The sequence below is a fragment of the Dendrobates tinctorius genome, unplaced genomic scaffold (assembly GCF_039654945.1).
Source record: "Dendrobates tinctorius isolate UK_male_01 unplaced genomic scaffold, ASM3965494v1 ptg000155l, whole genome shotgun sequence".
NCBI lineage: Eukaryota > Metazoa > Chordata > Amphibia > Anura > Dendrobatidae > Dendrobates > Dendrobates tinctorius.
This window is the reverse complement of record NW_027361822.1, coordinates 16750961-16890378: the sequence shown is the minus strand read 5'-3', so window position 1 is coordinate 16890378 and position 139418 is coordinate 16750961. Positions and strand designations below refer to the sequence as shown.

At 45.5% G+C, this 139418-nt stretch overlaps 2 protein-coding genes and 1 long non-coding RNA gene across 3 annotated transcripts; all 3 read right to left on the bottom strand.

Annotated features, from left to right (window-relative positions):
- Positions 1 to 18060: 18060 nt before the first annotated feature.
- LOC141051146 (uncharacterized) lies at positions 18061 to 31602 on the bottom strand. Its single transcript, XR_012220582.1, has 2 exons — positions 31554 to 31602; positions 18061 to 18419 (listed from the first exon to the last, which is right to left on the bottom strand). It is a non-coding gene; the product is annotated as an uncharacterized lncRNA (long non-coding RNA).
- Positions 31603 to 39655: 8053 nt separating this feature from the next.
- On the bottom strand, positions 39656 to 44300 carry LOC141051109 (uncharacterized). The gene is made up of 2 exons (XM_073547992.1): positions 41446 to 44300; positions 39656 to 41164 (listed from the first exon to the last, which is right to left on the bottom strand). The coding sequence occupies exons 1-2, from the start codon at positions 41890 to 41892 to the stop codon at positions 40637 to 40639; spliced, it is 975 nt and encodes a 324-aa protein (XP_073404093.1). The 5' UTR covers positions 41893 to 44300; the 3' UTR covers positions 39656 to 40636.
- A 614-nt stretch (positions 44301 to 44914) lies between these two features.
- Positions 44915 to 78277, bottom strand: LOC141051039 (uncharacterized). Its single transcript, XM_073547844.1, is given in 8 exon segments — positions 44915 to 46040; positions 46042 to 47552; positions 56331 to 56421; positions 66374 to 66471; positions 66555 to 66678; positions 66762 to 66941; positions 67071 to 67220; positions 78162 to 78277. Coding segments are annotated over 7 exon segments (2265 nt in total). The 5' UTR covers positions 67143 to 67220; positions 78162 to 78277; the 3' UTR covers positions 44915 to 45851.
- Positions 78278 to 139418: the final 61141 nt, after the last annotated feature.

Here is a 139418-nt window from a genome sequence, read left to right as displayed (position 1 = left end):
TTCCAACATTAGGTGGCCCCTCACACTAACCCAAACCATGACTTTACTAACCCTAACCCTGACCCTAACCCTAACCCTGACCCTAACCCTAACCCTGACCCTAACCCTTAACCAAATCATACTTAACCCTAACCCAAACCCTAAACCCTAACTAACCCTAACCCTAACCCTAACCCTGACCCTAACCCTAACCCTAACCCTTAACAAAACCATACTTAACCCTAACCCTAACCCTGACCCTAACCCTGACCCTAACCCTAACCCTTAACCAAACCATACTTAACCCTAATCCTGACCCTAACCCTGACCCTAACCCTTAACCAAACCATACTTAACCCTAACCCTGACCCAAACCCCAACCCTAACCCTGACCCTAACCCTAAACCCCCTTAACTAACCCTAACTCTAACCCAAACCCCTAAATTCCATGGTTAAAAAAAAAAAACGCATATGCAAAAAAACGCATACATGAGCATGCCAGTGCGCACATATGCGCATCCATAGGCTATAATGGCCATTTTTAGCGCAAAACGTGCGCATATGTGCGCATGCGCTTTTTTGCAGGGCCAAAAAATGCAACATGCTGCGTCTGGAAAATACAAACGCACACCCCAAAAAAACGCAGCGCATGAAAATCGCATACATGCGCTTACAAGCGCGCAGGTATGCGCACCCATGTTAAATATAGGGGAAAAAACGCATGCGCACATATGCGTTTTTTTCCAGCGCTAAAAAACGCAAATGTGAAACCAGCCTTAGACACCCGAAAAGCAGTTTAATGGAGGACTCAAATGCCACAATTTGCAGCCCACAGATAGATGAGGAGTGTGATGGAGATACCACACTGTAAAATAGGTGGCCTGTATTATTTTTTACAGCAAAATAGTGTGACTAACTGGGGTAGCACACAACAAAAACAGTTGAATAGAGGTCTGAAATGCCACAATTTTTATCCCACAGATAGATGAGGCGTGTGACGGAGATACCACACTGTAAAATATGTGACCTGTATTTTTTATTTTTTTTTACAGGAAAATAGTTTCAAGAACTAGGTTAACACACAGCAAAAAAACAGTTGAACGGAGGTCTCAAATGCCACAGATAGATGAGGCATGTGACGGAGATACTATACTGTAAAATATGTGACGTGTATTGTTATTTTTTTACAGCAAAATAGTGTCACTAACTAGGGTAGCACACAACAAAAACGGTTGAATAGAGGCCTGAAATGCCACAATTATTAGCTCACAGATAGATGGGGCATGTGATGGAGATACCACACTGTAAAATATGTGACCTGTATTTTTATTTTTTTACAGCAAAATAGTGTGACTATCTAAGGTAGCACACAGCAAAAACAGTTGAATAGAGGCCTAAAATGCCACAATTTTTATCCCACAGACAGTGGTGTAGAAACTGTTTGTGGCGCCCGGGGCGGACGAAAAATTTGCCGCCCCTTCGGTCGTTGATAATTCGGAAGCATCCGAAGAGCCCACACTACACTCAAAGATCTAATTTTTAGTCTGCTACTAACTCTGCTATTATTTCTAAATTTCTAGACTTTCATCTTCTTGCAGTTCTCTATATATATATGTATGTATTAGCTTGATGACGCTGGATGAAGACCTAATGGCTTTTTTAATAATAATTTTTAATAATGTGACAGAAAAAAACCCAGAAAGTACAAATTATTTTGGCGGACAGGAGGCGGACACTGACAGCTTGGGGCCCCTGTGCAAGAAATGTGTCTGGGCCCCCCTCCTTTTATGGCGTCAAAGCTACGTGTGTGTGTGTGTGTGTGTGTATATATATATATATATATTGTGGTGTGACAGGTGAACGCGTGGTTAATGGGAGATATGTCACATGGAGGGATGTTCCCTGCGATGCAACCCGGAGTATTTTGCCTATAGTGTACATGAGCACTAAAGATGTCATTTAGTGCACTGGGTGCGGAATGTACTCCGTTTTGCCTGAAGATGTGTATGTTCAGGACCTGTGGTGAAGTCCTGACCATGTGACCAGCTCATGTGGTCCATACCTCACCTATGGGTGTGGTTACAGGGCTATGTAATTAAGGTGTTTGGCACATGTGAGGGAGACTGGAGGAAGTCTGGCAGAGTGTGGACAGACTTCCATGTGTCCAGGTGCGACACTACAGAGAGTGGTCTGTGTTCCACGGAAGGAGAAGCCTTCCTGTGTCTGCGGCTGCAGATAGAGCGCTGCTCTGGACATTGCCCTGACCTGTGTGCACAGGACCTGAGGGAACACAGCCCAGCTAAGGACTGTTTATGTGCTGTCTCTGGTTTATGGAGTAATAAACCCTGTGAAATTTTAAAGGAACGTGCCTCATGTTTGACTCCCGCCGCACCTAAGCGAGTCCGAATCCTTACAATTGGTGACAGACTGCGGGCAGAGATTCCCAGGAGCACAGACGGTATGGAAAATCGTGAGTAATACTGACCGAGGTCAGAGGAAATGACTGTATGGAGATTTGTGGGATGCCTATGAGGAGAAAAGGTACCTGAGAACCTGTGTGGCTGACACCAGCAGGCAACGGACAGGAATCCGTGTTGCACTGACCAGAGTCAGTGAGAGACTGTGCATGTGTTTTTTTTCCCTTTTCCTCGCTTCTCTGCAAAAAAAAAAATCCTGAAAGTGCTTGCTGTGGCTCAGTACGCTCACGAAGGTCTCGCAGCGCGGGGACCTGATGTTTTTTCTTTTTGGGATCTCCTATTTGAGCATTGGTAGCAGACGCTGTCTGTCTACACCATCCTGCTGCAGCTTTATTGCATATGACTAAGCGGATACAGTAGTTGTGGCTTTACACAACTATTAAGGGTGAGTACCCTGTATTATGTCCTTATACCCATTATACCTGCACTGGTAAGGCCCTATGGGCGCGCTTTTGTGGTTTTTTTTTTCTTTTGAGGGCGACAAGTGGCTTCCGGTGGATCGGCGGGTCCACGAAGACGACGCAGCAGGAGCTGCAGAGACACCAGCAGCTGCTTGTGAGCGACGGCAGGAGCTGAGGCAGTGCCAGAAAGAAGTGGTGTCGTGCTTAAAGGGCCAGTACCAGCCTGAAGGAAAAAAAAACTGTACTGTGTGAACTGTGGCCTAAGAGGTTCTGCAGGACAGACATGGGGAGATCCCGAAAAGGGGTGGAGTCCCCAAAGGGGGCGGTGGCCCAAATTGGGGTGGTAACCCAAAATGGGGTGGAGTCCCGGGAGGGGGCGGCAACCCAAAGCGGGGTGGTGGTCCAGAAAGGGGCCAAGTTTGAAGAAGTGACAGCACTGGGTGACTCAGTAGGTACGTCTGGAGTACCGCAGTGTATGTGCAGGTCTTTTTCAGAATGTGGAATATCCTTTCCAGGTAGTAATGACGGGCCACAGATGTTTACAGTGATGCTGCACCGGGAAGGAGCCTTTGGTCGGCTGGAATCAGAGAATCGGGTGACTCTGACAGGAACTCCTCTCACTTTCTCTCTGTCCGAGAAAAACGTCAGGGTTCGCTGTAAACACGGGGTCACGGTGAACTATGCAGTAGACAGAGTAGTGTTTGAGGGGACCAAAGGTGGTGAGTGCCAAGGGGGAGGGATACCACGGGACTTAGTCTATGCCTGGGAGAGGGGCCGGGACTTTGTTTTGTTTGATGACGTTTGGTCGGACGATGGAGATGCTTCGACTGTGGGGCCAGCGGACACTAAGATAGTGACGGCTCCTGACGTAGACAGGTCAGAGGTAGAACTGACCGGAAGGAGAAGGACATCTGCCCAACTTACGGACCTGACGTCTCGTGACATGATGGATGGTGGGCTGGGAGATGAGACGACTGTGAGTAGCTCGGTCAGTGAACCAACACTACAGTGCCCCTTCTGGCTGGATGGAGAACGGGTGATGGGATTGTTAGACCCTGGGAGTCCGGTATCTGTGCTAAAAACCACTCCTGGACGTTCTGTGTCGCCTGGGACGGTGACGAGAGTGAATGGCTTTGGTGGGGACGATAAAGAACTTTTGACAGCATACCTCTACATTGACATGACTGAGAGTTCCACGTACCATGTAGTGACAGTAGACCCAGACTTACAGTATACTATGGTAATAGGGCGGGACTTAGAAGCCCTGTGGGACTGGTGGACAAAAGGAGAAGTGTCTGTTGATATAATGTGTATGGGAGGTAATGGTGTGAAAAGTCCGCCTCCTAAAGTTGACAGGCCTAAGTTAAACATGACCAGAGAGAACAGTGCGTCGGCCCCACTTACGGACATGATGTCACCTGACGGGTACCAGAGAGAGACTGATAGTGGTGTGGTAATTAAAAAGAGTGGACCTGACACCCGAACAGAGAGCAACATGAACATTTCCCATGCGGTGGGGTGTGACACAGGTACCAGGCGTGACTGTAATATGTTATTGCCAGTAGCAACCACTAGGGCTGAAGACAGTGTTCGTCAGACAGAAGCACGAATCCAGTGTAATGACAGTTTGCACCAGGTAGAAGCGCACCTACGAGACTTGGAGCAAAGGCGCGAAGAGATGTGTCAGCAGCTGGCGAGGGAGTGTCTGAAGGTGGCAAGTCTGGAAGTCGCCAACTCCGCGCAGGTGGAGCGGTTGCACCACCTAGAGTCCGAGCTCTTGGCAGGCAAAGCACTGAGACAAGTGACTGAGCACAGAGTGGATGAGCTGGAGAAGGAAGTCTCTGAGCTCAGAGGTCACCTGTCAGCGTGTAAAACCATGAACAAGACCCTGTTGGAAGATATGGAGGTGCTCAGAGAGGCCCAAGAGAAGTATCAACAGGAGATTCTCAGGAGAGAGGATGAGCGTCGCTACCTGGCAGAGGAGCGAGATAAAGTTCTGCAAGAACTCAGTGGAGTAGGAAAAGGTCTTCTACGGGAGAAGTGGATGGGCGAAGACGTACAGCAGCCGTGCCCGCCTGATAGCAAGGCAGAACTGCCAAAGCCCATCTTGGAAAAGGGTCCTGAAGACTGTAAATCTCAGGAAGATGGTGAGCCAAGGGCTGCACAAGACAGTCATCCAATCGTGACAGATATCTTGAGGGAAGTGTCCGTAGGGAACCCAGAGCCATCTGTTCAGGATGAGAGCAAATCCACGACCTTCAAGGTTGTAATTGATGTACCAGAAGACATGCAGGAAGCCTGTGCTGAGGAAGGTGTGCATGAGGCCTTTAGGAAGGCTATAGAAGCATGTAGTGTGATCTGGGCACCAGAGACGAAGCAGCTGGTCATACTGTCATCTAAGGAAGTCTCAAGGAAGCGGGTTACTATCCTGAGGGATATGCATCTACAATGCCTCCGCACAAGGCAGATGATCCTGTTGGGAAAAAAAGAAGCCGCTCGATGTCTAGAGTGTGCGAGGAAAGTTCAAAGTCAGCAGGGCATTGCAGAAGACATCATTCAAGTGCCCGGAGGTCTGGTGAGGAAAGTCATCGGAAGGTTTGGGAAAGTGATGCAGGACATGATGAACAGGTCTGGCGTGATGAGAGTGAGGATTCCGGCTAATGACGAAACCCAGGACAAGGGTGAAGATGGGATGATTCCATTCCTCGTTGTCAGGTCCATGGAGAGCCTTGGGAATATCCGGATGCTCCTGGAGTATCGCGTGTCATACCTGAAAGAAGTAGAGCAGCTAAGACTTGAGAGGAAGCAGATCAGTAGAGAGCTGGAGGAAATGGAAAGAAGATGGCCGCCTCCTCCAACTCGCGGTATAGAAAGGCAAAGAGGTTCACTTAAGACTGGAAGTCCTAAAGATGGAGATAAGAGAGTACATAGAGATAAATGGAAGGGATGCTCTCAGGACCTTATAGACCTTAGGAGAAATGGCCAGCAGAGAGAGGACAGTAGGTGGCCTGATGGAAGAGGAAGTAGTGATGCCTCAGTTAGCTCAGAGCTGAGTCACCTAGGCAGGAGACCCTGTAGAAGACGTGGTGACAAAGATTCAGTCCAGACAAGAGGTATGGGGGCAAGGGAGTCGCAACACCATACTGACCGCCAGGGATGTGGGTGGTCTGACGTGGGCCCATGTTTATCAAAGAACAAGACAGAGTCGGATAAGGGACGCCTACTGAAGAGTTCACTAGCAGGGCCTGACTTTGATAGACGATTTGACTGGCAGAGACGACCGAGAAGGATCTCTGATCGAGTAATAGAAAGTGCCAAGCCCCACGGCTTTAGGCAGAGGAGGGGGATATGTGGTGTGACAGGTGATCGCGTGGTTAATGGGAGATATGTCACATGGAGGGATGCTCCCTGCGATGCAACCCGGAGTATTTTGCCTATAGTGTACATGAGCACTAAAGATGTCATTTAGTGCACTGGGTGCGGAATGTACTCCGTTTTGCCTGAAGATATGTGTATGTTCAGGACCTGTGGTGAAGTCCTGACCATGTGACCAGCTCATGTGATCCATACCTCACCTATGGGTGTGGTTACAGGGCTATGTAATTAAGGTGTTTGGCACATGTGAGGGAGACTGGAGGAAGTCTGGCAGAGTGTGGACAGACTTCCATGTGTCCAGGTGCGACACTACAGAGAGTGGTCTGTGTTCCACGGAAGGAGAAGCCTTCCTGTGTCTGCGGCTGCAGATAGAGCGCTGCTCTGGACATTGCCCTGACCTGTGTGCACAGGACCTAAGGGAACACAGCCCAGCTAAGGACTGTTTATGTGCTGTCTCTGGTTTATGGAGTAATAAACCCTGTGAAATTTTAAAGGAACGTGCCTCATGTTTGACTCCCGCCGCACCTAAGCGAGTCCGAATCCTTACAATATATATAGATAGATAGATATTGATATTATATAGCCACACACACACATACAGGTGTATATATACACTCACTGGCCACTTTATTAGGTACACCATGCTAGTAAGGGGTTGGACCCCCTTTTGCCTTCAGAACTGCCTCAATTCTTCGTGGCAGAGATTCAACAAGGTGCTGGAAGCATTCCTCAGAGATTTTGGACCATATTGACATGATGGCATCACACAGTTGGCGCAGATTTGTCGGCTGCACATCCCTGATGCGAATCTCCCGTTCCACCACATCCCAAAGATGCTCTATTGGATTGAGATCTGGTGACTGAGGAGGCCATTTGAGTACAGTGAACTCATTGTCATGTTCAAGAAACCAATCTGAGATGATTCGAGCTTTATGACATGGCGCATTATCCTGCTGAAAGTAGCCATCAGATGTTGGGTACATTGTGGTCATAAAGGGATGGACATGGTCAGCAACAATACTCAGGTAGGCTGTGGCGTTGCAACGATGCTCAATTGGTACCAAGGGGCCCAAAGAGTGCCAAGAAAAAATTCCCCACACCATGACACCACCACCACCAGCCTGAACCGTTGATACAAGGCAGGATGGATCCATGCTTTCATGTTGTTTACGCCAAATTCTGACCCTACCATCCGAATGTCGCAGCAGAATTCGAGACTCATCAGACCAGGCAACGTTTTTCCAATCTTCTACTGTCCAATTTCGATGAGCTTGTGCAAATTGTAGCCTCAGTTTCCTGTTCTTAGCTGAGAGGAGTGGTACCCAGTGTGGTCTTCTGCTGCTGTAGCCCATCTGCCTCAAAGTTCGACGCACTGTGCGTTCAGAGATGCTCTTCTGCCTACCTTGGTTGTAACGGGTGGCAATTTGAGTCACTGTTGCCTTTCTATCAGCTCGAACCAGTCTGCCCATTCTCCTCTGACCTCTGGCATCAACAAGGCATTTCCGGCCACAGAACTGCCGCTCACTGGATTTTTTTTCTTTTTCGGACCATTCTCTGTAAACCCTAGAGATGGTTGTGCGTGAAAATCCCAGTAGATCAGCAGTTTCTGAAATACTCAGACCAGCCCTTCTGGCACCAACAATCATGCCACGTTCAAAGGCACTCAAATCACCTTTCTTCCCCATACTGATGCTCGGTTTGAACTGCAGGAGATTGTCTTGACCATGTCTACATGCCTAAATGCACTGAGTTGCCGCCATGTGATTGGCTGATTAGAAATTAAGTCTTAACACACAGTTGGACAGGTGTACCTAATAAAGTGGCCAGTGAGTGTATATTACATAGTCTCTTTTATTATGTATATTGCTGTCCCTTACACAGTGCCCTCTCTTGTTATGTACAGTACCGTCCGTCCCTTACATATTGGATTATATAGAGCCCTGTTATTTATTACATACCGTCCTGTCTTGTTGGCTGTATAATGCAATGATGGCTGATGGAGCATAGGAAAGCTTCCTTTCTAATGGAGGAGCTGATGGACTGGTAGTTTGGTCACCGGCTCCTCGATCAGCAGTCATTTTATATCTAAAAAGAGAAGGGACTATGTAATAAAAGAGGGCACTGTAAATAGCAAAATTAACAAGAATACACTATGTAAGAGACAGCACTATACATAACAGCAGAGGAAGCTATATAATAAGGGACGGCATCATATATAACTAGAGAGGATGATACGTAATAAGGGATGGTGTTATACATAATAGAATCACCCCATCACTGCCTTCTCCCCATCACTCTCATCATTGCCTGCTCCATCACCCCATCACTCCCATCATTGTCTGCTCCATCACCCCCATCATTGCCTTCTCCATCACCCCATCATTGTCTTCTCCCCATCACTTCCATCTTTGCCTTCTCCATCATCCCATCACTGCCTTCTCCCCATCACTCCCATCATTGCCTGCCCCATCACTCCCATCATTGTCTGCTCCATCACCCCCATCATTGCCTGCTCCATCACCCCATCACTCCCATCATTGCCTTCTCTGCATGACCCCCATCATTGCCTTCTCTGCATGACCCCCATCATGGCCTTCTCCCATTACCCCCACATGGCCTTCTCCCATTACCCCCACATGGCCTTCTCCCATTACCCTCACATGGCCTTCTCCCATTACCCTCACATGGCCTTCTCCCATTACTCCCTCAAGGCCTTCTCCCATTACTCCCTCAAGGCCTTCTCCCATTACTCCCTCAAGGCCTTCTCCCATTACTCCCTCAAGGCCTTCTCCCATTACCCCCTCAAGCCCTTCTCCCATTACCCCGTTACTAGTGGCGGTAGGCACTAAATAAAAAATAAATGGAGTGCCTTCGCCACTCGAGGTCCACCATGCGGCAGGTGATATAACCGCTACTAGAGAGGCAGAGCACTGTGGCGGTAATGTGCATGGGGTTAACTGCACCCTAAGTGCACTGAAGCGAGCTCTGTTATGCTCACAGAGCTGCAGGCAAAAGTATAAACAAATATGCTGAGTCTGTTCACGGACACAGACTAACAGCGAAACTGTCACGGTATTTAGAGTCACAGAAGTAGCCTTAGGCCGCAGGACTACTCCCTCTAGACCTACCGTTAAATAGGACAGGAGGCGTCGCAACTGCAGACGCGGGAGAACTGCAATCGCAGCGCGGTGTGAACAGAGCCACTGAGGAGACACCACAATATCGCTGGCGCGATGCAGGATGCTGGCTGCTGAGAAGGTATAGCTGGAGCGCGCTGGCACTAGCGCTGTTATTGGCAGCTGCCCAATCACTCACACAATCGTAATAACCAAGGAGGGGGATATTTAATGAGTCAGTCACCAGTCCAAGCATCCATCACCAAACACACAGCAGCAAGTATGAAAAATACTAGCGCATGATGGAACAGCCATGCCCACTTTTTATAGTGACCGGGACCTTCCGGAAATCTCCAGAGCCTTGAGCTGAACTAATGGAATCAGGAGCAGGACCTGAGCACCTGACTCCTGAACTCCAATGGGAGTTCATTCCAGGAGCATGCTCAGAAGCTGGCTGAAAGGACTTAGCCTCTGGAGACAAATGTGAAGATCTGGATCTCTGCATAAGTATGGCAGGACACAGATTCCTAACATTACCCCCCCTCCTAAGGCCCCCTCCTCCCTGAGCCCTCTGGGTGAATACCCTGTGCCCTACGGTGGCATAGGGCTCAAACTCGTCCGAGGGCGAGCTTGGTGTCCTGATAGGGGTTACAGTAACCCGAGACACCTGGAAGGCATCAGAGGAACCGAGGTCACCAGGTTTCAAGAGGGACACTTGGGAGATAGTAGGAGCGGGAGTGACAGAGGCACGCTGCCGCATGTCGGCAGATGTCGACACCCTCTGTCTAGGAGGGTTAGGCTGAGCACATAAGGTGTAAGCCTGAATACATTTTTTTATGTCCCAAGCTCTATGGGGCCACAAATATGCATCAGCCAACAGTTTTGAGACCTGCATATAGCCCCGATGGTGGTGTGTGTTAGGCGCATGCGCCCAGGCGAGCACCTGAGCCCTGAGATGAGGAGGGACAAAGGTCTCGATAGCCGGTTCAGACTCCAACCTTTGCGGGGAGCCGGCTTCCGGAGAAACCGCACAGACATGGTGACAACCGCAGATGGATTCCTGGTCAGAGTCTGTATTAAAGTTGGTGCGAGACACCTCCATGGGCTCAGGAGGTAGAACCTCCGGCTCGTCTAGCTCAAGGGGTACAAAAAGTTTGGGAGCCAAAACGGATTTGCGCTTGGAGTGAGCCCGCTCCATACCGCGCTCCAAAAATGGAGATCGATACGTGAGGAGACTGAGATTAGCTCTTCCAAGCTAGTTGGAATCTCTCTAGTAGAGGGAGCATCCTTCACATGCTCCGCTAGACCTCGCCAAAAAACGGGGATTAGGGCCTTATCGGACCATTCCAACTCAGACGCCAGTGTCCGAAAACGGACGGCATACTGGCTAACCGAGAGTGACCCCTGAGTAAGGGCGAGTAACTGCAGGGACGTATCATGCGTGACCCGAGGACCGAGAAAAACTTGCCTGATGGCAGTTAGCAAGTTAGCCGCGGACCGAATCTCGGGGTCACCACGCTCCCACAGAGGCGTAGCCCATTCCAGCGCCTTGCCTGACAGTAGGGAGATAACAAAAGCCACCTTAGCGCACTCTGTAGGGAATTGCACAGCCAGCAGCTCTAGGTGGATCGAGCACTGGCTGATAAAACCCCTACAGGAGGCTCCATCCCCAGCATATTTATCGGGCAACGGGAGGCGGGTAACTGTCGGTGCAAGGGCGGACATGAACATACGTCCTACCGCATCTGTGAGTGCCTGGACGGCAGCATCTGTAGCCTGCGCAGCTGCGAGAGACCTCTCCAGGGTAGCAAGACGAGCCTCGAGCTGACGCACAAGCTGTAACAGCTGCTGCTGATCTGCCATCTCTAGCCAGACCCTGGCGCTAGTATTATGTTACGAGTGGCGGAAGGCACTAAATAAAAAATAAATGAAGTGACTTCGCCACTCGGGGTCCACCGAGCGGCAGGTGATATAACCGCTGCTAGAGAGGCAGAGCACTGTGGCGGTAATTTGCACGGGGTTAACTGCACCCTAAGTGCACTGAAGCGAGCTCTGTTATGCTCACAGAGCTGCAGGCAAAAGTATAAACAAATACGCTGAGTCTGTTCACGGACACAGGCTAACAGTGAAACTGTCACGGTATTTAGAGTCACAGAAGTAGCCTTAGGCCGCAGGACTACTCCCTCTAGACCTACCGTTAAATAGGACAGGAGGCGTCGCAACTGCAGATGCGGGAGAACTGCAATCGCAGCGCAGTTTGAACAGAGCCACTGAGGAGACACCGCAATATCGCTGGCGCGATGCAGGACGCTGGCTGCTGAGAAGGTATAGCTGGAGCGCGCTGGCTCTGGCGCTGCTACTGGCGGCTGCCCAATCACTCACACAATCGTAATAACCAAGGAGGGGGATATTTAATGAGTCAGTCACCAGTCCAAGCATCCATCACCAAACACACAGCAGCAAGTATGAAAAATACTAGCACATGGCGGAACAGCCATGCGCACTTTTTATAGTGACTGGGACCTTCCGGAAATCTCCAGAGCCTTGAGCTGAACCAATGGAATCAGGAGCAGGACCTGAGCACCTGACTCCAGAACTCCAATGGGAGCTCATTCCAGGAGCATGCTCAGAAGCTGACTGAAAGGACTTAGCCTCTGGAGACAAATGTGAGGATCTGGATCTCTACATAAGTAAGGCAGGACACAGATTCCTAACTACCCCCATCATGGCCTTCTCCCGTCACCCCAGGCATCATGGCCTTCTCTCACCATCACGATCTTCTCATGTCCCCATCTCCTCCAGGGCCAGGCTAACCTACACACAGACATACACACACACACACACACACACACACACACACATACACACACACACATACATACATACACACACAGACATACACACAGACAGACATACTACATACACACACAGACATACACACACACACACACACAGACATACACACATACATATACATACACACACAGACATACATACACACAGACACCACCTCTCTCCTCTCACCTGTCCGCAGCATCGCCCGCGCTTCCTCGCTCACACAGCAGCGGCCACTGAATGATGACGTCATTCAGCGGCGCACCTCTGTGTCAAACAGGAAGCGCAGCCTCCGGGCAGGAAGCAGGACGGGTCCTTGCAGCTCCGCTCCTGCTATTCCCTCTTGCAGGCAGCGGAGCTGCTGTGATCGCTCCCTGCCCGCCGCTGCACTGCACTGTGCCTCCGCGCTTCTCTCACAGGGTGGAATTGCTGCTGCCGCGCCGCCCCCACACACGTGCCGCCTGGGGCGAACCGCCCCCCCACGCTACGCCACTGCCCACAGATAGATGAGGCGCGTGACAGAGATACCACACTGTAGAATATGTGGCCTGCATGGTACACGCCCCCGAAAGAAGGCAAGCGTCGAAACGCGTGTCAGGAACAGAGCACACTTTACTTTTTTGGTATGTGAAACCGCTGATTTGTTATATTTTCGAAGCACTGTGGCATTTTTATTGCCTTTGTAGTGCTGCAGCGCTTTATCTTGCTTGGGATTAACCCTTTAGACAGCAGCACTGTTAGCACCTTTGATTATTTTTATTGCAGCACTTGGCACTACTTTTTTCTTAAAGTGCCATACACCATTTTGCAGTATTTTTACAATTTTGCGTTTTATATATAATTTTATCCAGTACATGGCACTGCAGCACTTTTTCACATGTTTTTAGCACTTTATTGTCATTGCACAACTTTGTATTTTTTGTGATAATACATATATTGTTTTACATTGTATGAATTAAATATTTATTGTGCTGTTTTACTTATTTATAGCACTGCTTTGCTATTACACATATTTTTGTGGTAATATACATATATATACTTTTTTACATATATATTTTCTCACATTATATTAATTTGTGTGTAGTCTCTATGGAGTTGTCCTTTTGTATAGATGATTGGCATTTAATATTTTAACATCTATTATAATGTGTTATTTATCAATTGATTCTAGTATGGTAGTTTGATTTATCTATTATATAATTTATTGGGTTTCTAAACCATGTGCTCATAATTCAGCTGTTTACCATTTAATATAATTAATATATATATTACATTGGATATATATTTTTTAATATTCATCAATTATATGTTATTTTCTAATAAATAAAAATTATTTAATAATTATATTTGTCTTTTTTGCACTGATTTTTGGGAGGATTTGTTCTAGTTTATGTGCGAGACTTTTTGTGTATACATTTGTTTTTTTCTTCTGATTTGTGTGTCGGAGATAGTACACTGTAAAATATGTGGCCTGTATTTTTATTTTTTTTTACAAGAAAATAGTGTCAAGAGCTAGAGTAACACACAGGGAAAAAGCAACTAAATGGAGGCTTCAAATGCCACAATTTGTAGCCCACAGATAAATGAGGTATGACGGAGATACCACACTGTAAACTATGTGGTCTGTATTTTTTATTTTTTTTACAGGAACATAGTTTCAAGAACTAGGTTAACATACAGCAAAACAGTTGAATGGAGGCTTCAAATGCCACAATTTGTAGCCACAGATAGATGAGGCGTCTGAATGACATACTACACTGTAAAATATGTGACCTGTATTTTTAGCTTTTTTTATCAGGAAAATAGTGTCAAGAACTAGGGTAAAACAAAGCAAAAACAGTTGAATGGAGGCCTTAATGCCACAATTTATAGCTCACAGTTAGATGAGGTGTGTGACGGCGATACTACACTGTAAAATATGTGACTTTAATTTTTTCCTAAGCAAAATAGTGTTAATAAATTGGGGTAACACACAGGAAAAACTGTTTAATGGAGGGCTAAAGTGCCACAATTTGTAGCCCACAGATAGATGAGGCGTGTGACGGTGATACCACACTGTAAAATATGTGTCCTGTATTTTTATTTTTTACAGAAAAATAGTGTCACTAACTAGGGTATCACACAGCAAAAGCAGTTGGATAGGGGCCTTAAATGCCACAATTTTTTATCCCACAGATAGATGAAGATTGTGACGGAGATACCCCACTGTAAAATATGTGGCCTGTATTTTTTTTTTTTACAGCAAAATAGTGTTAACAATTGAAGTAACACACAGCATAAACAATTGAATGGAGGGCTAAAATGCCACAATTTGTAGCCCACAGATAGATGAGGTGTGTGATGGAGATACCTCACTGTAAAATATGTGGCCTCTATTTTTATTTGTTTTTTACGGTAAAATAGTGTGAAGAACTAGGGTACCACACAGCAAAAACAGTTGAATGGAGGCCTCAAATGGCACAATTTGTAGCCCACAGATAGATGAGGCATCTGACGGAGATACCACACTGTTCAATATGTGGCCTGTATTTTTATTTTTTTACAGCAAAATAGTGTGACTAACTGGGGTAGCACACAGCAAAAACAGTTGAATAGAGGCCTGAAATGCCACAATTTTTATCCCAGATAGATGAGGCGTGTGACGGAGATGCCACACAGTAAAATATGTGGCCTGTATTGTTTTTTTACTGCAAAATAGTGTTAATAATTGGAGTAACACACAGCAAAAACAGTTGAATGGAGGCCTCAAATGAAACAATTTGTAGACCACTGATAGATGAGACGTGTGACAGAGATACTACAGTGTAAAATATGTGACAAGTATTTTTATTTTTCTAACAGGAAAATGGTGTCAAGAACTAGGGTAACACACAGCAAAAACCGTAGAATGGAGTCCTCAAATGCTACATTTTGTAGCCCACAGATAGACGAGGCGTGTGACGGAGATACCACACTGTAAAATATGTGGCCTGTATTTTTATTTTTTACAGGAGAAGAGTGTCAAGAACTAGGGTAACACATAGCAAAAACAGTTGCATGGAGGCTTCAAATGCTGCAATTTGTATCCCACAAATAGATGAGGCATGTGATGGAGTACCGTTGTGCCTGATGAGTCACTGGATGAAGACACAGATGGCAGGGGGGTTTGGGAACGGATTCTGCCCGAGTTACTGGTGCCACCTGCTGGGCAACTTGACTTTAAGGCCTAGGGATGGTGGCCCTTGCTTAAAGAGTGTCTGTCACTTGCGGCTGCATGGTCTCCTGGATCAGTACCTCTTTGGGGGCTGTGAGGTACTCATCGGCCATGTCGCCATCAGTGATTTCAGACCTTCGGCCTTGCAGCAAGGTTTCAGCCACACCAACACGGCCACTTCTGCCTTGGGGTCCTGTTCCTTACTCGGATCCTCTGGTAGGACCTTCGATTTCTTCAGTTCTCCAGGCTGTATCTCCTCTAACTGCTGCGGCAGCTGCTGCTTCCATTCGAATTTCCTTGGTTCCCCACGATGTGCTAGGCCATTGCACAAGCTGTGTCTCTTTAGAGGAAATCCGTGATGCTCGATCTCTACCTGTTCACTTTTCCTCTTTCACCAACAATGGCATCGGATCACTCTGCTTGAGTCGTACTCTTCTGTTGCTCCGCCTCATCTGGGGCAGGGCTTCTTCATGCTCACCTGCCCGTTTGGTGCCCTTTCCTGTTCTCCAGTCACGCTAAGCAATGGGCGTGGTTTCTTCTTCCGTCAAGTCCATCTGGGTCGAGCAGTGGTCATGATGGGAGGTCTTCTCCAGGCAGACCACCTCTTGGGCCGGACGGACTTTCATGCCATTTTGCTCTACAGGCGCTAATAAAGGGTGGAGCACCCTCTGGTTTTCTTGCTTTTGTCCGCCATCTTAGGGTTTCTCGACTGTTGCTATCTTAGCTTTTTAAGGGGTTCTTCTGCTTTCTGTACTTGAGGACTCTTGATCCTGCTGACTACGCCAAGTTGTAAGGTGCACAGGGCAGTAGTCATGGGCGAGGAGCTGCTATGTTCACAAACCCTGGCACCCCACAAATAAACAGTGTTTGGGATTCTCCTGTAATATGCATGTGGTGCATAACACTCTCGTTTTGGTCACAGGCCTCTGCTTTCTCCAGATCTTCAACTTCAGTAACCGCAGTACACACATTAGAGGACATCCAATTTGTTTTATAATAGAAAACTTTACTTAACTGCTCATTTTTATTATAATGAGTATGCAGCATTGGGCACAAATGTTTCCATTTTCAAGGTCCATAACACGGCACTTTCTGATGTCTGTTTGTCGCTTGCCCCTGGGATTCGCTTGCCCCTGGGCCCCAGACATTACAGGAATGTCTGCTCCAAGTTTATGGCTGACATTCTCTTGCCTCTAAACAATCCATGCTCCTCATGCCCTCCGGACCTCCAACTCCTGCTATTTCTCCATCCAACTCTGACTCATTAACCAGGAAGTGTTCCTCTTGTTAAGTCCCTGCTCTTCCCACAGTGAAGCTGTTCCTGAACACACTAACTGTTTCTATCCGAAACCTGTCAACTTCCTAAACTTATTGTGCCACCACTGCACTATACCCGCCTCTATATCTTATGTACTAATCTGATCCTTTCTCTATATCTAACACATTTATCAGAACACATTGAGTCAGCCACATATTATAGCAATACATTAACCGTGCACCTTGGTGCTATAAGGTTCTGTGCAATATAAAAGACTTTTTCATATACACAGGTTATATCCGTTTCTCTAATCATGGGAGATGCACATGACCATCTGTGTCACCCTCATACATCATTCTTGGTGATAGATGATCTCTTATGAGGAGACCTGTCCATTACCAGGAGCTGGGTAGAGAGAAGCAGCAGCAAACTCATGTTTTTTCTTTCCCAGCCATCTCTTCAAACTAAAAAAATAGCTGATGGCAATAACGCCGTCAGTTACTAATTCATGCTATCCTTGGCTTTGGCAGCAAGAATCTTGTGCCAAGTTCCTTTTAGGTGTGATATCAATAAGATTAGAATAGTGTAACATTCCACTGGGTCCTATTATAAAACTGGGCCAGGAATGAAACAGACTGCAATACTACCATCTTTCAAAACACCAAAACCCAAAGCAGGTTTTCCTTTAATCTGCCTTGGACAAAAATCATGTCCAAGACCTATACTCACTTTAGACTGCATTGCAACCACAGCTATGTCTGTGACTGCAATGCCCTCTCATGGCCTCAATAGGCCTCTGTGCGCATCCTCGGAGGGAACATACAGTGACCCTGACATATAACACCAGTCACTGACTCACAGTATATTAGATGCCTTTACGACTGGGCATGCTACAGTGTTTATTGTTCTATTTAAAAGAGTTGTCCAGGTTTGTGATAAATGTCTGCAGTCACTCTAGCTGTCTGAATTCTCCCACGAAGGCAGCATGCCGAAACGGGCTTTGAAGAGGGCGTTTGTCCAGGAGCCATTACACTGTAAAGTATTTCTAATGATTGACAATAATATATACTTGTATAACTTCCTTGCATTTACTTACTCCCTGGTCACGTGTTACATGATGTGGATACACTGACACCCGGTGGTGTCTCTTGCACATTGCACTTTAGATTTTTTTTCACTAAGTGATTGTTCTCAACGCACATTGTGTTTTTTTTGTATATTTTCACAACACTTGTTGCTCACATATTTTGTACACTTTGTAAGATACAATCTTTATATGCACCTTATATGATCATTTTGTATCTAGATATGCATTTTATATTCATTTTTTTACACCTTTTTATAAATTTTTTGTATTTATCCACATCAATTTCATTCTTGTAATTGGACATTTAGCGCTCTTATATAAGTGTACTGATATCATGGAGAATGTATCTGACATTGATTTTATTTTTTTTTTTTTAACCTGTGATAATAATAAAAATTAATAATTTTATACATCATATGGACTAAATATCGGCTTCTTTTCTTGAGTTTGTTTGGTGAATTCTCCCAACGTGCACTGAACACTGTCAGGATCCTCTGGCGTCGGTGGCAAGACTGGATGATCATGTAAGTGCAAGAATGGATTTCCATACTTCCGCACATGGAAGTCAATAGGAGAATAGCTATGGTAAAATCAGCAATGAAGTCAATGGTCTTGAAATCAAGGAACATTTCACTGGCGGTGAGTACATGGCTTGTACATAATTTGGTCTTTTCTGTGGTAACATGTGAATGCAAAATCTGGAAGAAAAAGTAACAAGATAGAAGAAGAATCAACGCCTTAGAAATATGGTGCTGAAGAAGGATGATATCAATATCATAGATGCCAACTAACAAGTATAATGTGAACAAGGGTTACCTATAACCGACTAACTGAAAAAAAAACCCTATTAAAATATAACTTTTATTAAGTACAAAAATAACTATAAAATTGCACAGATGTCCCCTATCAGAAAGAGAATTGGAGGGATCCAATGGCTGGATATCCTTAAAGATAAAAATGTCCAGGAAGGATGGGAAATCTTGAAAAATGAAATTCTCAAAGCACAGTTGTTAACAATTCCGAAAAGAGGGAAGAATAGGAAGCATTTAAGGAAACCAGGATGGATGAACACAGAACTTAAGCACAGGCTAAAAAGGAAGAAAAAAATGTTTATAAAATGGAAAGAGGGAGGCATATCTAAAGAAGAATATAATGCTGTCTGCAGAACCTGCAGGGCACAAATCAGATTAGTTAAAGCTGAAAATGAATTGAGGCTTGCAAGAGATGTCAAAAGCAATAATAAAGGATTTTGGGGATATGTCAAAAGTAAAAGAAAAGTCAAAGATGCTATAGAATTTTTACAGGATGAAAATGATGAAATGGTAAGACAGGATGTTGAGAAGGCTGAACTTTTAAATTCCTATTTTGCATCTGTTTTCTCTCAGAAAGGAAATGTAACATCAACTGTTCTTCACTGTCCTATTAAGGGAATAGAAGAATCCAGGATATCTATAAACAGAAAGATAGTGAGAAAACACTTAGCTAACCTAAATGAATTCAAGTATCCAGGTCCAGATGAATTACACCCCAGAGTACTGAAGGAGATAGCAGAAGAAATTTTTGAACCCCTCTCCATAATCTTTGAAAATTCTTGGAGAACAGGAGAAGTGCCAGAAGACTGGAGAAGAGCAAATGTTGTTCCCATCTTCAAAAAGGGGAAGAAGGTGGACCCAGGCAACTATAGGCCGTTGAGTCTGACTTCTATACCAGTAAAGATCTTTGAACAAATTATTAAACAACATGTGTGTCAGTACCTGGATAAGAATGAAGTGATTAAACAGAGTCAGCATGGGTTTGTAACTAATAAGTCATGTCAGACTAACTTAATTTCCTTCTATGACGGAATCACTGATTGGGTGGATCAAGGAAATGCTGTAGATATAGTATATCTTGACTTCAGCAAAGCATTTGACAAAGTCTCTCATACAATCCTTATTGAAAAAATGACTAAGTATGGAATGGACAAGGCAACTGTTAGGTGGATTCATAACTGGCTTAGTGATCGGACCCAAAGAGTGGTCGTAAATGGCTGCACATCCAGTTGGAAGAATGTCTCAAGTGGGGTACCACAGGGCTCTGTCCTGGGCCCTGTATTGTTCAACATCTTTATCAATGATTTAGATGAAGGAATTGAGGGTAAACTGATTAAATTTGCTGATGACACAAAGCTAGGAGGGATAGCTAATACTAGAGAAGAGAGAGAGAGGATTCAAAAAGATATAAATAAACTGGAGAAGTGGGCAGCAACTAACAGAATGGTTTTTAACAGGGAGAAATGCAAAGTACTACATCTGGGCAATAAAAATGAAAAAAGCATATACAGAATGGGAGGAATAGGGCTAAGCAACAGCACATGTGGGTATACTAATAGATCACAGACTGAATATAAGTCAACAGTGTGATGCAGCAGCAAAAAAGGCAAATGCAATTCTAGGATGTACTAACAGAAGCATACAGTCTAGATCACGTGAAGTCATTATTTCCCTCTACTCCTCTTTGGTCAGACCTCATCTGGAATATTGTGTCCAGTTTTGGGCACCACATTTTAAAAAAGACATCAACAAACTGGAGCAAGTTCAGAAAAGAGCGACCAGAATGGTGACCGGTCTGCAAACCCTGTCTTATGAGGAAAGGTTGCAGGATTTGGGAATGTTTAGTTTGCAAAAGAGAAGACTGAGAGGAGACTTAATAGCTGTCTACAAATATCTAAAGGGCTGTCACATTGTAGAGGGATCAACTTTATTCTCATTTGCACAAGGAAAGACTAGAAGCAATGGGATGAAACTGAATGGGAGGAGACACAGATTAGATATTAGAAAAAACTTTTTGACAGTTAGAGTGATCAATGAGTGGAACAGGCTGCCACGAGAAGTGGTGAGTTCTCCTTCAATGGAAGTCTTCAAACAGAGGCTGGACAGACATCTGACTGGGATGATTTAGCGAATCCTGCTTTGAGCAGGGGGTTGGACCAGATGGCCCAGGAGGTCCCTTCCGACTCTACGATTCTATGATTCTATTATAAAGCCTAGTAAAAAACGGGCTATTGTATTGCTGGAAAGAGATAAGGTATAACAGTCAAACCAAATCTAACCAGCTGAATCTGCCAATCCAATCATGTGGTCAGAAAAACCTGAATCATAGCAGTAAAAAACTGCACAATACTATTATAGCCCAAAAACCTCAAAAAACAGAAAAAAAGGGGAAATGGACATAAAGAAGATGTATAAAAATTGATAATACGTGCTACCATCTGATAACAATCTCGCTCAGCCGATGTGAAGAAAAGAGTGACCTGGCCCTATACAAAATGACTATCTGAACACCTACCTAGGTGCGGAGGTTGGCACCCTAAGAAATACGAGTATGGCGCCCCCGCTCGTGCGATGGCTATCCCTAATCTCCTATATCATCCTATAAGACGACAGATTAGAAACAGAGGGCCAGATGGCCTGTATCCTTTTGCTTAGAATATCTTCATGAATGCAGTAAAGTAGATTTATACAATCATATATGCATGTGAGGAAAGGTAGAAAGTCCAGACAGTCTGAATAGATGCATAACACTCACACACAGTAGAACCAGTTACATATAAATTTGTAGCAAATTATACCCTTTCCCAAAACCACTATGTTATGTATATGAAGTATATATAAAAATTGTCACATCAAGTACCCAGATAAAAAACTGCCCATCAGACACAATGATGAATCAATGGTAGGTAAACAGGAACGGCTTATCTGATAACAAATTGTCAGAAATCATGAAAGCAAACAAAGACACCACTGAATGTACCAGATTTTCAAGTCTCAGTATAAATTAGTAGGGGTGCTACAGCCACTCCAGATATCAGATATATATCATACCCCTAGTTTAAATCACCAGACACTGACAACAATAAGCCCATTCATGGGGAAAAAAAACAAAACAGTACTTATCTGTGAATATATACTCCTTCATAATGATATCTATAAGGTCCATGATAACATCATTCCTCAGATATAGTCCGCACACTCTCAACGCGTTTCCTCCTACTGCGGGTTCATCAGGAGAGATGCATATTGGTCAGAGCGGTCTGGCAGTGGAGACTAATCCAATTGATGAGGCTGCACCTGTAGCTTACCATTCCCCCCTTATATAACTGTATCACTCCCAGCATCCCCTGCTTTCAGACTAACGTCATCACCTGGTGCCACAACACTAGAAGCACAATGTATGTTTACCTGCAGATTGTGTCCTCACATTCTCACTGCACATGTCCATTCAGTGTCCAGCCGCTAGAGGAGTCACATGATCAGCTCACAGCAATTGCTGCTCTCACACTGACGTCAGCACCTGCCCACACAGCGCTGGAGGCACACAGTATGTTTTCCTACCAATACCACTGTGTCCTCATTGTTTCATTGCGCATGTCCACTCAGTGCCTAGACGCTGGGAGAGTAACATGATCAGGCTACAGTCACCACAATAGCCATCATTGCACAGATGCAGTGTAGTCACATAGGAGCATATTACAGCTCATATAAGCAGCGTCCTCACTTCTGAAGTACGCATGATCAGATCTATAGGGACGTTTTTCTTCATGCATTATACCTGAGCATGCTCTACATCCTGCGAGTACATGGATAAATTTACACCTATAATGGAAATGCGCATGCCCTAAACTGTGAGGCTATTTACCTATATTCCAGGCACAAAAAGAGCATTATTACATTAGGCTCGATACATATAAACAGTGACTACCACCGCACATATTGTATAAATAGGCAGAGTTTATATATACTTAATGATCAACCAAAAACACATAGGATCATGATTTATCATTTTAGATCTCTTATATACCCATCAAGATTATAAAATTTTTAATTCATTTTAACCTCATGCCCAGAACCATAGTATATACAGTGACTGTAAATAAGGGTAGGAACTAACATTTGGGGTACATTCTAATCAAGTATCATATCCTAATTATAATAAAAGACTGGGTCTCAAGACCTAGTCACAGGCATGGCTTCATGATAATGGACAAGGAATCAAATGAAACAACAGTAATTCTGTTGTTCATTAAGGCCATCCGGCACAAAATGAGCTCATAACAAACTGTCACACCGGAATGGAATTTATCATTGCCTTAGGATGGGCAGATGTAGCATGCAAAAGCATGTTTGAAGATGTCTCCTTCCTAAAAATACCAGTTTGTAAGTTATCATCCTCATCCCTCCAAATTGTAACATCAAGAAAACTAATTTTGTCCATGTCTCGATTGTATGTAATATGGATATTTTTGTCATTGGAGTTAACCCCTGCCATAAAACTGCACAGTTGTGAAGTACTCCCCTGCCAGATCAAAAAAATGTCGTCGATGTACCGCACCCAAAAAGGGATGCGGTCCATCGACAGACATTGATCAGACAGGGGGAGGTCCCTCTCCCACAGCCCCAGGAACAAATTTGCATAAGCGTGGGCAAAAGATGTCCCCATAGCAGTGCCCTGGAGCTGCAGGTAGAAGGACCCCATGAAAGTAAAAAAGTTGTGCGTCAGGGAAAACTCTAAGAGCTCAAGAATTAAACAAATGATATCCCCTGTCAAATTGGACATATTAAGGAAGTATCTAGTAGCTGCCTGATGCTGGTGTACAGGGATTCATCATCACCTGTCACTTGCATCATGTCTCGGCCAATATGTAGGCCATCAATACGTTTGAGAAAATCCCCTGTATCTAGAATAAATGAGGGTAAGCTCTCAACTAAAGGCTACAATTTGGAGTCTATCCAATGATTAACCTTTTCCAAAAAGTTACCGGTACCTGAAATAATCAGAGGGGTCTCAAGGTTCTTATGTACCTTAGGTAACAGGTAAAAAGTAGAAATAGTGGGTTCCTGTACCTGAAAGGCCAAAGCTAGATCTTTTGTAATGGTACCACATTGTACAGGCAAATTCAAAATTTTTATCAGTTGTACCATGAAGGAAGAGAGGGGATTGAATGTTAAACGCTTATAACAAGCCTTGTTATTAAGCTGCCTAAAGGCTTCCTGTTCATAAAGGGATTTAGGCCATATGACGACATTTCCCCCTTTATCTGCTGGCTTTAAAACAATGTCAGGGAGCCCCCTCAGGACGTCCAGCCTCTTACGTTCATCTCGACTGAGATTATCTCTGCCCACCCCTTTAGGAATGGTCAAAAAATCCCTTGTTACTACCTGCACAAATAAATCCACACCTGTGCAGGCCGCAAGTGGAGGGAACTTTTTAGATTTAATTCGAATAGACGAGGGGATCTTACCTCCCTCACCACTTTTGTGCACTAGAGATAGATCCTCAAGGTCCTGGAGTGCTAGTTGCTCCTCTTCTGTAGGGAACAAACTTTGGAGGTGAGGGTCAAAAAATGTTTCTTGAATATTGAGACCTAGCAAACAAGTGTAAATCCTTGATTGCCACAAAGGTATTAAAATTGGATTTAGGAGAAAATGTGAAACCTTTATTCAATAGCGACAGGTCTGAGTCATTTAGCTGATAGAAACTTAAATTAATTACCTTATGATTTTTCTTACGTTCCGGTGATTTGAATTGCATCCTCTTATAAGGTTGAAAGTTCACATCTCTCACTCTTTTAGGCCTAGGCCCAGACCTTGTCGTCACTGATGAGGTGGACCAATCAGACGAGTCTCTTACATAAGAAAGAGAACTCATTGAGGGTGCCTCCTGTAACTTTGAAGTATAGGTATTAGGTTTCCTCCAGAAATAGATGTTCTTACTTGCAAAGTCCTTGCTGTCTCTCTGTAGTTTAGAGGATTGTGTCTTGTGAATTTTACTGACACATATATCCAAATTCTTCTCAATTCGAGACTCATAGCCTGACATTTTATCAGATGGACAGGCTATTTTAAAATTTCGTTCCAATTCATCTATGGATTTATCCAGATCCACAATAGCCTTGGAATTATGTTCAATCAAAAGCTGCATTAGAGAAGAGGAGCAACTACCACATGTCTCTTCCCAACGATTGATAAAATCCTTATCATCAACAGGAAACGATGGAGTCACCCGGACTCTCAGTCCTCTTGGAATCATTTTTGAGGACACATACTTCTCCAGAAATGCCCGATTCCACCATATTTTGGTCCGTTTTAATAATAATCTTTCAATTTCAAGGGCCTGACTATCAAGGCTTTGATCCACTGACGGCTGGGACTCAATACCACCTGTTCCAAATACCTGATTAATTTGGCCGAGCCAGGCTTTGTCTTTGGCTCTAAAGTTCATAACCAAGAAACAGAAACAACCTGTGCATAACACAGCAAACATAAACCTTAATAGTTTCATGAAAAAACACCCCATTTATATTAGTAAAATAAATACACAGATGTATAACGTTAACAAAATGGGTATATGAATGGACATAACAGGACAATCGCACATCATGTATAAAATATATGAAAAATGCGCGAAAAAAGGGTCCAATGCAAAGAATTACAAATTTATAACAATAATTTTATTCAAGTATATCAGGATTATAGAACAAAGGTGAAACAAGAGTCAATGATGACCATATAAAGTACATGGGCAAGAAAATAGGGCATACCAAAGGTACATGGACCAGGGAACGTGCATAATATCTATAAGAATATAATACAAAGTTTGAATATTCCACATAATCCCATATTATTATAGCAACCAGTCACTATATCCTAAGTAGAAACCTAAGTGACACTACCTCCGGTGGTGGAACCTGCAGCCACTCATGGTATATACTAAATCTGAAGGAACCACCAAATGAATTCACAAAATGATATTACCTTGAGACTGGTCACTAGTATGAGTCCACCCAGGTATACCCTCCCCGACGCACGTTTCGGCTAGATGGCCTTCATCAAGGGGTATGGGAAGTGTAAGAACCAGGAAGTATATAAAGGAAAAGACCACCAATAGGATTCTAACAATTGCACACATGATCACGAGAACCAATAATGTAGCATGTTTAACCTCCCTCCTATAAAATGGCCTCAATCGTCATGGAGATGATAATCACCAACACCCATCTATAGAGTCTAGCAGCCATGATACGAGAGAATCCAGCCGTCCTAATAATAGCAGTTTAATAAAAGAAGCCTTCAGGTCAATCTACACCAATGACATTAGATAGTATAGTAACCGAAACCCGCATACTGAGACATAAGTCCGGAACATAATGTGCAAGGTTGAAGCACAACATCCCCACCCATGCTACTGTGGGCGTGGCCACATCAACTAATACACAAATCAGCATCGACAACATGCGACCGGTGACGTCACGGGAGTGCGGCCGCCCCCCGGCAACGCCAGTCAAGTGTCCAGGAAGCAGCAGCATATATGGGCGCCGGAAGAAGCACAAGTTATGCGCCATATATCCAAGGGCGCGTCACCTTTTGTTCCTTGTGTACCTGCCGGTTTAGGGGTTATTAGCCTCTTATTTCCACGGTCAGGTATTTGACATCTTGGACTTTTGAACACTTTATTTGGGGATTTGTGATTTAGAGGCCTATATATTTTTAGCCTCCCCCTCTTTTGGTTCACATGGTGCTGTGAATAGCGTTTTTTTTTGCTATTTTCATATCAAGGCCCCCTCATTCATTTATGACTATATTGTCCTATGTATATTGTCTGTGATAATCAATGTATTTGAGGTGGTCTGCTTGATATCTATCTACCGGTATACATTAATGCTGCTATATGAGGTTCTTTTGTTGTGGGAGAGTCATTATATCATTATCTTGTGATTTTGACATGATTGCATCTTTTTGCATTTTTTAAATGTTTTTAATGTCTTTTTTGCTGTTTTGTGTATGTGTCAGGTTTTCATGAATAAAATTTACCTTTTTTCATACATTGTGGAGTTCCCATATTAAGATATACTGCTTTCCCTTTCTCCTTCCATGCTGCGTTTTTTTCACGGAAAAAACGCATCAATTTCCACAAAAAGTGCGGAATTTATTAAAATTAATGGGATGCTTCTTGTAAGTGTTTTTTAAGTGGTAAAAACGCTTAAAAATTCAAAACAAAATGCTTATGTGGGTACACAGCCTAAATCTCACATACAAGGGATGTATTGTTTTACTGATGTAAAATTATTTACACGGGCAAAAAATAACATAAACAGCAAAATCAGTTTTACATGATATAAAATCAGAAACAAAATGAGATATAGCTCCCATGTGTAAACATCAATCTGTAACATGAAATCTGCAGAAGGGATAATGGCCACATTTATAATTACCTTTCGGAATTCCCCTACTTACCAGTTATTACGTTCTTTTTTAATGCGATTCTGAACTAGAATATCTCTCAAGCTAGTACTACGCCAGCATGAAATTAATGGACCCTTCTGGACAATATCCGCCAAATCCATGTCACGTTCTAAAATATGCCAATTCTTTCTTATAGTTGTTCGGATGTAACTATCCATGGGACCGTATCGAAAACAGAATTCCAACCGCGTATGCCCCTCAGAATTAATCAATCTACTATACTATACTACTTTTGCCTGAAGAAGCCACCTTTCTGTGTGGCGATACACGTGAGACTCTATCCCACACTTGGTTCCTCCCCTCAGGCATTTCTGCACTACATCTCAGGATCTATCCATGTTCTGGGGTGATTGTGTTTTGTGCTTTTACGAACCTGCCAATTCATTGCCCATGCATTCCCATGTGCTACTTATGGTTTTCAGGAGATGACCTGATTGAGGTCACTATCTTTGCTCTCTGCACCTTCATTTAAATCAGCGTGGGGCCCATATGGTACTGTGAGTATATGTTAAACCCCTCTTTTCCTGTCCGACACATATGGGATTTACCCATTTCTGAATTCAAGACCGTTACACGATCATTTATGTTATAAAAGTGGGTTACATTGGGCTTTCTGAGGGATCTTGTGTGGGTTGCTCTTTGCCTCTATATTGAGGCAGGGCACACGATAGGTCTTGTTTCTGTGTACTGTATGTACTTTTACTTGTTTTTATCTGGTCAATGCTGTGTCCTCATGTGATGTTTTGATAAATGTTTAATAAAATGATACGTTTTCTATGCAATTGAGTTGGTTCTCGGTGTATATGGGCATCTTCTTCCTTGTGTTTTGACAATTAACCCCTTGACCCTGAAGCCTATTTTCACCTTCCTGACTAGGCCAATTTATACAATTTTGACCGCTGTTATTTTATAAAGTTATAACTCTGGAACGCTTGAATGGATCCCACCGATTCTGAGACTGTTTTTTTTTTTTGTGTGTGACATATTGTACTTCATGATAGTGATAAAATTTATTTGGTATGACATATGTTTATTTGTGGAAAAAAATCAGAAATTTACAGAAAATTTTGCAATTTTCAAACTTTAAAATTTGTATGTCCTTAAATCAGAGTTATGTCACACAAAATAGTTAATAAATTACTTTTCCCACATGTCTACTTAACATCAGCACAATTTTTGAAATATAAACATGATAGAAAATACCCAAAAGTGACACCATTCTAAAAACTGCACCCCTCAAGGTGCTCAAAAGAACATTAAAGAAGTGTAACCCTTCAGGTGGCTTCACAGGAATTTTTGGAACGTGGAAGGAAAAAATAAACATTTAAATATTTTTCACAAAAAATTTCCTTTAGACACAATTTTTTTTTACTTTCACAAGGGTAACAGAAGAAAATGGACCATTCAATTTGTTGTGCAATTTCTCCTGAGAATGCCGATATGCCATAAGTGGGGAAAAACCACTGTTTGAGCACACGGCAGGGCTCAGAATCAAAGAAGCACCATTTGATTATTTTTTTTACGCACAATTTGCTGGCATAATTAGCAGGGGCTATATCGCATTTAGAGAGCCCCTGATGTGCCTAAACAGTGGAAACCCCCCACAAATGACACCTTTTTGGAAACTAGACCCCTTATGGAACTTATTTAGATGTGTATTGAGCACTTTGAACCCCCAGGTGCTTCACAGAAGTTTATAACATTAAGCTGCGGGGGAAAAAAATAACATTTGTTACCCAAAAATGTTTTTTAGCCCCAAATTTTTCATTTTCATAAGGTTAACAGGAGAAATTGCACCATACAATTTGTTGTGCAATTTCTTCCAAATATACCATTACCAAATATCTAGAGGAAAACTACTTTTGAGGCACAGTTCAAAGCTCAGAAAGAAAGAAGCGCCATATTAGAGTTCAGATTTTGCTGGACTGGCTTGACTGTGACATATCACAATAGAAGAGTCCCTGAGGTGCCAGACCAGCAGGACCCCCCATAACTGACCCCATTTTACAAACTACACCACTCAATGAAGTCATCTAGGGGTGCAGTGATCATATTGACACAACAGATGTATTACAAAATTTTATACCATTGGACAGTGAAGAAAAAATAATTACATTTTTCCTACAAAGATTGTGTGTTAACCCCAGATTTTACATTTTCAGACTGGGAAATGGGTAAAAATGACACCAAAATGTGTCCCACAATTTCTGCTCAATGTAAAAATACCCTATATATGGCTGTAAAGTACTGCTTAGCCACACGACGAGACTCGGGAGGGATAGAGCGCTACTTACCTACTGAAGCACAGATTTTCCTAGAATAGTTTGCAGATTCCATATAAAGAGATCCTAAGTGCGAGAAAAGCATAATCCCCCAACAAATGACCCTGTTTTGGAAATTATAGCCCTATGGGAATTTATCTACAGGTGTATTGACGATTTTGACTCAATGGGTGTTTTCCAGAAACAAGCATCAGTGGACATTGCTGAGTGTAAATTGTTAATCTGCTATTGTAGTGCCCATACATTGTAGTGCCTAGTATGTTGTAGTCACCAGTATGTTATGCCCAGCTCGTGCTTCTGGAGACACGCATCTGTAAATTAGGCGGGCTTTCCTCGCTAAAGAAATGCCAAACATGTGGACATTAAATGTGGTTTAAGCACACTGAGGTTCAGAAGAGAAAGGGGGGCATTTGGAATTTGGGTGTGCAGAACTCACTGGATTTCTTTTGGAGGGTGAGGTGCCACAGCGCTTTTCCATAGCCTTTGTACTACCAGTAATGTGGAACCCCCTAATATTTCTGTTAACAGATGATGGACCCGAGTGGAGACTTGCTTTTTTTGTGGATTGAGTTGAAGCTTTTATTTGGAACATTTTAAATAACATGTAGGATCACATTTATGGGGCGCTCTACACTGAGCACCTACTTTAGGGATTCCAACTAAGTCTCTGAGTGACGTGACAGATGAAACCCCCAAGGGATCCATTCACTATATCGAGGCAGCAAAGTTACTCTGGACTCTGTCTGGCCTTTGTTCAGTGGTGTCCTTCTTTTCAGAAGTGCACAAAACTGTGGCCGACCACGGTTTTCTGCTCACATAAAAAGAAGGACACTGCCAGATCAAAGGTCCTAGGCCACAGTGCCTCAATCTGCTTCATTATAGGGAATCTTCTCAGAGATTTACATGGAAACTCCAGTGTAAGTGCTCATTGTAAAGCGCAGGAAAAATGTGCGCTGAGCCTTATTGTGATGTTTGGGAGGCAGAATGAATAAGGCAACAGCAGGTGAAGAATTGGTTGTTAGGGGCTGGCGGAACGCACCAAATAATAAAGATGCTATAAGGTGTGTTCACAGCCCTGGGTCCACCGTGCAGAGATGGAAAACTGCTGCTCAGTAATGGCGGAGACTATATGGAGTTGTATTAACTAGACACCGGTGGTAAACCGCTCACTCGGTGTGTACAAAAGCGGGCTCTGTTACCTCATAGAACCGCACTACCGGTAAACATAAATGCCTAAACTTGTTCAAACTCAAAGAGCTCGGCAATGAGGAGCGCTCCGCAAATGGTCACAGAACTCAGCCCCACGGACATGGGGTCAGAGTCCCTCTAGACCTGCAAAGAGTGCGGCGCTGCAACTGCGAGGCCAGCAGTAGATACACTACAGATATAGCGCACGAGTGTGCGCAGCACCACTCTGGCGGACGCCAGTAATCGCCCTGGGTTGGGCTAAGATAGCGCACAACTTGCGCACGGCGCTGCACAGGCGATTGCTGTTACTAGGCGCAGTACGAAAGTGCCCCGTAGGGGTAGGCAGAATAGGATGCTAGTGAGTGTGGATACTAGGAGCTCGGCGGCGTAAGCATTGCCATCCATATATATGTAAAAACTCAGGAGGGCAATACTGAATAAGATATGCGGATCAACCAGCAGTCAGTATAAACACAAACTGAGAAAATGGAGAAAAAGCTACTGACCAAAATGCAGGGATCACTGCAAAATTACAAATTTTCTTGGTAACAAAAAGACAACATCCATGTAAAAACATTTAAAAAGTCATACAATGACATGAAACTATCACAAAGGCTTATAATAAATCCCAAAGAGCTCCCTCCAGTAAGTGGATATACATAAAAAACGCTCTAGAATATATCACATACAATAGCATACCTGCAATGAAGAAATGTTCAGAGATGTAATACTAAATATAATGATCCATTGAATAATCCATCCAAATAGACTATGGTACAATAATGAATGCAAGTAATGACAAATGTAAGCAACTGAGCCATGAGAATAAACACCATAGGGTACTGAGCATAGATGAAAAGTATAGCAATCATGGTGTAGCCAAGAGGCTAAAATGACCAAGATTAAATCCTGCCTGCATAATCCCTATATAATGCCACTTACAAAGGGGGAGCTTGTGGAGTGCCCTACGCGTGTCGCACACCAAAAGGTGGCTTCATCAGGGGCTAGAGAGTCAGTCTGTTACACTTGTTTAAATATGCTAAACAATCAGTACATATGTGCGGCAGCTGCAGCGACGTACCTAATTAGCTGCAATGGAGGCCTGGATGCACATGCACACCAGAGGAAAGAGAATGATCCAAGACTCACAGGTTATTTCCGGGTTTGGAGCAGTGTGACGAAACACTGCACACTGCGCAGGTGCAGACAGGAATGACTCATCACATAATACATAGTGAATTCCAGGTTTGGAGCAGTGTGAACGTCACACCGACCACTGCACCGATGCAAACAAAGTAACGGAATACAAAAAGGTTGTGTGACGTAAAAAATGCCAAATGCGCAAGCGCGGTAGGCGCAAGATAAGATAAGCGCGATTCCACTGTGTGCCATGTCATTTAGCATATAAGCGGGCATACCTAGACATATAAGTGAGTAAAGTACATCAAAGGGAGACATATGCTAGAATAAATCCCCATATGTAGGCTCCGTGGCACTGATTATCACAGTCTCAACAAATGGAAATTTCACAAAGTGTAAAAATGAGCGCAACTAATACAGACTATGTACCCATAGCCAAGTAAAGATATACAGTGCTCCCAGCCCGCGGACACGCAGCCCTTACAGAGTATATGGCTATATGCAATGTCAGATCGCACTATTCTAAACGCACCAACTAAACACAGTATAATACTGGTAACCGAATTAGGTCAAATTTAGCGTTGCAAACACAAAGGGAACAAACAATATACCATTTTAAATCCACTGATTGAATGAGATAGTATTGAAACAGGCCAGAAAAATCAAGCCTGTGCAGACAAAAAAAAAACAAAAAACTAATCAGATAGTATATACTGATATATACTTGGTTTTGTTGGTGGTTTTTTGCCACTATTCTTTTTCAGGAGTGTTGGCACACGTTTATTATATTTAGGTCATATTATGGACCTTGCAGCGAGAGAGGCCGCCTGGACTAGTCAGGCACAGGGGATTTTTGAGGTCCTTACAGTGGCTCAGTCTGCTTCAATTGGTATTGGTTCACACACAGATTTTGATAGTATTTCTAGAGAACTTATTAATCTACACAAAATTCTTACCAAAACATGGTGGAACATTAAAAGTCTTGAGGAGTATAAATATTTTGGTCTTATCCGGAGGGGACTCAGGGTTCAGATTTTCCCGGCCTGGGAAGTAGACTGCTCCTTCCAAAAGACTTGGGAGGATGGTCTTTTTAAGTGTTCAACCATAATTATGAATCTTCTGATTGAGCATGATCGTACTTTGTTAGTGGAAACTAAGGATAAAATTAAAACTTGTGAAACTAAATTACATACGTTTGATACTAAAACCTTGGTTGAACCCTTTTTAAGTCGCCTCAAAAATACCATTGATCACTATGAAAAGGACATTATTGGGGGCAAAAAGCGTAAGTTCAAACGCGATCAGATGGACTTTAAAAATGGAAAAGCATACAGATGGGTGCATAGGGGCAATAAAAGACGTCTTGTATCAGATATGAATACGAACAAAGATAACCTGTCAGCCAATGAATCGCAATCCAGCGATTTTTTTATCGTCAGATCAAAGCGACCCAGAAGGCGCTGCAGGAGGGGTAGACGTGGTATAAGAGCCCCTAAGGAGAGCCAGGAGGTTTCATCAGTGGTCCCCCAGACAACGGAGGAACACGAGACAGAACCACAGATATTGATTTACCCTACTGATTCTCAATTTGGTTCGTTGGACTGCTCCCGGAATGAAGGGGGTAAGCTTTCCATTATCAATCTGTCCACTTATGAATTATCGCCTACTGAAGTGTCTATTTTGCAGTGTGGCTTATCGTTTTGTCCTACAAATACTCTTGACAAATTTATTTTTGTTAAAGATCTTTATTTTGCAGACAATTAACGTTTAAACTCATGTATCATCAACCTTCCATTGTCGATACTATGCCTATTGAGGACAGACAAATATTTAGAGACCTTCTCTCACTCCTGGAGGAGAATGCGAACCCCCGACACGAGAACACATTTTACTGGACGTTTACCTTCTCAAGCAACTCCTAAGTTTTCCTTATTTCCGGTGGTCCAAATCTTCTTTGATGCGGTATGTAGAGATTTACAGACCCTAGATAGCAAACCCAGTGCTTTTAGTAATGTAACAAACTCTGAAAGGATTGCCATTAAGGCACTTGGTAGGAATAAGGAGCTAGTGATCAGAGAGGCTGATAAAGGAGGTAATATTGTGATTTGGCCGGTTGATCTATATGTCAAAGAAGCTAAAAGACAGCTCAGCAATTCCTCCTTTTATCAGGTACTTCCATCTGATCCCACTGCAATATTCAACTCCAAATTAGACCATCTTTTGAATTTGGCACATACCCATCATGTCCTAAACAAGAAAGAAAAAGAGTTTTTGACCTCCCACCATCCCAGAATTCCCACTTTCTACATGCTACCCAAAGTGCATAAGTCCATTGTGGATCCACCGGGTCGTCCAATCGTGTCGGGTATTGGTGGGATTTTTGAAAAGCCTTGTGTTTATGTTGATTTCTTTCTTCAGCCTTTGGTCTCCATCTTGCATTCATATGTCAAGGATACCTCACATTTATTGGTTTTGTTGAAAGATTTGATCATTCCCCCTGACACTTTTTTAGTTACCCTGGATGTTGAATCCTTGTACACCAATATCCGACACGATTTGGGGATTCAAGCGGTTGCTTTTTTTCTGGAGCAACACTACACGGGTGATCGACATCATGATTCCTTTATAGTGGATTTATTGCACTTCATTTTGGATAAAAACTATTTTGTGTTTGATCGGGTATTTTATAGACAGGTGTCTGGGACTGCGATGGGTGCACGTTGTGCACCCTCGTATGCAAGTTTATTTTTGGGGTGGTGGGAGTTTACTCGAGTATATGTGTCACCTGAATTTAAAGATCATGTCTTTAGATGCTGGCGCTATATTGATGATGTCCTGTTGCTATGGACGGGACCTTTGGATAAGTGTAAGGAATTTTTAGATGGCCTTAATGACAACACTTTAAACATACATCTTACGGCTAATTTTGCAGGTTTGGCGACAGAATTTTTGGATTTAAATTTGGTTATTGAGGGATCGTCTATCACAACTACTTTATATCGGAAGCCGACCTCTACTAACAGTATTTTACACTATACGAGTTTCCATCCAGAACATCTGAGAAACGGAATTCCGAAAGGACAATTCTTCAGATTAAAAAGAAATTGTTCAAAACAGCAAGATTTTTTGCTACAAGCCAAGGATCTGACAAGACGCTTTCAAAACAGGGGATACCCACGTAAGGTAATATCTCGTGCCTTCCAGTCAGCTAGAGATAGGGATCGTGTAGACCTACTTGGTCCTCGACTTCCTAAAGTTAACAAAACCCTGGGTCAGATAACCACTTACAATAATCAGTGGCGTGACTTACGGGGCATTTTGACCAAATATTGGGGTATGCTGGTCAATGAGCCTAAACTTACACCCCATTTAGCGCCATATCCCACTCTTATTGCTAGAAAGGCCCAGTCTCTTATTCTTTGTGCCACAGCCATTTTAAGCGACCTGTATGCAATCTTAACAGGGGTGTACGTGTGCTTGGAACCTTTGCTTGTGGCCATTGCAACATTTGTCATCTAACTGCAGGCAGTGAAGGGGTTAATATCCCTACTCTAAATTTTCCTGTAGTTTCTAAGGCATTCTTTAATTGTAGGTCCAGGAATCTTGTGTATGCTCTTATTTGCCAATGTCCGAAAATCTATGTAGGACAAACTACACAAGATTTACGGAAGAGGATCCAACAGCACCTTTCGAATATTAATACTGCAAGAGCAGATCGTGAAAAAGGTAAACCCCTCACTTCAGTAGCCATGCATTTTTTGTGTGAACACAATGGCCGCTGTACTGGCATTAAGGTTTTGGGTCTTGAGGCAGTACAGACTAACATAAGAGGGGGGAATGTTTCATTGGAATTACTGAGGCGTGAATCTAGGTGGATTTATGATCTTCGGAGTCAATCCCCTTTGGGATTAAATGAGGAGCTTTTATTCACTGGCTATTATAAACAAATCTGACCGATTGGATAATTAAGTTCCTCTTCCCTTCGTTTTCTATTTGTAGGTTGATCGACTCATTTCTTTTTGAACATAGTAGCTTGGATCTCCATTTTTTGGCAGCTTCTCAAGGTCTGGCTTGCCCACTATGGGAGTCTACTTCTCTAGCAACTTTTGGAATAGTCTATTCTTGGATCTCCTACCTTGGATTTCATCCTTCACTCTATCCCTGGCTGGAGTCAAATAATAAAACAGTACCCTGGAAGATATTCGGACTTTAACATGGACTTAGATTTGATTTTTTTGTTCCAATTTCTGGATTTGCTTTATGTTCTATCCATGTTGTATGTTTATATCAGTAAAAATCATTTATCTATAATGGTTACTTTTTTGAAGTCCAGTGGACCCTGAGGTGGAGCTTGTGGAGTTTCAATTAATTTTTTCTGATCCATCTTTCTAATACATTAAAATACTTAGTTATAGTGCATACTTAATTAGGGGTGATGCTTGTGGAGCGTTATTTTCCTTCGCTTGGTTTATTTACCAATCGGGGAAGAAATTTCGTTAGTATAACCACTAATATAAAGCTGCAATCCACTTTTTTTTTATTTATTTATTTTTTTTTTGGTACATTACATGTTCCTTTTGTGTCTTCAATACCAAATTTAACCAATTCTGGTATCAGTATTCCACTGTGTTCAGTGGGCACGTTTGCATAGTGTGATTGCGTGTCTGCGGGCTGATATCATTTTATATCTCTATTTTGCTATGAACCATGCGCGCTTGCATCTATATAGTATCTATTGATATGGTACACAGTTTTGTATCAGTTGCGCTCATTTTGTATGTTTTATAATATCTACTTGTTGAGATTGTGATAATCAGTGCCGCGGAGCTTACATATGGGGATTTATTATATCATATGTCTCCCTTTGATGCCCTCTATTCATTTATAGGTATGCCTACACACATGCTAAATGACAGGTTATATAGTAGAATCGTTTTTTTTTTTTTTTCTGAGCCTATGTGTCATTTATTACTGAGACCGCGCTTGCGCATTTGGTATTTACTGTGTTACACAACTTTTTTGGCCTTAAGGGTATGTCACACTAAGCGAGATCGCTTGCGGTATCGCTTAAGCGACCTCGATTTTTTGACGCAGCAGCGACATCGCTGACGATGTTGCTGCGTGTGACATGTTGTGGCGACGTGGCCCCCACTGCGATGTCGCTGATCGCGCACGAACGTTCAGGACCGTATTTTGATCCTTGGCGTCCCGCTGGTGTGCCTGAATCGTTTGACCCCTTTTATGAACGACGAGCGATCTCGTTGGCGACTCATATGTCAGCGGCGCAGGCGGGACTAGGTTTCATTTGTAATAACGCCCCTCAGCACCGATTGGTGGCCACTACATCACCCCAGCAATAAATGAAAACGTCACAGTGCGTCCCCATCTATTGTTCCATTGCGCTTGGATTACACCTCATTCTGGTCCTTTGTGCGTGCTGAGTATAGTATCGTGTGAGGCTGGTTTTGGATTCTGTCGGAGTCACAACTGCGATTCATCTTTGGCATTTCTACCATCTGGTTTTCTGGATTTCCTTAGCAAGGTACATATATTTTGTTTGTTTTGTTCCCATTTTTAAACTATTTTAATCTTATTACAATTTGTTATATCTAATGTTTTTTCTTTTAGCAGTGCAAACCGCATCTATTGTTTGATTTTTGTTGCTTTGTGAGTAAATCTTTTTGTAATATTTGATCCTCTATTAATTTTTTTTTTTTTAAACTTTCTAAATAACTTTTCTATTCCTTTTACTGGGCAGGTTGCACATAATGTACATGTCCACCGCGGAACGTGTGATTGTGGCAGCAGCTTTACTGATGGAGGGCGATCGACAAGAAGAGGCGCGGGTGGAAGAGAGGCGCTCCAAACGAAAGCGTCGCATGTGGACCAGAGAATGGCTTGAGCAGCGGTCCAAATTCACCCACATGCATCTAGTGAGGGAGTTACAGGAGAAGAATCCGCAGGATTTCCGCAATTATCTACGGATGTCGGAGGATTCATTTAAGCTCCTACTGGAATGTGTGAGGCCACTCATTGAACGGCAGGATACACGGATGCGTGCAGCTGTTTCGGCAGAGGAACGTTTGGCTGTCACACTGCGATTTCTGGCAACCGGACGTTCAATGAAAGACTTGCAATTTTCAGCAGCTGTTTCCCTATCACTCCTCAGCGTGTTAATCCCAGAGACATGCAACGCCATCGTCCACAGTATACGGAGCTACATGCCTTTTCCTAAATCCGCGGCGGAATGGAAAAAAATTGCATCTGATTTTGAACGTATTTGGCAGTTCCCTAACTGTGGTGGTGCCTTGGATGGCAAACATGTGCGCATCACACAACCAGCCAACAGCGGAAGTTATTTCTACAACTACAAGGGCTACTTCAGTGTGATCCTCATGGCCCTTGTGAACGCAAATTATGAATTTATAAACGTTGATGTTGGCATGAACGGGAGGGTTTCGGACGGAGGCGTTTTGGAGCACACTATTTTTGGTGAACGCTTGAAGAACTCTGAACTGCACTTGCCAACCAACATGGACACCACCGCCAATCTTAACTTTGTGTTTGTGGGCGATGAAGCCTTCCCCCTTCATGCGCATCTTGTGAAGCCGTACGCACTAAAGACTCTGACGGAGGAAAGGCGTATTTTTAATTACAGGCTGTCAAGGGCACGCCGCGTTGTTGAGAATGCGTTCGGCATCATGGCCAACCGCTTCAGGGTTTTCCACACTCCAATAAACATGAAGCTGGAATCCATAGACTCCGTGGTGTTGGCCTGTTGCGTGCTGCACAATTTTTTACGAAAACGCGATGCTGCAGCCTACAGTCCGCCAGGCTTCATGGACTCAGACAGCCAAGGTGACGTGGTGCTCGGAGAATGGCGTGAGAATGATCCCGCTATTGCAGGACTTCGACCTGTCAATCAAGGCAGGACCAAGGACGATGCAAAGGCCAGCCGAGATAAGTACTGCCAATACTTCAATGGGCCTGGTGCTGTGAGTTGGCAGCATCAAATATAGTTATGTAAAGATTGCTTGGTTATCCTGTTTAAAAGTTTGTGCTAATAAAAAAAAAAAAAATTACAATTTTGTGTTGTGTTTATTCAGAGGTGTGATGGGGAGGGGGTATTAATATCGAGAAGGCAAAAAACAAGAGGGTTGAGATGGGGAGGGACAGTACTGGGGACATAACTCCAAATGAGGTGGAGGTGATGGTGAGGGGGGAGTTATGTGGGGGAGGGCAAAACAGGTGGTGTGATTGTAGCGGAGTGAGCAATGGGCAGAAGGAAAAATGAGGTTAAGCCCACACATATGCATCTCAGGTGCGATCTCAAAGTGGCTGTGGGACTATGACGCATCTGCGTTCCCGTTCGCCGTGACGTCATGACGCATGCGTGGGCGGCGTTACAGCGGCCTAGAAGAAATTATTCTAAACAATATGGCTTCCAGGCGTTCTGTACCCTGGGGAGAGCCTGAGGTTCGATTCTTGATCCAGGAAATCGACGCAAGGAACTATGATTGCACCACACATGTCCGGCCCATGCTTCATAAGAAGAGGGTGTTGAAAAAAATTAAAAGAGGCCTCATGCGCAGATTTGGGGTCGAGCGCAGTACGACGCAGATACGAAAAAAACTCGCAGATCTGCGCTACCGCTCCAGCCAGCGCATAGCAAATATCAGGTCCGACAACCAAATTGAAGAGGGTGAGTGTTTTTGACAGAATATGAGAAAAATTTCTTTTAAGTTGTATGTTGTCTATTAACGTGTGCGTTAACGCTTCATATCTCAGATTGCACGTTCAGCATTCGCTAACTGTTCAGTTGTTAACAGTTTGCAAAATGCCATGTGGTTATGCTGGGACATAGCAATGTGTTGAAGTGAAAGTGAAATGAATTTTGAATAATATTTTCCTTTATTTTTACAAAATAAACATGAGCTTGCACTGTGGAGAATAACATAAATTATTGTTATTATTCAAGTGTTCTTATTCAAATAACGGCTGACGATGTAGCATCTCGCAGAACAATATCCTTTTTTTTTTTTTTTGGTTTCAATTAAAAACAGCATTTAACATGCAGATATCCATGGATTGTTTTCCATATCTGTAGAACCACCATTACCATCAAGCCCGCCATCGCAGGATGATCCAACAGCCCCAGCATCAACGATGGATCAAACAGGGTCACCACCTACCCCTTTGCCCGCTTCAAGCCCATCTCCGGCATCACTCCAGGATATAGATGTGGCCTCTCCATCCGGTAAGTAAAGACATTTATTTTTAAAAATGAAATAACAAAAAAAGGGGTTCTTAACTTTTGTCTCTGGAAAGGAGGTAGTGTTGCCGTGTAAAATTTCCGTTTTTTTTTCTCATAGCTGTTGGTGCCAGTGCTTTAGGGTGGGCTATTAGCCCCTCCCCAGAAAGAACTGTTCCGACCCAATACCGTAAGGATAAAAACAAAAGCCATGTACCTTTTATTTCTACTGTCTCTATAGTTGCCAGGTTTACATTTTACATTCTTTTCATCCACAGAAATACCCACAGCACAGGCACTGATGGCTTCTCACAGGCGGATGAGAGCAGCTATGGCTGTCACTCTGGCAGCCATGGACGTTCACGGAGTGATGCTGGAGAGGTTCTTGGCGGGTGTACAAGAGGGTGGCAGTAGCCAGTAATTTTTTTTTTTTTTAGGTTTATTTATGTTTTTTTGTTAAACCCCCTTGTTTCTGATGTTGTAAAAGTTGTTAAAAAAAAGTGTTTCTAAATATATCAGAAATAAAAATTTAAATATTTTCTGATTATATACGTGGCTGGATATTACTTTTAGTAAAAGATGTTCATGTGCACAGCCATCTTTTAAGTGTTGTTAACATCAATGTTCTAATACGAAACAAAGGCAAGTAAACGACACCACAATTCATGTAAAATATTACATTTTTATTTAAAAAAAAATAAACCAATTTGAAAAATTAAAAATATGTAAAACTATATACAAAACAAAATTTTCTAAAAAACAAATTGGCACAACTACAATTGTAAAAAATATGGATCTTTTTCATTTACACGGTGCCTAGGCGGAGTTAAATAATAAGGTGCAGGAACATGGCCTTGGTTTGGCGGATGCTCCCTCCACATTGTAGGCTCTGGAGTCTCAGTATTCTGCGGCCAAGCGTTTTGGGGGTACTGACGTCTGTCCATGAAAGCTATTGTGTCTGTAAGTTTCCCCATTGAGGCTTCACTCAAAACTTGTAGCATAAGCCTTTCTGCATGGAGACGCTGAACTGGGTCTAGTGTTGGCAGTTTTTCATTTGCATAGAACGCAAAGCCGGTCAGGTTCTGAGGTGTAGTTAAAACTTTTTTTGCCAGTTCAATAAATTGTGGTGTCTCCGAGGTGGGGGCCTTCCTTTTGCGCCCGGAAAATGTCAGTTGCCTCGGCACAGAGGCGGATGGAGCAGATGGGGATGGTGTCTCTGTTTCCTCCTCTTGTGTCGTAGATGCGAAGCTGTGTTGCTTTGGCGTGATTATGGGTGTAGAAATGCCAGCCTCTTCTGTGTCCTATGGGAACAGAAAATACATGTTACATCACAAGTAAAAGAAATATACCTTCACAACAGCCAAATACAGCTACAAGATGAATAAAGGGGGTTGTATCAATGGTTTTTAATTTGTCCTTCAACGGTATGTCAAATAGGTAGGCATCTAGCGTAAAGCTAGATCAATTATCATTACGTTACGGGATAACGTCTGCTATTGTGTCAATGTTTCCTTAATTATTCATAAATTCTATTCCTAATGGCCACGTACATTACTATGAGTTGTAAAATCAAGGTACTTACATCACCGACAGGGGAGTCATGCTGGATCAATGGGTCTGGGGCCAAGATAGATGCCATTTTTCTCGGAACTTCTTGGTCCCTTGTGAAAGAGAGAAGTTCGAAGTACCAAAGTTTCGGCACATAAACATCCTCCGACCCCGCTCCCGACTTGGTTGAATTCTCGACTTTGTTCACTTCTTTTCGGTACACTGTGCGTATGGCCTGAATCCTTTTTTTAACCGATGCTTCATCCGCTGGCTCACTGGGGTAATGTTGTTTTGTAAGCTCAACAAGTTTTCGGTAGGCCTCCTTCTTTTTAAGTCGGTTACTATAATCAGCCGACTTTATTCTCCATAAGCAAGGCATCGTGCGGTACATCTCTATGAAGTCCCGCAGGAATTCGTGCTTATCAGCCATCTGTAATAATGAAAGGATAATGTTAAAATGGCACAATACTAATAGAAACATTTGTTTTATTAAAAAATAGGATAAATTAAAATGCGTACATTACCAACAACTTATAACACACCTAGGATCATAAAATGGCGGAGATGGGCACGGCTGAAACTAAAATGGCTGCCTGCCACCCAAAAAAAAAATTAGATGGACAACAACAGTTTACACAGCTGCAGAAAAAGGCAGTGGTGGGCGCAGCAGAAAAAAAATTTGCTGCACCAAAAAATCACAGAGATAGACGACAAGTAAAAAAGCTGACAAGAAATTGACGTGGCAGAAATAACATGGCTGGCCCCCCAAAAAAATTACAGTGATAGCCAACAACACAGTAATGGTGGGCGCGGCAGAAAAAAAAAAGGTCCGAGATAGATATGTGATAGCGGAGGGCGGTGGAAGGAAAACTACCAAGGCTGCTAAACAAACATGTAATTCAAAAATGTTAATGACACGTAAAAATGTTAAAATAAAAAAATTATAAAAATAAGTGCCTACCTTACAAGACTGTATGGAGATCCTGATGGAATCAATGAATCGAGGGCGAACGCAGCAGCGCCACACAATGGATCTCAGGTCTTGAATCACAGAAGGCGGGCAGGACGCATTAAGGTAACCACAGCGCTCGAGAACAATGAAAGGGAGCGCTATTGCGGCGTCCTTTATTACTCTGTCGTCCAATCACAAAGCGAGAGCTGTGACAGCAACAGTCATGCCATACCGTGCCATATAGTGATGACCAATCTGGGTTGAGGGGAGTGGAAAATGATGCGCTCAATCACGCCTATCTAGGTCTGGGTCTTTAACAATACATGCTGTGTGACAGGTCCCAACGACCCCCGAGGTCGTTATACAGATCGCTGATTGCAGATGTGTCGTTTATGAGATCTTCCTGTTTGGAAGCTAACTAACGATCATATAGCGATGTTCTAACGATCTCTCCCAGATCGTGTCGTTGTCGTGATCGCTAGTGCGATCGTTTAGTGTGACAGTACCTTAACCCGGAAATCAGTATATACTATCTGATTAGTTTTTTTTTTGTTTTTTTTTGTCTGCACAGGCTTGATTTTTCTGGCCTGTTTCAATACTATCTCATTCAATCAGTGGATTTAAAATGGTATTTTGTTTGTTCCCTTTGTGTTTGCAACACTAAATTTGACCTAATTCGGTTACTAGTATTATACTGTGTTTAGTTGGTGCGTTTAGCATAGTGCGATCTGACATTGCATATAGCCATATACTCTGTAAGGGCTGCGTGTCCGCGGGCTGGGAGCACTGTATATCTTTACTTGGCTATGGGTGCATAGTCTGTATTAGTTGCGCTCATTTTTACACTTTGTGAAATTTCCATTTGTTGAGACTGTGATGATCAGTGCCACGGCGCCTACATATGGGGATTTATTATAGAATATGTCTCCCTTTGATGCACTTTACTCACTTATATGTTTAGGTATGCCCGCTTATATGCTAAATGACATGGCACACAGTGGAATCGCGCTTATCTCATCTTGCGCCTACCGCGCTTGCGCATTTGGCATTTTTTACGTCACACAACCTTTTTGTATTCCGTTACTTTGTTTGCATCGGTGCAGTGGTCGGTGTGACGTTCACACTGCTCCAAACCTGGAATTCACTATGTATTATGTGATGAGTCATTCCTGTCTGCACCTGCGCAGTGTGCAGTGTTTCGTCACACTGCTCCAAACCCGGAAATAACCTGTGAGTCATGGACTATTCTCTTTCCTCTGGTGTGCATGTGCATTCAGGCCTCCATTGCAGCTAATTAGGTACGTCGCTGCAGCTGCCGCACATATGTACTGATTGTTTAGCATATTTAAACAAGTGTAACAGACTGACTCTCTAGCCCCTGATGAAGCCACCTTTTGGTGTGCGACACGCGTAGGGCACTCCACAAGCTCCCCCTTTGTAAGTGGCATTATATAGGGATTATGCAGGCAGGATTTAATCTTGGTCATTTTAGCCTCTTGGCTACACCATGGTTGCTATACTTTTCATCTATGCTCAGTACCCTATGGTGTTTATTCTCATGGCTCAGTTGCTTACATTTGTTATTACTTGCATTCATTATTGTACCATAGTCTATTTGGATGGATTATTCAATGGATCATTATGTTTGTATTACATCTCTGAACATTTCTTCATTGCAGGTATGCTATTGTATGTGATATATTCTAGAGCCTTTTTTATGTATATCCACTTACTGGAGGGAGCTCTTTGGGCTTTATTATAAGCCTTTGTGATAGTTTCATGTCATTGTATGAATTTTTAAATGTTTTTACATGGATGTTGTCTTTTTGTTACCAAGAAAATTTGTAATTTTGCAGTGATCCCTGCATTTTGGTCAGTAGCTTTTTCTCCATTTTCTCAGTAAGCATTGCCACCCGTTGGTGCTGACTCCAACTCTAATTCCCTAACACAAGCACAACCAGAGGGAGGGAGCTTATAATGAGTCAGTCACCAGTCTCATGCATCCATCATCATATACACAACTACCAACAAAAGGCTATACTAGCGCATGGTCGTGCGATCCTTTTATAGGCGCAGCCTCCCTGGACCTTCCAGATGGTCCAATCTGAGCTGCAACAGGACCTTAGCATGTGACCCCCGGCCTCCAATGAGAGTATGACCAGCGGGCATGCTCAGTAGCCCAAAAGAAGGACTTAGTCCCGGGAGCTGCTTGCTACTGACCAGTGCAGGCTGCTATAGCTGACCCTGAGATGGCAGAAGCAACTGAACCGACAGCACTGGCCTGACCAAGACGGTGGGAACGTCTTTGCTGGGCAGTCTCTTCTGCGGTCATGACTAAATGGGAGACCGCAGAAGGCAAGGCTCGGGATTCCTCCTGTGCAGAGGCAGGAACCAAATGCCTAACATTGGTTTTAATTATTTTTTATGCCATTCCTTGTGATTAGACAACTTTATTCTTGGGGTCAGTATGCTTATAGAAATACCACATTTATATCATTTTTTATGTTTTGCATCACTATATTCTGAGCGGCTTGTTTTTTGCGGGACAAGATTATGTTTTCAGCGGTACCATTTTTATTTCCATTCATCAATACAGCATTCTATTGCACTTTCTGTTCGCAGGTAAGATGATAAAGCATAGTTTTTGCCTCGTTTTTATGGTGTTCACTGAAGAGGTTAACTAGTATAACAGTTTTATAGGTTTGGTCATTCTGACACGACAATACCAAATATCTGTACTGTTTTTTTACATAAATGCATTTATTGGTTTAATATTTTTTTGTTCTTTATTTGGGTATTTTTAAAAAATGTTTATACAATTTTTAATAACATTTTTGATTTTTTTTTACTTTCTTACATTGTTCCACTATGGTCCATCATCCTTACACTGACAGATCAGTGACCTGATATTTTGCAATGCTTCTACAGTGCAGGGAATCAGAGTAGGGTCTGACAGGCAGGGAGGAGGAGGAGTGTCAGCTCCTGCTCTTAGCAGGCACTCATAGGCTACCTTCCCTTAAGGAAATTGTGGCCATCTTGCGGCCCAGGGTCACCATTGAGACCATCGGCACAATGCGATCGCATGGCATTGTGCTAATGGGAGCAGACAGGGCGCTCACTTTCTCTGCGATGCTCCTCAATGTCGCTGTCACTATATAAGGCTCATGTTGGCAAAGATTTAAAGGGATTGGACAACCCCCTTATCATTCCTCATGTTTGGTCCTGTAAAAATAACACCACTTAAATAAACCTCCCATGCCGATGTTGTTCCATTAATGTCTGCATTTGCATTTCCGGAGCCTATGTGATGTGGTACATTATTTGAGCTCTGCACCCAATCAGCACTGGCGTCACTGTCCCCACCTTCAGACAAACTGAACAATAAGAGGAAGTCAGAGAGCAGCCACAGACCTGGCTTCCTGTTGATGTTCAATATGTCTAAAAGCGGAGACAGTGATTGCAAGCAGGGTTCATGCAATGTAACAACCTCACATGAGTACAGGGAACCCGAGTGCCGACACAGATGGAATGGCACTAGCAAGTAAAGGGAGTATAAGTGTTTTTATTTTAACAAGGCCAAACTTGAGGAACGACAAAGGGTTGCCCTGGTAATGGACAACCCCTTTAAGGAAACATAATTTTTGGTTAAAACATTTCCAACATTCTGGACATGAAAAAATGTTTCTCCCCTGTATGAAATCTTTGGTGTATAAGAGCATCTGATTTCTGGTTAAAATATTTCCCACAATCTGAACATGAAAAATGCTTCTCCCCTGTGTGAATTCTCTGATGTCTGATAAAATTTGATTTCTGGTTAAAACATTTCCCACAATCTGAACATGAAAAAGCCTTCTCACCTGTGTGAATTCTCTGATGTCTGATAAAATTTGATTTCTGGTTAAAACATTTCCCACATTCTGAACATAAAAAAGGCTTCTCCCCTGTGTGGGTTCTTTGGGGACTATCAAGATGCACTTTCCGGTTAAAACATTTTCCACTTTCTGAACATGAAAAAGGGTTCTCTTCTGTATGACTTCTCTGATGCTTATTAAGAGATGAATTATGTGTAAAACATTTCCCACATTCTAAACATGAAAATGGCTTCTCCCCTGTGTGGGTTCTCTGGTGCTTCACCAAATCTGATTTCTGGGTAAAACATTTCCCACATTCTGAGCATGAAAAAGGCTTCTCTCCTGTGTGAATTCTCTGGTGTTTAACAAAATCTGGTCTATGGCTAAAATATTTCCCACATTCTGAACATGAAAAAGGCTTCTCCCCTGTGTGAATTCTCTGGTGCCCAACAAGAGACGATTCACGATTAAAGCATTTCCCACATTCTGAACATGAAAAAGGCTTCTCCCCTGTGTGGATTCTCTGGTGCCTATCAAGATGCGCTTTCCATCTAAAACATTTCCCACATTCTGAACATGAAAAAGGCTTCTCCCCTGTATGGGTTCTCTGATGCTTAACCGAATATGATTTCTGTGTAAAACATTTCCCACATTCTGAACATGAAAAAGGCTTCTCCCCTGTGTGGGTTCTCTGGTGAATAACAATATCTGATTTACGGCTAAAACACTTCCCACATTCTGAACATGAAAAAGGCTTCTCCCCTGTATGGGTTCTATGATGCTTAACCAAATATGATTTCTGTGTAAAACATTTCCCACATTCTAAACATGAAAATGGCTTTTCCCCTGTATGGGTTCTTTGGTGCAAAACAACATCTGATTTCTGGTTAAAACGTTTCCCACATTCGGAACATGAAAACGGCTTCTCCCCTGTGTGAATTCTCTCATGCCTAACAAGATCTGATTTCTGGTTAAAACAATTCCCACACTCGGAACAACAAAATCTATTCTCTGCTATGTGAATTTTTTGATGCTTAAGAAAAGACTTTTCAAGGGGAAAACTAGTTCCATTTTCTGAACATGAATATGGCTTCTTTGCTTTTGGAGCAGTTAGTTTTTTAATGCTTATTTTATGACTTTGAATTTCCTTAGTAGTCGGTAATGAATCAGAAGACAGGACCTGTTTCAAAGGATCGGATGACAGATCTCTGCTGTGAAGGGATGATGGTATATCTGGAGTAATGGCTTTCACTTCATTTGTATTCTGTGGGATCTCAAGATCATCCGATTTAAAAATTGAAGACGTCAGGTGTCCCTCTGATCTCCTGGTACAGTCATCTGCCAAGAATAAAACCAGTTATTTTTTAATAAAATATCATTGAATTTTAGATTTTGGAATATTTACTACTTAAACTGTCTGTATAAATGGCAAATTATATAAAAATATTGAATTATTGACAGTCTAATAGAAAATCTAATTAGATGAACCAGTAGAACATGGTGTTTCCTCATTCTGCCTTCCAAATAAGAAATAAAAAGCCACCAAATAATGTTATGTAGGAAAAAATAATACCACTAAAGCTTCTACTCATTTGACAAAAAATAAATTACAACTTAGGTCCATCATCTGTCAATGGAAAAACAGAGGTTTCCACATTATTAGTGTCTCAAAGGATCTTGAAAGGCAACATGGCTTCCATTAACCAATGTAGCACAATTCACTCTATCAAAGTCAAAGCTCCCCCTCACTCCTGAGTCTTGCAGTGTGACCAAACCATATTTAGCATCCATGCATTTGATATTACTAGTGTGAAGAACCCACATAGTTTTCAGTATGTGTGTGACTCCTGGAGCACAATCTGGGTACTATGTGTTGGGTAATAAAATTAGCTAATATGCAGTTTCTACTCTCCAACTTCCACTGCATGCAAAGTGTCTGTGTAGTCAAAATAGTCACTCCTCCTATAGATTAATTCACAGAGGGTTGTAATTTCCCAAATCCAGTCACTTTATGGGGATTTCTAGTGCTCTGGTTTTCTGACATTTTGCTATATTGGGGCTTCTGCAAATGATGTGTCCCATCTACTCTGAGATCAGCTCCTGAGACGTCTGAATTCTATCACCAGGAGCAACCTTATTGATTTTGCAGGCGGCGCTGGTAATCGAGGAAATGTCGTAACCAAAAGCTGAAGCCACTAAGATTAGGGTTCCTGAAACCTGTAGTACCATCCAGTCTGGCAGAATGTGTGTGTGCGTGCTGTCCAGCTAGATTAATCTGCTCCCTGCTTCAGCCAATTGGAAAGCACCACATCCTACCAAATTGCGAAGCATATTTCAGGAAGCTGCCAGATACAGCCTTGTTCTCCTCTGGTTCAGTCTTCTGTGCTCTGTTTCCGGCTGGTGCATTTGCTTCCTGTTGTAACCCCGTCCTGTTTACTGACTACTCGTGTGTTCTGATTTCATATTTTTTCTGCCATCCTGGTTCTGACTCTACTACCTAATTATTCTTCATCCCATCTTACACCACTGAACAGCAGGTAACACCATGGCCCAAGCCTAGGGGTCTTTGTGTAAATCCAGATCCATGTAAAGGGTGATGAGCAAGATAGTACCTAGGATCTGGAAAACGAAGAAGTCTCTTCATGGTGGCCATACTGTAAGGTGCCAGCTGACCCTGAACATTGCCCCTATACATTGTGTCTGCAAACTGTTCCAGCAAGATCGTAATTTAACCCCTTCACCCCCAAGGGTGGTTTCCACGTTCATGACCGGGCCAATTTTTACAATTCTGACCACTGTTCCTTTATGAGGTCATAACTCTGGAACGCTTCCATGGATCCCGGTGATTTTGACATTTTTTTCTCGTGACATATTGTACTTCATGTTAGTGGTAAAATTTCATTCAAATAACTTGCGTTTATTTGTGAGAAAAACGGAAATTTGGCGAAAATTTTGAAAATTTCGCAATTTTCCAACTTTGAATTTTTATGCCCTTAAATCACAGAGATACGGCACACAAAAAACTTGATAACTAACATTTCCCACATGTTTACTTTACATCAGTACAATTTTGGAACCAAAATTTTTTTTTGTTAGGAAGTTATGAGGGTTAAAAGTTGACCAGCGATTTCTCATTTTTACAACACCATTTTATTTTTAGGACCACATCACATTTGAAGCCACTTAAACCACTATTTGGGCGCATGGCAGAGCTCGGAAGGGAAGCAGCGCCATTTGACGTTTTTGGCTGGAATTGAGATCGGACACCATGTCGCGATTGGAAAACCCCTGATGTACCTAAACAGTGTAACCCCCCCACAAATGACACCATTTTGTAAACTAGACCCCCCAAGGAACTTATCTAGATGTGTGGTGAGCACTTTAAACCCCCCAGTGCCTCACAGAAGTTTATAACGCCTGGGCGTGAAAATAAAAAATTCGTATTTTTTCCACAAACATGATCTTTTAGTCACCATTTTTTTATTTTTCCAAGGGTACCAGGAGAAATTGGACCCCAAAAGTTGTTGTCCAATTTGTCCTGAGTATGCTGATACCCCATATGTGGGAGAAAACTACTGTATGGGCACACGTCGGGGCTCGGAAGGGAAGTAGTGACGTTTTGGAATGCAGACTTTGATGGAATGGTCTGCGGGTGTCATGTGCATTTGGAGAGCCCCTGATGTACCTAAACTATTGAAACTCCCCACAAGTGACCCCATTTTGGACACTAGACCCCCCACGGAACTTATCTAGATGTGTGGTGAGCACTTTGAACCCCCAAGTGCTTCACAGAAGTTTATAACACTCGGACGTGAAAATAAAAAAATCATTTTTTTCCACAAAATTATATTTTTGCCCCCAATTTTTTATTTTCCTAAGGGTAACAGGAGAAATTGGACCCCAAAAATTGTTTTGCAATTTGTCCTGAGTAGGCTGATACCCTACATGTGGGGGTAAAACACTGTTTGGGCGCATGGCAGAGCTTGGAAGGGAAGGAGCACCATTTGACTTCAACTCAGAATTGGCTGGAATTGAGATCAGACGCCATGTTGCATTTGGAGAGCCCCTGATGTGCCCAAACAGTGGAAACCCCCAATTCTAACTCCAACCCGAACCACAACACACTCCTAACCCTAATCACAGCCCTAACCCTAACCCTAACCCTAGCCCTAACCCTAATGGAAAAATGGAAATAAATACATTTTTTTATTTTATTACTTTTCCCTAACTAAGGGGGTGATAACGGGGGGTTTGATTTACTATTAATGGCGGTTTTTATATTTGGCAGCTGTCGCACGCTAAAAGACGCTTTTTATTGTAAAAATAGTTTTTGGATCACCACATATTGAGAGCTATAATTTTTCTGTATTTTGACACACCGAGTCATGTGAGGTCTTATTTTTTGCGGGACGAGTTGACGTTTTTATTGGTACCATTTTCGGGCACGTGACATTTTTTGATCGCTTTTTATTCCGATTTTTGGGACGCAGAATGAACAAAAACCATCGTTTCATGAATTTCTTTTGGGGGGGTGCGTTTACACCGTTCCGCGTGCGGTAAAATTGATAAAGCGGTTTTATTCTTCAGGTCAGTACAGTTACAGCGATACCTCATTTAGGTCTTTTTTTATGTTTTGTCGGTTTTATGCAATGAAAACTATTTTATATAAAAAATAATTATTTTTGCATCGCTTTATTCTCCGAGCTATAACTTTTTAATTTTTTCGCTGATGATGCTGTGTGGCGGCTCCTTTTTTGCGGGACAAGATGACTTTTTCAGCGGTACCATGGATATTTATATGCAGCTTTTTGATCGCGCGTTATTACACTTTTTGTTTGGCGGTATGATAATAAATCATTATTTTTTGCGTCGTTTTTTATTTTTATTTTTTAAGGGGTTCGCTAAAGGGGTTAACTAATGGGACTGTTTTATAGGGCGGGTCGTTACGGACGCGGCGATACCTAATATGTGTACTTTTATTGTTTTTTGTTTTTTTTATTTCCAAAAAATGGATTTATTGGGGGAATATTTTTTTTTTTTTTCTAATTTATTTGGCGATTTTTTAAAAATTATTTTTAATCACTGTGACAGATCAGCGATCTGTCACAGGCAGTGCAGAAGGCTTCCTCATGCCTGCGCTTTGCAGGCACTGAGGAAGCCAGCTTCCTGCAGGCCCCCGTCGCCATCTTGGATTCGGGGGCCTGCAGGAAAGGAGCCCCCCGCAGCAGCGCTGCACATTGCGCTGCCGTGGGGGGCTCAGGGAAGCACGGAGGGATTCCCCTCCCTGCCGATGCTTCCCTTTAACCCCCGGTACACCGCGATCATGTTTGATCGCGGTGTGCAAGGGGTTAACGTGTCGGGGGCGGACACATTGTGCCAGGTGTTAGCTGTGATAATCAGCTGACACCTGGCCGCGATCAGCGGCGCTCACCACGTGGGCGCCGCTGATCGCGGTAGACGTACTATCCCGTCCATGGGCATAGGGGCCCAGGTCCCATGGACGGGATAGTACGTCAGATGTCAGGAAGGGGTTAAATAGCTAAATAGCAATCGTTATATTCTTAATCTTGCCATGTGCTCTGTAGTGTACAACCATATACAGGGTATTGTCCAATTCAAGAGAAGTTGGAAAATAATTTGTAAGGTACACTTGTTTCCGTATCCTTTGTGAAGAATTCCAAAGTTGTCACCACATAAAGTGAAAGACGTCACATTTGAAAAATGGGCCCTGATTAGGAACCCAAAACTGGCTGCAGGAAGTGGTTAAATCAGAGGAATTTGGGCACTAATTACTGACTGAGCATAGACAATAACACATCTACTGAATGTCATGATCCATGCTGGATCATGACAGAGAAAAGCACATGTAACCTTTTTTTTTTCCTTAAGCTTGTCCTTAAGTTTTGGTTTTGCCCCCGGTGGCCGTTAGGGTCATTGCACTTGATGTTTTCTTTGCTTTGCCTTTTGCCCCCGGTGATCAGTGGGGTTATAGCAGCTTTTTGTCCCTGATCATTTGACCATTCCCTTTTCCTATATAGGGTCACATGGTCTATGAGCAGGTGTTGGTGATATTGCTCTTGTCCAACCAAGTCTGGTGGAGAAAGGAACTACAGAGAAGAGTTCCTGGCAGCTCAGGGGAGCTCTGGTGTATAGCTTCTGGTGGAAGCTGAACTCAGGTGTCGAGCTTCAGGGGAAAGCTGCATTCTGGTGGTGGACTCTGTTGCTGGGAGCAATAGCAACAGAGCAAAGCTAAGAGGTGTTTCCCTGTTTGTATTTTTCCCTGGTGTGTATTAGTACCATGCTATTTTAGAATTTTGGATAACTAGAGGAGGAAGACCTGTGAAGACTCAGACGTCAAGGTTAGATTTCAGAAAGGCAGATTTTAAGGGATTCAGAAAGAGAATCGGAGGGATCCAATGGCTGGATATCCTTAAAGACAAAAATGTCCAGGAAGGATGGGAAATCTTGAAAAATGAAATTCTCAAAGCACAATTGTTAACAATTTCGAAAAGAGGGAAGAATAGGAAGCATTTAAGGAAACCAGGATGGATGAACACAGAACTTAAGCACATGCTAAAAAGGAAGAAAAAAATATTTATAAAATGGAAAGAGGGAGGCATATCTAAAGAAGAATATAATGCTGTCTGCAGAAACTGCAGGGCACAAATCAGATTATCTAAAGCTGAAAATGAATTGAGGCTTGCAAGAGATGTCAAAAGCAATAATAAAGGATTTTGGGGATATGTCAAAAGTAAAAGAAAAGTCAAAGATGCTATAGGATTTTTACAGGATGAAAATGATGAAATGGTAAGAAAGGATGTTGAGAAGGCCGAACTTTTAAATTCCTATTTTGCATCTGTTTTCTCACAGAAAGGAAACGTAACATCAACTGTTCTTCACTGTCCTATTAAGGGTATAGAAGAATCCAGGATATCTATAAACAGAAAGATAGTGAGGAAACACTTAGCTAACCTAAATGAATTCAAGTCTCCAGGTCCAGATGAATTACACCCCAGAGTACTGAAGGAGATAGCAGACGAAATTTTTGAACCCCTCTCCATAATCTTTGAAAATTCTAGGAGAACAGGAGAAGTCCCAGAAGACTGGAGAAGAGCAAATGTTGTTCCTATCTTCAAAAAGGGGAAGAAGGTGGACCCAGGCAACTATAGGCCGGTGAGTCTGATTTCTATACCAGGAAAGATCTTTGAACAAATTATTAAACAACATGTATGTCAGTACCTGGATAAGAATGAAGTGATTAAACAGAGTCAGCATGGGTTTGTAACTAATAAGTCATGTCAGACTAACTTAATTTCCTTCTATGACGGAATCACTGATTGGGTGGATCAAGGAAATGCTGTAGATAAAGTATATCTTGACTTCAGCAAAGCATTTGACAAAGTATCTCATACAATCCTTATTGAAAAAATGACTAAGTATGGAATGGACAAGGCAACTGTTAGGTGGATTCATAACTGGCTTAGTGATCGGACCCAAAGAGTGGTCGTAAATGGCTGCACATCCAGTTGGAAGAATGTCTCAAGTGGGGTACCACAGGGCTCTGTCCTGGGCCCTGTATTGTTCAACATCTTTATCAATGATTTAGATGAAGGAATTGCGGGTAAACTGATTAAATTTGCTGATGACATAAAGCTAGGAGGGATAGCTAATACTAGAGAAGAGAGAGAGAGGATTCAAAAAGATATAAATAAACTGTAGAAGTGGGCAGCAACTAACAGAATGGTTTTTAACAGGGAAAAATGCAAAGTACTACATCTGGGCAATAAAAATGAAAAAAGCATATACAGAATGGGAGGAATAGGGTTAAGCAACAGCACATGTGAAAAAGACTTAGAATCATAGAATCGTAGAGTTGGAAGGGACCTCCTGGGCCATCTGGTCCAACCCCTTGCTCAAAGCAGGATTCGCGAAATCATGGGTATACTAATAGATCACAGACTGAATATGAGTCAACAGTGTGATGCAGCAGCAAAAAAGACAAATGCAATTCTAGGATGTATTAACAGAAGCATACAGTCTAGATCACGTGAAGTCATAATTTCCCTCTACTCCTCTTTGGTCAGACCTCATCTGGAATATTGTGTCCAGTTTTGGGCACCACATTTTAAAAAAGACATCAACAAACTGGAGCAAGTTCAGAAAAGAGCGACCAGAATGGTGACCGGTCTGCAAACCCTGTCTTACGAGGAAAGGTTGCAGGATTTGGGAATGTTTAGTTTGCAAAAGAGAAGACTGAGAGGAGACTTAATAGCTGTCTACAAATATCTAAAGGGCTGTCACATTGTAGAAGGATCAACTTTATTCTCATTTGCACAAGGAAAGACTAGAAGCAATGGGATGAAACTGAATGGGAGAAGACACAGATTAGATATTAGAAAAAACTTTTTGACAGTTAGAGTGATCAATGAGTGGAACAAGCTGCCACGAGAAGTGGTGAGTTCTCCTTCAATGGAAGTCTTCAAACAGAGGCTGGACAGACATCTGACTGGGATGATTTAGCGAATCCTGCTTTGAGCAGGGGGTTGGACCAGATGGCCCAGGAGGCCCCTTCCAACTCTACGATTCTATGATTCTAGTACAGCGGAGGTGCCAGTGCCTGCACCACCCAGCTCCCTAGCAAGGGATAGGTGTAGGGTGTGCTAGGGTGACAGGTATCCTGATCGGCGCCCGGTGCGGAACTGGCCTAGGGAACGTTAGGAGTGTGAGGGACACTGACTCGGGGGAGTGCAGGAGGTCTCCACGTCCCCGTTCCCTATCGCAGGACCCATCGTTGTAGCTGTTTGCCCTTCCCCCGTGTCTTGTTGCTTTAGTTACTGGCCTGCAGGTCGTGTCACACAGGACTGTTACACGTGCTGTGTCTTGTTGTTTTAGTTACCGACCTGCGGGTCGTGTCACACAGGACGGGTCTACGTGACACTGAAATGATCAAACTCAACAGTCTTGATGGTAAAAAAAAATAAATAAGTAAGTAGTGGTGAAACTTCTCTGGAGTCATTAAAGTATGGGGCTTGGTGGCTCTTCGCAATCTAAACTATCATAAGGGCCAATATTTTTTGTCAGTTGAGTTTCAAGAATAAAAATTAGACATTAAAAATAACTTTTTAGAACACTGCAGATGGATATTTTTTTTAAAGACTACCAGTGAGATACAGAGTCACATAAGTGAGGCGGGCCGATCCCACCACAATTAAACTATCATACAGAAATAACTTGTAAAGTAAGACATAGAATAAAAAAATATGTGACATCTCCAACAATAACGTATGTCTTGGGGGAGAACTCCAACATTAAACTGGAGTTGTATAAATTTATGGTGGACCACTGGAGCTATTATGAGTCCTGACCAGAAGAGTAGAGAAAGTATTAGTGCTCCCCATTTCAGGAGAGATTGTGCAGTATTCAGAATTCGTTATGATTGAAAATATAATGGAATTTATGATGTGGAGTGAATCCATTAAACCAAGGCTCGAAGCCAAGCCAACACATCTCCTGCAGGCGTGAATAAATGTATATTACAGCCATCAGCCATGCACAGCTTAGACATATATCATGGCACAAGTGTAATGTTTTTCATGTAGTTTATCACAATCCGGTTTGAAGATAGTTGGTTTTAAAGAAATTGAAAAGTCAGGATAAAGGGAAACTCTGATGTTATTGTACAGAAATTCACACTTGGCCTCACTGCACATTTAATGTTGTCAATCATAGGTGAAGTTTGGCCAGAAAGACTGGACCTGGTCTTGTAGGGACCATATGGACACCTTCAGCAGCACAGAAGGGAGAGCAGGTAGATTCATCCAATAAGGTATCAAGGTTCTAGGAAGTCAACAGCATCATAACCCTCCGCTTTCTCTTACAGGCCCATCATAATCTTTTTCGTGAAGTGATTTTCTAACTTGTCAGCCCATTCTACGTATGTTGTCTTTTGGCTTTGTAGTTTACAGATCTACACAGGTAACGGTCAGCGTCTTCTAATCCCAGGGGGCAAAATGGTGATCACACTATTGTGATACGGCGGACTATACCACTCAAAATGCCGTCACAGCAGGTGACTGAGAATCTGTTACATCTCTGCATTTAGTGGTTACTACTCACCTGGGTAGTAATATGCAGGAATCTCCTCTTTACACCATTCATAACCCCTCACATATGTCTCTGTAGTATTAATATGGGTCAGATCTTCACCCTGAAACAAATATTGGAAAAGTCATTGACAGATGGAGAAGTCACATCTATGATCATCTCTAATCCTCCTATCTCCACCGTTCTCATTACACAAGTATAAAACATACAGTCATGGCCGAAAGTGTTGGCACTCTTGAAATTGTTGCAGAAAATGAAGCACCGTATTTTTCGGATTATAAAACATTCCAGATTATAAGACACACCCCAAATTTTGAGGAGAAAAATAGGAATTTTTTTTTTTTAAATGGTGGTGCTTCTCATAATCCATGCGTCTTATTGCTTACCGGGGGTGGTGGCTGCAGTGAAGCAGGGTCCCAGAGTCACTGCTGGTGGAGGCAGGAGTGGGGTGATGCCGTAGGGTGGGATGAGGGGGGTCCGATGCGCAGTGCGCCACTGCGGATGTCCGGTGTTGCTGGAGTCCCCGGCGGTGCTGCTGGGGTGCCCAGCGCTGCTGCTCGCGGTGTCAGCGCTGAAATCTCATCTCCTGAGATTTTGATGCCAAGATCCCCATCTGCGCATGCGCCACCCCCCGGTGGCCATTTTCCCGGAGTCCATCGCACAGGAGGAAACCACAGAACTGCAGGGGGCTATGGCCTTTCACGAAATGTCGGTAGAGCCCCCTGTAGCGGTGGACACCCCGGGCAGCGGACACCCCGGGCAGCAGCGGCGGTGGGCACCCCCTCATCCCAGCCTGCAGCAATGATACCAGTATATACGCATTATAAGATGCACACCAATTTCAACCCCAAATTTGGGGGAATAAACCATTTTGCAATGCGTAAAACACGGTATTTCTTCCAGAAAATTATTGCAATTACACATATTTTGTTATACATATGTTCATTTATTTTGTGTGTTTTGGAACAACACAAAAAAAGAAAGAAAACAGCAAATTTGACAGAATTTCACACAAAACCCCCAAAATGGGCAGGACGAAATTGCTGATACCTTTCCAAAATTGTGGGTAAATAACTTTATTTCAAGCTTGTGATGATCGTTTAAACTTACGTGTGACAAGTAAAAAGTGTGGGCAATATGAAAATCACACCTGAAACCAGATAAAAAGGGGAGAAGTTGACTTATTCTTTGCATTTTGTGTCTTTGCGTGTTATGCTAAGCATGGAGAACCGAAGAAGAGAACTGTGTGAGGACTTGAGAATCAAAATTGTTGAAAAATATCTACAATCTAAAAGTTACAAGACCATCTGCAGAGATTTTGATGTTCCTTTGTCCACGGTGTGCAACATAATCAAGACGTTAAGTTCCCATGGAGCTGTAGCTAATCTTTTTTTTTTTAATTCGTTTATTGAACAAAAAGGAGAATAACATACATATTGGCTTATGATAATAAAATACACGCATAGCCCTTACAAATATACAGAAAACAGCAGGTTATACATTGTGAAGCATGTATATCAGTTGACTTTCACCAGCTGTTATATTATTCATTCAGATAATAAAGAACATTCCTAAACTACAACTATAACTATATCAACTGGTGCCTACTACCTGCGCAGCCTAATATCTTATATCATGTTATCTCGCATATGATGACTCAATTTTGCAAAGTAAGGTGAGAGGAATTCCACCTCTCCTAGATCTTCTCAAACTTGCCCGGGCATCCCCTATTTTGATAAAGCGTACGTTCGTATGGAACAATCGAGTTCACCAGGTCAATCCACATTCTAAGGGAGGGACATGAACCCCCCATCAACCGTAGTGCCAACACCTTCCTTGCCATAAATAGTGTTTCACGCAGAAAAATCCCATCATAATGACCCCAATTCTCCTCATCCCATACCCCAAATAAACAGGCCAGTGGTACAAGAGGAACCAGGGCCTGCATCAAGGATGACAAAAGCAGAGTCACCTCTTTGCAGTACTGTAAAATAATGGGACATTGCCAAATCATATGAACAAAATCCGCATCTGGTGAATGACATCGCAGACATTCTGATGATTGAAGTCGACCCATCCTGAAAAGTCGTGTCGGAGTTAAGTATGATTGATTAATTATATACAGCTGTATCATTCTATTATTAATAGATGGTGATACTCCGATCGGAGATTTCAGGATCTCCTCCCACTCCTCTCCCCGAGCATCAGGGATAAGTCTGTCCCATTTCCTTTTAATAGAGCATATAGCAGATTCCGCTCCCACCGACAGCATGTACGTGTATAAAGAGGAGATGAGACCCTGGGGACCCTGCGAATTAAGGATTCCTATCAGAGGCAGAGATGAAATAGTACGGTCCACACCACCACATCTCATGTGTGATTGAAGAGCCGATGTCAGCTGCAAATAACGAAAAAACTGGGATCTCGGAATATCATGTGCAACCTGTAATTGCTCAAAAGACACCAAGGTCCCCTGGTCATACAAGTCTCCCATCGAGGAAACATTATGTTGCATCCAAAAAACAGTGGATGGGTGGTTCAGTAGTTCTGGGAAATAGTCATTATTCCATAGGGGCATTTCAGCTATAAAATCTTTAAACCCAATCGCTTTCTTAATCTGTCTCCATACTAATCGCGCCAGTTGGAGCAAGGGTAGTAGACGAGGGACATTAGTCCTCTCCAACTCAAGGAAACCTAGTGGGCAGTCAGTTCGCGCAGCATGGAGTAGGTGACTTTCAGAATTGGGAAGGCAACTACCCGGCATCCATTTATTTAAAGCTTTAACTTGCCCAGCCAAATAGTATAAGAAAAAATCTGGTAACGCCACCCCACCACCCTTCCTTGGTCTCTGCAGGGTAGTCAATTTAAGTTTGGGCCTAGTTTTCCCCCAGATGAAAGATATGATCTGGGAATTGAGATTTATAAAGAAGGATTTGGGTACTATTACAGCACTATGCTGAAGGGAATAGCTGAGCTTGGGGAGTAATATTTTAATTAGGTTTATACGTCCGGCCACAGACAGCGGGAGTTTGCTCCAAGTTGTGAATTTCATTTTAACTAGTTCCAGCAGTGGGTGAATATTGAGTTGTGAGTCAAGTGTACTATTTTGAGATATATATATACCCAAATATTTAAAACTAGATACAATAGGCAGCGAGGAGAGAGCTTCTAACTGGGGCATTGGAGCGTGAGAAAGGGGTAGCAGAGCGGACTTCTCCCAATTTATATATAGACCTGAGTATTTACTGAATCTATCTATAATGGCAATTACTTGTGGTAGAGTCTCCTCCGCTTCATTCATGAATATTACCATATCATCAGCATATAGACCAATGGTATCTACCCGACCCGCTATATTTATACCTTTAATACCAGGGGAAGATCTAATACATATTGCCAATGCCTCAACCGCAAGGGCAAATAGGGCCGGGGAGAGGGGGCACCCTTGACGAGTCCCCCTATGCAATGGAAAAGACTCAGACACGGAGTTGTCCACTATAATACGGGCTTTGAGCTTCATATATAGTATTTTGATCCATTTTATAAATTTATCCCCAAAGCCATATCTTTGTAAGCACACGGAGAGGAAAGGCCACTCAAGAGAGTCAAAAGCTTTGGCAGCATCTAGCGATGCCAGTGCCCACTTGTTGTCTGGCATTAGAGAGCTATATTGGGCTATTGACTGGACCCGTCTGATGTTAATGGAAGTGCTCTTACCAGGCAAAAAACCTGTTTGATCAGTATGTATAAGGCTCAATATAATCGAATTCAGTCTGGTAGCTAGAATCTTAGTAAAAATTTCATAGTCCACATTTACTAACGAGATAGGGTGGTAAGATCCACATTCCAAAGGGTCCTTCCCCTCCATATTAAGCACTATGATATTAGCTTCGTAAAAGGATTCAAGTATAGATTTCCCTGTCCAAATTCCCCGAAAAACTTTAACCAAAAGTGGCGTTAATATATCCCTATATTTCCTGTACAATTCAATAGGGAATCCATCCGGCCTTGGGGCCTTCCCGGAGGCCATGTCTGTTATGGCATTTTCTATCTCCTCCGCAGTAAATTCAGCGTTAATAAGGGCCCGTTGTTCAGGATCTAATGTAGGGAATATCACATCTGACAGATAGTCTAAACACCCCAAGCTGTCACAGTCACTTTTAGATTCATATAATGACCTGTAGTAATCATAAAAACAGCCAAGTATTTCTTCGGTTGAAGATACCAATGAATCATTCGGCTTATGAATCTGTAGTATTGTATTTGATGTGTTATGTTGGCGCACCAAATAGGCTAAAAATTTGCCTGGTTTCCCAGCTCAAAATACGCCTGGCGAGTAAAGAATAGTTTATGCTTGGACTTAGTGTCCTTATGCTGAGCATATAACCTCTCAGCAGCCAACCACTCAGTCCTGTTACCGCTAATTTGGATAGATATATATGTAGCCTCTGAATCTTTCAATCGCCGCTCCATCTCATCATCCTCCCTTGAGGTTACCCTTTTAATATAAGAAATCATGGAAGATAAGAAACCCTTCAGATATGCCTTAAGGGCATCACAAAATAAATTGATATCTTGAGGCTCTGGGTGGGAGATGAAGAGATGAAGCAATGCAACTGATCGATCGTTCTATCTGGAGTCGCCATTAACTTTAACCAAAAAGGATTCAGCTTCCAGAACATCCTATTATTTGGTTGCCCATATTTAATTTTAAGAATGACCGGACTATGGTCTGAGATCCCCCTACTGCCATGTTCTATGTTGTCTACCCACATCGCCAGACCGCTGGATCCGAATAAATAATCTAAGTGCGATAGAGATCCCTTAGTGGATGAGTGGCAGGTATACTCCCTTGAATCAGGGTGACGCATCCTCCATAAATCTAGCCACCTGCTACCTTCCATAAATAATTACAGTTGGGTCAATGAAGAACATGCAAAACAGAAGCCGCGGAGACACCAACACATGTTTCTCAACGCAAGCAATGACCAGCCAGGTCTTTCCCCGGGAAGGAACAACCACGGGAAGGGCAGTCTCCAATGAAGGAAACCACCTATGTCAAAACATGGTATCCATCCACAGACAGCTGTTTCGGGGTATTGCCCCTCATCAGTGTGGAGTAGGAAACTGGCTGGTAGGAGCAATGCCTAGTAAAAGACTGTGAAAATGAGGATGAATGAACTCATGGAGATCAACATCCAACACTGCGGAGACACCATCACGTGTTTCTCAACGCAGTGATTCTAGAGCACTGCCCCCATCCCTTATGGGAAATATGCAAAACAGAAGCCGCGGAGACACCATCACATGTTTCTCAACGCAAGCAATGACCAGCCAGGTCTTTCCCCGGGAAGGAACAACCACGGGAAGGGCAGTCTCCAATGAAGGAAACCACCTATGCCAAAACATGGTATCCATCCACAGACAGCTGTTTCGGGGTATTGCCCCTCATCAGTGTGGAGTAGGAAACTGGCTGGTAGGAGCAATGCCTAGTAAAAGACTGTGAAAATGAGGATGAATGAACTCATGGAGATCAACATCCAACACTGCGGAGACACCATCACGTGTTTCTCAACGCAGTGATTCTAGAGCACTGCCCCCATCCCTTATTGGAAATATGCAAAACATGCAAAACAGAAGCCGCGGAGACACCATCACATGTTTCTCAACGCAAGCAACTCCACACTGATGAGGGGCAATACCCCGAAACAGCTGTCTGTGGATGGATACCATGTTTTGGCATAGGTGGTTTCCTTCATTGGAGACTGCCCTTCCCGTGGTTGTTCCTTCCCGGGGAAAGACCTGGCTGGTCATTGCTTGTGTTGAGAAACATGTGATGGTGTCTCCGCGGCTTCTGTTTTGCATGTTTTGCATATTTCCCATAAGGGATGGGGGCAGTGCTCTAGAATCACTGCGTTGAGAAAAACGTGATGGTGTCTCCACAGTGTTGGATGTTGATCTCCATGAGTTCATTCATCCTCATTTTCACATTCAACGAAGAGACTCCCCCAGACGTGCCTCCCTCTGATCTCAATGAGACCCCTCTCGAATAACTAGTGTGAAATGCATGGACAGACCATTGTACCCAAGGTTTCTGCATGCACCGAGCAGTATCTCTGGTCAGCTGCATCTCCACCAAGGCCACAATGTGACGATGATAATGTGAGAAAACCTTGATCTTTTTCCGGGGGTCTTTATACCTCTCACGTTCCATGTCATACATATCATCTCAGACCCCCTACCCACTCCGTTGAATATGGCATAGAGTACTACCCGAGCAGAATTTAGAGGCACCACATAAAGAATGAGATTGCCATTGGCTGTGACTTTTACCTAAGTAACAATCAAAACTATTGTATAAAAGAAAACAAAACAGGAACCAAACATTAGTGGAGCAAAGTCTCACACTCCTAGCAAAACACAAACAGGGGGATACCATCACTGGTCACAGTGTCCGGTAAAGTTGGTAAACTGGGTACCTGCAAGGAGAGCCCCCATTAGACCATTAATAAAAGAATTTAGGTTAGTAGTAAGTATATTAGGATTCCTTTGCAGGGGGATCCCATATGAGACCGCAGCCACTCAGCTGCCTCCGCTGGATCCGTAAAAAACAGAGGAGCCCCCATGTACGACCCGGAGCCGGACAGATCATTGAGTATATAACATTTCTCTCTTTGAGCCGCTTCTTTACATCGATGAATTGTGCCCTCTGTTTCTGAAGTTCCATGGAAGAATCCAGGAAAATCGAGATCACGGCATTGTTGAACTTGATGGGGCCTTTTTGCCATGCAAGGCGCAGAATAGTCTCTGTCTTTACAGTTGAGGAGACGTGCCAGGAAAGGTCTAGGTGGGGCTCCCGGAGGAAGGGGTTTTGTAGGGACCCTGTGAGCAGTTTCGACGGCAAACATTGGAGAGAATTCATCTCCCAAAGAAGCCTTAAGCCAACCTTCCAGAAATTGCTCAGGATATTGACCTTCTGAGCGTTCCGGGAGACCAATAATACGAATATTGTTCCAACGTATTCTATTCTCCAGGTCGTCCGCTTTCTGCCTCCAGGTGTTCACAGAACATGCCGCTTTCATTAACTTGGCCTCCATAGGCGTCATGGTGTCCTCCACCTGGGACTCTTGTCTCCACTTCTGTAATGGTCCCCTCATGGTTTGCATATCCTGTCGAAGTCATCCCATCTCAGTATATACATCCTCTATTTTCTCAGTCAGGGATGTCCTAGTCAATGAGATGGCCTGCATCAACTGTTCGGACGCCTGTTTGAGGGTCAGTTCTTCCTGCTCAGATTCTTCTTCTCCCCCAGATGGACGATTTTTACGCTGAGCTTGAGAGGGATTGGTTCTAAGAGATCATGCACTTTCAGAGGGATCGGGTCTGGCATATTCTTTCAAACTTTCTGCTGCTCCTGACCCCTTAGATCGATTCATGATCAGTGGCAGTATGGTACAGCAAGATAACTGGAGGTATATGCTCCGGTGGTTTCCCACGTCAGATGATAAACACAGCAGGGCTATTATTAAATGATTGCAGCCCAGGAATAATTCCCACACAGAGGAGCCACGTGAGCTTATGAGGACAGCGTCCGGTGCCGAGTCAACAGGATTTCTTGCGACGGGGAGGGGGATCCGCAGCACCCACAGAGACAGCAGCAGTGAAGGGAGTCCACAAGCTTCCACAGTAATGGTGCCAACGGGTATAGTGAGTATGACAGTAGGGGGGAGAAAACGCAGGGCCCAATATTTCAGGGCACTTACCGCGCGTCCCCTTTAGTCCTCAGAATGGATGTTCATTTCCCGGGTGGCGGTGCAGCTGTGAAGGCCGACGCTGGAGCTCTCACTGCCAGAGCACGCGTCTAAGATGGTCACCGCCTCGTGCAGGCCTCGCCGTCCGTCCCGGCCTCCCCAGCAGTTAGCTCACCAGAGCCGCTCCACGTCCTCCCACGGGAGTCCAGGGGGGTACCGATATCCAGGGGTCCAAGTACCGCCAGGTATATTGCAGTAATAAGGTCTTAGTTGTGTGACGTCCGTCTGCGAGTCTGGGCTGCAGTAAAACAGCACCACAAGCAACCCCAATACCCTTTACCCCTATACAGGGATCTGGATTTACAGCAGAGCCCAGGAGGTAGCTGTCTGAATAAGAGCAGCGGACCAGAGCAGGACGGTTGCCAAAAAGGGGTTAAAAATGGGACCAAAAGCGTAGTCAGGAATCCAAGTCTAAACCAGGCGGGCAGCAGAGGTACAAAAACGGCAGACAGTAGCAGAGTCAAATCCAGGCCAAGGTCAGAGTCATAAACCAGGAGGGAGGCAGAGATACAAAATCGTTAGGCAGTCGCAGCGTCAAAAACCAGGCCAAGGTCAGAGTCATAAACCAGGAGAGCGGCAAAGGTACAAAATCGTCAGGCAGGAGCAGAGTCAGAAATCCAGGCAAAGGTCAGAATCAAAGATAGCAAATAACAAACTAGCACACTGGGGAAACCAAGACTATATCTGGCGACCTGCAAGACAGGCCCCAAGGTATTTGAAGGATCAGGCTATCACCTCACAGGCTCACAGTCTGATAACAACATTTGGACGGCCCCCAGGACCAGGCCAGATGGTGATGCACCAACCCCCTCACGACTGACAGAGGAGCGGAGCCTGCGCCCACCAGATGCCTGCGCAGGAGCCCCTTTTCTGTCACCATCACCCATGGGCGAACCACAGCACCTCCTAGAGGTCGAGGCAGGAACAGCCGTCCCCGAGTCTGACAGCGACATGACAGTCCGGCGCCTCCCAGTGGCCGAGACCGGAACAGCAGTCCTCGAGTCTGACAGCAACGTGACAAGTTGCAGGATAAGGGCAGGATTCTTGGGAGTTCTCCCAACATGTGTCCTCTCTCTTCAGCTACATAGCCACGCCCCCAAGCTGTAGCTAAACTTCTTGGACGTGGTCGGCAGAGAAAAATTGACGAAAGGTTGCAACGCACGATAGTCCAGATGGTGGAAAAGCAGCCCCAATCAAGTTCCAAAGAAATTCAAGCTGTTCTGCAGACTCAAGGTGCATCAACGCAAAGTATCTTTCAACATTTTAATGAAATTAAACATTATGGCATGAGACACAGGAGGACCCCACTGGTCACACAGAAACATAAAAAGCTAGACTGTAGTTTGCCAAAATGTATGTGAGTAAGCCAAAATCCTTCTGTGAAAGAGAATTGTGAACAGATGAGATCAAGGTAGAGCTTTTTGGCAAAGTACATCATTCTACTGCTTAGCAAAAACGAATGAAGTTTACAAATAAAAGAACACAGTACCTGCAGTCAAATATGATGGAGGTTCAAAGATGTTTTGGGGGGGTCTCTGGCAGTGTATTTTTTGACTGTGAGCAAGCCATCATGAAATGTAAAGATTACCAAGTGATTTTGGATTGCAATGTAGAGCCCAGTGTCAGAAAGCTGGGTTTGCATCCTAGGTCATAGGTCTTCCAGCATGACAATGACCCCAAACATACTTCAAGAAATCTTACGAAATAGATGGAAATAAGACCCTGGACAGGTCTGAAGTAGCCAGCAATGAGCCCAGATCTAAATGGCATTGAACACCTGTGGAGAGACCTTAAAATTGCTCTTCAAATATGAGAGACCTGTAGCAGGTTGCAACAGAAGAGTGGTCCAAAACTCCAGTTGAGAGTTGTAAGAAGGTTGATGATGGTTATAGGAAGTGATAGATTACAGTTAATGGTGTACAAGCAAATACTAAGCTGACGATGCAAATAATTTTGCCCAGCCCATTTATGGAAGTTTTGAGAGAAATTATATAAAATTTGCCATTTTCTCAGTTTTTTGTGTTGTTGCAATACACACGAAGGAAATAAAAGTGTATATCAAATCATGTGTAATTGCAATAATTTTCTGGGAGAAATAATCCACTTTCTGGAAATATTTCAACAATGCCAACAGTTTCGGCCACGACTTTATAATACTGATAGATAAAACAAGACTGAACACAAGACCTTCACAGCTGTTTAAATATCATAGGAGACATCTCATGACACCTTGTCTCCATCTACCTGATGATCATGAGGAACATTGGGATCTTCTTGTTTACAGTCCTGTGGAAGAAGAGGACAGGGACATCTCTCTGGTGTTGTCCTTTTACTGGCTAGATCTGGAGGAAATACATACAGGGACTGAATTCATTCTTTACATACAGATAATTATAGGCCATTTATATTTAGTCCTGTCTATTACCTGGTGATGTGAGGGGCTGGGGAACCTCCATTATGATGTCTTTGTACACATCTTTGTGTCCTTCTAAACACTCCCACTCCTCCATAGAGAAATAGACAGCGACATCCTGACACCTTATAGGAACCTGACACATATAATGATACAGTCATCCTCCTGACTCCTCCATAACATTACTTTATAATAGCCCAGTATTCAAAGCAGTGTCACCTCTCCAGTCAGCAGCTCAATCATCTTGCAGGCAAGTTCTAGGATCTTCTGGTCGTCGATATTCTCACGTACCAAGGGGTGAGGTGGAGGTCCCTTGATTGAAAGATGAGGAATACCACTAATCCCAGACACAGGGTCCTGACAGAGCTCACTAGAGGTCTTCTTCACTACTGTGTAATCCTGGTTATGGAGAGACACATTAATAAATCTCACTACAGACATTTCCAGAGTCCTCACCTCTCCAGTTCTGTCCATCTGTTAGTCCCATGGATAAGAATGATGTAATGTGACGTCATCAGAATCTCTCACCTCTCCAGTAATCCAGAAGAGGATCTCTAGGGTGAGGTGTAATATCCTCTCCGCCATCTTGTCTCCATCCATATCAATCTTTGATAAGTAAATTAGGACAATTCTCTAATATAGAAGATCTTCACTGAAAGGATCCGATATTGTAGAGACCTGAAAAAGATGAGTCGATGTATCATCATAAAAATCCTACAATTACTGTAAATCTACAATTACTGGAGATAATAAGGGAAACATAAGAGGAGATTTATTATTTTACATAATTTAGTTTTCTTCTTTACATCTGGTAATAAATCCTATATATTTAGGCCACAGACAACAAGCAGTTACTTCCTTGGAGTCGGCAGCTGAATACGTTTCTCATAGACTCATCGTCCATAACGCCAATTCTCGTCTCATTTACCGACACTGGAATCGGCATTAACAATACTGCAGGAGATATTCATTACACGTGACATGAGGAATAACTACTTCATGATGAGGACGAAATCTTCATCTTCTACTACGGCTCTAGAAACATAGTTGGCCAGAGTCCGTCACTGACTCCATCACCACCGGCCGTCTATATGTTTCCCGTCTTCCCCGCACTGTAATCTTCTATCACCTTAGATCTCAGGTCTGATTCACACACAGAAGTCTGAATCTTTTATAAAAGCTTTTTTATTTCCACAAACACCGTGGACAGAAATGATCTGATCGCAAAGTCTCCAGGTACAGTGATTTATGGGGTATATTTCTGGCCTTAGGCTTTCCTATATTTCAAGAAAAACACCAGAAAAAAAGGCAGATATTAAAATGTGTCAAAAGAAAATTGGCACCAAAATTTCTTGTAAAAAGAAAAAAAAAAACTAAAAAAGCAGAGGACACATTTTGTTAAATTTTTTAAGACGGTAAAAATTTTTTTTAAAAGAAATAACTCTTTTGGGCAGCAGAACATAGAGGTACACCGCAGGGATGGCACAGGTGCGGCTGCAACAAAAAACGTGGCAGTTTAACCATTTGATTCTCTGAAAAGCAAACATGGCATCTAAGAAGGTGTGACAGAGTTTGGCTGAATGCCCCCTGCCCACAAGTACTCAATAGTATGGGGTGGCCCAGTTACTATGCTACTTACATGCCTAATAATAGTGTCTGGGCCTGCGATGTATGAAGGTCTGTTAGGCCGAGCCAGAGGCAGCCTCTAATAAGTTACCTTTAACCCCCCATACACATTAGACTAAAGTTACATGAAAGCACTGATTTCAGGGGGTTTGGGCAAATATATAATGTATTTGTGGTTCTCCCAACAGATGATTAGAGAAGGATCTGGCATCCTGAATTTCAGAGGCTAATCCAATTATTCTTCCTGTAGAGTGTAGATAATCCTCCGCTAGAGGAGTCTGGAGGTGACTCTCTCATAGAGACCACAGGAAAGCTGGAATATTTGTGTGTATGGGGGAGTCAGGAGAGATAGTCATCTGCCAAATGACCAATCAGCCAACACTTATCTCATGTGTATGGGGCCATTAGTATTACACTGACAGGCAGTGATGATACACAGCACTACAGTAGTACAGTGCATCACTGGAGGCTTGTATGTTTATGATCGCACTGATGAGAGGTTTTTAAGAAAGGTTTAAAGTGGAAAATAATATCACAGTTTTAGCAACAAGAAATATCTGTCACTATAGGGAAAACAGAGTCACTGCACAATGTTAGTTATGTCACATCCATGACAACTTTATTATACTTTTATCCCATACACAGTGGTGTAGATAGAATGCACAAGTCCAACAACAATAGCTGTAATTGAACCCCCAACATCAAAACGAAAAAAAAAAAAAAAAAAAAATAATAATATATATATATATATATATATATATATTTGTGTCGTAGTCATATCTCTTGATTCTTGATGACCGCATGCTGTTGTTGTACTTGGCAGGCCCGGACCAGATGGTATGGAGATGAATGAGGGAGACCAAAGTCCAAAAATAAACATGCTAAAGAAGAACTTGATGAGAATTAGATACATCAGATAGCAGGCATAGCACTTTATGAATGTTTCCTCTGCAATTAGTATTATATAAGAATTAGCTTTCATTGTGGCTTGTGAAAAAGGCAATAAAAGTACTTTAGCTTTTAAAATATATATTATTCCTATATATTTGGTAAATGTAGTTTAAAAACCAGAATTTTTGATAGATTTATCTCAATTTCTGTCATCCTATTTGAAGTTGGAAATTTTGGTTTTCCCTGTATTGTACATCTTCTGGTTGTCGATGGGTTGAGGTATCTTGTTCTATTAAATGTGTAAATATGTTTGTGAAATAAAATTATATTTTAGATAACGTGTGTTTTCATCACTGCCTTCACTCTGTGGTCCAGCTCACCCAAAACCACCTCGATTGGGTTCAGGTCTGGTGACTGTGGAGGCCAGGTCATCTGGCGTAGCACCCCATCACTCTCCTTCTTGGTCAAATAGTCCTTACACAGCCTGGAGGTGTGTTTGGGGTCATTGTCCTGTTAAAAAATAAATGATGGTCCAGCTAAACGCAAACCGGACAGAATAGCATGCCGCTGCAAGATGCTGTGGTAGCCATGCTGGTTCAGTATGCCTTCAATTTTGAATAAATCCCCAACAGTGTCACCAGCAAAGCACGCCCACACCATCACACCTCCTCTTCCATGCTTCATGGTGGGAACCAAGCATGTAGAGTCCATCCGTTCACCTTTTCTGCATCACACAAAGACACGGTGGTTGGAACCAAAGATTTCAAATTTGGACTCATCAGACCAAAGCACAGATTTCCACTGGTCTAATGTCCATTCCTTGTGTCCTTTAGCCTAAACAAGTCTCTTCTGCTTGTTGCCTGTCCTTAGCAGTGGTTTCCTAGCAGCTATTTTACCATGAAGGCCTGCTGCACAAACTCTCCTCTTAACAGTTGTTGTAGAGATGTGTCTGCTGCTGGAACTCTGTGTGGCATTGACCTGGTCTCTAATCTGAGCTACTGTTAACCTGCGATTTCTGAGGCTGGTGACTCGGATGAACTTATCCTCTGCAGCAGAGGTGACTCTTGGTCTTCTTTTCCTGGGCCGGTCCTCATGTGAGCCAGTTTCTTTGAAGCGCTAGATGGTTTTTTGCCACGGCACTTGGGGACACTTTCAAAGATTTCCCAATTTTTCGGACTGACTGACCTTCATTTCTTAAAGTAATAATGGCCACTCGTTTTTCTTTACTTAGCTGCTTTTTTCTTGCCATATTACAAATTCTAACAGTCTATTCAGTAGGACTATCAGCTGTGTATCCACCAGACTTCTGCACAACACAACTATTGGTCCCAACCCCATATATAAGGCAAGAAATCCCACTTATTAAACCTGACAGGGCACACCTGTGAAGTGAAAACCATTTCCGGTGACTACCTCTTGAAGCTCATCAAGAGAATGCCAAGAGTGTGCAAAGCAGTAATCAAAGCAAAAGGTGGCTAATTTGAAGAACCTAGAATATAAGACATATTTTCAGTTGTTTCACACTTTTGTGTTAATTATATACCGTAATTCCACATGTGTTAATTCATAGTTTTGATGCCTTCAGAGTGAATCTACAATTTTCATAGTCATGAAAATAAAGAAAACTCTTTGAATGAGGTGTGTCCAAACTTTTGGTCTGTACTGATTATATATCTATATATATATATATATATATATATATATATATTTGCACAGGGTGGGCCATTTATATGGATACACCTAAATAAAATGGGAATGGTTGGTGATATCAACTCCCAGTTTGTGGCACATTAGTATACGGGCTATTTTGGATCCAACTTTATTTTTTCCAATGGGAAGAGGGTCATGTGACACATCAAACTTATTGAGAATTTCACAAGAAAAACAATGGTGTGCTTAGTTTTAATGCAACTTTATTCTTTCATGAGTTATTTACAAGTTTATGACCACTTATAAAATGTGTTCAAAGTGCTGCCCATTGTGTTGGATTGTCAATGCAACCCTCTTCTCCCACTCTTGACACACTGATAGCAACATTGTTTGAATATATATATATATATACACATATATAAACACAGACACATTAACTAGGACCTGTGGAAGCTACCCATGGTGGTTGCTAGGGCCTCTGCAGTTGTGCATGACTTACCTTGTGTGTTCAGGCTTGCAAGGGCCGCCAGGTGTCCTTTGCTATGCTGATTTGTTTCCGGCTGTGCTTAGGGTGCACATGGCCACACCTCCCCTGTTTTTATGAGGAATGGGTGTGTGCTTGAATTGCTGTCCCCAGTCTATCGCTGTGGAGCAGCTCCTATATAAAGTTCCCCTGCCCTGTGGGGCATTGCCAGAGCTTCGCATTAAGTTTCTCAGTCTTGCCATGTGTGTTTGGTGTTCAGCTCCTGTTCTGCCTGTGTTCAGATGTAGGAAAGCTGATGCCTGTTTTTCCTCCTGCTCTGGGGGCTGAGTACCCAGATCTGTTCCTGTTCAGTCTGTTATCACCTTTGGGACAGCTGATGTCTGTGTTCCTGGACTTGCCCTGTTGATGTGTTGATACCAAAGCCCTTGTTCTGATTCCTGCTGTGTGTTGTTCCTGAGGTCCTTCTGTGTCTTGAACCCTGTAACCAGTGACTGTGACTTCTTGAGAACTGACTTTCTGTGAATCACCTGGGTTCATCTTGGAAGTTGGAGTCCGGTGTTTCTGCTGAGTTTCTATTACTCTGTACTCAGCTTGTTATTTGGTGCAATCCCCAGCCGGCTCCAGTCCAACCTGGCGGTGCTTTCACCAGACTGCTTGAGTTCCTTTTTAGGTCGCAGCCAGATGTCCGGAGCCTGACGACCGTGGCCTGATGTCCGGTGTCTGACGACCGCTCCCAGAGGTCCGGTGCCTGACGTCCTCCACCTGATGTCCGGATCCTATCCTTCGCTGCCTAATGCCCGGAGCCTGCTGATCACTGCCAAATGTCCGGAGCCTGTCAATCGCTGCCAGATGTCCGGAGTCCGATGCCAGTGTTTTGATGTTCTATCTGAGATACGATCTCTGATTTCCTACCTGAAACCTGATGTCCTGATGTACACATGTCGTGCCTGAGACCTGATGTCCGCCTTGTGCCCTGTTGTCCTGAAGCCCAGATGTCCTGCCTGAGACCTGATGTCCAGCTCGAGTCCCGATGTCTTCCCTGAGTCCTGATGTCCTACTTGAATCCTGATGTCCCGTCCGTGTTCCGTTGTCCCATCCCAGTTCCGATGTCCCGTCCGTGTTCCGATGTCCCATCCGTGTTCCGATGTCCAGCCTATGTATAGATGTCTAGCCTGTGTTCAGATGTCCAGTCCGTAGTCCAATTTTCTTGAGTCGGTCCCGCTCGTGTTCCTGGACAGATTCCTCCTCCGTGGTTCCCAGGATTCTCCAGCTCTGTTCCCTGGTGATGGTCCCGCCAGTGAGCCCTGGACCTGACCAGCCGATGTCAAGTTCTGTAGAGCCAACGCTCCTGGAGCTGTGCTATCCGTGTCTTGCTTGTGTTCTGATGTCCTGCCAGTTTCCTGGGGTCTTAGGCTAGTTTCACACTAGCGTATCTTCACGCAGCGCACGGCGCAGCTAAGCCCTGCCCGCCCCCTCCGGTCATCTCCTCCCTACTATCGCACAGCGCTGCATGCGATCTGCGCACCCTATGTTTAGCATAGGGTGCGCAGACCGTGCGCTAGTAGGATTTTTGCATGCGCTGCGCACTTTTGAAGGTGCGCAGAGCGCACCAAAATTCAACATGGTGCATTCGGCGCACCTTCAAAAGTGCGCAGCGCTCGCAAAAATCCTACTAGCGCACGGCCAGCGCACCCTATGCTAAAGATAGGTGCGCAGATCGCATGCAGCGCTGTGTGATAGTAGGGAGATGACCGGAGGGGGTGCGGCAGAGGGCGGGGCTTAGCAGCACCGTGCGCTACGTGAAGATACGCTAGTGTGTAACTAGCCTTACCCGTGATGGCTCCTGCCATTGTCTGAAGGCTGTCCGAGGTCGGTGTCTGATGTTCTGCTGCTGTGCTACACCTGCGGCCTGAGAGAGAGAGGCCTTCCTAATATGCCCGTGCCAGATAACCCTGGACTGCATCAACCCATGATGACCCTAACTATCGTCTGAAGTCTGCCCGAGGTCGGTGTCTGGTGTTCTCCTGCTGTGCCTGTGCTACTCCTGAAGATGAAGTATGAAGTCCTCTTAGGATGCCAATGCAGGATGACCCTGGACTGCGTGAACCCGTGATGACCTCTTGCTTCGCCTGTCAACCTGAGATGTGTATTTTTAAACAGCAGACAAAAAGGCAGCAACACTTACCTGCCCAGATCTTGAAACAAATGCACTACAGGGTGCAGCCTGCCCATATAGGAAGATGTCAGCAACACAGGTGCAAAATACCATATCAACAGCCACTCTCTCACTAGGGCATTGTTCACACAAAGGTACCGCACAGTTTCTGGTTCACAGCCTATTAGTCACGCCCCTACTTTTCGATTAGGCGGGCTGACCAGCAAACTCTCAATGCATAGCCTTGTGAACACCCCTCATGCGAGACCAGACGTGGCTGGGCTTGGCTACACCCCGAAAAATATAGTGCAAAAAATAAAATAGTGAGGTATTAGTTGATATTTTGGCAAAAATACGTGAGCCCGTAACCTGCGCCAAAGGTCCCCACGCTTATAGGTCACTACACTAAACTAAATAGCAAAGTCACTAAAGAAGACTCAAGGTCTCCAAAAATTAATTTTTAAACAGCAGACAATAAGGCAGCAACACTTACCTGCCCAGATCTTGAAACAAGAATTTTTGGAGACCTTGAGTCTTCTTTAGTGGCTTTGCTTTTTAACCTGAGATATGTACCCTTTGTGATGTGCGTAATAGGGAACCTGGTGTCTAGATGTCTTTTGCTTTATTTAAGTAAACTTTATGTTTCTTCATACCTGAAGTTGTGCAGTGTCTTTTAGTCCTGCATATGGTCATCTTGGCCACAAGCTCAGCTGCCACAGACCCCGATCGCTACCCTTCCCTATTCCGGGTAGGCCCAGGTCCCCCTCTGTGTTCCAGTGGGTCCACATTCCATGATCACCTGGGAGCATTGGCTGGGTAAGCCACGCTGTATCCGCAATTGTAACACACGCCGGAACGCATATTGGATTTTCATTGCATTCCACCAATATAGAAAAGTCCTATTTCTGAGATCAGCATCATGAGAGACTAAAATCATGTATCGTCCATCCTCACATCATGAAATAGACATGTATATCTACTTTATTACTACATAAAATATGGGATGATGGCCCACAGTATATTGCTAAATAGTCAAATGTGACTCCTATTGCATAATAAGAGATATAGAAGGATCACCACAATTGTTAGTTACTAAATAGTATATGTCGGATATAACTGGTAAGAGATAATTCTGATATAGAAGCTCAGACATCTCGATGAAGTATAACAATATGTGAGACCCATTCACAGGAAGCTGAGTAGCAATGGGTAGAGGATAAAATCCAAATGCAATGTAATCCAGAAAGGGGCTGTAGTTCTACAAAACAAGCATTGGAAAATTGCTCAGTGAGTCCCTTAGGGACTAGTGAATCCAGTCTAAAAATCCTCTCACTTTCCATTTTGAGGACACATCTATTGTGATCACCTCCTCTCAGGTTGGGTTTAACCACCTCAACGATACAAAAGTAAATGTCTCCGGTTTCACTGTTCATGTGTCTCACTAATGGGGTGTCCCGACCATAGTGAATATCACCCAAATGCTCCCCCACTCTCCTCCTAAACTCCCTCTTTGTCTTTAATAAATAATCTAAGGGCAGGTGAATGTGGCCACATATACAAATCCTGAGGTTTTACAGTTGGGATAATCTCTCTATAAAAAGGTTTTACCCATGGAGGAACTCGAGAAAGATTTACATGGTCTCATCCAATTACATGTACCTGTTACTCGTGTTAACCCAATTTTTTCTTGGTCTCTTGGTCAGGCTTGGAGGAATGTGCCTCTCCCGTTTTTCCACAATCGTGCAGAATCATCTGTGACAGTAGAACATTCCCTTGTCATCCATAAAAATTGGCCCTTCAGTATTCCTTTTTTTTTTTTTAGGAGAATGCGGTGGTGGCTATCCCACATCAATAGTTTATTAGTGCTTGTATGTTTATTGTAGTTGAGTGTGCCTAGGGTCCAATCATGTTTTTTCTTGATTAGTACATCCAGGAAAGGAAACTGGTAATAACTAAGCTCCGATGTAAATCTCAGGCCCACTCTATTGATGTTGATTTCCTTGACAAATTCAAGAAATTGTTCACTCGGCCCTGACCAGATAATAAAAATGTTGTCATTATATCTATACCATACTCCAATATATAGATGCCACCACTTATGCCACCTGAATATTGTGGTTTCCTCCCACTAGCCCCGGAATAGGTTAGCATTCGAGGGGGCACAGGGGCTCTCCATCTCAGTAACCCTGAGATGGTGGAAGTACTTCCTTTCAAAAAGAAAAAAGTTATGAGTAAGAGTGAAATTTAGAAGATCCTCCATGAAGTCATTTTATCTACTAGACTCTATTGATCTCAATTTCAAGAAATGTCTTACCCCTCTGATACCACCCTCATGCGGTATATTACTGTACAAAGCCTCTATATCTAATAAGGCCTGCTCCCCTATATGCATATATACATGCTCCAGGATATATAAGTAGGCAAGCAGGCAAAGGTAAAACCATTTTCTAGAAATATTATTTCAATTAAAAAACTTCAGGACTTATTCTAACTGCAGGACCTCAGGCGGTACTGTGGGAACATTATACTGTGCGTGTGAGTGGATAGGGGTACTGTGGAAACACTATACTGTGTGTGCAGGGATGACGGTAGTGTGGGAACATTATACTGTGTGTGGGGGATGAGGGTATTATGTGAGCATTATACTTTGTGTGGGGGATGACGGTACTCTTGGATCATTATACTATGTGTGTGGGGGTGGCGATACTGTGGGGACATTATACTGTGTGTGGGGGTGGCGATACTGTGGGAACATTATACTGTGTGTGGGGGATGACAGTACTGTTGGACCATTATACTATGTGTGTGGGGGGATGGAGGTACTGTGGTAACATACTTTACTGTATAGGGAGATGAAGGTACTATGGAAACATTATACAGTGTGGGGGGATGGAGTTACCGTGGGAATATTATAATGTTAGGGGGATAGAGGTACTGTGGCAACATTATACTGTGTATTATTTATATTATTTATTATTATAGTGCCATTTATTCCATGATGCTTTACATGTGAGGAGGGGTATACATAATAAAAACAAGTACAGTAATCTTAAACAATACAAGTCAGGACTGGTACAGAAGGAGAGGGGACCCTGCCCACAATGGCTCACAATCTACAAGGAATGGGTGAGGATACAGTAGGCGAGGGTAGAGATGGTCATGCAGCGGTTTGGTGGATCGGTGGTTACTGCAGGTTGTAGGCTTGTCAGAAGAGGTAGGTCTTCAGGTTCTTTTTGAAGGTTTCCATGGTAGGCGAAAGTCCGATATGTTGGGGTAGAGAGTTCCAGAGTAGGGGGGATGCGTGGGAGAAATCTTGTATTAGATTGTGGGAAGAGGAGATAAGAGGGGAGTACAGGAGGAGATCTTGTGAGAATCGGAGGTTGCGTGCAGGTAAGTACCGGGAGACGAGGTCACAGATATATGGAGGACACAGGTTGTGGATGGTTTTGTATGTCATGGTTAGGGTTTTGAACTGGAGTCTTTGAGTAATGAGGAGCCAGTGCAGGGATTCACAGAGGGGAGAGGCCAGGGAATAGCGGGGAGACAGGTGGAATAAGTCGGGCAGCAAAGTTTAGAATAGATTGGAGGGGTGCGAGAGTGTTAAGGCCCCATTACATTTCGCGATGCACCAGCGATCCCGACCACGATACGACCCGGTCAGGATCGCTGGTGCATCGCTAAATGGTCGCTAGTGAGCTGCCAAACAGGCAGATCTCACTAGCGATGCAGCAGCGGTCGGCGGTCGATACTTACCGTGAGACGAAGCGATGTTTTCTTCCGCCCGCGTCCATGGCTCGCTCGTCAGCACCAGCAGGAAGCCGATGACGAGAAATGGACCAGGCCGATCTCGCGCTATCAGCGATAACCCACGGGGGAGCCAGTTGGAGGTGAGTATCACATGTAGCGATATCGCTGCTTCGTCACAAAATCGGTGACGCTTTAGCGATATTGCTAGCGATATCGCTATGTGTAAAGGGCCCTTTAGAGGGGAGTCCGCCCAACAACTGCCTTTTTCTCCCTCCCCCTTAAATATTTTCCTGTAGCTCACCGAACAAAGCATATTCCATCAATTGGGACTGGATGTGAGACCTCCAATGGTGACGGCTCCCGAGTCTACTGTCCCCAACGTCTCAATGGGCCTAGGTTTGGGAACACAATGGGAGTGAGACCTTGATACAGATGAGATTGATAGAGTCTGGCCTTAGGTTTACATAAGATCCATCCTGCTCATCTTCATCTGCTGGCTGTCACTGAATAGAAATATTGATACTTGAGGATGAACTGACGAGCAAGCAAATAAATAATAAAACACATCAAGCAAATTAACTATTAAATTACAATAATATTGATGTAACCAGTGCTCCATGCTGGAAAAAGCCTCTATGTCTTAGAGCTGTGGACTCCACTCTACGTCCATTCATCCTATAGTCTTTAGTAAGTGGCAATATCCTCACATGTGGGAACATTATACTGTGTGTGAGGGATAATGGTACTGCGGGGACATTATACTCTGTAGAGGGACATCATACATACTTCATAAGGGGCATAATGGGGGATTAACACAGTGTGGGGGCCAAGAAAGGGGCCTTGTACTATGAGAACAATCCGTTTCCTCACTTCCTGTCTTCCATAGTTGGGTTTTATGTATCTATTACAGGAAACAGAACAAAAACTTTATGACTCTTATAAAGTGGCAACAATAACACCAAAAGAGTCTCAGCACTGAAAGGGTTACTGCCCCCTGCCCCCACCCAGTAATGGAGGGGTTACTGCCCCCTGTGCAGCCCAGTAATGGGGAATCTCCAGCACCTACCTCCACCTGCAGAGCCGCACACCACATATATGGCTGCTCTGTGCGCACAGGACCTGGGATGAGGTCACAGGAGGGGAGGAGTCAGGGGGTCACATGATCAGGGGCCTCAGTGTATGCAGGACTCTGCTGTGCTGGTTGTCATGGTGCTGGATGAAGGGGAAGTTTCTGTGTGGGGTCAGGAGGGGGTTTTCAGGGTGGATGTAGCAGAGCCAGAGGCGTAGCTAGGGTTTTGGTTCAGGGGGGCTAAACTTCTGCGTGGGCCCCTAAACAGAGAACTTCAGCAGATGACCGTGCTGTTGCCAAAAATAAGCTATATAATATATATATATTTCATTATTGCGGCGTCAGCGTGGCCCACCAGTGCGCGCCGCAATAATGGAAGAGAGAGCGTCACAATGTGGTAATAGCAGGTACGCAGGATGCAGTGACGAGACGCGAGACAGATAAAACTTTAAACAGTAACTTTTATAGATAAATGCCGTTAGGGCTATTTTAAGCAACCAACAGAATAACAGTAGTTGTCCTCGCAGGGAGCAAATACACATAAACAAGTATTGGGAGAACACGACTACTCCGGCAAAGACCGGTCACTATAGGGCCGCGGAATGGCCGACTACGGGTCCTTAGTTACTATGTGTCACTTATCCATCCTAACATCCCTCAGCGTCCTGTTCAACGGTGTGTCGGCGTCGCAGCCACTGGGCCCAGCCGCTGAGGATCTGGCGTAGCCTTCGGGCGTTCCGACGCCCAGGAGAAGCAGGGGCACAGCAGGCCCGCGAGAGTTCTTTGGCGGGATGTCCCCCAGCGGAGGCAGCGGGATACCGCCTGGGAGTGGGAGAGTGAAGGTCGCAACTCACTGAAAGGGGCTGGCAGCGGCGGTGATAAGTGGCGGTTGATAGGCCACAGGCGCAGCCTGCAGCCGCACTGGAGGATCCGCGGTGGGCGCAGGCCCAGCCCCTACCACGGACTGGAGCGGGGCGGTGGCAGCTGCGGGCGGCAAAGGAGAAGTCACCGCCGTGGTCGGTAGTGAAGCGGCAGAGGCTGCGGGCAGCAGCGAGGAGGCCGCAGCCACGAGCTGGAGTGATGCGGCGTCGACCGTGGATGGCTGTGAGTAGGCCGCAGCCGAGAGCTGAAGTGAGGCAGCAGTCTTCTTTTATCGGTAAGCTCGGCGCCGTCTCCTTGCGGTCCACCGAGAGTCTCCCTCCTGTCGCTGTCCTCCTCTCTAGAAGCTGCTCGTGGCTCTCGCTCTCTGGCCCTCACCAAGTCTCCACCTCCTTCTCTCTCTTTCTGCTGACTCATTCCATCTGGCCCTCTCTGCCCCTCTTATCTGGACTCCTCTCCCAACTGCCCTGTCAGTCTCAGCAGTCCATCCCCTAGCTCTGCTCCCTGGAAACAGATACCCCAGGAACGTAGAAGATGGTCCCCTCGGTTCCGGCCCGGGTACTCGGCGGAGGTCTCTCCTCCTACACTCCCCCATCCTGTATGCTTGGCAGTCCTCGGGCGAGGGTCTTGGTAGGCTTGGGTTGGCCTTTTGAGACAAAAGTTCCTGTTGCCATCCGAACTGATCCTGTTCGTAGCGTTCGGGGGTTTGCCAGCTGTTGACCACTCGGAGCGTCTTGGTTCAACTGTGGTGGAGCTTTCTGGGGTGGTGGCCGATGGTGGACTGGCCGATTCTGGTGGGCTGGCGTGACTTGCTGAGATATTGTTCCTTGGATGACCCGCTTGTACCGCTGGGCTATCTTCTTCATCATCTAGGTCCCAGACCGTAGGCATTGATTCGGGGGCCTGAGGAGTAGGTTCGGGTCGCACGGGATCGTTGGATGTACAGGACCGCAACATATTACGGTGCACAGTACGAGTGGGAAGTGCCCCGTCCCTTTCAGGTCATATCTCGTACACAGGCCCATCGGGGCTTATTCGGCGCAATACTCGGTAAGGACTCTCTTCCCACCGTGGTTCTGGGGGCGCTGGTCTAGTACGAGTACTCGATCCCCAGTCTGGAAGTCGGTGGGTGGAGGTCGAGTCCCCCCTGGGTGCTCTATGTCCTGGAGTTTTGTCTGGACGATGCAGTGAGTCCCCTACTCATATAGCCGGTAACTCGGTGCACCCAGTTGTTATAGACCCACACTAGTTCAGGGACATACTCAGGTCAGCGGGCCTTCCGGTCACTCTCCAGGGTATGCAACATTTGAATTAGTGTCCGATTAAAGCATTTGCAGGCCCCGATTCCCTGTGGGTGGTATGGTGTGGTCCGGGATTTATTGATACCATAGAGACGATGTAGCTCCTCCATGACCTTCCCCAGGAAGCATGCTCCCTGATCTGAATGTATCCGTTGAGGGCAGCCGTACACTTGGATAAAGTTCTTGCAGATTGCATAGGCGGCTGACTCCGAAGTTTGATCTCGGGTGGGGGTTACCACAGCAAATTTAGTGAAGTGATCCACATGACGAGACAATGTTCATACCCCTGGTATGCAGGGCCAATGGTTACATAGTCCACCGTCAAGAGCTCGAGCACGGGCCCGTTGTGCGGGTGGTTTAGCTAGTTTGCATAGGCGGCAGGCTGTTAAATATTATTAGTTATGGATTTATATATTAGTTATGGAGTTGTATTCTTATTACACCCAGTTCTGTACTGGACATTGCCTTCCACTGACACTGCATGTGCTATTTTAGCAAGTTGTAAATGTCAGCTCCACTACATATTTAAGTTTAGCTCATGGTAAAAGTTCGACTCCATATATACACAGATCACTTGCTTTAAGAGACGTGTATAATTCATGGCTAACTCTAGAGGGCGCTTGCTCCCTCCCCATCATGAGACACAGACGCGAGGATGTCATCTCTGCACGGACATAGCATTGAATGGACAGACAGCTGATATGTAACTTTACTACGTAAGAAGCCTAAGAGAGACAGGCCATTTGCCATGTGAGATCCCAGAGAAAGAAGGTGACAAGCTTTTGCTATGAACTAATGGACAATCTCTCTTTCACCTATTTTTATGTTTTTCTGTAATAATCTTTTCTTTGATGGAAGAATCCAAATAAACCACTACATTTTATCTGGTAACTAGTCCTAAGTATTTTACAAGAATACGCATTATTTTACACAGGCCTGGCAAGTTTCTTCCACAGCAGCGTGCAAGCGCGGATGGTACACTATCTGCTGCAACCATTGCAATGTCTTCTGGACTCCGAAGTGAGCCCCCTTTTGGTGGGCTTCCCATGCCAGTTCACTGAGTTGGGCTCTGGGCACGACTACCTGCCAGGTTGTTGCAGACGTTGCCCGTGATACTGTCTTACGATACAACAGTCCTTTCTTGATGACTAGTTTCTCCCATTGGCGTAGCATCAGCAACATATCCTGAGACAAAGTCTGTCTCTGGGCGTCGGTGGGTAGTCTGCCTGTGGTCACCCATTGGCGTAGGAGCCCAGTTTCTTCATCTTCTTGCTGCTGTTGGATCCATCTGTCATGTGATTGCTCCAGCACACCCCTTGGGGGTAATTGCGTGGCAGCCGTGAGCATGGCAGCGGTGAGGGCATACAGTTTCTCTTCTTCCAATTCGTCATCTCGACTCTTCTTGGCATGCACATTTTCTGCTCCTCTTTTGTAGATGATCTTGTAGTTGAACTTGGCCATCCGGGCCACCCATCGCTGCTCCAGAGCCCCCAATTTGGCATTTTCCAAGTGGGCCAGCGGGTTGTTGTCGGTCCGCACCACCACTTCGGAGCCCGCCAGGTACTCTGCGAACCACTCTGTCATGGCCCACACTACCGCGAGGAGCTCGCGCTTAAAGGAGCTGTAATTGTCAGGGTTTCGCTCGGAGTCATGAAGTGATCGGCTTCCATAAGCGATCACTCTCTCCCGGCCATCCTGAACTTGTGACAATACAGCCCGTGGAGTCTCCCGTCGGTTTGTTGTATGAACGGTTGTGAGAAATCCGCATAAGCTAACACCGGGGCACCCGAAAGCGCAGTCTTAAGGTCTTGGAAGGCCTCTTCTTGCGGTTGTTGCAACTGGATTTTCCGTCCATTCGCCCCGGCGGGAGCCCCCTTTAGCAGGTCCTGCAGGGCTCGGGCCCGGCGTGCAAAATTCTTTACGAAACAATGGTAGTATCTGGCCAGCCCCAGGAAGGCCTGCACGTCTTTTATTGTTTCGGGGGTAGGCCATCCCTGGATGGCAGCAACCTTTTCCAGGGACGGTCTAACACCCTCGGCAGAGACGACATGCCCCAGATATTCAATCTGGGTGCGAAACAGGTGGCATTTCTGGGGCTTCACCTTCAACCCGTACTTCTGCAGCCGGCTGAGCACCTGCCCCAACCGCCGCAGGTGGTCCTCATACGTGGCAGCATAGATGATTATGTCGTCCAGATATATCAGCGTGGCCTCGAAGTTGAGATCCCCCAGACAACGCTCCATCAGCCGCTGAAAGGTCCCCAGGGCATTGGCCAGCCCGAACGGCATTTGATTGAAGTCAAACAGGACCTTTTAAAAAATGAATGCCGTCTTAGCCCTGTCTTCTTCCGACATCGGCACCTGCCAATACCCGCTGGCCAGATCTAAAGTTGAAAAGTACTTCACCTTCCCCAAGGCGGACAGGGATTCTTCTATGCGAGGCAATGGGTACGAGTCTTTGATGGTACAGGTATTCAGCTTTCTATAGTCCACACAGAACAGCAGGGTGCCATCTTTTTTGCAGACCAACACGATGGGAGCCGCCCAGGGGCTCTGGCTCTCTCGTATGACCCCCTTCCGCAGCATTTGGGCCAGTAAAGTTTTACCTCCTGATATAGTTGCGGGGGGATTTGTCTGTATCGTTCTCGTATGGGGGCCGTCCCTTAGGAATTCCATGCGTGATGGTTGTGGTGCATCCAAAATCACCCTCGTGGCTAGCGAATACCCCGTGATACTGTCCTAGTAGTTTTTCTACCTGGAGAAGTTGAGCAGGAGCCAGGCCAGAGAGTTCAGCCCGCATTCTTTCCAGGATGTTTCAGCCCTTTTCCTGAGTCGAGGACTCGGCAGTATGCAGAGTTCAAATAGTCGCTGCCCAAGGGTCCTTGGGTTGCACCTTCAATTGGACCGTAGGGGCTGGCAGCACCTCTTCCAATGGCCTCACCAGCTTGGCCATCTTGACCCGGGGCCTTAACACGATGTCTTGGTCTTCTAGGTTGACACAGCGCACCAGGACGGTCCCTCTCTGCACAGTATCCAGGGAGCGGGCCACCAGTATGCCAGGAGGCAGGCGTTCCGAGTAGCATGGTTCCACCTGCATCTCCACGCCTTCCAAAGGCACCAGGGCCTGGATGGGCAGGGCCACCACTGTCTGCCCGGGGGGCAGTATGAGCGGGGGAGCCGCTGGCGCAATGACTTTGCCCAGTGCCTCGCCCTCCTGGCAGTCCTGGAGAACTCGCGCCTCCTGCACCAACTGCTGGAAGACCTGCCCTTGGGGCATGCGGGAACCCCACTGGTTCAGAGTCTCTTGCGTGGGGTCATTGAGGAGTAAATTGCCGAACTCCTACAGGATGTTCATGCCCAGAATAACTGGATGTTTGTCATTATCATTGTCCCTCCAGCCGGGAGCCCTGTAGTTTAATGCCGGCTGGGGTGATCATCTCCCACGCCGCAGACACTCTCGTGCGAAGTGACCCAGCTCCCCACACTTATAGCACTGGGGCTGTGAGGGCCGGCCACTCCGGGCATTGCGAGGCCCCCAGGGTCCGGGATTGAAACAAGGCCGCCCAGACGTGACCTCGGCTCTTCACTTCGGCCAACTCGCCCCTAATGTTCTTCAGCTCTTGTTTCATCTCTTCTATCCATTGGGGATCTCCGACAGCAGTCACAGCGGCCTTCACACTCCGGACCTTCCCCAGGCTCTCGTGCACGCGCGTGACTCCCCACCTCAGAGAAAGCTAAATGTCGGTTCACTCGGTCCTGCTCCCGTAATGCCTGCTTTATCAACGGGTCTCGGAGTCCAGTCGCTAACAGGTCGCGTAGGGTAATGTCGATGGGTCCTACCCCTACGCCGTCCTTCTGCTCGATGGCCGTGTATAACTCTTAGAGGACATTCATATACTGGGTGATAGTCTCCCCCCTCACCCTGCATTCGACTGAACAATCGGGTCCTCAACTCTCCCACATCTGTCGGATGCCCATGGGTCTCTTCCAGTATCCGCAAGACCCTAGCAAAGGTATTGCGGTGTCCCGGGGGCCTCAACATTACTGAATCCCGGGCCTCCCTTTCTAATGCCATGAGAGCTACCTCGGCTTCCAGGTCACGGGTCATCGGATGCATTCGGAAGAGGCCTCGCATTCGCTTTGCCCAGCTCCACAGCATGGTGTTGGAGCCTGAGAGCCTGGGCAGGTTGTTTAGCATAGCCCCCAGAGAAATGCTGGACCGGGGGCCCTGGTTGTTTGCTGTGTCTATGGCCCCACTCTGGCCTGGGGTGCCGCTGTCTGTGCTCGGAGACTGCATCCTGCCGACTACGCCAAATGTGGTAATAGCAGGTACGCAGAATGCAGTGACGAGACGCGAGACAGATAAAACTTTAAACAGTAACTTTTATAGATAAATGCCGTTAGGGCTATTTTAAACAACCAACAGAATAATAGTAGTTGTCCTCGCAGGGAGCAAATACACATAAACAAGTATTGGGAGAACACGACTACTCTGGTAAAGACCGGTCACTATAGGGCCGCGGAATGGCCGACTACGGGTCCTTAGTTACTATGTGTCACTTATCGATCCCGACGTCCCTCGGCGTCCTGTTCAACGGTGTGACGGCGTTGCAGCCACTGGGCCAGCCACCGAGGATCTGGCATAGTCTTCGGGAGTTCCGACGCCCAGGAGAAGCAGGGGCACAACAGGCCCGCGGAGAGTTCTTTGGCGGGATGTCCCCCAGCGGAGGCAGCGGGATACCGCCTGGGAGTGGGAGAGTGGAGGTCGCAACTCCCTGACAGGGGCTGGCAGCGGCGTTGATAAGTGGTGGTTGATAGGCCACAGGCGCAGCCTGCGGCCGCACTGGAGGATCCGCGGCGGGTGCAGGCCCAGCTCCTACCATGGACTGGAGCGGGGCGGTGGTGGCTGCGGGTGGCAAAGGAAAAGTCACTGCCGTGGTCGGGAGTGAAGCGGCAGAGGCTGCGGGCATCAGCGAGGAGGCCACAGCCGCAGCTGGAGTGAGGCGGCGTCGGCCGCGGATGGCTGCGAGTAGGCCGCGGCCGAGAGCTGGAGTGAGGCAGCAGTCTTCTTTTGTCGGTAAACTCGGCGCCGTCTCCCTGCGTCTGACCCTCTCCGCCCCTCTTATCTGGACTCCTCTCCCAACTGCCCTGTCAGTCTCAGAGGTCCATCCCTTAGCTCTGCTCCCTGGAAACAGATACCCCCAGGAACCTAGAAGACGGTCCCCTCGGTTCCGGCCCGGGTACTCGGCAGAGGCCTCTCCTCCTACAACATCATGCTCCCTCTTCCATCATTACCCTCTTCCTCTGACACAGCGGGTGTGCGATGACGTCACTTCATCGCGTCCCCGCTGTGTGCCTGTCTGACTGCATCACAGCTCCTGACATCAGAGTAGAGCCGTCGCCGAAATCAGCGTGGGAGCGAGGAGGAGAGGCGACTATAGTTTTTTTTTTAATTTATATAGTGAGTCCTGGTTGCATGATATACCCAGTATGAGGAGGGGGCAGCATGATACCCCGTATGAGGGGGGTAGTATGATACCCCGTATGAGGGGGGCAGCATGATACCCCGTATGATGCGGGGCAGCATGATACCCCGTATTATAGGGGGTAGTATGATACCCCTCATGAGGGGGGGCAGCATGATACCCCATATAAGGGAGGGTAGCATGATACCCTATAAGGGGGGCTGCATTATATTCTGAAGAGGCTACATTATATTCTTTGGGGGGGCTGTATTATACCATATGAAGGGGGCTACATTATAGAGAAAGAAAGAACAGAGAGAGAAAAAACAGAGAAAGAAAGAACAGAGAGAAAGAGAGGGAAAAAAGAACAGAGAGAGAGAGAGAAAGAACAGAGAAAGAAAGATTAGCGAGAGAGAGAAAGAAAGAAAGATTAGCGAGAAAGAAAGATTAGAGAGAAAGAAAGAGGGGAAAGAAAAAACAGAGAGAAAGGAAGAGGGGAAAGAAAGAAAGAACAGAGAGAAAGAAAAGAGAAAGAAAGAACAGAGAGAGAAAGAAAAAAAGATTAGAGAGAGCAAGAAAGAACAGAGAAAGAAAGAAAGAGCAGAGAGAGAAAGAAAGACCAGAGAGAGAAACAGAGAGAGAAAGAAAGATTCTAAAAAGATACTATAGCAGCCCGGCTCCCATTGTAGTGGCCACCTGAGCCTCCCGGTGCAGGACATATCATGATCTGCTCACATGGCCGACATCCCCGAGTCCAAGGCGATCCCGCTGTCCGTGCTGACGGAGGAGACTGTGATGGATCTGAAGCATTCCTTGAAGTGCCACCATGGTTCCGTCACAATCTTCTCCTGAAATTACCTCATTCCCGGTCAGCTTCCAGCACGTCACTTCCGGTGGAACGTCACGTGCGAATTTTAAAGTGCTCCTCAGGGCTCTGTCGTGTACTCCTGTGTCCGCGGGAAAAGTAAGCTCCCGACTGTGGCAGACTCTCAAAATCGAGACCGTTAGGAGGTATGAATGCTCCCCACCATACACCTTGTACACGCATAGCTCCGCAGACCTCATACACACACGGTTCCGCTTTCTATGCCTCGTACACACACGGCTCCGCTCCGTACACCTCGCGCACACACGGCTCCACTCAGTACACACATGACTTCACTCCGTAGACCTCATACACATGCGGCTCTGCTCCGTCCACCTTGTACACACGTGGCCATGCTCTGTACACCTTGTACACACATGGCTCCGCTCCGTAAACCTTGTACACACGCAGCTTTGCTCCATACACCTCGTACACATGTGGCTCTGGTCCGTACACCTTGTACCCACACGGCTCCGGTCCGTACACCTCGTACACACACGGCTCTGCTACATGCACCCTGTAAACCCCTCCTGACCCAACACATAAACTTGCCCTCATCTAGCGCACCATGACAACCAGCACAGCAGAGTCCTGCATACACTGAGGCCCCTGATCATGTGACCTCGACTCCTCCCCTCCTGTGACCTCATCACAGGTCCTGTGGCCGAGAAGAGAACATAGCGGCTGCGGCAGAGAGCAGCAGGGAGATGATCGATTCTCCCTGCATTGCAGCAGATACAATTTACAGTAGCGTAAATTCGGGTGGGCCCCCTCAGAGTGCGGGGCCCGGGGCCACCGCCCCTCTGCCATCCGGTAGCTACGCTACTGAGCAGAGCCATGTGTGTACGAGGTGTACGGAGCGGAAACGTATGTGTATGAGATGTATGGAGTGGAGCCGAGTGTGTACGAGGTGTACGGAGCGGAGCCGCGTGTGTACGTGGTGTACGGAGCAGAGCCGCGTGTGTACGAGATGTACGGAGCGGAGCCGCGTGTGTGCGAGGTGTACGGAGCGGAGCCTCGTTTGTGCGAGGTGTACGGAGCGGAGCCGCGTGTGTACGAGGTGTACGGAGCGGAGTCGTGTGTGTACGAGGTGTACGGTGCGGAGCCGCATGTGTACGAGGTGTACAGAGCGGAGCCGTGCGTGTACGAGGTTACGGTGTGGAGCCACATGTCTACGAGGTGTACGGAGCGGAGCCGTATGTGTACGAGGTGTACGGAGCGGAGCCGCACGTGTACGGAGCGGAGCCGTGTGTGTACGAGGTGTACGGAGTGGAGCCGTGTCTGTATGAGGTGTACGGAGTGGAGCCGCATGTGTGCAAAGTGTACGGAGTGGAACCGCGTGTGTACGAGGTGTACGGAGAGAAGCCACATGTTTATGAGGTGTACGGTGCGGAGCCACATGTGTACGAGGTGTATGGAGCAAAACAGAGGTGTATCTAGGGGGGGCAACTGGGGAATGTGCCCGGGTGCAGCCGGCAGGGGGGCGCAGTCGGGCCGCCTAATGCGGCAGTCCGCAGAGTCTCCCCCAGCGGCTACATTCTGACGCCCCCGGACTGGGAGTTGGTCTTTCTGTGTCGGCTGTCAAGCTGAAAGCCGGCGCAAAGAAGCTGCCGTTAGCCGGCTCCCAGGGAACAATTGTACTCGCATCTGTGCAGGTGCTACTACAATTGATGCTCTGACTGCCGGAATAGAGCGATGCCAGCAGCATGATAAGGTCATGTGATCACGTTGCTGATGTCACTCGCCGACGCCCAGAATGGGGAAGAGCATTGGTGGTAAGTGTGCTCCTCTCTGGAGCTGAAGAAATCACTGAAAATTGAGGGAGGGGATACATAATGAGTAGGCGGATTTGAAGTGATGATGGGGGTTACTTAATGTGTGGGAGATTTGGAGTGATGATGGGGGTTATTTAATGTGTTGGGGGATGTGGAGTGAGGATGGGGGCTATTTAATGTGTGGGGGATTTGGAGTGGGGATGGGGGGTTATTTAATGTGTGGGAAGATTTGGAGTAGGGATAGGGATTATTTAATGTGTGTGGGGATTTGAAGTGCACATGGGGGGTTATTTAATATGTGGGTTGATTTGGAGTGATGATGGGGTTATTTAATGTGTGTAGAGATGGGGGTTATTCAATGTGTGGGGAGATTGAGAGTGGGGATGGGGGGTTGTTTAATGTGTGTGGGGATTTGGAGTGAGGATGGGGGTTATTTATTGTGTGAGGGATTTGAAGTGCGGATGGGGGGTTATTTAATGTGTGGGGAGATTGAGAGTGGGGATGGGGGGTTGTTTAATGTGTGGGGGGATTTGGAGTGAAGTTGGGGGTTATTTATTGTGTGAGGGATTTGGAGTGGGGATGGGGGTTATTTAATGAGGGGGGGATTTGGAGTGAGGATAGGGGGTTATTTAATGTGTGTGGGGATTTGGAGTGAGGATGGAGGCTATCTGTGTGTGACTCTGGAAAAAAAAGCCGAGAAGTTTTTCCATTTTTCCAGACCTACACCTTAGAGTGCTGTCCGCTTTTCAAACAGTTTCGTATATCTGCTGTTTGATTATGGTCAAAACTAGACAGAGACAACGTGTGTCAGTCCCTATACAAATAGACGGAGATTGACAATTGTCCATACAGACACCGTATAACGGTGTACGCTCCTCACACACTACCGTGTACTGCCTTGTATCACGGACAAATAGAAGCTATCTGGGTGTGACTCTGGAAAAAAAGCTGAGGAGTTTTTCCAGACCTACACCTTAGAGTGCTGTCCGCTTTTCAAACAGTTTTGTATATCTGCTGTTTGATTATGTTCAAAAATAGACAGACAGCGTGTGTCAGTCCGTATACAAATAGACGGAGATTGACAATTTTCCATACAGACACCGTATAGAGCTGTCCGATTCTCAAACAGTATTGTATGTCTGCCGTTCGCATTACAGTCACATCTATACAGAGTCAGCGAGTGTGTGACACTCCGTAAATACATATACGGAGATTGTGAGTTATACAAAAAACGTATACAGCTGTACACTTCTGATACAGTTCTGTATATAATTTTTTTAATACACCTTACACAGCTGGATGCTCCTCATACATTACCATCTCTCTGCTGGTATTTTTGGTACTTTTTCCCAAACATGAGGAAGTATGGTGGAAGAGTCCGCGGATGTGGGCAGGGGGCGCAGCTGGTACTGATGGTGGTGGTGCATCGGCTGGTTCTGGCAACAGCACAATAGCAGCTAAGACAGGAGGTGTTGAGCCTGCGTCATCGTCTGGCCCAAGAAAGCCTGTAAGGTTGCCTTTTCTTGGAGTAGGAAAACCGCTTTTAAAGCCGGAGCATCATGAACAGGTTTTGGCATACATTGCCGAAACAGCCATCAGCTCTATTGCCACCTCGTCTGAATGTTCGAAACCTGCTAGCACGGAGTCATCAGTGCAGGGTTCTGGTCAGGAAAAACACCTTTCCTTGTTTCCTTCACCCCCTTCAAAAGTTAAGGATGCGGCAGCCCACACTTTAGATTACTCTATGGAGCTTTTTTCACATACCATGCCTGGGTTATCCAGTCAAATCCTGAATTCCCCAGTCCAAGATGAATCTGACATGGGGTGCACTGATGCACAGCCACTGCTAGATGATTCTGCTGGTACATTGACCCAGAGCACTACATTGCCCTCGCAGTCTACTGAGCCAGAATCTGACCCTGATGAAACTCAGGTGCCCCTTCCCGCATACTATACCACCTTACACGGTGACACAGAGGAAGGTAAAGAGGAAGGTGCAGATGACTTTGAAGAGGAGGTGATGGATGACCCAGTTCTTGACCCGGATTGGTATCCATTGGGGGAGGAGGGTGGCGCTGGCAATAGTTCAGATAAGGAGAAGGATCCGCAGCAGGCATTGACATCGCAGCAGCGGTTATCTGGCAGGCCCGTAGCTGTCCAAAAACGTGGAACAAAAACTAAAAGAGTTGAAGGACAGCTTGGCCAGACGGTCAACTTAGCACAGCGTGCTAGGCCAGAAAATGTATACCATAGTAGGAAGAGTGCAGTGTGGCACTTCTTTGTCCAAAATCCTACTGATGAGGCAAAGGTTACCTGTAAGAAGTGCGGAAGGACCTTTAGCCGAGGAAAACAACTCAGAAATTTGAATACCAGTTGCATGCTTAGATATTTAATCAACATGCACTTGCAAGCGTGGACGGACTACAAAACCTCAGGTAGCACATGTGCACCTGCTCCGACTGAAGGTAGCCAGCAACGCTCCATCGCTTCCCCCTCTGTAAGACCACCGCCATCGTTAAGCACACCACCAGCACTAAATGTGGAGGTGCCGTCGCAATGCCAAAGCACTCAGGGAATCACAATGGTTTTGCAACACAACACTGAATCTACAGTTGTGACCAAAAGTATTGACACCCATGCAATTCTGTCAGATAATACTCAGTTTTGACCCAAAACACACTTCAAAAAGTACTAGAAAATGGTTTGAGAGAAAGCACTGGAGACTTCTAAGGTGGCCAGCAATGAGTCCAGACCTGAATCCCATAGAACACCTGTGGAGAGATCTAAAAATGGAAGTTTGGAGAAGGCACCCTTCAAATATCAGGGACCTGGAGCAGTTTGCCAAAGAAGAATGGTCTAAAATTCCAGCAGAGCATTGTAAGAAACTCATTGTTGGTTACCGGATATGGTTGGTCGCAGTTATTTTGGCTAAAGGTTGTGGAACCAAGTATTAGGCTGAGGGTGCCAATACTTTTGTCTGGCCCATTTTTGGAGTTTTGTGTGAAATGATCAATGTTTTGCTTCATTCTCTTTTGTGTTTTTTCATTTAAGACAAATTAAATGAAGATAATAATACCAAAGAATTTGTGTTTGCGATTATTTTCAGGAAGAAACTGAGTATTATCTGACAGAATTGCAGGGGTGTCAATACTTTTGGCCACAACTGTAGGCCATCACCACCAATACCATCACCAGCCCCCTCTCACTCCGTCCAGTCCACCGCTACTTCTTCCATATGCAGCTCTCCAGTCCAGCTCACCCTACCAGACACTCTGAGTAGGACACGAAAGTATTCATCCTCTCATTCACGTTTACTTTGTTTGAATGCCTACATTGCCAAACTAATCTCATTAGAGATGATGCCCTACCGTTTGGTTGAAAGCGAAGCTTTCCGCGACCTCATGGCCTACGCTGTCCCACGCTATAACCTACCCAGTCGGCACTTCTTTTCTCGAAAAGCCATCCCTGCCCTCCACCAACATGTGAAAGACCGCATTGTCCATGCACTAAAACAGTCAGTGAGTGGAAAGGTGCACCTCACAACAGATGCATGGACCAGTAGGCATGGCCAGGGCCGTTACGTGTCCATCACTGCGCACTGGGTTAATGTGGTGGATGCAGGCTCCACTGGGGACAGTGGCGGTGGAACAGTGCTGCCTAGCCCACGGTATAGAAAACAGTTGGCTGCAGGGCTGTGGAGTCGGAGTCGTGGAGTCGGAGTCGGAGTTAGTTTTGGTTAGAGTCGGAGTCGGTAGAAATGTACCGACTCCGACTCCAGCTTTAAAAAAAATGTATTAATATTTCATAATTGAACTTTCATATGAATTTTATAAATGTTACTCAAATATATATGTTCTATCAAACTATGAACAACAGTGATAAGCAGTTCTGCTGGAGATAGAGACATTTCTTACTTCTTGTGTGTCACTGTTCTCCACTGCCCTTATCTAATCTTATACTTGGTTAACCTCATGCTGCCCCAACCCCCCTACTTACAATGTATGAAACTGAAAGTGAAAATGTGTTGCAAATTCTTAGTAGTAAAGCTCCTCCTCTAGACTAGATCATACTAGGTGTGCGTCTTCCAAGCATCTCACAGCTGCCTGCTACTCAGAAGAGGAAGACTGTAAGAAGTATTATCCTTTCAACAAACTTTGCATCAGTTAACTGTGAGTACATGAGGAATAATAACAGTATTACTGACCACTATATCAGTTGTACGACCTGGCAATAATTTTGTACAATTGTTTTTAGGAAAAACAATTGTCATTTGGATTGTGAATGCAGAATTAAAAACCTGAGAATGTCAAAGAAGCATCACACTAAATCAGCTGTATTTGAACATTTCACCATCACTCAAGATAGAAAACATTATGTCTGTCAGTGTATGACAAATGATCCAGACGAAAACAAATGCTGTGAAGCCAAGATGAGTGCATATTCAGGCAAAGATAAAAATGCTCCTACCAGAGCTTCTAATCTAAAGAGACATTTACAGCGCTTTCATCCAGAAGTACTGAAAGCAGTGGATGAGAAAGACTGCATCCAAACCAATGAACCAGTGCCCAGCTCTTCCAGCCAAACAAAGGAGCAGAGAACTTTGCAGCCATCAGTTGCAAGATATTTTGTCAGTGACAAAGTTACTGTGACAATGACAGTAGATACATTTAAAAAACAGATCATAGAGCTTGTTGTAAAGGATAGTGTGCCTATTTCATTATTTTCACGACCAGCTTTTATGTGTCTGAATGGGGAAATGGCCCGCAAGCTTGGTGTTTCTCTGGAGAGAAAGAGTATTAGAAAATTAGTAATCGAAGAAGCTTTCAAACAAAAGGAAGAACTTAAAAAAACTCTCAAGGGATGCTTTCTGTTTCTTAAAATGGATGCCTGCACACGTCACAGAGTGAACTATTTTGCCATCAATGTCTGATTTGTTTGTGACAAAAATGAAATAGTTACCAAGACATTGGCAGTAAAAGACACCAAAGCTCATCACACCGGTGAGTTTCTCCAGGTCTTGGTGGAAAAGGTTCTGCAAGACTATGAACTTAAAAAAGAGCAAGTTCTTTCTGTCGTAACTGACAATGCTTCAAATATGATAAGTACTATTAAGCTAATGAATGAGAGTAATGATGGTGACCAGCAGCTAGAAGAACATTCTGGGTCCACAGACACAGAAATGTTTGAAATAGAGGAACACAGTATTGTAACTGAGGAGCAAACTGAAGTTGCTTCAGATGAACAGCAACATGATAGTTTAGATGATCTTGTTGAAACTGTGTCAATATGTTCTTTCATTCATCACATGCGCTGTGTTGTGCATACGCTACAGCTGGCTATAAGAGACAGTCTGCAAGAAGGACATGCTGCTGCACTGATTGGCAAGGTGAGAAAATTGGCTACTGTTGCCAGAACCCCTAAAGTTGACTCAATTTTGAAGAGACGTGCTGGAAAAGGGGCAATTATTGATCAAGCCACACGGTGTGGCAGTACTTACTTAATGATTCAGCGCTTGGTTGAACTGAAAACCTTTCTTGTAGACATGGCTAACCCTCAACTGACGCTAAATGAAAGTCAGTGGAATCAGGTGACTGAGCTGGAAAAATTGCTAGAGCACCCATTTACAGTGACTAAAAAATTACAAGCAGAGGACTTAACTCCAGGTATTTTCTTAAAGGAGTGGAAGAACCTGATGTTTCGCCTGTCCCAAAGAGGAGGGATAATTGCAAGTGGCATTGCTACATCAATGAAACGGAGAGAGGAGCTACTATTACAAAATAACATTCTTTTACCAGCTGTTTATGTAGACCCAATGCATCGGATTCTTCTAGATGATCAACAGCTAAGTAAAGGAAAAGAAGCTCTGTTTGAAATAGCAGTAAGGATGAAAGGGTTGCAGAACAGTCAGGAGGAACAAGAAGAATTTGGTCGTCCTGCCACATCTTCAACCTCATCATCAACTGATGAAGAATTTAATTTCGAAAAATATTTGGATCACAAGGACCGTGCAAAGCGTTCCCGCATAGAAGAAGAGTCATCCCCATCAAGGAACACAGCCAGTACATTTCAGCAGAATTTTTCATGTGCACTAAAAGAAATTGAGAAATTTGACCGTTCATCAAAAATAACAGTGCAACAAGCGATTCCTCTGTATCCTGACATTGTCAGAGATGTTGCCCGAGTGGTTACTGCTTTGCCACCAACACAAGTTAGTGTAGAGAGGTTGTTCTCTGCTCTCAAAATAATTAGATCAGATTTGAGGGCATCTATGAAGGAGGATCTGACAGAGGCAATACTTTTTCTGAGGACAAATTTATAGATTTCTTCTTATTAACTGCATAAAAGTGTTTATTGCATATTTACTTACAGTTTAGAAAAGTTTATAAAAGTTATTTGCTATATTTTAATTGTATTCTAATAAATGTAGTTTTTGCTCTAAGTGGTCTGATTACTTATATGATGGTGAGAAACTGAATAAGCACGATGTTTAATATTTTACAACAGTAAATTTGTTGTTATGAATTGGCCATTTATGAAGGAGTTGAAGTCGGAGTCGGAGCCTGATAAAATCCAGGAGTAGTAGTCGCAGTCGCAACTGTGGCTTACCGGCTCCACAGCCCTGGTTGGCTGTAGGCTTTCGATCCTCCTCCTCTATCATCAAAAGCTCATCCACAGAGCGCAGTCGAACGAGCACTCCATCCGCAGCTGGCAGTGTTGCACACGAGGTGTCCCACTATCGAACAGCTAGTGGTAAGCGTCAGCAGGCTGTGTTAAAGATGATGTCTTTGGGCGACGACAGACACACCGCAGAGGTACTGGCCGACTACTTGCAGCGACAAATTGAGTCATGGCTGGGCAGTCTGCATCTTGAGGCAGGCAAGGTAGTCAGTGATAGCGGCCGTGATTTTGTGGCAGCCATAGCCCGTGTAAAACTCACACACATACCTTGCCTGGCTCACACTTTGAACCTGGTGGTGCAGTGCTTCCTTAATAATTATCCAGAGTAAACATCCCTGCTCCATAAGGTGCGAAGATTGTGCTCGCACATCCATCGCTCAAACGTCCACTCGTATGCAGAAGCTGCAGCGATTGCTCCACCTCCCCAAGCACCGCCTAATCATAGACGTTGCAACAAGGTGGAACTCCACCCTGCACATGGTTGAGAGGCTGTGCGAACAGAGGCAGGCTGTAATGCATTTGTGGAAGGATACACGGGCAGGCAGTTTGAGGGAAGACATGGAATTTTAGGGTGTGCAGTGGTCAAAGCTGAAAGACCTCTGTAAAGTCATTCAGTGTTTTGAGGAATGCACATGGCTGGTAAGCGCAGATGGCGCCATCATAAGCATGAGCATCCCACTTATGCATCTGCTCATGGAAAGTTTGACGCACATAAAGGATCAGGCGTCTGCAGTGGAGGAGGAGGAAAGAAGCCTTGATGACAGTCAGCCATTGTCTGCTCAGGGAACTGTCCTGGACGAGGTGGAGGAAGAAGAGGAGGAGGATGAGGGGATGATTATTTTGGGCAGGAGGATGCTTCTCAGGGGACAAGAGAAAATGTTGGCGTTCCAAGGTCAGGTACAGTGTTTGTGCATGACTGTAGGGATGTGGATTTGCCAGAAAGTGCTCCACCCACCACTGGCAGTGCATCATTGACACCTGGAACATTGGCCCACATGTACGATTATGCCTTGCGGATCCTAAAAAGGGACCCCCGCATTGCAAAATGATGAGGGATGATGACTACTGGCTGGCCAGCATCCTCGATCCACGCTACAAAGGCAAATTACACAACATCATGCCACAGGAGAACCTAGAGATAATATTGGCTAACAAACAAGCAACTCTGGTAAACCGTTTGTTTGAGGCTTTCCCAGCACACAGCAGCAGTGCTGGTTCTCCCACGAGCTGTAGTGGGCACAATGGAAGAGGTGTTCATGGTGCACACAGCCGAAGTGGCGTTGGAGACAGGGGTTTAATGACCATGTTGTGGAATGATTTCTCAAGTACCGCTCACACGACGGCTAATACTGCATCGATTAAAAGTGAAAGGAGACAGCAGTTGTCAACAATGGTTACAAACTACTTCTCCCATATCGATGTTCTCCCTCAAAGGTCATTCCCCTTTGACTATTGGGCCTCTAAACTGGACGCCTGGCCTGAATTCGCACAATATGCCTTACAGGAGCTCGCTTGCCCTGCTGCTCGTGTGTTATCTGAAAGAGTTTTCAGTGCTGCTGGATCAATCCTGACAGAAAAAAGGACCCGTCTGTCTATCCAAAATGTTGATGATCTAACCTTCATTAAAATGAACCATGCATGGGTTTCAAAGGATTTTGTCCCACCTTCTCCTGATGTCACATAGGTTGGCAGAAAACTGCCTCGCTTTTGTCCTCCTCTTCCTCTGACTTGCCCAATTCTGCCCTTTGCAGCAGCTGAATGTCCAGTCAACACATCAACATATGCCATTTTCTAAACCTCCCTAAGTGGGCTGCCCCCCCAATGGCTCGGTTCAACACCTGGCGCACCCGGGCAAGTGCCGTTGCTCTGAACAGGTGGATGGGCCCACAGATGGCTGACGGCACTGGCACAGGGCTCCTCATAGTACAATACAGTGTCTCTGATGGTGGGGGGGCCCACTCGCCGTCAGACACACCAGCGTACTATGAGAGGCCCTGTGCCAGTACCGTCGACCACGTGTGCCCCCCTGCTTGGTCATGGCCACAGCACTTGCAAGTTGCAATACTTACCTCTCCCTGCTCCACTGCTGTGTAGTCTGGGCAGTTAAAACCTTCACAGGGACAGCCACTACAAATTTGGTCAAGATGCTGCTCTGGGGGCCTCCTTCCCTGCAGGCCCCCGGATCCAATATGGTCGCAGAGAGCAGGCAGTGAGGAAGCCTCTGCAGCGCCTGTGAGATCGCTGATCTCACAGAGTGTTGTCCAAACTGTCAGATCAATGATCTGACACATTACAGTGATGTCTCCCCCTGGGACAACGTAATAAAGTAAAAAAAAATTTAAAAAAAATCGCTAAATAAAAAAAAAAATATTCCCTAATAATTTCATTTTTTTGGAAATAAAAAAACCCCAATAAAAGTACACATATTTAGTATTGCCGCATCCATACCAATACACCCTATAAAACTGTCCCACTAGTTAACCCCTTTAGTGAACCCCTTAAAAAATAAAAATTAAAAACGAAGCAAAAAACAATGCTTTATCATCATACCGCCGAACAAAAAGTGCAATAACGTGCACTCAAAAAGATGGATTTAAACAACCGTGGTACCGCTGAAAATGTCATCTTGTCCTGCAAAAAACGAGCTGCCATACAGCGTCATCAGCAAAAAATTAAAAAAGTTATAGCTCGCAGAATAACACGATGCAAAAATAATTTTTTTTTATATAAAATTGTTTTCATTGCATAAAAACGCCAAAACATAAAAAAAGACATAAATGAGGTATCGCTGTAACCGTTCTGACCCAAAGAATAAAAACGCTTTTTCAATTTTACCACACGCGGAACGGAATAAACGCACCCCCCAAAAGAAATTCATGAAATGATGGTTTTTGTTCATTCTGCGTCCCAAAAATCTGAATAAAAAGCGATCAAAAAATGTCACGTGCCTGAAAATGATACCAATAAAAACATCAACTCGTCCCGCAAAAAATAAGACCTCACATGACTCGGTGGGTCAAAATATGGAAAACTTATAGCTCTCAAAATGTGGTGATGCAAAAACTATTTTTACAATAAAAAGTGTCTTTTAGCATGTAACAGCTGCCAAACATAAAAACCTGCCACAAATAGTAAGTCAAACTCCCCATTATCACCCCCTTAGTTAGGGAAAAATAATAAAATTAAAAAAATGTATTTATTTCCATTTTCCCATTAGGGTTAGGGATGTGTTGGGTTTAGGGTTAGAGTTAGAATTGGGGGATTTCCACTGTTTAGGCACATCAGGTGTTCTCCAAATGCAAATTGACGTCTAATCTCAATTCCAGCCAATTCTGCGTTGAAAAAGTCAAACGGTGCTCCTTCCCTTCCAAGCTCTGCCATGTGCCCAAACAGTGGTTTACCCCCCACCCATGGGGTATCAGCCTATTTCGGACAAATTGCACAACTTTTGGGGTCCAATTTCTCCTGTTACCTTTTGGAAAATAAAATATTGGGGGCAAAAATATTTTTGTGGAAAAAAATATGATTTTTTTAATTTTTTGGCTCTACGTTTAAAGTTCTGTGAAGCACTTGGGGCTTCAAAGTGCTCACCACACATCTAGATACTTTCCTTAGGGGGTCTAGTTTCCAAAATGGCATCACTTGTGGGGGAGTTTCAACAGTTTAAGTACATCAGAGGCTCTCCAAATGCAACATGACACCCGCAGACCATTCTATCAAAGTCTGCATTCCAAAACGTTACAACTTCCCTTCCAAAGCCCGACGTGTGCCCATACAGTAGTTTTCTCCCACATATGGGGTATCAGCGTACTCAGGACAAATTGGACAACATCTTTTTGGGGTCCAATTTCTCCTGTTACCCTTGGGAAAATAAAAAAATTGGGGACTAAAAGATCATGTTTGTGGAAAAAATGATTTTTTTATTTTCACGCCCGGGCGTAATAAACTTCTGTGAAGCACTTGGGGGTTCAAAGTGCTCAACACACATTTAGATAAGTTCCTTGGGGGGTCTAGTTTCCAAAATGGGATCACTTGTGGGGGTTTCCACTGTTTAGGTACATCAGGGGCTCTCCAAACGTGACATGGCGTCCAATCTGAATTCCATCCAATTTTGCATTGAAAAAGTCAAACGGCGTTCCTTCCATTCTGAGCTCTGCCATGCGCCGAAACAGTGGTTCCCCCCCACATATCAGGTATCAGTGTACTCAGGACAAATTGCACAATAACTTTTCCAGTCCAATTTCTCCTGTTACCCTTGGTAAAATAAAAAAAATTGAACCTGAAGTATTTTTTTTGTGAAAGAAAGTTAAATGTTCATTTTTTTTTTAAATATTCAAAAAAATTCCTGTGACGCACCTGAAGGGTTAACAAACTTCTTGAATGTGGTTTTGAGCACCTTGAGGGGTGCAGTTTTTAGAATGGTGTCACTTTTGGGTATTTTCTATCATATAGACCCCTCAAAGTGGCTTCAAATGTGATGTGGTCCGTAAAAATAAACTGGTGTTGCAAAAATGAGAAATCGCTGGTCAACTTTTAACCCTTATAACTTCCTAACAAAAAAAAATGTTGGTTCCAAAATTGTGCTGATGCAAAGTAAACATGTGGGAAATGTTATTTATTAAGTTTTTTTGTGTGCCGCATCTCTGTGATTTAAGGGCATAAAAATTCAAATTTGGAAAATTGCGAAATTTTCGCCAAATTTCCGTTTTTCTCACAAATAAACACAAGTTATATGAATGAAATTTTACCACTAACATGAAGTACAATATGTCATGAGAAAACAATGTCAGAATCACCGGGATCCATGGAAGCGTTTCAGAGTTATAACCTCATAAAGTGACAGTGGTCAGAATTGTAAAAATTGGCCCGGTCATGAACGTGCAAAACACCCTTGGGGCTTAAGGGGTTAAGCGTGCTGTTGGACAACCCCAGCTTCAACCCTTCTTGGAGAAACTCTAGCCGAAAAATAAAAAAAGTTATAGCTCACAGAATAAAGCAATGCGAAAATAATTATTTTTTCTCTTTTTTATTGTGTAAAATTGTCAAAACATAAAAAAACTATAAAAATGTGGTATTGTTTTACTCCTACTGACCTGAAGAATAAGGCTATGCTCCCACGTAGTGATTCTGAAGTAGAATATTCCTGAGCAGAATCGCACACCTTACTCCCGAGAAAACACATGCAGTTTTTGATGCGCTTTTTTAAGCATTTGTCAAGCATTTTAGCATGCGCTTTTGCCCATACAATTGATGGTATGTGGAATCGCGCATGATTACGCAAAATTAATGAACCTGCTGCGTTTTTTACCACTAAGCGATTCTGCAGCGGTAAAAAATGCACCATTGGCACAACATGTGTGTTTTCAATTATGATTGAATGGAATGCTTTTCTTAAGCGCTTCCGCGGCAGAATCGCGCATTTAATAATACAGCGGAAACGCTTAAAAACGCTACGTGGGAACACAGCCTTAAGCTGCCTCATCAATTTTACCACACGTGGAATGGCATAAAAAAGGGAAAAAAATCCTGAATTGTTTGCTTTTTGTTTATTCTGCCAAAAAAAAAAAATCGAAACACAAAGCGATTAAAATATGTCATGTGCCTGTAAATGGTACCAATAAAAACATCAAGTCGTTCCACCAACAGGGCCGGTTTTAGACAAATTGGGGAACTGAACAAAATTCAAAGTGGGGCCCCCAATCCTCAAATATTCCACCAACAACACTGGTAGGCCCCCTTCACATGTCCATATAAAACACATACGTTTTACACCGATATCAGTGTCACCAGTGTTTTCAATCAGTGTAACGTCCATGTGCCATCCGTGTTTTTCCAGTATGGATACTGGAAATGAAATTACAAAGCTTCTCACATACTTTCCATGTTAAAAACGGATGGCACACAGACAGCACATGTACAGTACATGTACAGCACACGTACAACTTGCTTACACGGACCCATAGACTTGTATTGGCCCATGTCATCTCTGCTGCTGCGTAAACACGGACATAAGTGCAGCAACGTAGGGGGCACGTGGCATCTGTGAAAAACCTGATACTCGGTTGTGAGAAGGGGGTCGTACAGTCACAATAGAAAACAGCAGAATTGCCGTCTATTTCTACATCCTACCTCACAAACAGCAGATGAAAAAGCGATTAAAAAGAAGTCATACATGTCCCCCAAAACTACTTGTCATGGTTTGGACAGGGTTAATGCCCTGCCCTCTCAAGGTTAATTGTTGTGGCCTCCTTTTGGATCTGGGAAGATATCTGGACTAGAATTCTCTGTCAGTTATACTTAAGTTAAGTTGACGCTGGTGTTTGTGCCTTGTGCCTGCACCGTGTGTATGTTCCCTGTGTATGTGTGTAAAGTATGTTCCCTGGTTCTGAACCGGTCTGTTCCTCATTTTGCTATTGCCTGTTGATTCTGTACCTCGTTGTTCGGCTCTTTTGGTAATTGACTTCGGCTTGTCTCCTGACTACGTTTTTGTCTCAATTCTTTTGTCCTGTGCTGTCTTCCTGTTATTGACCTTGGTTAGTCTGACCCCGCTTCCGGCGTTGCCGGTTCTTACTTTCCGCCTTGTAGTCCCCAGTTCGTACGAGTACTAGTTCTAGCTTTTAGGACCTTCCTGCTCTGTTTACGTGACCCGCTAGGTCCTTCTCTGTGTGCACACCATCGCTTCTGCCTGCTACTTTCTTCATCCCTCCCCCTCTGGAGAGTATGCTCGGTAATCACAGTCTTCTTCGGTACTATCCTCTCTCTAGTGTGTGTCAGGGTCCTGTCAGCGCCGGCGTGCAGCCTCCGCTGAGCAGGGACTCACCCGCACTGTAGGGGGCCCGGGGTCAGGTACGGCCGGAAAGTACAGACAAACAGGACCTGGGGACGCTGAAGTTTAGCAAGCAGTGAAGGACTTACGGTCATGTGACTGCAAGGGGCGGGGCTTAGCATCCTGCTTCCAGAGATCGGCAGGACACAACTACAAGAATGCTCAGAGTCAGGCAAAACGGAGGTCATACACAGAGATAGCAGTAAAGTACCAGGGATGAGACAGAAGGGATAGTCGGGGCCAAGCAGGGGTCAAAACCAAGCAAACAGACATAGAAGGTACCAAGCAGAATCCAACAAGCAATATTCAGAGAACAGACCGGGTTGTACACAAAGTATCAGGCAACCAGAACACAGCACAAACACACTCAGGGGTCAACAAAACTCTACCAAGGGCGAAAGTATAACTGACAGGGATGGGAGTTTCCTGAGGCTATAAGAAGCTTTCCCAGAACCAATGATAGGCCACCATAATAAGCCCCAGGTGTGCAGGTAAGAGTCTGCACTGAGATCAAAACATTAACCCCAGAAGTGCAGGTCCACCAGCACTGGTATCATGACAATACCCCCTTCTCAACGGGGGGCCTCTGAACCCCAAGGCTTGCCCGGGTACCTAGCAGGGAAAGCCCGAACCAGGCGATCCTCATGCATCAACCGGGCTGGCACCCAGGACCTGTCCTCCGGCCCATACCCCTTCCAATGAACCAGGTACTGTACTGACCGCTGTACCAACCTGGAATCTACGATATGACCAATCTCATATTCCACATGTCCCTCAACCGAAACCGGAGCAGCGGACTCGGATTCTCCCCGGACTGCTTCAAAAGGCTTCAGTAGAGATTTATGGATGGTAGAGATCTTGAAAGAGGGTGGAAGGCACAGCCTGTACGCCGCTGGATTGATTTTTTCCACAATCTTGTACGGGCCAATGAATTTGGGGCCCAACTTGGCTGACGGAAACTTTAACTTAATGTTTCGGGTGGAGAGCCAAACTATCTCTGCAACCTGAAACATGGGACCAGGTGTTCGTTTCCTGTCCGAGAAAAACTTATACCTGCCTTGAGACCTAGATATACGCCGCTGGAGTTCTGCCCATGTATCTTTTAACCACTAAACAGAGTCCTCAGCCCCGGGGCACCCCGAATTCAGACGAGAAGACTCACCAAAATGAGGACTGAACCCATAGTTGATCAAGAAAAGAGACATACCAGTGGATTGACTCACCTGACTATTGAAGGCAAATTCAGCCAACGGCAGTATATCACACCAGTCATTCTGTCTAGCAGAAGTCAGACATCTGAGGATCTGTTCCAGAGACTGATTAGTGCGTTCCATCTGACCATTACTCTCGGGATGGTATGCAGACGAAAAGGACAGAGACATCCCTAATTTTTTGCAGAAAGCACGCCAAAACTTAGCCACAAACTGCACACCATGATCAGACACCACATTCAGGGGTACCCCATGCAAGCGGACCACATGCTGCACAAACAATCTGGATTAGGTCTCAGCTGAAGGTAATGCGGACAGGGGTACAAAATGAGCCTGCTTTGAAAATCTGTCCACCACTACCCATACCACCGTATTACCCCTGGAAGATTGGTAATAAAATCCATGGACAGATGGGTCCATGGTCTTTCGGGAACTGCCAAGGGCATCAGCTCCCCCCGCCGGCCGGCTATGAGAGCTTTTAGAACGAGCGCAGACCCCACAACCAGAAATGAATTTCTTTATATCAGAATCAAGGGTAGGCCACCAGAAGAGCCTTGCCCCCGCCAGACGCATGGCTGATATACCAGGGTGAGCACACAGCTTGGATTCATGAAACTCCTGCAAGAATTTAAGGCGAAGTTGCTCTGGGACAAACAACTTGCCCCCTGGCTTGGCCGCAGGAGCCAGTGACTGTGCCCCCTCAATTTCCCATTCCAATTCAGACGTGATCCCTGCTAACACAACCCCAGCATGCAGAATGGAGGATGGTGGCTCAGGGGAAGACAGGATGAAAACTGCGAGATAAGGTGCCAGCCTTGACATTCTTTGACCCTGGACGGAATGTAATAGTAAACTGGAAACGAGGAAAAAAAAGCGACCAACGGGCCTGTCTGGGTGTTTGTCTTTTAGCAGACTCAATGTATGACAAATTTTTGTGATCAGTTATCACAGTAACCGGGTGACTGTCCCCCTCCAAAAAGTGCCTCCACTCCTCAAACGCCAACTTGACCGCAAGAAGCTCTCTATTGCCTACATCATAATTTCTTTCAGCGGCAGAGAACTTCCTGGAAAAGAAAGCACATGACCTGAGGTTGGTAAGAGTGGCAGGCCCTTGAGAAAACACTGCCCCAACCCCCACCTCAGAGGCATCCACCTCCACCACAAATGGTTTGGACGGATCTAGCTGTACCAACACAGGAGCAGACATAAAACATTTTTTCAGAGTCGCAAAGGCCTCTTTTGCGAGCGAGGACCAATTTCTCACATCCGCACCTTTGCATGTTAGATCTGTGAGTGGTTTGACCACCTGCGAAAACCCCCAGATAAATTTGCGGTAATAATTGGCGAACCCCAAGAAGCGCTGAAGACCATTAAGATCTCGGGGTTGCACCCAATCCGCAATGGCCTGCACCTTCTTGGGGTCCATGCTAAAACCCTCACAGGACACAATTAATCCCAAAAAAGACAATTCCTGAACACAAAATTCACATTTCTCCAATTTGGCAAACAGATGATTTTCCCTCAGTCTTTGGAGAACAGTTCGTACATGTTCCAGATGAGAATGCCTGTCGGAGGAGTATATCAAAATATCATCTAAGTAGATAACAACAAAATGACCAATGAGATCCGAGAATACCATGTTGATGAAATTCTGAAATATGGCGGGGGCATTGGTAAGACCAAACGGCATGACTAAATTTTCAAACAGTTCCTCGGACGTGAGTAACGCAGTTTTCCATTGATCTCCCTCTCGGACCCTTATCAAATTATATGCCCCCCGAAGATCCAGTTTAGAGAACCATTTTGTCCCTGATAGTTGGTTACACAAATCAGGAATCAACGGAAGGGGGTACGTATTCCGTACAGTAATCTGATTAAGCTCACGAAAATCGAGACAGGGACGTAACCCACCATCTTTTTTCTTTACAAAAAAGAAACCTTTTCGCCACAGGTGAGACTGAAGGACGTATGTGTCCCTTGCGCAGACTTTCAGCAATGTACTCCTTCATAGCTAAGCGCTGGATAAATTAAACAGACGGGCTTTAGATAATTTAGCCCCCGGGACCAGCTCGATAGCGCAGTCAAAGGGTCTATGTGGCGGTAACATCTCGGCTTCGCTTTCAGAGAATACATCTTCGAAGTAATTCAGGTATTCCGGAATACATTCCAGATGATACAGACACAGATTTAACAGATTCAACCAGCAATGCGGATTTATCACACAACCTAAAATCATTAAACCCCCATTGAACAATCTCCCCCATTTTCCAGTTAATAACTGGGTTATGGCATTGTAACCAGGGCATGCTCAACACCAACCCTGCAGGTAGATTGTCCAGAACCAAACAACTTAGGTTTTCCACATGAGTAGCGCCCACTCTAAGCGCAAATAAATCAGACATGAAAAGAATTCCCTCTTTAGTGAGGGGGGGAGGAGTCAATGGCCACCACCTTGATCGGAACCTTGCGCCTAACTCCCTATCTGGCAGCGTGTGACCAATTGGGAGTCAATGAGATTAATGGATGATCCGCAGTCCACGAAGGCTGTAGAGAGAAAATAACTACCGTCCACACAGTTCCACATGAAGTAAAACTTTAGAGAACGAGGAAAAGGGTACCTGAGGGTCTGAGTAGTCTCTTGGCTGACTACCCAGACCTAGTCGTTTCCCGCCGACCGGGTCGAAGACGGGCAATCAGGACACTCCCTTTTCCAATGTCCAGTTTTACCGCAGTAAAAACATAACTGCTTGTCCTTCCAGCGTTTCCTCTCCGTATCCTTCAGGGAGAGGGCGCCTATGTCCATGAGCTCAGGGGCAGTCTCTTTTCCACTGGGGAACAATGTATTCTCCACCTGAATCACCCCTCTGGCCCGCAGCCTGCGGTCCATCCGGACGGCCTTGGTCATGGCGTCCTCGAGAGGGTTAGGTGGTGTCACGATGACCCGTCCAGTGTGACGCGACTCGCAGGCCGGTAACTGAAACAACAAGACACGGGGAAAGGGGAAACAGTTACAATGGTAGGCCCTGCGATAGGGAAAGGGGATGTGGAGACCTCCTGCACTCCCCTGAGTCAGTGTCCCTAATGCTCCTAACATTTCCTATGCCGGTTCCGCACCAGGCGGCAATCAGGAACCTGTCGCCCTAGCACACCCTACACCTATCCCTTGCTAGGGAGCTGGGTGGCACAGGCACTGGCCCCACCGCTGTACTAATACACATTAAGGAAAAACACAAACAGGGAAACACCACTTAGCTTTACTCTGTTGCTCTTGCTTCTGGCAACAGAGTCCACCACCAGAATGCAGCTCTCCTCCTGAATAGCTGCCACCAAGCTCTGTCAGAGCTACAAGGAAATCCCCTCTGACTCCTTCCACACCAGGGCTGAGACAGTGCTGCAAGGAACGCTCTCCAGCTCCTTCCTCCACCAAAGATGGTTGAAATGAACACTATCACCAACACTGATTGCAACACCTGTGACTCTTTTATAGGTAAGAGCCAGCAATCACACCTGCATTAAATCATGTGCACTTAACTAAAGAATCCAGAGCGCAATGACGCTCACCACCACCGTTGGCAAATTTAGAACAAACGACACCACAGTGCAATAATCCTAATGGCCACCGGGGCAAAAACCAAACCTAAGCACAGAAAAAAAAGGTTACCTGTGCTTTTTATATCCTGATCCAGCATCGAGCATGACAGGTGGGGGATGTAACCCCAAGGCATCCTGCAGCCGCTCGGACAAGCCTCTGCGAAAGAGACCTCGAAGCGCGGCGTCGCCCCAAGAGATCTCTGCAGCCCAGCAGCGGAATTCACTCAGCCGAGTGTTTCCCCTGTCAGGCGCTCATCACCATGTCCTCTGCCAATCGCACTCGGCAGGCTCATCGTATATGTGCCCGAGGGCCTCAAAGAATGCATTCACAGACACTCTCTCAGGGGCAGTTGGAGGAAGGGAGAAAGCCCAAGCTTGTGTGGACCCTCTTAATAAGGACATAATGACCCCTACCTTCTGGTTTTTGTCCCCAGAGGAACGTGGTCTCAAACTAAAAAAAGTTTGCAACCCTCCATGAAGATCCTGAACTCCCTTTTGTTCCCAGAAAAGAAGTCAGGCAGTTTAACAGGTGGTTCTGGGAACACCAGAACAACATCACTCGCCCCGGCCCCCAGAGACCCAGCAGATAAAGCCCCTCGCACAGTCTCAGAAACCTGCTGCTGAGAACGAGCAAGAGCTTGCTGCTCCAGAGATAAACCCTGAAACATCTGACTCAGATTTTCATCTGGTCAGCCAGAGACTGTATGGAATCCATAATTCTCTGCACAAAAACCCCCCAAAAACTTAGTTATAATGTCAGGGTCCTGTCAGCATCGGCGTGCAGCCTCCGCTGAGCAGGGACTCACCCGCACTGTAGGGGGCCCGGGGTCAGGTACGGCCGGAAAGTACAGACAAACAGGACCTGGGGACGCTGAAGTTTAGCAAGCAGTAAAGGACCTACGGTCATGTGACTGCAAGGGGCGGGCCTTAGCGTCCTGCTTCCAGAGATTGGCAGGACACAACTAGAGGAATGCTCAGAGTCAGGCAAAATGGAGGTCATACACAGAGATAGCAGTAAAGTACCAGGGATGAGACAGAATGGATAGTCGGGGCCAAGCAGGGGTCAATACCAAACAGACATAGAAGGTACCAAGCAGAATCCAACAAGCAATATCCAGAGAACAGACTGGGTCGTACACAAAGTATCAGGCAACCAGAACACAGCACAAACACACTCAGGGGTCAACACAACTCTGCCAAGGGCAAAAGTATAACTGGCGGGGATGGGAGCTTCCTGAGGCTATAAGAAGCTTTCCCAGAACCAATGAGAGGCTACCATAATACACCCCAGGAGTGCAGGTAAGAGTCTGCACTGAGATCAAAACATTAACCCCAGAAATGCAGGTCCACCAGCACTGGTATCATGACAGTGTGTATGCACCGCACACACTGTCTTTCTCCTGAACATTAATCTGCTAAATCTCCTCTGGCTCCGTGACCTATGGTTCGGGGTCCCTGATGGTTATTATGATTTCATGCTAATTATTATTATCAGAAAACCCCTGTAGTGTCTGTTCACACGCACCATTGTTGCTAAGGATTGATCTACAGTGTTGGCAGGAATTATTCATGCATTTTTCTGTCCCATTCATTTGAATAGGGAAAAAAATGCTGCAGAACTGCTGAAAGACGACAGCAACAGATTTATAAAAAAAGGGTCTTGTGGCCAGTGTCCGTGTCTGGATACTGTACTGGGACAGTGCGTAATAGTATAGTAACTGAGACAGCGTGGAATGGTATAGTAACTGAGACAGCACGGAATGGTATAGTGGACTGCACTGTTCCATCCAATCGAATATTAAGCCCTGTTCACACTGTGCTTCTGCAGCACGTCCGAGGGCTCTGCCTGAATCCTGCTAAAATAGGTTTCACGTAAATCCCCGATGGTGTCACAGACTGCATTGACACAAGCAAAGGGCAAATGAATTTGTTATTTTTTTCAGAAATTGACCGTCTGATTTATTTTCTTAGCGTATGTGCACACGGTCAGGAATTGGCAGTGCTTTGGATGTAGCACACGTCCGCTGCGTCCAAAGCTCTGCTGGCTATTGAATGCAGGTGAATCCTCTGCAATCATTGAACGGTGCGGATTCACTGCGTGCAGTACATTGTACAGGTGAAATTTATCATGTCTCCATAAGATAAATTGACATGCTGCAGTCTGGAAAGACGCACCGCATGTCCGTCTCCGCGGTTGAGCTGCGCGTGTCTGTGCACGCATAGTGGGCATAGGATTTCTTGAAATCCCATCCACTATGCTGTAACATCTGGACGCTGTACAAGTACACAGCGTCCACCCCGCAGCGATTACTGATTGTGTGCCATACCCTCAGAGTCTGTGTTTTTCATCTAAAAGTGTCCACTTTTCTGTGGCTGTTGGAACAGACGAACATTTTCAGAAATAAAAAAAAAATCACATGTGGAATTCATTTGAATTCTATTCCTGTCATTGCAATGTATGGTTCTATAGGGAATTCATGCAAAACCCACCGGGCGCAGTCAATAAAGACAGTGTGAACAGGTCCTAATGTAAAACACAGGCATTAGACATTAACAGTTGATCCCTATTATGGCGACACTACAATTACAGAACTATATATGCAGCACATATAAAGTATACATGTACACACATTTTATATATTCTTTATAAATATAGAAACATACACTACAGCTCTGGCAAAAATTAAGAGACCACTGCACAGTTTTACAAAAATCAGCTTCTCTTCATGTCTGACAGCCATTCCATTCCAGTGTCAGTTGAATTCCAACCAGAGTAAACCTCATTCTACTTAATGCGCTTCTGATTAGGTGATCACTTGACCCAAATCTTATTTAAAGAAGGAAAGTATAAAAAACCCTGCTGTGGTGTTCACAATCCTCTTGCAATAGGACAAGCTGGATGGCAAGACAAGTGCTAGCAATATCCCAAAAGTAACAGTAATGAAAAAATAACTTCTAGCCATGCCAAAGGAGTTGAAAAGAAAAGTCTTGAGTGAGGAAAAGAAGGGCTCAATTCTGGCTTCACTAGCAGAGGGATACAGTGAGCGTCATGTTGCCTCCATTCTTAAAATTTTTAAGACGGCAGTCCATTGCAACAAGGTCAAGCAGATATTGGGGACAACAAAGCTACAGACCGGCAGAGGGCAAGAACGACTCTCCACTGACGTCTAATTCGAATGTCACTCAGCAATCGCAGGATGACATCAAGTGACCTAGAAAAGGAATGTCAGCTGGGGTGAAGTGCACGGCAAGAACAGTTCGTAACAGGCTCCTAGAGGCAGGGCTCATGTCATGTAAAGGTAGAAAAAAGCCTTTCATCAATGAAAAGCAAAGGAGAGCCAGGCTGAAGTATGCCAAAGACCATAAGGATTGGACCATAGAGGACTGGAGTAAGGTAATCTTCTCTGATGAGTCTAATTTTCAGCTTTGCCCAACACCTGGTCGTCTAATGGTTAGACGGAGACCTGGAGAGGCGTACAAGCCACAGTGTCTTGCACCCACTGTGAAATTTGGTGAAGGATTGGTGATGATCTGGGGATGCTTCAGCAAGGCTGGAATTGGGCAGGTTAATCTTTGCGAAGGACGTATGAATCAAGCCGCATACAAGGTTATCCTGGAAAAACAGTTGATTCTGCTTAGGCAATGTTCCCCAACTCTGAGGACTGGTTTTTCTAGCAGGACAATGCGCCATGCCACACAGCGAGGTCAATCAATGTGTGGAGGAAGGAAATATATTATGCAAATATAATATACACAGACACACATACTATATACTGTATGTACATGCATATATCTGTAAATATACACACACAAATGCACCACAGATTTACACAATCATAATATATACTGTTTATACTGTATATACACACATACTATATACACATATACAGACAAACACTGTATATTGCATAACTGCCATTGAAACACAGTTTTATCACAAACAATTTGGAGTAGCAAATGGGGTCTCTGGAGACTGCCACAAAGTTTTTGCACATTCTAGTTCGATGCTGGAAGGTCAATTTCACACAGGACAGGATCCTAACTGTTTAACTAACAGGTTCACCTTCAGCAGCAGCACTTCCGCAAGAGTGACATTTCTGCACTGTGACTGAGACAATAGAGCCACTAAAGCAAGATGTCCACTTTTTATGTGGCCACGGCCATGTGACTTTGGCAGCCAATCATATACGACCTTGTGTCATGACTTTGTGGATGGTTTCTGCGCCGATTGGGTGCTGGAACTGATACACATAAAGTTAAAAGAGAAAAAAAAGAGCGCACCATTCCTCTAACCTTTCCATACGCACTTCTAACCTCTCCACACCCATTCCCCTCATCAAACATGTCTCCTCCATCCCCCCACTCATCATACAGAAACACTATCCTAGCCAAAGTAATAACAAAAGCATTAGTGAAAACGTGATGATTTACCGAACTGTGACTGAATTTTGCCATCTTTGAGTAAAAATGCTCGTGAAAGCGAACACAAATCCAAATATGCTACATTCGTGCCGAATTTGAGATTGAAGAACGTTTTCCGAACAAGTTCACTCATCTCTAGTCACAATCCCTCGCTGATCGCATCAGATGTATCTCTCCTAGCCTCTACACTAGCGTAATCCTTGACTTACAAGGCAGTCTATAATTGGAATTTTTTTAATTTAATTTGCACGCCTAAGTCACCGCTGCCCTACATTTGTAGGCGGCGGTAGGGTTTTCCATTGTACTCAAATATGTCTATGGAAAGTTTTTCTTAATAAATGGTGAGGTACTTTTGTTTCATTAATTCCCTAGTGATTTAATTTTCAATGAATCAAAACCTAATATTTTAATACATAATTATATTAATTTAATGTTATACAATATATAATCTCATACCTTATTCATTTATGCAATTTCTAAGAATTTGAGTACACTGTCATTCTTTCTGAGCTTATTCCTGATAGATCATTTCTTTGATGACCACAGCATTTCCTCTTCAAGAGGATAAGTATACATTTAAGGAGATCTGTTCTAGACCTTCCTCAAGAGTCAATTGTTCTCTTTTTTTCAAAGGGTACTTCTGTGGTGGCACCATAAATAACTCGCTCAATTAGGGGTTTTGGCAGCAGTCCAGAGTTAGCTTGAATCCCACTAAAATAGCATATTTTACTCTTATTTTATTATTTTATTTTTGCATACTTTTTCTAATATTTACTAAATTAATATATGGATGAACATATATTTATTGTTATTATTAATTATCATTATGGCGCCTTATGGCACGTTCCATCTGGAAAGGGGTAAACAAAATAAAAAACAAGTACAATAATCTTAAACAATACAAGTCCCGACAGGAGGAGAGAGGACCCTGCTCGTGAGGGCCCCCAATCTACAAAAGATGGGTGAGGATACAGTAGGTGAAGGCAGAGCTGGTCAAGCGATGGATTGGTGGTTACTGCAGGTTGTAGGCTTGTCAGAAGAGGTCGGTCTTCAGGTTCCATTTGAAGGTTTCCATTTAAGGGGAGAGTCTGATATGTTGTGGTAGAGAGTTCCAGAGTAGGGGAGATGCAAAGGAGAAAAATTGTATGCAATTGTAGGAAGAGGAGATAAGAGGGGAGTAGAGAAGGAGCTCTTGTGAAGATCAGATGTTGCATGCAGGTAAGTAACAGGAGACTAAGTCTCAGATGTATGTAGGACACAGATTGTTCATAGCTTTGTATGTCATGGTTAGAGTTTTGAACTTGAGTCTCTGGGTAATGGGGAGCCAGTGCAGGGATTTGTAGAGGGGAGAGGCCCGGGAATAGCGGGGGACAGGTGGATTAGTCGGGCAGCAGAGTTTAGAATAGATTGGAGTTGTGCGAGAGTGTTAGAGTGGAGGCCACAGAGCAGGAGGTTGCAGTAGTCAAGGCTGGAGATGAGTGCATGTGTAAAGAGATGGACCAGCTGTCGTGTCATCCATGAATACATCAATGCTACTGTGGTGTAGAATGTAAATAATACTTTGTTCCCAATATATTTCCTTGTTCTAACAATTGTAATTCTCCTGTGGGAGGCACTAATAACTAAGTCACAAGATGTCACTGTCTAGAACACAGGTGAAGTTTGCCTAGTAACACAGCATGCATAGAGTTAGTTGACGGTTAACTGCCAGCCTAGTTTGGGAGGGGAAACTGAGTGTTAGTGGCAAGTCCAGGAAGTGACAGGTCAGAAGTGCATATGCATCAGGAATAGTGGACTACAAGGATGACGTGGGGACAGCAGATTGTCGTAAACACCTTCTGTGTGATTCCATCTAATGGCTAAGGACAACCTCGAGATGGACGTCGAGGGCCAGGGGTACACTCAGCTCATGAAACTAGATGAAAAGATGGACTCAGACTACATGGGACAGAGGGTACCTTAATACAGAAATGCTGCTAGAGGTGAGGAAGATCCCCAAGGGTTAGGAAAGCCAGAAAGGGGGATATGCCACCTATCCCAGGAACCAGGGCTAACGTTTTATCCGGTACCTGTGGGAAAAATAACAACCCATTGGGCCTTATCCTTCAAACCTGCTTGTAAATATTGTACAAACTGTCATTTTCTAAGTAAAAGTTTGTTTTTTTATTAACCACGTTTCTCCTGGACGTTTGCTGTCCTTGTTCCAGAAGAGGGATTCCTAGACTCTGAAGAGGCTTGTTGGCCACAAGTAAGTGGGAAGCACCACATACACAGCAGCACACCAGGACTGAGACACCTCTTGTCTGTAGGATGCCAGAGCGAGTGGGGACCAGAGCTCACCCACGACTACCTTACTTGGGCATCTTACACATGGACCAGGGTCTTTGCAGATTCTTGGTTGAGGAATGTACGGATCCAGGAAATATTTTTGAGCTGAATTTGGCAGGAAGTGGTAAGGGCTTGGATATGTGGTGTGAAGGAGAGTCAAGGATTACCCCAAGGCGGCGAGCTTGTGGGACTGGGGAGAGTGAGCAGCCATTTACTTTAAACCCTTACTGACATCGGGCGTAATAGTACGCCATTGTCGTTATCCCTCCCTTTGATGTGGGCTCCAGCGGTGAGCCCACATCTTTTCCGGGACATGTCAGCTGTTTTGAACAGCTGACATGTGTCTGCAATAGTCGCGGGTGGAATCGCGATCCACCTGAGGCTATTAATTAGCTAAATTCCGCTGTCACACGCTGACAGCGGCATTTAAATGGCACTTCCGGCCATCGGGCCGGAAGTGTGCTCACCGGTGACCCGTGTCGCTTGATTGTGGGTCACCAGTGTGTTGATATGAGATTTACTGGAGACCTCTATGGTTGTCAGTGCCGAATTGCTATAAGCACCACACAGTGGTCGGCGCTCATAGCAAGTCAGTAATTCTGCTACATAGAGGCGATCTGCTCATCACCTCTATGCAGCAGAGCCAATAAAGTTGTGCCAGCTTCTAGCCTCCTATGGAAACTATTGAAGCATGGCAAAAGTAAAAAAAAAGGGTTTAAAAATGTAAAGGTTTAAAACACCCCCCCTTTCGCCCCATTCAAAATAAAACAAAAAAATCACACATACACATATTAGGTATCGATGCATTCAGAATCGCCTGATTAATTAAAAAAAGGATTAACCCGACCGCTAAAATGGTGTAGCGAGAAAAAAAATTAAAAACGCCAATTACGTTTTTTTTGTTCATCACAAAATGCATTAAAATACAATAACGGGCAATGAAAATAACATATCTGCACCAAAATGGTAACACTAAAAACAACAGCTCCGCGTGCAAAAAACACGCCCTCTCCTGACCTGAGATAATGAAAAATAGAGACCCTACGGGTCTCGTAAAATGTCACAATTTTTTTTTTTTAGCAAAGTTTGTAATTTTTTTCACCACTTAGGTAAAATAGAACCTAGACATGTTTGGTTTCTATGATCTTGTAATGACCTGGACAATCATAATGGCAGGTCAGGTTTAGCATATAGTGAACCTAGCAAAAAAAAAAAGCCAAACAAAAAAACAAGTGTGGAATTGCACTTTTTTTACAATTTCACCACACTTGGAATTTTTTTTCCGTTTCCTATTACATGACATGGTAAAACCAATGGTGTCGTTAAAAACTACAACTCGTCCTGCAAAAAACAAGCCCTCACATGGCCATATTGACGGAAAAATAAAAAAGTTATGGCTCTGGGAAGAAGGGGAGCAAAAAATGAAAACGCCAAACCAAAAAAAGCTCCAGTCATGAAGGGGTTAATGGATTGGTCCATTGGGGGGGTTCAGTAAGATGGGGGAAAGGTGATGAATTCTGTTTTGTCCATATCAAGTTTTAGAAATCTAGCAGAGAAGAAGGAACAATAAAATAGCGAACAGACATTGTGGGATTTTGGTGAGTAGGGAGGTGATATCGGGTCCAGAGAGGTAGATCTGTCTGTCATCAGCATAGAAGTGATACTGAAAGCCATGAGATTCTATGAGCTGTCCGAGGCCGAAGGCGTAAATGGAGAAAAACAGGGGCCATAGTACTGAACCGTGTGGGACTCCGACAGATAGGGGTGAGGTGAGGAGGTGGTGTGTGAGTGGGAGATGCTCAATGTCCGGTCTGTTAGGTATGATGAGATCTAACATAGGGCCAAGTCTGTGATGCCAAGAGATGAGAGGATCTATAGTAATAGGGAATGGTCCACTGTGTCAAAGGCAGAGGACAGGTCCAGGAGGAGGAGGACGAAGTAGTGTTGCTTGGCTTTGACGGTTCGTAGGTCATTGGTGACTTTAGTTAGGGCAATTTCAGTGGAGTGATGCAGTCGGCATCTAGATTGTAAGCAGCCGAAGAGGGCGCAGGAAAGTAGTTCAAAATTGACGTGTTGTTCCAGTAGTTTTGAGGTAAAGGGGAGAAGTGATATGGGGCGATAGCTAGATATGGAGAAGTCAAGAGAGGGCTTTTTGAGGATGGGTGTGATTGAGGCATGTTTGAAGCATGACAAGAAAACACCAGTTGTTAGTGATAGGTTGAAGAGATGGATTAGTGTTGGGATGAAGACTGGTGGGGTTTGGGATGAAGTGGGATGGAATCGGGGCAGGTGCACAGGTGTTCAGATGTGATCTTGAGTGGAAATGTAATGTTGGAGAAGTTGGTTTTGGAGGAGGGGCTTTGAGGATTGTAGGCCAAAAATTTCTCTGATGTTATCAATCTTCAGCTTGAATAATGGGGCAAATTGTTCAGTTGAGATGAGTGGAGAGCGAGGAGACACTGTTGGACAGAGGAGAGTATTGAAAGTGTTGAATAGCTATTTAGGGATGTGAGACAGGGAGTATATGAGAGATGAGAAGTAGGTTTGTTTTGCTGCAGTGAGCGTGGCATTGAAAGTAGTGAAGGACTGTTTGAATGCGATCAAGTGCTCGTGGAGTGGAATCTTTTCCATCGCCTCTCAGCAACCCTAGAATCCTGCCTCAGTTCTCTGGTCACGCTGGTGTGCCAGAGTTGTCTGTTGATTTTGTGAGCTTTGGTATGTGTGAGAGGGGCGATCAGTTCCAGAGCTACAGCTTTTTATATAAAGCGGCAGCAGAGTCCGCATTGTGTAAGGAACTTATGTCTTTAAGAGAGAGGAGGGATTCAGAAAGTGAGTGTGGATCGAGGTGTTTAAGATTTTTGCGAGGGTGTGCAAGTTTGTGGAGTGGGGATTGTGGACAAGGAGAGGAGAAGCAAGAGAATGTAAATAGGTTGTGGTCAGAAAGAGGGAGCGGTGAGTTACAGAGGTGAGATAAGGAACAGAGGTGGGTGAACATGAGGTCTAGTGTGTGGCCATCTTTGTGAGTGGCTGCAGAAGACCATTGAGTGAGGCCGAAGGAGGAAGTGAGAGATAGAAGTTTAGTGACAACTGAGAGGGAAGCGTCAATGGGGATGTTGAAGGCACCCATGATGATAGTGGGGATGTCAGTGGAGAGGAAATGAAGTAGCCAGGTGGTGAAGTGGTTGAAGGAGGTGATTGGCCCTGGGGGGTGGTAATTGACAGCCAGATGGAGGTTGGAGTGGGAGTAGATGTGCACATAGGGCACCTTAAACTAAGAGAGGGTAACAGAGGGTGGCAATGGGATTTGGGTGAGGAAACCGTTATCTGACAGAATAAAACCAACTCCTCCGCCATGCTTGCTGCTGGGGCAGTGGGGGGTGGGAAAGGTGGAATCCACCATATGAAAGTGCAGCAGGAGAGGCTGTGTCAGAGGGGGTGAACGTTTGTTAGTAATGAAAAGATCATGGATGTAGGAAAGTTTGTTGCAGACAGGGAGCGTTCCATAAAGTTCCTGTTAGTGGGACTGAGGAAACGGAGGCAGGGTGAATGAGTATAAGGTTAGAGAGGTTATGGAAATTTGTGATAGAGCGTGGATGGGAGGCAGAAATGACTGTGGAGAACTGGTGAGGAGGACCAGGATTTGGAGAAATATCTCTGGCAGAGAGAGTGTTTGGAGACAGAGGATTGTATTGTGAGGAACAGTTCTGAGGAGGAGGTGAGATGGAAGTGGAGTATGGAGGGAGAGATAACCAGTTCCTTACTAGGTGTAGGGATAAGTGGGGTTAATAGAAAGTGAAGGATTATAGGGGTGAGAGTAAAAACAGAAACATTGTTTACTGTGTTTATGTATCCAGTTACTTTCAGTTCCCTTCTGATTCAATTCTGGATTAATTCATAGCCCCACACTTCTATGATGCATTTATATGTTGCACTGAGCAGACTGACATATTTTCAGATGTATGGTTTGCAATATATACAGTGGCAGAAATAAATGTTTGATCCCTTGCTGATTTTGTAAGTTTACCAACTGACAAAGACATGAACAGTCTATAATTTTAAGGGTAGGTTAATTTCAACATTGAAAGATAGAATAGCAAAAATAAAATCCAGAAAAATCACATTGTATAAATTATATAAATTTATTTGCATTTTGCAGTGAGAAATCAGTATTTGATCCCCTGCCAACCATTAAGAGTTCTGGCTCCTGCAGACCAGTTAGATGCTCCTAATCAACTCATTAACTGCATTAAAGACAGCTGTCTTACATAGTCACCTTTATAAAAGACTCCTGTCCGCAGTCTCAATTAATCAGTCAGACTCTAACCTCTACAACATGGGCAAGACCAAAGAGCTTTCTAAGGATGTCAGGGACAAGATCATTGACCTGCACAAAGCTGGAATGGGCTACAAAGCCATAAGTAACACGCTGGGTGAGAAGGAGACAACTGTTGGTGCAATAGTAAAATGGAAGAAATACAAAATGGCTGTCATCGACATTGATCTGGGGCACCATGCAAAATCTCACCTCGTGGGGGGTATCCTTGATCATGAGGAAGGTGAGAGATCAGCCTAAAACTACATGGGAGAAACTTGTTAATAATCTCAAGACAGCTGGGACCATAGTCACCAGGAAAACCATTGGTAACACATTATGCCTTAAAGGTTTAAAATCCTGCAGTGTCCGCAAGATCCCCCTGCTCAAGAAGGCACATGTGCAGGCCTATCTGAAGTGTGCCAATGAACACCTGAATGATTCTGTGTTTGGGAGAAGGTGCTGTGCTCATATGAGACAAAAATTGAGCGCTTTGGCATTAACTATTAGGAACGGCGGAACGCACTAAATAAAAATAATAATAAAGTGCGTTCGCCGCTCGGGTTCCACCGTGCAGTAGGTGATATAACTGCTGCTAAGTGGTGGCAGGAGCAATATGGCAGTAATACGCACAGGGTTAAACGTCACCCAGGTGCGCAGAGCAATCTCTGTTAAGTCACAGGGATGCCAAATAAACGCAAATACAAAGACTGAGCCTGTTAAGGTCACAGTACTCAGTAAAAATACACACACGGTATCAGGTCACAGGAGTAGCCCAGGACGGCAGCACTATGTCCGTCTAGACCTACCGTGTGTGCGGCGTCGCAGCTGCAAACGCTAAGGAGAGCTGCTACTGCAGCGTGGCGTGGACACTGCCGCTAAACGACAAAGCTATGATGCAAGCGCAATGTCGGACGCTAGCAGCTGTGGATGTTGCAGCAGAGGAGTGCTGGCGCTAATTCTAACTCAGTCCCTGACCACATACATAATATCAGAGGGAAGGGGTTTTATAATGAGTCATTCACCAGAATCATACATCCGTCCTCATACACACAGCAGCAAGTAAGTCTATACTAGCGCATGGCGGAACAGCCATGCGCGCCTTTTATAGCAGCCGGGACCTTCCGCAAGCCTCCAGATCTCTGAGATGGACCAATGAGATCTGGAGCAGGACCTGAGCACATGACTCCCGATCTCCAGTGGCAGATCATCCCATGAGCATGTTCAATAGGAGGGCAGAAGGACTTAGCCTCAGGAGAGATTTGCTGCAAGGCAATCTCCTCTGCCATCTCCTCTGCAGTAGATAAAGAGCAGGAGACTGTTAGAGGAACAGCCCCCGTCGAGTGTCCGGGCCGGAACCAGAGGAGCCGTCATCTGGGTTCAGGGGGAAACTGTTCCCGGGGGACAGGATTCAAGGACGGACCGTTGTGACTGACAGGTGGGCTGGGGGAGGGACCGGTATAAAGGAGGTGGGGAATTCCCCAGATGATGAGTCAGCAGACCGGGACAGACACAGCAGGAGAGCATGGAGCGACTGCCAGCTAGAGCGACTCACCAGCGCCAGGGAGGACGCTGACTGAGGACTCCAGAGGGACGGTATCCAGAGAGCCGTCGGAGACTTGTTGCCCCTCTCCAGACCGTGGCCACTGCGGCCCCAGCATGGCCTGCGGCCCACGGCCGCCTCCCCTGAGCTAGTGACCGCAGCCGATTCCCTGCCACCGGGCTTTCACCAGTAGCCGCAGCCAGTCCCGTGCCGTCGGCGGCCACGACTGTCCCGCTCCGGTCCGCAGCAGGAGCCGGGCCTCTCTTGATCGTGGACTCCCCGTCGCAGCTGTTAGCTGCGCAGGTGGCCTATCACTCGCCACTATATATCGCTACCGCCTGCCCAGGTCCGGGCTCTGCGGCCCATCCGTCCAAGGACTCCACCGGGGCCTGTGGGGCTCCAGTGTCCTCAGCGCGCCGGAGAGCGCGAAGACTGCATCAACACCTCAGCAACTGGGCCCAGCAACTATTTCGCCGAAAGACCACCAGCCCGAACGGCGAGAGACATCTGGACGGCTATGTAGACTCTAGACTTAAGGACCCGTAGTCGGCCAAACCACGGCCCTATAGTGACCGGCCATTGCCGGGAGTAGTCGTGTGCTTCGTTACTGTGTTTGCTTGTTTAGAGCCCCTGCGTGGGCTACCTGTGTTACCCCTGTTTCGGTGATCAGGCCGTGACTGAGGAAAGTCCCCTCAAGTCCCATAAACGTATTTTTAAAAAGCACCGTAGTCATCTCGTGACACGACACTGCATCCTGCGTACCTGCGAGTACCACATTACTGCAGAATGTGAGGGTCTGGATCCCTGCGGAGTAAATGCAGAAATCCGATTCCTAACATTAACTCCACTCGCCGTGTTTGGAGGAAGAGTAATGCTGCCTATGACCCAAACAACACCATCCCCACTGTTAAGCATGGAGGTGGAAACATTATGTTTTGGGGGTGCTTTTCTTCTAAGGTCACAGGACTACTTCACTGCAAAAATGGGAGAATGGATGGAGCCATGTACCATAAAAACCTGAGTGACAAACTCCTTCCCTCCGCCAGGACATTAAAAATGGGTCGTGGCTGGGTCTTCTAGTTTGACAATGGCGCATAACCTACAGCCAAGGCAACAGAGGAGTGGCTAAAAAAGAAGCACATTAAGGTCATGGAGTGGCCTAGCCGGTCTCCAGACCTTAATCCCATAGAAAACTTATGGAGGGAGTTGAAGCTCCGAGTTGCCAAGTGACAGCCTCAAAATCTTCATGATTTAGAGATGATCTGCAAAGAGGAGTGGACTAAAATTCCTCCTGACTAGAGATGAGCGACTTTGCCTTTTTTCGGGTCGGTTTCATGAAACCCTACTTTCGCAAAAGTCGGGTCGAACGCAATCGGCCGATTATCGTGAAAAGTCAAAGGCTGACTGAAACACGAAACCCAATGCAAGTCAATGGGGAAGAAAAGTCGGCAGTGAGTGGAGGACAGGAAACACATCTTCAGTGGCCATTTTAATGCCAAAAACATCAATTCTTATTATTTAAGCTTGTCAACCTTAATTTACTTTATAATAATAGTTAGGCATTGAAAACTGGGGGTTATTTGGCTAAAGTTGTGGGGGGGTAGGGCTGGCTCCAGATTTTCGTGGGCCCAGGGCCAAAGAGTGTCACTGGGCTCCTTTAACACATGACACAATTCATGATCCTCTGATACGGCAGAGAAAAAGCAGTATAGTACAATGAAAAATACTTCACTTCTTACATCACATGACTGATATCCATTTTAAATTCTCCAATAGCTCCAAAAACGGACAGTATATTACTCCATACAGTATTATGGCCACCACACAGTGTGCCATACAGAGTAATGAGGCCCATATATTTCTCCATACAGAATCATTGGTCCCATATAATGTTCAATACAGTATATTATGAGCTCCACATAATGCTACAGTATATGTTGGTCACCATGGATGAAGCTCCACTGTCTTATGGGCCCAAGTAATGCTCCATATATAATGGGCCCCATTTCTAATGCTCCAGTGTATAATGGGCCCTGTAAATGCTGCTCCAGTGTTTGATGTCCACCTTTGGAATGCTCCAGTGTATGGTGGGCCCCATATATCATTCTCCAGAGTATAGTGCTCCCCAAAAATTGCTCCCGACCTTTAAAACAATTAAATAAGTCTCCTCGCTAGGGAATCCCTGCACTAGTCTGGACTCCTCGTCGTCCCCATCTTACATCTCTCTGCACTTGGACTGTTTAGGCAGAGGGTGTACAGACGTGATGTCATCGTGCTCTCTGACCAGAATGTCACTGTCAGGAAACGCGGAAGACGTCATGGCAGTGGAGCAGGGAAAGGTAAGTATTTCAACTTTGCAAGTGCTGTGATCCTGAGCAAGCAGGGGGGGCCCACTCGTTGGCGACAGCACTGGCACAGGGCCCCTCATAGTACGGCGGTGTGTCTTTTGCATACTATGAGGGGCCCTGTGCCAGTGCCGTCGCCCATGAGTATGCCCCCCCTACCTGCTCAAGGAACCTGCACTTTCATCTGCACCTTCCTCTTTGTCACTGTGTAAGGTGGTATAGTATGCGGGAAGGGGAACCTGAGTTTCATCAGGGTCAGATTCTGGCTGTGTAGAGTGCGAGGGGAATGTAGTGGTCTGGGTCAATGTACCAGCAGAATCATCTAGCAGTGGCTGGGCATCAGTGCACTTGTGGCACCCCCAGGAGTACGGTCGCCACAGTGGCATTACCTTCCTCCTAGGGAGTGTGATGTCATGCTTGGGAGCAATGAAGGATCTCTCTAGCAGTTAAGCCAACACACAACACAGTTACCACTCCAGGCCAGCAGGGAGAGCTCTGAACCTGACTGCTGAGGTGCTGCTCTCTGTGGTCGGGAGGATGGAAGTTAGGGCAGTCTGTGAAGGGAAGGGGAAGTGTGTAGATGTGAGAAGGGGAGCTGGAGGATGAGCAGAGTTAAGGCTCACTCCTAGCTGGAGCGTATGGTCTTCCGGTCTCCGAGTTTGAAGGGACACTGATTGTCCTGCAGCAGAAACCGGAGGAAGTAGCAGCTGTAAATGCTCTGTTCCCAACAAAGGCTCGGAGGCCCCAGCAGCGACTTGTGTGAGTCAGGAAGAAAAGGCTACGGCTGCCTGCCATACGAGAAAGTTTCAAAAGAGAGTCAACAGGGGGAACTTCAGTGAACTCAGTACTGCGAGAACCTCAGATAAGCGCTTGAATAGAGGCCACACTACCTATCTGCAGAGAGAGAATTCCTAATTTGCTTCCAGGCTGACCAACTCCTTCTCCATCTGTACTCTGGGTCCTGGACGGCACTTACCAAGTACAGGTAAAGGAACTGCATGACTGTGTCCGTAATCTTTCTCCTGCGCCTGGCGCACGGCTCTGCTGCATTCTGCACTGCACACCATCTACCAACTCTTTCATCTGCCCTGCGACTACGGCCCTACCTGTGCAGGGCTTCTACATCTTAGCTGCACCACAACATCTGTCCCAGAGAAGCGACACTGCAGCGCTGATCAATCTGATCAGAAACCACAGGTGGCGTCACGTATCATTCACCTATAAACGTTATTCACCCCTTTGCATGGACGCCCAAGGCCAAGGACTGGGTCACCACCATCGTGACACATCCCTCTGAGACACCGGCCCAGTACCGAATAACCCCACTGCCCTGGCTGGCCACCCACACTCCATGTCAGATTCATCCTGGACTGGAGAATTCACGATTTGACTTGATAACCCAGGCATGGTATGTGAGAAAGAGCTAAATGGACTAATGTGAAGTGTGGCCTGCTGCATCATTCACTTTTGTTGGGGGTGAAGGACACAAGGAAAGGGGTTCTTCCTGACCAGGAGCCAGCACTTGACGACTCAGTGCTTGCATTTTTTGAAACTTCAGAAGAGGACGGCATATTAGCTGGCGTCTGTTTTGGCAATGTAAGCCAAAACCAGTTCCTGATGCTCCGGCTTTAAAAGCGGTTAACCTACTGCCAGAAAAGGTAGCCTTCCAGGCGTTCCGGAGCCAGACCATGATGCCGGCTCAACACCTCCTGCCTTAGCTGCTATTGTGCTTTTGCCACTACCAGCAGATGCACCACCACCATCAGTACCAGCTGGCCCCCCCACGCCCACGTCCGCGGCCTCTTCCACCATACTTCCAAATTTTGGAGAAAAGGTACCCAAAATAACATCAGATATATGGTACTGTATCAGAAGCGTACAGCTCTATACAGTCAAAGGATAATTGTCAATCTCCCTATATATTTCATGAGTCACACAAAGACGCTCACAGGCTCAGTATGGATTAGACAAGAATATAAAAAGTATAAAAAGGGTACAGTATCATCAGATAGCAGGTATATATAGTATAGTTTAAACATTCTAAATCTCCGTATATATTTCAGGAGGCAGACACAGATGCTCTCAGACTCAGTATGGATTACAACACAATATAAAAAGCCGTAAAACGGTAATGGATCTGAAGCGTACAGCTGTATACAGTGTAGGGGTCATTGTCAATCTCAGTATTTATTTCCACACTCAGAAACAGACTCTCACTTGGTCAGTTTGGATTAGACCAGAATATAAAAAGCAGTAAATGGGTAATGTATCACAAGCGTAGAGCTGTATACAGTGCTGGGGTAATTTTTAAATCTACATATAAATTGCAGGAGTAACCCACAGACTCTCACACGCTCAGGATGGATCACACCACAATATAAAAAGAAGATCCGCAAGAAATAATCACACATGTGGGCCAATGTTCCAGGTGTCAATGATACACTTAGAGTGGTGGGTGGAGGAGGACTTCCTGGCAGAAAGGGTACAGTATCACCAGATACCAGGTATATATAGCATAGTTTAAACATTAAAGGGAATCTGTCACCCTTTTTTTCGGCTTGCAGCTGCTGGCATAGACATCGGGGGCTTATCTACAGCATTCTGTAATGCTGTAGATAAGCCTCCGATGTAACCTGAAAGAGAAGAAAAACACGTTATATTATACTTACCGGGGTGGGTGGTCCGGTCCGGTGGGCGTTGTGGTCCGGTCCGGCACCTCCCTTCTTCATGCGATGACGTCCTCTTCTCCCGTCCTGTAATGGCTGTGGCGCAAGCGCACTGCTCTGCCCTGTTGAGGACAGAGCAGTGTTCTGCAGTGCGCAGGCGTCTGGAGAGGTCCGGCACCTGCGCACTGCAGAATTCTATAATGTGTTTTTCTTCTCTTTCAGGTTACATCGGAGGCTTATCTACAGCATTACAGAATACTGTAGATAAGCCCCCGATGTCTATGCCGGCAGCTAATAGGGGCTAAAAAGGGTGACAGATTCCCTTTAAGAATATACATCTATATATCATATTGAGCCACCCCGCTAGTGTTTTGGTTCGGTTCATCGAACAGGAGGCAAGTTCGTCGAATGTTCGTTGAACGTTCGACGAACACCGTCGAACCCAATTAAAAACAATGGCAGGCAAACACAAACACATACAAACACATAGAAAACAATTACAAAACACCTTAAAAGGTGTCCCAAAGCAGACAAAATGCTCAGAAGACTCAAATAACATATGGAAAAGGGCAACTACATATAGAAAAGAGGTGGAGGAGTAAAAGGAGGAGGAGGAGACACAGATATAGGCATCTCTAATCAGGAGGCAGACTCAGATGGTCTCAGGCCCAGTATGGATTCGACAAGATTGTAGAAAGTTGAGAAAGGGTACAGTATCACCGGATACCAGGTATATACAGCATAGTTTAAGCATTAAAAATCTATGTCTATATATCAGGAGGCAGACTCAGATGGTCTCAAGCCCAGTATGGATTCGACAAGATTGTAGAAAGTTGAGAAAGGGTACAGTATCACCGGATAACAGGTATATATGTAGCATAGTTAACACATTAAAAATCTATGTCTATATATCAGGAGGCAGACTCAGACGGTCTCAGGCCCAGTATGGATTTAAAAATGAATCTAAAAAGTAGAAAAAAGGGTAATGTATTCAAAGCGTACACCAGTATACACTGTTGAGGTATTTTTCAATCTTCATATATATTTCAGTCTCAGTAAGACAGTCCAGACTCTCCGCAAGAGGAAACGAGATGGATACAAGTACAGACGGAAAGTCGATTGATTGCAGAAATTTTGGAATTACTAATCACGTAAAAAACTCCCGGGAGAATTCTCAGAGGCGATGCTGACCCTCAATTACTTTGTCTGTGGAGACAAAACAGTTCTTTGTGAAGAAAGGTTTGCTGTATCACAGTACCATGGATCCCATCACCCTTACTCATCTCCATCAAACTGTGATCACAGGGAGAGATGTAGACATTGTCCTCACTGCCTATCATGATCTGTCAGGTAACTTTGGAGTGCAAAAGACAGAAGCCACAGGCTGTAGGCGATTCTATTGGATTGGCGCGAGAGGACACATTTAAAAATGTGGGCAGGAATGTCACACGTCTGTGAGTAGGAAAACCGTGAAAGCTGATGATAAACCACCACTGCATCTCATTGTGAGTCGACGTCCATAACAAATGGAAGCCATTGATCATCTGACGATAGAGCCCAGCAGGACAGGGCATAGCTACGTCTTAACCATCATCTATCAGTTCACCAAATTTGTATTGGCAGTCCCAGTGAAGGATTTAACAGCCCAGACTACACAGCGGTGGAGCAGGGAGAGGTAAGTATTGCAAGTGCTGGGGCCCTGAGCAAGCAGAGGGGGCCCACTCATGGGTGGCGGTACTGGCACAGGGCCCCTCATAGTACACCGGTGTGTCTGACAGCGGGTGTGCACCCCCACCGTCAGAGACACTTGATTGTAGTATGAGAGACCCTGTGCCAGTGCCGTCGCCCAAGAGTGGGCCCACTCACCTGTACAGGGCAACGGCACTTGCATGGGTGCGTGCGCCAGGTGGTGACCCCAGCCCTGGGGGGGAGGCAGCCCGGTTAGTGAGGTTGAAAAATGGCATATGTTGATGTTGGACATTCAGCAGCTGCAAATGGAGGAATTGGAGAAGTCCAAGGAAGAGGAGGACAAAAGCGAGCTATTTTTCTGGCAACCTACATGTCAGTAGGGAGGGTGGGACAAAATCCTTTGAAACCCATGCATGGTTCATTTTAATGAAGGTTAGATCATCAACATTTTGGGTCGACAGACGGGTCCTTTTTTCTGTCAGGATTGATCCAGCAGCACTGAAGACTCTTTCGGATAGCACACTAGCAGCAGGGCAAGCGAGCTCCTGTAAGGCATATTGTGCCAATTCAGGCCAGGTGTCCAGTTTACAGGCCCAATAGTCAAAGGGGAATGACCTGTGAGGGAGAACATCGATATGGGAGAAGTAGTTTGTAACCATATTTGACAACTGCTGTCTCCTGTCACTTTCAATCGATGCATTATTACCAGTCGTGTGAGCGGTACTTGAAAAATCAGTCCACAACATGGTCATGAAACCCCTGTGTCCAACACCACTTTGACTGTGTGCACCACGAACACCTCTTCCATGTTGCTCCCTACGGCTCGTGAGAGAACCATCACCGCCGCTGTGTGCTGGGAATGCCTCAAACAAACGGTTTGCCAGAGTTGCTTGTTTGTTAGCCAATATTAGCTCTAGGTTCTCCTGTGGCATGATGTTTTGGAATTTGCCTTTATAGCGTGGATCCAGGACGCTGGCCAACCAGTAGTTGTCATCGTTCATCATTTTGGCAATGCGGGGGTCCCTTTTTAGGATCTGCAAGGCATAATCACACATGTGGGCCAATGTTCCAGGTGTCAATGATGCACTGCGAGTGCTGGGTGGAGGAGCACTTTCTGGCAAATCAACATCCCTCCAGTCACGCACAAACCCTGTACCTGACCTTGCCATGCCAACATTTTCTCTTGCCCCCTGAGAAGCATCCTCCTCCCCTAAATAATCATCCCCATCATCCTCCTCCTCTTCCTCTTCTTTCTCCACCTCATCCAGGAGAGTTCCCTGAGCAGACAATGGCTGACTGTCATCAAGGCTTCCCTCCTCCTCTTCCTCCTCGGCTGCAGACGCCAGCCAGTAGTCATCATCCCTCATCATTTTGCAATGCGGGGGTCCCTTTTTAGGATCCGCAAGGCATAAACGTACATGTGGGCCAATGTTCCAGGTGTCAATGATGCATTGCCAATGGTGGGTGGAGCACTTTCTGGCAAATCCACATCCCTACAGTCACGCACAAACACTGCACCTGACCTTGGAGCACCAACAGTTTCTCTTGCCCCCAGAGAAGCATCCTCCTGCCCAAAATAATCATCCCCCTCATCCTCCTCCTCTTCCTCTTCTTCCTCCACCTCATCCAGGACAGTTCCCTGACCAGACAATGGCTGACTGTCATCAAGGCTTCTTTCCTCCTCCTCCGCTGCAGACGCCTGATCCTTAATGTGCGTCAAACTTTCCATGAGCAGACGCATAAGTGGGATGCTCATGCTTATGATGGCGCCATCTGCGCTCACCAGCTGTTATGAATGAGTCACCGGAGGAGGAAAAAACAAAAACACAAGCTAAGTCCAGAAAACCGGAGAGGTTGGTAGCTAGCGGATTGCAGACCCCTGATCCTATTCACCACAACTAACAGTAGCCGTGGGGGGTTCCTACGGTGCCCTAGACCCTTCGTCACAGCCGGAGAGCTAAATAAGCCTAAAGAAAGAAAGGGGAAATCTAAACTGCCCCAGAGCAGACCCCAAAGCAATAGACAGCCCCCAACATGTAATGTCGGTGAAAAACAGATGAAAACACAAACACAGACAGAAAGACAGGCTGAGAAAATGATGGGGCCCAACTAACTAGATAGGAAAGGACAGAAAAGATGCTGGCTGCAATCACGCAAAAAACCCTGCCAAAAATAATGTTCAACACGTCTGATAGAAAAGGCCCTGAAGTCACTAGACTTCAAAATCACTATATCAGCACTCAGGTATATACACAGCAAAGAAATCAACTGATCAGAGACAAAAATGGAGTTCAGCCCGTCCCAACCAGGGCAGGCTGAACACAAACACTAAGTAAACAGACAAAATCTCATGGAAAAATAGCAGAGCAAAAACTTAGCTTTTAGTAGACAGGAACTAAACTGGATGCCAGAGCTCAGAGCAGAAAGGATCACCAGCAACCCAGCAGGGCGTCGGCTGCCTTATATCCACTCAGAAATTCCGGATGTCAAATCACACTCCACCTGTTCAGATGACAGGTTCTTCCCATCCAGATCAATTTCACTACCTCCTTTAACCAGCAGAGGGAGTTCATCAGACATCAGAGGTGAAGGAGAAAATGAACTCATAACAGTACCTCCCCCTTGAGGAGGGGTCACCGAACCCTCATCCACGCCACCAGGGCAATCAGGATGGGCCCGATGAAAAGCACGAACCAATCTTTCGGCATGAATATCGGAAGCAGAGACCCAAGAATTATCATCCTGGCCATAACCCTTCCATTTAACCAAATACTGGAGTCTCCGTCTAGCCAGACGAGAGTCCAGTATCTTCTCAACCTCATATTCCACATTACCTTCAACCAATACAGGGTCAGGAGGTGCCACCACAGGAACTACTGACTCAACAAACCTCTTTAACAGAGACTTATGAAACACGTTATGGATCTTGAATGTAACAGGAAGAGCCAATCGAAACGAGACTGGATTAAGAATCTCCAAAATCTTGTAAGGTCCAATAAATCTAGGTTTAAACTTTGGAGAAGCCACCTTCATAGAGATATTCTTTGATGACAACCAAACCATATCACCCACCTTAAACCGGGGACCAATGGTCCTATGCCGGTTGGAAAACCGCAGGGCCTTTTCCTGGGAGAGAGACAACTTATCCACCACTTGGTCCCAGATCTGGTGCATTCTCTCCACCACAGTGTCAACACCTGGGCAGGCAGAAGACTCCACCTGCCCTGAAGAGAATCGAGGATGAAACCCAAAGTTACAAAAATAAAGGTGACATCAAAGTGGCAGAACTAGCTCTATTATTTAAAGCAAATTCGGCCAAGGGCAAAAATGAAACCCAATCATCCTGATCAGCAGAAATAAAACATCTCAAATACGACTCCAAAGTCTGGTTTGTTCTCTCCGTCTGCCCATTGGTCTGAGGGTGAAACGCAGAGGAGAAGGACAACTGAATTCCCAGCTTGGAACAGAAAGTCCTCCAAAATCTAGAAACAAACTGAACTGCTCTGTCAGATACAATGTTCTCAGGAATCCTGTGCAAGCGAACCACCTGTTGCAAAAACAAGGGCACCAACTCTGAGGAAGATGGCAACTTAGGGAGTGGTACAAGATGGACCATCTTAGAGAATCTATCACAAATCACCCAAATAACAGTCATTCTCTGAGAGACAGGCATATCAGAGATAAAATCCATTGAAGTATGGGTCCATGGCCTCCTGGGCACCGGCAAAGGCATCAACAACCCACTAGAGCGAGAACAAGGTTTAGACCAGGAGCAAGTCCCACAGGACTGCACAAAATTCCTGACATCACGAGACAAGGCAGGCCACCAAAAAGACCGACTCACCAAATCTCTAGTACCAAAAATACCTGGATGACCAGCCAATGCGGAGCAATGAACTTCATACATTACTCTCTTCCTCCACTGGTCAGGAACATACAATTATCCAATGGGACAACGCTCAGGTTTGTCCTCCTGAAACTCTTCCAGAGCACGTCTCAAATCGGGCGAGATGGCAGAAAGAACTACCCCCTCACTTAAGATGGTAGCAGGCTTGGTCACAATAGGAGAATCAGCAAAGAAACTCCTAGAGAGGGCGTCTGCCTTGACATTCTTAGTGCCCGGAAGAAAAGAGACCACAAAATCAAAACATGTGAAATACAAGGCCCACCTAGCCTGTCTAGGATTCAAGCGTTTGACCGACTCCAGGTAAATCAAATTCTTGTGGTCAGAAAGGACCACGACTTTATGTTTAGCTCCCTCCAACCAATGTCTCCACTCCTCAAATGCCCATTTCATGGCTAACAGGTCCCGATTCCCCACATCATAGTTACGTTCAGATGGGGAGAACTTTCGGGAAAAGAAAGCACAGGGATTCATTTTAGATGTTACAGGATCTTTTTGGGACAAAACAGCTCCTGCACCAATCTCAGAAGCATCCACCTCTACCTGGAACGGGAGTGAGACATCAGGTTGCCGCAAGACCGGAGCAGAAGTGAACCTTCGCATCAGCTCCTGAAAGGAAGAAACAGCCTCCGGAGACCAATTCAGCACATCAGCACCCTTCTTAGTCAAATCAGTCAATGGTTTGGCAATACCAGAAAAATTAGCTATAAATTTACGATAAAAATTAGCAAAACCCAAAAACTTCTGGAGGGCCTTCAAAGAAGTGGGCTGAACCCAATCATAAATGGCCTGTACCTTGGCCGGGTCCATTTCAATAGTTGACGGAGACAAAATAAATCCCAAAAATGAAATCCTCTGTACCCCAAAAAGGCATTTCGATCCCTTGACATACAGGGAATTCTCCCTCAAAATCCGGAACACAGTCCGAACATGTTCCACATGAGAGTCCCAATCCCTGGAAAAGATCAAAATATCATCCAGATAGATGATCAAAAATTTATCCACAAAGTCTCGGAAAATATCATTCATGAAGCACTGGAAGACAGAAGGGGCATTAGTGAGCCCAAAAGGCATCACCAGGTACTCAAAATGTCCCTCCGGAGTATTAAACGCCGTCTTCCATTCATCCCCATGCTTAATGCGAATAAGATTATACGCCCCCCTGAGGTCAAGCTTGGTAAACCAGCAAGCACCTTTAACTCTGGAGAATAGATCAGAAATCAGGGGTAACGGATACTGATATTTAACAGTAATTTTGTTTAGGGAACGATAGTCAATACAAGGCCTTAATGAACCATCTTTCTTGGCCATGAAAAAAAAACAGCACCTAAGGGTGAAGAGGATGGTCTAATATGACCCTTCTCCAACGACTCCTTAATATAGGGTCGCATAGCCTCGTGCTCGGGTACAGATAAATTGAAAAGTCGACCCTTGGGAAATTAACACCCAGGGCTCAGCTCAATTGCACAGTCATAACTCCTATGAGGAGGCAAAGACGCAGACTCATTCTCACTAAATACATCATAAAAATCAGCCAAATAGTCAGGAACATCATGCGACTGGGGAGAGGTGGAGAAAACAGGAGCGTCACTAAGGGCATACCGACAACCCCAACTCACCACAGACAAAGATTTCCAATCCAAAACTGGATTATGGATTTACAACCAAGGAAACCCCAGAACAATGGTATCATGCAAATTATGCAACACCAAAAATCTGCAATTTTCTTGATGGTCTGGGGCGACCCGCATTACCACCTGGGTCCAAAACTGAGGTTTACTCTTCGCCAAAGGAGTAGCATCAATACCCCTCAAAGGGATAGGCATCCGCAGAGATGTCATAGGAAACCCACAACGTTTAGAAAAATCCAAGTCCATCAGGTTAAGAGCTGCTCCCGAATCCACAAAAGCCTTAGCGGAAAATGTGGACAGGGAGCAGATCAGAGTAATTGCCAGAAGAAACTTAGGTTGAACACCACCCACGGCAAATGTGTGTGCAAAACGTTTCTCTCATTTAGGGCAGACAGAAATAATATGAGAGGCATCTCCACAAAAAAACACAGCTTATTACGCCTTCTGAACTCCTGACGTTGCGCCCTAGACAAAACTCTATCACATTGCATAGGTTCAGACATTTGTTCAACAGGTGGCAGCGCCTCCCGTGTAGTCTTGCGTTCACGTAAACGCCGATCAACCTGAATGGCTAATGACATAGAATCGTCAAGACCAGAGGGAACAGGAAATCCCACCAAAGTATCTTTTACGGTTTCTGACAAACCCTTCCGAAAGAGAGCTGCCAAGGCACCATCATTCCTGGTAGTAAGGACCGCCCACTTTCGGAATTTTTGACAGTACAATTCTGCAGAATCCTGACCCTGGCTCAATGCCAACAGGGCCTTTTCAGCCTGATCAATAGCATTAGGTTCATCATACAACAACCCTAAGGCTTGAAAGAATGCGTTCACATTAGTTAGAATAGGATCATCAGATTGTAAAGAAAACGCCCAATCCTGGGGATCGCCGCGCAGCAAAGAGATGACAATTTCAACCTGCTGCGCGGAGCTCCCCGATGAGTTAGGCTTCAAGGCAAAAAATAATTTACAATTATTCTTAAAATTCAAAAATTTAGACCGATCCCCAAAAAACACATCAGGAGTAGGGATCTTTGGTTCAGCAGCATGTGAATGAGCAAGATAGGCAGAAATTCCCCGCACTTCAGCAGTGAGCTGCTCCACACGATCAGACAATTGCTTAATCTCCTTTGAGAAAAAATTCCCCCTACGGCCTCAGAGAAATAGAGGAAAAAATATACACACAAAAAAAAATTCTGACACTTTTTTTTTTTTTTTTTACAATTCTTTCCTGCTATTGAGTACCCTAGAATCTGCAGTATGGCTGGTGATTCTGTTATGAATGAGTCACCGGAGGAGGAAAAAACAAAAACACAAGCTAAGTCCAGAAAACCGGAGAGGTTAGTAGCTAGCGGATTGCAGACCCCTGATCCTATTCACCACAACTAACAGTAGCCGTGGGGGGTTCCTACGGTGCCCTAGACCCCTCGTCACAGCCGGAGAGCTAAATAAGCCTAAAGAAAGAAAGGGGAAATCTAAACTGCCCCAGAGCAGACCCCAAAGCAATAGACAGCCCCCAACATGTATTGTCAGTGAAAAACAGATGAAAACACAAACAGACAGAAAGACAGGCTGAGAAAATGATGGGGCCCAACTAACTAGATAGGAAAGGACAGAAAAGATGCCGGCTGCAATCACGCAAAAAAACCCTGTCAAAAATAATGTTCAACACGTCTGATAGAAAAGGCCCTGAAGTCACTAGACTTCAAAATCACTATATCAGCACTCAGGTATATTCTGAAGACAGAGCAAAGAGATCAACTGATCAGAGACAAAAATGGAGTTCAGCCCGTCCCAACCAGGGCAGGCTGAACACAAACACTAAGTAAACAGACAAAATCTCATGGAAAAATAGCAGAGCAAAAACTTAGCTTTTAGTAGACAGGAACTAAACTGGATGCCAAAGCTCAGCGCAGAAAGGATCACCAGCAACCCAGCAGGGCGTCGGCTGCCTTATATCCACTCAGAATTTCCGGATGTCCAATCACACTCCACCTGTTCAGATGACAGGTTCTTCCCATCCAGATCAATTTCACTACCTCCTTTCACCAGCAGAGGGAGTTCATCAGACATCAGAGGTGAAGGAGAAAATGAACTCATAACACCAGCCGTGTGCATTCCTCAAAACACTGAAGGACTTTACAGAGGTGTTTCAGCTTCGACCACTGCACACCAGACAACTCCATGTCTGCCCTCAAACTGCCTGCCCGTGTATCCTCCCACAAATGCATTACAGCCTGCCTCTGTTCGCACAGCCTCTGAACCATGTGCAGGGTGGAGTTCCACCTTGTTGCAACGTCTATGATTAGGCGGTGCTTGGGAAGGTAGAGCAATCGCTGCAGCTTCTGCATACGACTGGAGTGTACGGGCGACCAGCGGATGTGCGTGCACAGTCTTCGCACCTTATGGAGCAGGGCTGTTAACTCCGGATAATTATTGAGGAAGCACTGCACCACCAGGTTCAAGGTGTGAGCCAGGCAAGGTATGTGTCTCAGTTTTGAAAGGGCTATGGCTGCCACAAAATTCCAGCCGTTATCACTAACTACCTTGCCTGCCTCAAGATATAGACTGCCCAGCCATGACTCAGTTTGTTGCTGCAAGTAGTCGGCCAGTACCTCCGCGGTGTGTATGTTGTCGCCCAAACACATCATCTTCAACACAGCCTGCTGATGCTTACCACTAGCTGTTCTATAGTGGGACAGCTCGTGTGCAACACTGGCAGCTGCGGATGGAGTGCTCATGCGACTGTGCTCTGTGGACGAGCTTTCGCTTCTGGAGGAGGAGGAGGGTCGAAGCCTACAGCCAACTGTTTCCTATACCGTGGGCTAGACAGCACTGTCCCACCGCCGCTGTCCCCTGTGGATCCTGCATCCACCACATTAACCCAGTGTGCAGTGATGGACACGTAACGGCCCTGGCCTTGCCTACTGGACCATGCATCTGGTGTGAGGTGCACCTTTCCACTCACTGATTGCTTGAGAGCATCGACAATGCGGCGTTTCACATGAAGGTGGAGGACTGTGATGTCTTTTCGAGAAAAGAAGTGCCAACTGGGTAGGTCATAGCGTGGTACTGCGTAGGTCATGAGCTCGCGGAAAGCTTCGCTTTCAACCAACCGGTAGGGCATCATCTCTAACGAGATTAGTTTGGCAATGTGGGTGTTCAAACACAGTGTACGCGGATGAGAGGATGAGTACTTTCTTGTCCTACTCAGAGTCTCTGGTAGGGTGAGCTGCACTTGAGAGCTGCATATGGTGGAACTAGCAGTGGACATGGCGGAATGAGAGAGGGTTGGTGATGGTGTTGGTGGTCTTGCTGATGGCCTAGATTCAGTCTTTCGTAGCAATAACATTGTGATTCCCTGACTGCTTTTGCCTTGCGACAACACCTCAACATTTGCTGCTGGTGGTGTGCTAACCGGTGGGCTTATAGTGGGGGAAGCGATGTAGCGTTGCTGACTACCTTCATTCGGAGCAGGTGCACATGTGATACGTGAGGTTTGGTAGTCCGTCCACGCTTGCAAGTGCATGGTGGTTAAATGTCTAAGCATGCAACTGGTATTCAAATTTCTCAGATTTTTCCCTCGGCTAATGGTCTTTGCGCACTTCTTACAGATAACCTTTGCCTGATCATTAGGAGTTTGTTAAAAAAAGTGCCACACTGCACGCTTCCTACTATGGAAGACATTTTGAGGCCTTGCATGCTGTGCTAATTTGACCGTCTGGCCAAGCTGTCCTGCAAATCTTTTGGTTTTTGTAAACAGTTTTTGGACTTCTACTGGCCTGCCAGATAACAGCTGTTGTGATGTCGATGCCTGCTGCGGATCCTCCTCTTCTGAGCTATTGGCAGCGGCACCCTCTTCCCCCAATGGATGCCAATCTGGGTCAACAACTGGGTCATCCATCACCTCCTCTTCAATTTCATGTGCACCTTCCTCTGTGTCACCATGTAAGGTGGTATAGTATGCGGGAAGGGGCACCTGAGTTTCATCAGGGTAAGTGTGACGGACTCAGCTACTGCTGAGCCCATTTTCCTTTTAGAGTGGACCCTCTGGGCCGTGGCACCCACCCACCGAGGGCGAGCTTACCTTGTGAGAACCCACCCCCTGTACAGGGAGTGTCAGGGGCAAGACCAAGGGGGTGAGCCACCACGGCAGCTGGACCAGACGGCCGGCTCAAGGAGACACTATTGAGTGTCTAACAACAAGGACGAGCAGGAAGCAAGACGAGACAAGACGTAGGTGCAAGGTAACTTCATTAGAATAACTCAGGATCACATACAGTGTAAACAAGCAAAACGTGTAAGGTGCGCGCGTGGGCACGCCAAGGTCCATAACATGGTACGTGCCAGGTGGCACGCCTAGGTACAGGTAAAGGCATGATGGCATCGGACTCCGGACTGCTGGCAACGATCGACATCATCAAGGCATCAGGCTGCGGACATCAGCTCCGGACGTCAGGCCGCAGTCATCCAGCTCATGATCTCTGGCAGCGATCGGCAGGTTCCGGGCATCCGGCAGGCAAACCAGGTTTCAGGCAAGGAGGCACGACAGATATCCAGGCATGGTGCGTGTTAGGGAACACGCCGAGGTCCGAGGCTAGGTGCAAGGCAAGGTGCGTGTGTAGGGGACACGCCAGGGTTCAAGGCTAGGTGCGTGTGTAGGGGACACGCCAGGGTTCAAGACTAGGTGCGTGTGTAGGGGACACGCCAGGGTTCACAAAACAAGACAGGGTGCGTGTGTGGAGACAGGCCAAGGCACAAGGTACGAGACAGAGTGCGTGTGTAGAGACACGCCAAGGCACAAGGTACGAGACAGAGTCCTGAGCGTGCAAAGGGCACACCAGGGTCAGGCGAGGCAGAGTCCTGCGCGCGCAGAGAGGCACGCCAGGAACAGGGTTCAAGGACCAAGCAAGACAGGGATCAGAGCAGAGCAAAGTTAACAAAGAGTTGTGCAAGAGTAGCACGAAAAGGCACAGTGCGAGAACCAGCGTGAGTGCAAGGGAGCACGGAGACCACGGCTGGGAGCGCCGGCAGGTGGTACTGACGATGGCAGTTGCAGGCAGGCACGACTAGAGGCGGCACCGCCGTGGGACCACGCAGCCAGACCACTATAGCACTGGACGGGGCACGGCAGAGGCACACAGGCGAGCACGGCTAGAGGCGGCACAGCTGAGGCACACCAGGCAGGCACAGACGACCAGGCACGTGCACGGAGGCACAGAGCCACAAGCAGGGGTGGATTAAGGGTAGCCAGGGCCCGGGGCAGTTCAGACTCTGTGGGCCCCCCTCGTCACGTGACGGGGGTCACGAATCGTAGAGCCACACTCTACATAGAGAATAATGGGGCCTCCAGCACCGACCTCCACCCGCAGAGCCACACTCTACATAGAGAATAATGGGGCCTCCAGCACCGACCTCCACCCGCAGAGCCACACTCCACATAGAGAATAATGGAGCCTCCAGCACCGACCTCCACCTGAAGAGCCGCACTCCACATAGAGAATAATGGAGCCTCCAGCACCGACCTCCACCTGAAGAGCCGCACTCCACATAGAGAATAATGGAGCCTCCAGCACCGACCTCCACCCGCAGAGCCACACTCCACATAGAGAATAATGGGGCCTCCAGCACTGACCTCCACCCGCAGAGCCACACTCCACATAGAGAATAATGGGGCCTCTGGCACTGACCTCCACCCGCAGAGCCGCACTCCACATAGAGAATAATGGGGCCTCCAGCACCGACCTCCACCCGCAGAGCCGCACTCCACAGAGAATAATGGGGCCTCTGGCACTGACCTCCACCCGCAGAGCCACACTCTACATAGAGAATAATGGGGCCTCCAGCACCGACCTCCACCCGCAGAGCCACACTCCACATAGAGAATAATGGAGCCTCCAGCTCCGACCTCCACCCACAGAGCCGCACTCCACATAGAGAATAATGGAGCCTCCAGCTCCGACCTCCACCCGCAGAGCCGCACTCCACATAGAGAATAATGGAGCCTCCAGCACCGACCTCCACCCGCAGAGCCACACTCCACATAGAGAATAATGGAGCCTCCAGCTCCGACCTCCACCCGCAGAGCCGCACTCCACATAGAGAATAATAGAGCCTCCAGCACCGACCTCCACCCGCAGAGCCACACTCCACATAGAGAATAATGGGGCCTCCAGCACTGACCTCCACCTGCAGAGCCGCACTCCACATAGAGAATAATGGAGCCTCCAGCACCGACCTCCACCCGCAGAGCCGCACTCCACATAGAGAATAATGGAGCCTCCGGCACCGACCTCCACCCGCAGAGCCGCACTCCACATAGAGAATAATGGGGCCTCCAGCACCTACCTCCACCCGCAGAGCCGCACTCCACATAGAGAATAATGGAGCCTCCAGCACCGACCTCCACCCGCAGAGCCGCACTCCACATAGAGAATAATGGAGCCTCCAGCACCGACCACCACCCGCAGAGCCGCACTCCACATAGAGAATAATGGGGCCTCCAGCACCGACCTCCACCCGCAGAGCCGCACTCCACATAGAGAATAATGGGGCCTCCAGCACCGACCTCCACCCGCAGAGCCGCACTCCACATAGAGAATAATGGGGCCTCCAGCACCGACCTCCACCCGCAGAGCCGCACTCCACATAGAGAATAATGGGGCCTCCAGCACCGACCTCCACCCGCAGAGCCGCACTCCACATAGAGAATAATGGAGCCTCCAGCACCGACCTCCACCCGCAGAGCCGCACTCCACATACATGGCTGCTCTCAGTGCTCTGTGCTGTGCGCACAGGACCTGTGATGAGGTCACAGGAGGGGAGGAGACAGGGGTCACATGATCGGGGGCCCTGACACCTTACCTCCTGTGATCTCATCACAAGCCTTTGCACGCTACCAGCAGCATCAGCGTTCACGCTACTTGTAGATGCTGCTGGTAGCAGAGCACATAATGCCGCCCCCACGGTCACTCACTTTTAGGTGGGGAGAAGATGGAGTGCCATTGCAGCAGCCAGCAGGAATGTGGTGGGGGCCCCCTTAGAAGCTCTTGTGGTGGGGGCCCCGGGGCTGAAGCCCCGCCTGCCCTGCCTATAATCCGGCCCTGCGCGGTGGCGGATTATAATGGGGCAATTTACTGGCCTGGGCTGTGGGCCCCTTAACCCCACTGGGCCCGGGGCAACTGCCCAAATTGACCTCATTATAATCCGCCACTGGCCACAAGGCAGGGCTAGGCAAAGACACAGGACAGAGACACGTACAGACAGTACGGCAAAGCCTAGTGTGAAAAGTGCAAGGGCGCACGAAACATCAGGGACAATACAAAGAACGAAGCAGAGACCTGCGCATGCAAAGAGCATGCCAGGGACAGGGACAGTCTAGCAGCGGAGCGTAGGCCGAAGCCCAGAGCCGGGCCAAGGAAGGACCTTGGGACTAGACAGAGCACAGAGCGAGGCCTGCACTTGTAGAGACACGCCAGGGACAGGCGAGGCAGAGTCCTGCGCGTGCAGAGAGGCACACCAGGGACAGGCGAGGCAGAGTCCTGCGCGTGCAGAGAGGCACGCCAGGGACAGGCGAGGCAGAGTCCTGCGCGTGCAGAGAGGCACGCCAGGGACAGGCGAGGCAGAGTCCTGCGCATGCAGAGAGGCACGCCAGGGACAGGCGAGGCAGAGTCCTGCGCGTGCAGAGAGGCACGCCAGGGACAGGCGAGGCAGAGTCCTGCGTGTGCAGAGAGGCACGCCAGGGACAGGCGAGGCAGAGTCCTGCGCGTGCAGAGAGGCACGCCAGGGACAGAGACAGAGGCAGGGTACCTGAAGCCACAAAGCA

Excerpts from the sequence above, each read along its gene's own strand:
- LOC141051109 (XM_073547992.1), bottom strand. The coding sequence starts at position 41,892 with ATGTTTCTATTAGTATTGTGCCATTTTAACATTATCCTTTCATTATTA. Across the intron at positions 41,165-41,445 it reads ATGACTCCCCTGTCGGTGAT|GACACAGAAGAGGCTGGCAT; the intron begins GTAAGTACCTTG and ends CTGTTCCCATAG.